General features: G+C 39.5%; 1 protein-coding gene across 1 annotated transcript; it reads left to right on the forward strand.

Annotated features, from left to right (window-relative positions):
- Positions 1–27,679: 27,679 nt before the first annotated feature.
- On the forward strand, positions 27,680–98,922 carry col7a1 (collagen, type VII, alpha 1). Its single transcript, XM_061727438.1, has 119 exons — positions 27,680–27,846; positions 34,113–34,185; positions 34,679–34,859; positions 34,952–35,108; positions 35,204–35,297; positions 36,684–36,842; positions 36,972–37,129; positions 37,411–37,540; positions 39,060–39,179; positions 42,119–42,274; positions 42,505–42,624; positions 42,719–42,868; positions 45,356–45,472; positions 46,868–47,014; positions 47,143–47,265; positions 47,384–47,530; positions 47,759–47,881; positions 48,086–48,352; positions 48,462–48,605; positions 48,701–48,832; positions 48,964–49,110; positions 49,343–49,480; positions 49,567–49,716; positions 49,800–49,936; positions 50,038–50,164; positions 50,257–50,400; positions 50,829–50,998; positions 51,255–51,290; positions 51,440–51,466; positions 51,745–51,789; positions 51,914–52,033; positions 52,117–52,188; positions 52,272–52,307; positions 52,386–52,439; positions 52,561–52,629; positions 52,841–52,954; positions 55,152–55,178; positions 55,276–55,329; positions 55,442–55,513; positions 55,594–55,653; positions 56,272–56,307; positions 56,390–56,434; positions 58,027–58,062; positions 58,175–58,219; positions 58,345–58,380; positions 58,526–58,561; positions 58,672–58,704; positions 58,786–58,857; positions 58,953–59,012; positions 59,170–59,205; positions 59,287–59,367; positions 61,062–61,097; positions 61,268–61,312; positions 61,414–61,485; positions 61,623–61,667; positions 61,756–61,791; positions 61,956–62,000; positions 62,111–62,191; positions 62,338–62,373; positions 62,463–62,498; positions 64,255–64,335; positions 64,432–64,467; positions 64,993–65,064; positions 65,192–65,236; positions 65,556–65,591; positions 65,770–65,805; positions 66,308–66,412; positions 66,489–66,554; positions 66,890–66,925; positions 66,995–67,030; positions 67,120–67,167; positions 67,272–67,307; positions 67,861–67,986; positions 68,141–68,350; positions 68,434–68,469; positions 68,547–68,591; positions 68,687–68,797; positions 68,886–68,957; positions 70,665–70,709; positions 71,421–71,456; positions 74,239–74,274; positions 74,374–74,418; positions 74,533–74,565; positions 74,683–74,745; positions 74,876–74,911; positions 75,548–75,628; positions 75,734–75,802; positions 80,058–80,093; positions 80,206–80,265; positions 80,366–80,410; positions 80,500–80,535; positions 81,024–81,059; positions 81,145–81,204; positions 81,321–81,446; positions 81,541–81,612; positions 81,852–81,887; positions 81,980–82,039; positions 82,133–82,177; positions 82,504–82,539; positions 82,674–82,709; positions 82,834–82,890; positions 84,107–84,178; positions 84,480–84,551; positions 84,685–84,720; positions 84,805–84,885; positions 87,603–87,656; positions 87,849–87,902; positions 87,996–88,058; positions 88,153–88,215; positions 88,331–88,447; positions 91,894–91,971; positions 92,498–92,551; positions 92,681–92,729; positions 92,935–92,943; positions 94,462–94,542; positions 97,116–97,244; positions 97,631–97,804; positions 98,208–98,399; positions 98,479–98,922. The coding sequence occupies exons 2-119, from the start codon at positions 34,122–34,124 to the stop codon at positions 98,505–98,507; spliced, it is 9,261 nt and encodes a 3,086-aa protein (XP_061583422.1). The 5' UTR covers positions 27,680–27,846; positions 34,113–34,121; the 3' UTR covers positions 98,508–98,922.
- Positions 98,923–112,515: the final 13,593 nt, after the last annotated feature.

Consider the following 112,515-nt stretch of genomic DNA (forward strand, 5'->3'; position numbering starts at 1 on the left):
TTCCATTTCACCACCGCAGTGTGGTAGAACAAGAGCTTGACATCCTGATTTGAGTCCCCAAATAATGTATCTGTAAATTTAACTTTGGCATTTAAATAGTGGATTTTTTTTTACCATAATTTATTTACTTATTGGAAAATATGTGAGGCTTGAGACGAACAAGGACATTTCTTCAAAATGATGAATGAGGGTTCAGACAGTCTGAAGCCAGTCTGAATCTCTGCCTCCCTCTAGCGACAGTACGGTGGTTTTACATGCTCTTAAACATAATCATACTGTATTAAACGGGCATTTCCCAGATGCAACGTCTTAGAAGAAATCACTTAATGTCTGTTTAACCTCTACAAGCACTACAATGGAGATATATTTTGGTAGTTTAATGTAATCTGGAAAAATATTGGTTAAGAGAAGTCCACTACACATTCACACCTCATCTAATAGCCACTTGTTATGCGTTTCACAATTTCTGGGAGACTGAGAAAGCGATAGTTACCCACCTGGATGGAGGAAGCAGCAGTGCTTAAATATGACCTACAGATGGGTGTCCATTCATGCAACACGGCTGAGTCTTCTGGTAGTCAGCTAGTCGGGCCTGGTTTACCAGAGTATTTAAAAATGAACTACAGTCTGTGGTCTATCACTGTTTTAACAAATCAAACCAAACTTTTCAAAGCCAGATTGTGTTATTAACAGACTTGTGTAGGTCTTGATGTCAAGCTGATGGTGATCCACTAATTGGAATCGGATGCAGAGCTGGATTAACGCAAAGGCAAATTAGGCATGTGCCTAGGGCCCGATTGACAGGGGAGGGGCCCAGACAGAGGGACAAAAAAAAAAAAAAAAAAAAAATATTTATTTTTTTTTGTCTGCACACATATTAATGGTTGATACCATGCCGGTAAAAACCTAAGGCATATATATATATATATGCATTATTACTATATTTAGTATACATACATATATATACGCATACTTACCGCCGCAAGGGGTGTGCGAACCGTGCGACTGCACGGGGCCTCGCGCTATGGGCCGTTTTTTTTTTCCTTTTTTTTATTTTTTCCCCTATAAATATCAACAGTCACATTCCATTACAGACCTAAATGTGTACTAGTCTGTGCATATCCATAAATATATGTGCAATGATGCGCGTGTCTGTTGTTCAATACAACTGCGTCAGACCAAGCGCAGACACAAGGTGCTCTGATCCAGACGGGTGGAGTTGGAACAAACTGTCACACAATGTCGAGAGAATGACTCAGATTCAGGACATTTCCATCAGGGGATGACAAAAGTAAAAAACTAAAGAAAATGGAGTTTAATGCCTCTCTGAAAGGCTCGTTTGATAAATTTGTTACAAAAATCACCAATCCGACCGGGTCTCAAGCAGCCGTGGGGCCCCGTGTCGAGGCAAGAGATGATGATGAGGCAGGGGAAGATATCCAGTATTTTGCTAATTGGAGAGTTAAAATTGTGCATATAAACACCCGATCCGAAAAACCCAAAAAAATTTTGGCCATTTCACACAGGGCCTCGCAAATCTCCCAGACAGCTCTGCATACGCATACACATACATACTGTACATATACACATACAGACATACATACTACAGCACACTTTGTCTTACTGCAAATTTTATTGGTCTTTGTAGATTTGACTTCTTATTTAACTATTCAATTTAATCAACACATTTAAATAAGATTTTCTGCAAAATGCAATAGCTTAAAAATGTATCTTATTTTACTCTGTTTACAAAGCAATGCTGACACCTATTGGTGATTTACTGGTACTAATACCTTAACAATGATACTCGCAATCGATAAGATAAGGATAATTTAATAGCATTTAATAGAGCGGTGTAATAACGTATAAATAATAAAAATCAAAAAATAGTCTGATAGACTGTTTAATGTACAACACATGACTTATTTTGGAATACAAAGAACCAACTTGACTATGACTATGCTATGTAAAATGTGAATTAACTTTTATTAGTAACTTTGGTAAGTTTAAGATTTCAATTCATAAATAACATTGATGGAGGGGGGCCCAAAAATCACAGTCTGCCTAGTGTAGTCCATTTATTTAATCCGGCTCTGATCGGATGAGTTGAAGCAGGAAAACATCTGCGACATCAAAGACTGTGGGCCCTATAGAACTTGAATATGTCTCCCCTGGACTATAAAACTGTCATGATTGCAACAAGATCATGTCTAAAACCTATATAAACGTACTTCCCCACTGGAAACACAAGAGGACCTCAGAGAGTCACTGTGTTTATTCTTGGGCTTTCGTGCCATTCAGCTGAGCCAGATGGCCCTGCTCTCAAACCACAAAAAGTATTTTTAGTCATGCAGAATGAAAATACACTGAGTCACCCATCTGAAAATTAGAAAAAGGAATTAAAAGGCCATTAATCATTCTCTAAAGCTAAACCTCACATTTCTAACTTCTGACTGTCAACATCTTACTTTATTCATTATATGATAAATATTCACAGTTACTGGAACTACATTTCTATTCTTTCACAAGAAGAGGAAACATTTTTATGGTAGATACATGTATAATGAAAGTTAAGTAATTCCTGGTCGAAGTCTTTGGAAATTATGGGCTGTCAAATGAGTTTCTGACTTTACTGAACTCTTGGACAAAATGTATATTTTAAGTTATTTTGATTTTGTATGTTATGTTTGCCATAACTGATCGTGTTATCCAAGCTCAGCAAAAGGCAAAGAAGAATGTAAAAAAATTAAAAATTAAAAAAGTTAAAAAATGATTCTGACCCACAGTACTGTAAAAACAAGTGTGGTAATGTTTAAATCAACACGAGAAAAAAAACATCCCACGGTGAAATTAGTTAATTTTGTACCTGCGTCTATATACAGGACGAGCAGAATGGCTTTGAATTCAGCTACTGTGGTCTTAAAATGTCAACCAGCTCTTTGAAGTGTGTTGTTGTGGAGAGTTCTGGCTGGAAAATTAAAGTGGCATGAGTTACGACAATAGGAAGACCAAGACCACACCTAAAGTATGAATGTGTGTGATTTCTGACTCAGAATTAAATGGTGCTGAAAATAGGTTGTTTGTCAGCATTTGCAAAAGATGTGAGGGGAACAAAAATTATCACATGAAATGTGAAAAAAAAATAAGTTATTTTGCACCACAGAATTTCTGAGATATAGAGAGTAAAAAGAAACGGGTCTGAAGGGCAGTTAAGAAGACTCACATAATTTGTTAAATCCTGAGGTGCAGCCTTTAAATCTTTTCAAATATGTCACATCCTGCAGGTTCACAGTGGTGATGCCCAGCAGTGCTATTACAGAGGAAACAAATGTTCAAACCAGACGGGTGAATCATCAAAGGCACTGCCCCTGATTCTGTCAGTGTGTTCAGACATGTTGGCTCTTATATTTGAAAGTCTCTATTAACATCAGCTGCACCTTTCTGTCTGAACCACACAATGTTTCCTCTCCTAGTTTGTGGGAACAAACACTCTTGATCTCTTGGGTGTTTATTTTGCTGAGCAACATCCTTCTTCACACATGAAAATGCTTTCTTTGAGACAATATATAAACACAATACAAGGTTTCAAGCCAGTTTTTATTTTAATCCCAAATAATCAACACATGTGCCATGTGGCATATTTTTCATTTCAAACACTAAAATAACCATGAAAACAAGGATGTTTTTGTATTTTCAGGGTGGTACATTGAAGTCTTCTAACAGAATACTTTGCAGACACCAAACAGTACACAGATGTAAAATGAAGCTGGTGTTGGGTAGGTTGAAAAGGTTAAATTTAAGAAAGCTTTTTGGTATGATAACAATGCATATGACTTGAACTGCGTGTACACAGGCCACATCATTCCTACAGAATTTAATAAGGAACAAACTAACATTTATTTGGTTGTGTAACATTATAAAATGATTCAGTGGCTTCTTATTGGATCAGTGAAATACTGCCAAATAACCATGAAAATGTTATTTGAAAGTTTCTCTATGGAGCAAAAAAAGAAAAAAAAGCTTCTTTGATTTGAATTTGATGACAACTAAAACTTATTGTTCACTCTTATTCATTTATTTATTTTTTTACTCTTTTTGCAAGGCTGCTAAATTAATGAAGTCATGGACATAGACTCATCTCAAGTCTGAAGTTAACTGAACCTTTCACATTAACTTGAATACAAGCTTTAACAGTAGAGCTGACTGAACATCTATGGATCAGTTTTTAATGGTATGAGAAGAAATTCAGATATCCTTTGAAGAGCACATCCTAGTTTGACATGGCGGGCGTTTCAATTTCTAATTGCATCCACAACTGAAGAATTAATCAAATTAAAATAAGACAAGTGTGGTAGTGTCATGGTTTTGGTATGTAGTTCCTGTTTTTTTTTTTTTTTAAACCTGTGTCTTTTGTCTCAGTTACGTCTTGACTTCTTTTGTTCCCATCTGCCTCGATCGTGTGCACCTGTGTTTCGTCAAGCCTTCATGTCACGTTTTTCCCTTCTCCCTGTACTGCTGGTCTGCACTGTTCTACTACATGGACATGGATGGAAGGATGAAAGATGCAGCACCTGTGGACCAAGAAATGCTCAGAAAGGCTAAAGTGAGACCAGCTTTGACGAGAGTGAGGACATCCTTAGACATGAAAGAGTCTAGCAGAGATGGAAGTGGAGTATTCAACTCAATTCTTTCAACAAAACAAATGGATGACGTGTGTATGTGTATGTAATCACAATGATGTCCAGTGATTGTGGTATTGCATAAGGAAGTCTGGAGTGACAGAAACATGTTGAAGTGGTACGGGATGTGTATATGTGCAGCATTACAGCAGTTAGGTGTGGAATAGGACTAAGAGATGGGTCTCAGGTGGAAATGGGACTGCATCATGGTCAGACAGGGGTCTCCATGACGCTCTGACCTGAACACAGGTGTAGAATCTCAGTTATCCAGGTCATGGTAACACTAAAAGGCTTTAATCAAAGCAAATGGACTGCCTTTTTTCTTATTGTCTCTCTCTTCCTTTTTTTAAGAACATAGAGTGGAAGTCTAGTTTGCCTTGATTCAAGTCTGGAGTGAGAGTAGGGAGCAGGTGGAGATACAGACTAGACGGGACTGGAGGTCAGTTGCAGCAAGACTTCATTCATGTTTGCAAATAAAAAGAGTCAGGCAGAATGGTAAGGTTGCAAGAAGTTGAGGTAAGAAAGATGCAAGAACCTCAAAATGCAGGCAGGATGGACTGGAGGATCTGCGATAGATGAAAGAAGACTAAAGACTAAAGACTAAAGAAGAAGAGTAAAGGGAAAGATTTACAAGAAGTTAGTGAGACCAGCACTTCTCTGTGACTTGGAGACGGGACCACTGATCAAAACGCAGGAATCAAAGCTAGCGGAAGACTGAAGAATAACATTTCTGGGTGTGGTGAAAGATCTGCTAAGGTAACCCTTAAAGGGAAAAGCTAGAAGAAAACAAACATCCTGCCCTGTTTTCCTGTTGTCCTGATTCTTTTCTCCTCTTTCGTGAAATCCACTCCATCTCCCTGTCTTCCTTAGATGCAATGATAATCCACACCAGTGACTGTAACCAGAGCATGGCTGACTCTGTGATGCTAGGTGGCGCTGTACCCAAGGTAACCATTTCAACAAAGAGCCACTTCCGGTTGACCTCCACTTACCAACAACAAGAAAGAAAGATGGCGTCCGAGCACCTCGACGAGGCTACAGCAGCCTACATTTCCTGCATTATGTACCTTTTAGTGTTGATGATGAAAAGAACAACGAATCTTTTGACTGCAGTGACTGCAATGATGATAGAAAAACGACGCCGGCGGCGAGTAGTACGTCAAGGGGCCATAGAGAGCGCGAACCTGTTGATGGACGCTGGAGCGTCCCTGCTTCTAAAACCCCACCCGGAGGAAATTCTCGAGCATGCGCAGACTGCAATATCTATGTCCCCGTACACATGGCGTTAACAACCTGGTTGCGACTGGCTTATCTAGGTGCTCCAAACTGGTTGATGAATCCGGCTTGACCAGGTTGAATCGCTGCATGTGAACGTACTGAGTGATTCAGTACGTTCACATGCAGCGATTAACCTGGTTGCAGATCGGTTGCAGACATCGTTCCGACATTTAAACTGCATGTAAACACCTCAACCAGGTCAAGTCAACCTGGTCAAGCCGGATTCATCCACCAGTTTGGAGCACCTAGATAAGCCAGTCGCAACCAGGTTGTTAACGCCATGTGTACGGGGACATAGATATTGCAGTCTTTGTAGTCCTTGTAGCCTTCACTTGGTGGTAACACAGGAATGTGGGTGCCGTCGATACAACCGATTATCTGTGGGATGTTGAACTTTAGCTCGAACCGGCGTGCAATGGCGCTGGCTTCCTCTGCAGTGGGAACCACGATAATTTTCTGGAGGACTGACGACACCATCCCTCTGCAAAAAATGTACACAAACTTTTTCACAGTGGACTTGTGCACGCCGAACTGGTTCTTTTCATCATCAACACTAAAAGGTACATAATGCAGGAAATGTAGGCTGCTGTAGCCTCATCGAGGTGCTCGGACGCCATCTTTCTTTCTTGTTGTTGGTAAGCGGAGGTCAACCGGAAGTGGCTCTTTGTTGAAATGGTTACCTTGGGTCCAGCGCCACCTAGCGTCACGGAGTCAGCCATGCTCTGGTTACAGTGGCTTATTCAATCTGATTCAGTCTGATCTCAGAACAGCATGTATAATCAGACAAGTGATCCAATCTTCTGCATGTCATTATCTGATCAGATCTGCAACCAGGTTGAATCGCTGCATGTGAACGTACTGAGGATGTGGATTATCATTGCATCTAAGGAAGACAGGGAGATGGAGTGGATTTCACGAAAGAGGAGAAAAGAATCAGGACAACAGGAAAACAGGGCAGGATGTTTGTTTTCTTCTAGCTTTTCCCTTTAAGGGTTACCTTAGCAGATCTTTCACCACACCCAGAAATGTTATTCTTCAGTCTTCCGCTAGCTTTGATTCCTGCGTTTTGATCAGTGGTCCCGTCTCCAAGTCACAGAGAAGGGCTGGTCTCACTAACATCTTGTAATCGCTGCATGTGAACGTACTGTTGTTCCATCTCAGCCTCCATTTTGAAGCTGCTGCTAATGTCTTAGTTCATGTAGATTTGATCAAAATATGGTATACAATATGGGAACTGCACAATCTGCAACCTGCGAGAATACCTGGATGGTGTCTCGGGAATAATTGTATGACAAACCGGTCCACTAATTAACCATAATGCAATCCTCTTCAGGGGCAGCACGGTGGCTTGGTGGTTAGCACTGTTGCCTCACAGCAACAAGGTCCCCGGTTTGACTCCCAGGCCCAGCAGGGTCTTTCTGTGTGGAGTTTGCATGTTCTCCCCGTGCTTGCGTGGGTTCCCTCCGGGTACTCCAAAAACATGCATATTAGGTTAATTGGTGATTATAAATTGTCCGTAGGTGTGAGTGTGAGTGTTCATGGTTGTGTGTATATATGTGGCCCTGCGATGGACTGGTGACCTGTCCAGGGTGTAACCCCTGCCACTCACCTGAAATGAGCTTGGATAGGCTCCAGCAGACCCCCGTGACCCTGAAAAGGATAAAGCGGGTATAGATAATGGATGGATGGAAATCCTCTTCAATCCGCCACTTCAACAGATTGGCTGTCAGCCATAGAATAATCACTTTTAAAGTGGCATACTTTGTGCTAGCAACAACTGTGTATTACTACAGGACAGTAAGCAGGATAGAAGGTGGCCAGCATTTACACTGAACTGTTCCATCCCACAGTGCTGGAACATTTCTGACTTTGTGTGTACTGAGCCTTTTGGATTTGTAAGCTTTGTTCTAGCTGATTACTTGTGAACTGACTTCTTTCCGTAATAAAACATCAAATGTGGAGTTTATTTTGTCTGTTTTGCTCTGCTGCATAGCAACAGATCTTGTTACCCAGTTTATATAATTCCATACAGGACCACCAACTTCCTCAGCTCAAAGGTATGTGCTCAAAGCACAAGATACGTTATGTAAAATCAAAGACACATTTTAAAATTCAGAATCTATGAGACTTTGTTGGACCAAAGGTTAGTGGTCTATTCCTTCATTGACTCTAGTTCAGTTGTAAATTTAAGTTTATTCAGTGCTCAGCTTAAAGATGAACTAAAATTCAATTAGAAATTAGTTAGACTAAGAAACAGCTATAAAAAAAAGAAATCATGCTTACATCGGAGGGCCAAACGTCTTAAATTCTCAAAAGAAAAATACATTTCATTGAGAAAACGTTTTAGAGATTTTGCATAGTCTGAGTACCTTAATAATATATGATTATTTGAGGAATTTCAGAAAAACTTCCAATCTTCAAGGATTGGAAAGAGTAACATAATCATATGTTGGTTAGCATACAAATCTTTACAGATCGTAAAATGTGACATTGCTGACTCCTGCACACCCACTAGACCTTGAGTGCTCATCCACGGTTACTATTCAGGTAGAAACTTCATGTGTTGTCCATATCAATCTGACTATTTTCCTACGTTTTTACTGTATGGTGCACATCTGTGCATATTTCATATTTTATCTTCTGTTTAAGTTATTTTCTATACCCCTGCATTTAATAACCTCCTTCTGTTAAGTCAGTATGGCTTACATGCTATACGTCACCTGGACATGTGGTATTTGCAGAGAAAGCTGGAGGCGATTAAAGATTAAAAACTGGAGAACATTCCTCTCCATGCGGACGTAGGAGAGCCCATGAATCTATACATTGTGATGGAGGCAACTGTATCACCATCATGTCCCTGTGGCGCTGCCAGATCTAGGAGAAAACTGACCTGAAGGAATAATTCAAAGCAAATACACATCCAGAGCCGTGGTTCTGTGTCAGAAATCTAGTGCCACGTCTTGTTACTCGTACTGTATATTATCACACATGTATATGAATGAAAATGAATGAAAATATATTTATTTCGGTCAGGTCATTCATAATGTAGACACCAACTGAAAGCATTAGTTCACATAAAAAAAAAAAAAAAGACCTAACCGAAAAGGAATAGGCTGAAGCTATTGCTTATTTACGCCTACCCTTCTCACATGATCAACTTATTCAGATCGCAACATACAAAACATAATTAAAAAAAAAAAAATCATATTGTTTACCAAATCCCGAACATAATTCCGTAATAGTATCATCTACTGGATCCCTCATATTTTTCAAACACATTAAACTTAAACAAACGTTTGAATGCATGAATCGACTGGCACATCTTCAATTTTTCATCAAGTGCATTCCATATATTTACACCCCTTACAGTAATACATTGATCTTTAATTTTAGTCCTAGACTTTGGTTTTTCAATCATATGTTTCCCTCAAAGCTCATATCTACTTACTCTTATTTTAAACATGCTTACAATTTTACTAGGTAACAATCTGTTGAACACTTTGTACATTATCAATGCTATTTTGTATTCCACTATATCCATTAATTTAAATGCCATTAATTTAATAAATAATTAATTTGATGGTTCTCTATAACTTGATTTTGTGATAATCCTTACCGCTCTTTTTTGAAGAATAAAGATCGGTTTAGTATGGGTAAAATATGCACTCCCCCATATTTCTAAACAGTATGTAATGTAGGGAATAAACATAGTACAATACAAAATATATAAAGCACGCTGGTTCAACATATATTTTACCTTGTATAATATGGCTATCGATTTAGCTAATTTAGATTTGACATGATTAATATGCATCTTCCAATTTAATTTATGGTCCATGATGACACCTAAAAATTTTGTCTCAAACACCCTTTCTATTTCTGTATCTTCTATTCTCAATTTAAATACCTTATCTATTTTACGGTTCCCAAAAATCATAAACTTTGTTTTACTTATATTTAAAGATAACTTATTTACATCAAACCATTTCTTTACAAGTTTCATCTCATTTTCAACAGTAGCTATAATTTCAGTTAACTGGTCCCCAAAACAAAAAAAATTGTATCATCTGCAAAAATGATACAGTTCATACTTTTAGACACTTTGCAAAGTTCGTTCAGATACAAAATAAATAATTTTGGCCCCAGCACAGACCCTTGCGGGACCCCGCATGTAACCCTTAATAACACAGAATCAGTTTTATCACAAGATACATATTGCCATCTGTTACTTAGATAAGAGCACAACCAGGAGTAAGCTACCCCTCTGACGCCATACTTATACATCTTTTGTATTAGTAATTCATGATCGATCGTATCAAAGGCCTTTTTAAGGTCAATAAAAATTCTTATTGTGTGTAATTTATTATCAATGGCGGTAGTTATTTCATCCATGAGTTTCATAAGTGCTAATCCAGTAGACTGGTTTGCTCTAAAACCGTACTGATTCTCACTCATGATGTTATGCTTTTCTATATAACTATCCAATCTTGTGACAAATATTTTCTCCAAAATTTTTGAAAATTGCGGAAGTAAAGACACTGGTCTATAATTTGACAATAGTTCTTTTCCACCAGACTTATATATAGGAATTACTTTTGCTGTTTTCATTTCATTTGGAAAAATTCCAGTTCTGAATGAAAGATTAAAAATATAGGTCAGAGGTTTAACCACACCTTCTATAATGTCCTTAATTAAGGCCATATCAAAACCATTATTGTCAGTGGACCGTTTTCTTTTAAATGCTCTGACAATCCCCTTAACTTCCGTTTCGTCAGTGGCTGTAAGAAATATACTATTTACATTAGTTTCTGTCAAATTACTTACTTCATCCGTATTAATTCGTTCTGCAATATCACTTGCCAACCTCGGTCCTACATTGACAAAAAAACTATTAAATTAATTTGCAATATTTTCCTTGTCATAAATATGAGTATCTCCCTTTAAGATGGCTTGGGGAAAGTCTGCTTTTCCTGTGTTCTTTTTAATCAAACTGTTAATTACTTTCCAAGTCTCTCTTATATTGTTTTTACTATCCTCCATTAGTTTACTATAGTAATTATCCTTACTTAACCTAATTATCTTTGTCAATCTATTCTTGTATAACTTATATCTTCTTCTTCTTCATTTTTATCTGTTCTACTTCTTATAAATTCCCTGTATAGTATATTTTTCTTCTTGATTGCATTCTGTAGGGATTTGGATATCCATGGCTTATTTTCTTTTTTACCTTTATCACTGCATGCTCTCAGTGGGCAATTTCTATCATAACATTCCTTAAATATACTCAAAAATGAATTATATGTGACATCTACATCATCAACATAAACAGATTCCCAGGTTTGTCTCATCAAGTCCATTTTTAATGACTCCACTGTTTCTGCATTTCTCAATCTAAATTTTGTTTGCTTCCCTCCCCCAGGATTTCCCCTTAGATTGTACTGAAATGTTGTAAAAATTGGTAAATGGTCACTTATATCTTGGATGAACAATCCCCCAACAGTTGCGTCTATGATGTTGGAATAAATATTGTCAATTAGAGTTGCGCTGGACCTAGTAATTCTACTTGGTTTACTGATCCTTGGGAAGAGACCAACACTGTACATGGTGTTAATGAAGTCAGTTGTTCCCATATGACCCTGTGGGTTTAATAAATCAATGTTAAAATCCCCACATACAAATACAGTCTTCTTATTTATATTTTTTTCATACAGGTCAATCATTTGTTCCTTAAGAATTTCTATTCCACATACAGGAGCTTTGTAAACACAACTTATGATTATGTTTTTAGTTTTTTCCATTTCAATTTCTACTGTTATGAATTCCAACATGTCATCCATTCCTTTAGACATGTTATTCACTTGTTTACACTGAAGTGTCTCATCAACATATAGGACCACACCCCCACCCCTTTTTTTTTCTCCTATTTACATAAAACATGTGATACCCCAGCAATTCATAGTCTTTTACTACTTTGTCACTTAACCAAGTTTCTGAAACCGCTACGGCACTGAATTTAGTTTTCAACGCCCCCAAAAAATAGAATAGAATAGAATAGAATAGAATAGAAAGCCTTTATTATCATTATACTTCTACAATGAAATTAGGCAGCAGCTCCGTCAAAGTGCAAAACAAATGCAAGACTATATAAGCAAGTAAACTGTACACAACAAAAATGAACAAAAAAAGTAAACATAAATATATATATATATATATATACACTATAAGAAAAGAGTGAATGGGAGAATAAAAATAAAAATGCATGGGTCAGCAGGCTTTCTATGGTGGACCGGTAGAAGGCCACCAGCAGCTATGTGTTCAAGTTCACCTTCCTGAGCACCCTCAGGAAGTGCAGCCGCAGCTGAGCCTTCTTCACCAGTGCAGTGGTGTTGACAGACCAGGAGAGGTCTGCAGTGATGTGGACGCCCAGGAACTTGAAGGACTGCACTTGCTCCACACATTCACCGTTGATGTGCAGGGGGACGGGGGCGGCTCGGTTCCGCCTGAAATCCAGGATGAGTTCCTTGGTTTTGGTGGTGTTCAGTGCCAGGTTGTTCAGTGCGCACCACTCACCAAGTTTAAGGACCTCATCTCTGTAGGCCGCCTCGTTTCCCCCTGTGATCAGCCCCACCACCGTTGTGTCATCAGCAAACTTGACAATGACGTTCTCTGGGTGGGCAGGGCTGCAGTCCGATGTGTAGAGCGAGTACAGAAGTGGGCTCAGCACACAGCCCTGAGGAGAGCCAGTGCTGAGAGTGCGGGGGGAGGAGAGGTGAGGACCGAGCTTCACGCGCTGGGGTCGGTTCACCAAAAAGTCTTTGATCCAGGAGCAGGTGGATGGTGGGATCCCCAGGGTGGATAGCTTGGGGATTAGAATGTCCGGTATTACATGGGTATCACATGTTTTATCTAAACAGGAGAAAAAAAAGGTGTGGGGGTGTGGTCATATACCTTTGAAAAAAATTTAATTAAGCTTCTGCTATCTGTATACAGTATAGAATCAGAAAAGAGAGACAAAAATCACCAAATTCACTCACATTACTGGATTTAATAAAGTGAGAAGGAAAATGACTTGGTATAAGAAGATACATTTCCCTCTCCTGTAATCTTTGCTGTCCTCTGTGCAGTTGTACTTATCACACTTTGAGATCAGTGATCTCACATTTCTGTCTCTGCAGCAGCCAGGGGAGGTTGTGTTCTTCTAGTACTTTCTAAAATAACAGCTCTAAAATAGGAAATACATTATTAAACATTCATGTACCCATCTAGGAAAAAATAACAGTTATTTCACAAATAACTGTCCAGTGAAATCAGATATTCCTCATTGAAACAATCAGCTATAACTTGTGGAGGATATTTTGACACTTTTCACACTATCCAGATGATAACAAGGGTCTTCATAACTAAGTGGGCATCATATCTGAAGCTGACAGTTAAACTGAAGTGACGAATAACCATTTTTTAAATGCAAAACCTCCACCCGCTCCCTCATAAAAACCTGTTTCTACTTGTTGGCAGCAGCTTGGTTGTTCATCTATACATATTGCAAGTCATGGTTCTTGCCTGGTGCCTCTCCCCCTCTCAACTGGAAACTTGTAAAAATGCAAAAAGTGTATGTTTGAGATGTATCATGCATGATAGATATATTACCCTTCCACATATTCTTGCAACACGATACTCAACAGAGACAAATCCCAGTCTTTGCTTTTTCATTTTCTTTCCGATGGGTTTGCTGTCTAGTCAAAACGTTCTCCTGTGTGACATGCCGATTCTGCATGTGACATCATCTGCTCAGGTGCTGCCACACCTCATAGACAACACCTGACCTCTATCTCTTTTATACTTCCATCTTTTCAACAGTTTTCAGCTGATTTTCATATTTATTTATCCTCTCTCAGTAAGTTATACACCATTCATTCGGTCACGAGCACCAGCTACAGTCTAGAAAGCGGTTTCTGGGGACAGGTTAACTGTTGTAATTCCCTCAGTCATCACCAGAGGAATTCAGCAGGTCTGGAAATTCATCCCATATGCCCTCCAGTTGGAATTCTGTGTTGTTTACTGTGGTGGCGTAATTATGATTCCGACAAGAGGATTATTGGAACAAGATGATTTTTAGGCAGGAAACCATGGTTAATGTTAATGTCTATGTTGTCCCTAACCACTATAGCTTAAAAAAAAAGCAGTGTAAAGAGAACATAAGCTACATTCTCATGCTGGAATGTGGTTTTATTAGTGCAGCATGGTTATGGTTTCAGTTTTGTTGGCTGGTCTCAAAAGATCCAGAGCTGCACACAGCACATCTGCCGCGCACAGATTTCTTTGTACTTTTGCCCGCCTCTTTGCCTGCCTGTTTGCACCACCCCTCTGTCATTGTCTCCCTCTAAAACTGTTAATGACACTACACTGCAATTCAGTGCCCAAGAAACAGGGAATTTACCTGAACAGTGAGTCTGTAAGACCCACACTTTCTGCCTCATGGCATCATTTTAGTTCCTTCACTGAGATGCACAACATAATGTGAAGAATTGGCACTTGTATGGCTGTATATTCACTTACAGTACAAGAATCAACGCAAATAATTGTTAATGTCACTGCGTGAGGGGTGTAATGGAACTCAGGAGGGGGAGAGGAAAATTATAAAGTCTTCAACAGCTTTGCAATCACAAATACAAAGGATGTGGTGTAAAAACTATCCATTGTTCCATGTTCCAACAGATGGTATGTAGTCACAGGAGAATTGCCTTGATGTTGAGAGTGGCTTGTTAAAAGTGGGGAGAATGTCAGCTGTGCGACACATCATTAGTAATGTACTCTCCGAATCATGGGGTGTTCCCGCCTTTTAACACTAGGCACCCTCATTGAAGGCGGTCAGATTCAGGGTGATCAATCCTTACCTTGTGTTCCATGCTGTACACTCTCCTCCTGGATGTGTGTGTGCGTGTGTGTGTGTGTGTGGGTGTGTGTGTGTGTGTGTGTGTGTGTGTGTGTTTGTGTGTGTGTGTTTGTGTGTGTGTGTGTGTGTGTGGGGTGTGTGGGGGGGGTCATCTTTATGTTCTTGGACCCCAGCAAGGGTCCTTCCACCGGAGCCATATACATTGGCTGCTTCTTTCGGCCGTTTCAGATCGTGCTTTAACTGCCTGCCTCAAGGCCTGTCCATGACTTCCAAGGTCTTTCAGTATCCTAATGGTGGAAGAAGCCACAAATCCTCTGCATCCCACTTCAACGGGATAGATTTTTGCGATCCATTCTCATTGTAGTGCGTCTGCTGCCAGCTCTGTACTGCGCAGTTTGTTGCGCTCATAGGCCTCTTCAACTGAATTCTCTATGGGATGGTGAGCTCTACAATGTAGACCGACTTCAGTGAAGGAGACCAGAATATCAGGTCTGGCCTAAGGGTGGTGGACGCAATCTCGGGTGGAAAGATGAGTTGTTGACCGAAATCAACTAGCATCTTCCAGTCACGGGCCATTGCCAGCTGTCCTGTTTCTGGTCTAGTGGAAGGATATTTGGGCTTTTCCTGTCCCTCTCGGATAAAGGCTGGTGCATTATTGGAATTGGTTACTCCCAGGGGTGTGAGGCTGGTCTTACAACCGGTCATGATGTGTTTGAGAGATGCTGGAGTTGGGCATAGGGCGCAGGTTGGGTCCTCGCAATACCACTGGGGGGAGATTTTTCGGAGATGGAAGCACATCCTAGGTAGCTCTGATGATGAAGCTGATGTTGCTGGCCTCCATCTTCCAGAGCTCCCTCCAGCTGAGCTTTCTCTTCTCCAGGCCTTCTTACCGCATCCATTGCCCCTGTTTAGCAAGAGAGACAGCCTTAGCACTTCTTGTAGCCTCCTCCTGACCTCCTCAACCACCATTTTTGGATCTGGTGCTGAGGCCTTACGTCATGTTGGTTTTCTTTTTGCAAGATCAAAGCCCCCTCTTCCCTAGTGGACATGTCCCATGATGTCATTGGGCCTCAATGCTGTGCCGCTTCAGATGGGATCCATTTCCGTCCTGTTACAAGGACTCGGTGCAGCATTGCTGATGGTCTGGTCTCTGGACTGCCTCAATGTCATCTGGAGTCTTACTTTGGAGCACTTTTAGTTAAAACACAATGATCAATCAACCCAACCCCATAGTATAGACATAGTGTAAAACAATAATAAGCAGTATGTGTCTGTAAAGTATGGGAGACTAACCAGTGTATGATACACTAATAATACACAGTCATAGTGTAGACCCTCCAGAAAAACGCGGGCAAAAATCCTTGATTCCGCGGGCTAAAATCCTTGATTCCGCGGGCTAAAATCCTTGATTTTGCGGGCTAAAATCATTGATTATGCGATTAAATGTGCGGGTTTTTTATGTGCTTTTATGCTGTGAAATTGCGGAATATGCTGGAAGTTGCGGAATATGTGGGAACTCGTGGAATATGCGGAAAGTTGCAAAATATGCGAAATATGCAGGAAGTTGCGGATTCGGCGCTGAGCTCTTCCCTCTTAAATTCAGCAGGTTGTCTCGTCTGATCTGAGGTCGTAAGAGAAAAAAAAAGGAGAGCGCAGGTGGAGAGGAGAGGAGAGAGGCGATCGCAGCCCGGGGGCCGGCCGCCTCTCTCCCTCCAGCCCGCGGCTCAGTGCTCGGGTGATTGCCGGGCGCACCGGCGCGACGAGGGGGACGAGACAGAGGTCCATCACCCCACGCGTGCGCCCGCCTCCGCCGGCCCTCGCAGGCGCAGTGGTGCGCGGTCAGCGCGGATCCTGAGTCCCCCGGCAGCCGCGCCCCCCGCGCAAGCGGGGGGCTCGACGGAGACGGCTCTCTTTTTCCTCTCACCCCCGCGGGTGAGAGCTGCTGTTTGGGGGGTGGCGGTTTCTGCGAGGGGTGCGGAGGTCCCCGGGCGGGTCCCGCACCTCGCGACCGGGCGTTCCGACATGTCACTCACAACACTCCCCCCTTTTTCCAAACTTTATGCGAAAATGCGGCGATGATGCGGTGAAATCAAGCGAGCCCCGCATAATTTGCATATTCAGCGCGGACATATGCAATATTAACCCCAGTAAAAGTGATTTTTCTGCACCAGACATTGAAATCCACGGAAGGTCTGTAAATCCACGGACAGCCGTGAAATCCGCGAAAAATTCCGCGATCACGGAATCGCGGATTCCTGGAGGGTCTAATAGTGAGTCTGCTGCAGGGGGAGGGCACAGTTCCTGGACCAGTGGTGGACGATGTTATCCACTGGTGTGATGATTCTTTTTTAAACTTAAATGTGACAAAGACCAAGGACATGTGCATTGATTTTAGGAGGAACCCAAACCCACAACCCTTAACAGTAATTAAGGGGGAGAGTGTGGAGCAAGTCACAACTTTTAAGTACTTGGGTGTGGTTATCGACAGAAAGTTGTCTTTTAATGAGAACACAGATGTTGGGTATAAAAAATCACAACAGCGCTTGCACTTTCTCTGGATGCTTAACCGGTTCGGAGTGTGCAACAAATTAATGATCATGTTTTACCACTCTGTGATTGAAGCTGTCCTGACGTTCGCCATTATCTCCTGGTTCGGTAGCCTCTCACTAGGAGATAAAAAGAGGCTGGAACATATTGTTAAAGTTGCCAGCAAAATCATTGGTGTTGCCCTCCCTGATACTGTCTTTGGCAGGAGGGTAACATCCAAGGCTCAGGACATCGTACAGTGCCCTGACCATCCTCTCCATGCCCAGTTTGAACTTTTACCCTCTGGCAGGAGATTCAGATTGCCCAGGACCAAATCTAACAGACTGAAAAATTATTTTATAACTCACGCCATCACCCGACTTAATTTAAAACTCAATAAATGAACAGCTGTGAACTCCACTCCCGACTCTCCACACTACCCCCCCCCCCCCCCCCTTTTATGTTCTATGTTTCTTGGTTTTATCCCCCCCTGTAAAGCGAATTTCCCCTATGGGGGATAATAAAAAAAAGAAAGAAATTGAATTGACTAATGAAAAGTTATTACTTTATTAGTTATTACTAATGATAAGTATTTATGTACCTTACCTGCATATAATTTACACATTTAATATCATTTCTAACACTTTCAAGCATAAGTGGCCCTTAGTTGTGCAAATGTTGTTTTGAGACAGCTTCACAAAGAATTAATTTAGTTGATATAAGTTTGAGCTACATGATTAAGGATCCATGGCCAGTTTTGACAGGAAAATATTAAATTCAAATATGAGAGTTTCTGTTGACTGATTTTAGAAGACTTTTATTGTTTCTTAACAACTATATTTATTTATTTATTTGAATTATAATAATTCTGATTGTTTAACTCAATTTGTGGATGCTTCCCTCACAAACTAGGGTTTGAGCAGTGGCGTAACATCATGGTGATAGGCCCTGGTGCCCCCACCCCTGCCCTAAACAAAAAGTGCACACCCCATGCACACCCCATGCACACCCCATGCACACACACATGCACACACACATGCACAGCCACTATAGAGAACTCCTATTGTCGCCATGTAGGCTAACCTTGTGCCTGGCCACACTCACCCTGAAAAGCAGCCTTTATGCACCCTGGCATAGAGTCCTCAATCTATGCCTGTGGGCAGAATAAAAACTCCCGTCACGTCATCGCACCATAATGCACTTAAGATGACTGACAGGTAGACTATTCCATTCACAAAAACTTTTTTTTTCTCCCTCCTTTATTGGCATCTGGGGCCCAGTGCATCTGCCCCAGTTGCACTGCCGATATTTATGCCTGTGGGGTTGAGTAAACATTTCATTAGAGTGTATCCCAGCTGTAATCAGGAGAGTAGTGGGACCCATCAGCAGTCCATCACAAGGCCACACAAAGACAAACAACCATGCCAACCCCCACACACTGCTATGTCTAATGCAGAACCACCAGGCAACCTAAGATGCATATTTTTGGATTGTGGGAGGAACCATCAATCAGTAATAACAGCAGTAACCACCAAGACAGCTCTACTGGATACACATTCATTATAATTAATTACCTCCTGTGAAAGAATGCTATCAAATGATGATTCTGAAGGGCATTGTTTCTAGAGTTGTTAATGATATGCCGTTAAAAGCAGTTATGTAGTAGTCTTGAGCTTATTTCAGAAATGCACTGCAATCTACTTATTTAATGGATCTTGTAACACTTTTTGTGTTTTTACCTGAGACAAAAAGCTGAAGCACAGTATCTGAAAAAAAAAGATAAATATGTTTAAAGTGTTTGTGTTGCAGGGTAAGTTTCTTCTATCTGTCTGATTGCATTAAAAATGTATCATCTGGTCCCACCTGCTGGTCTACTGCCCTAAATGTAGCATCTTTGTTACAGTGATGTGAATTACATGGCAAAGAAGCATGATGTGAAAGCATCGTCTCCAAGAACTGCTTCTCATGAAGCAGTGGAAATACTTTTGCCAGGTGAAGTAAATTATCAATAATTTTTGAAGTTAATAACAATTTCTGTGTTGTAGGAGAGCATTTGCCACTTTTTCACATATGGTCTGGACAAAACTATTAGGAAGATTAACAGAAAAGTGATGGTTGTTTGAATGACTGAATGGCATCACTTAAACATTTCAACATCAGATAGGTGAAACCATTAATCTTATTCATCTAATGTCTGAAAGGGCTTAAGCATACTTTGAAAACCTCAAGTGTAATAAATCAGAAGCAAATTCGGGGAAAACTTCAAGTGTTATAAAACAGAAGCAGATCAGGGGCAAATCTTGAGCAGTGTCCAACAGAGAGGTAGAGGTTCCGTTCAGAAAAACTGCTGTTAGCCATAACGCACTATCCATAAAGGGTAGTGCTTTATGGAATTCTATACGTGTACACATAAGGGAATGCCCCTCTTTAACAACCTTTAAAAACCAGATAGAAATGTGGCTCAGAGGTCAACAGATGTGTACACACACCTAATGTGTGTTTGGGCCTGCTCCTACCTACTAACTTTTTTTTATCATTCTCATTTTACTAATTGTACTTGTCTTTGTTTCTGTTTTCTTTTTCTTATTGCATTTTTACCTTTTCTGCTTTTAACACCTTACCTGTCTATATTGGACTACAGATGGAAACTAGCCTTGTGCTATCTGGCACATTTACATATGTATATATGTTCATCAATGTGCATTGTCCTGAGAAATAAATAAAGTAAAGTAAAGTAAAAATCTGACACTATTGGTAGGTGCATGATCATGGACTGTATCAGAAGAAAGTGGAAAACCATCCGGTGACATCACCCACCCTAAAGAGTGTTTTTGAATCCTCTTTACCCCCTAATTCACACCAATAGCTCCTCTCTGGAGTCTGAAGTCTGGGATGGGTTTGCCCATTTTTCCCCGCGATGGTATTTTTTTGCCATGTTAAGCTAGGAAGGTAGTTTTTCACCATGTCTTCACATTCAAAACGTCTTTTGTGGGCAATTGCGGATTAATCAGTGAGCGCTTAGTTGACGTTACATTTTTTTTAATTATATTTATATAATGTATTATGACTATTTTGCTTAGACATTTACATATTCAACAATGAGAACATATAGAGACATACACTTCTGTAAAGTCAGAAGCAGCAGATCATAGTGGAGGTAAAAGGGAGAAGAAACATAGAACTGCTGTTCACAACACGACCTTCTTTCAATGACTTCTCTCTCTCTCTCGGCTGCTGTAGTCACTCTGTTCCTGGTCTTTTCACGCAAACGGTCAAAAGCCAATCACAAGACGGAACGTCATCACGTACGGGAGACCTCCGATAAAAAAAAGCAGGTGGGAAAAAAAAGCAGTGGTGCCTCTCCTTTTTAAGAAAGTGAGTGTTTCAATTACACAGGAATTACACTCTTCAGCCTTCCTGGTATGGTCTATCCAGGGTTGCTGAAAAGAGAGTCCAACTGATCTTGAATTCAGGTCTCCCTCTGAGTCTATCTGCCTTTGTTAGAGTCCTAGAGAAGCATCTGCCCAACCACATGAGCTCTGTGGACTTGTGGACTTGGGGAAGGCATTCAGTCATATCCCTCAGGGTATATTGTGGGGATGTGCGGAAAGTATGGGTTAATGAGTCTATTGCTACGGGATATTTAGGCTCTATACAAGCAGAGCAAGATTTTTATCTGCGTTGCTGGTAGTAAGTTGGATTTGCTTGGGTTGGCACTTTGTTATAAATTCTTTTCATAACCTTTATGAATAGAATGTGCAGCCAAGGTGTGGAAGAGTTCAAGTTTGGTGACCAAAGGATTCCTTCTTTGCACTTTAATGATCTCTGTGGCTTGTTTGTAAGAAGGAAGAATGGGACACGAGATTGACGGATGCATCAGTGTGGCATCTGTGTTAATGATGATCCTGTATTAGTTTGTTATGATGAAGAGGTACCTGAACCAAAGGGCAAGGCTTTCTGATTACTGGGCTCTATGTGTTTCTACCCTCAACTATGGTGAGAATGCCTCAAGGATGGGTCCTTTGAGTGGTGTTTCAGGCATGTCCAACTGGGAGGAGGCTTAGTGGCAGACCAAGGAGATCTTTCTGCTGGCCTGGGAATGACTTGGGATTCCACTGGAGGAGTAGGAGGATGTGAACAAGGAGAGAAAGTTCTGGGCCTCTTTGCTTATGCTGCTGCACCGACAACCACATTTTAATAAGTGGAAGTTAATGAATGGCTGGATGGGTAATTTTATCTGATGTAGCACAAAATCTTTGTTACTGTGGCCTTCATCAGCATAACGATGATGGAGTTCACTAGCAAGTAGTGAAACTGCAGAATTTCAGAAGGTTAAACATAATGTAACTTGTGGTGGTATGCCTTGTAAAAAAATAATCATAATTTTCTATAATATTTTATAGTTGATTTATTATAATAGTTGTATGCATTTAAACAAATATATGAATACAGATTTTGAGGTGATTTGAAGAATCTCAGTTTGGTCACTCTTTAATCTGAGGAAATTTAAAAAAGACCATGATTTGATTTCTGCCATCAGTCAGAAAGGGAAGAGGATACAAAGATGGTTATTATTATTATTATTATTATTATTATTATTATTATTATTAGTATTATTAGTATTATTATTATGTATAGTACATCATATTATTATTAGTATAGATATCGGATAGGTGAATGGATGAATGAATGGGATGCCTGGGTCTGGGGCCCTCCGTTGTCGGGCCTGCACGGGTGTCGCCTTGTTGGGGGGTTCCCCCTCTCCGGGCCCGTCTCCGGTCCCCCCCGCTGCCTCTGTCACATAGACATACACACTGGCTTGTTCACCTGCATGCTGGCTCTCTAGTTTTTGGGTTTAGGTAGCGGTAGCGATAGCTTAGCTCAGACTGCAATCAGATCTCAAGATTTAGGTCGATTGCTGTTATTGTTTTGGTTGGCTCCGTGCCGGTTTCGTGCTTTGTTTGTGGTTTTTTGTTGCAGATTTCCAGTGCTTGACGTGTGTTTCCGTGTGTTCCTGCTTCCTGGATTGGCAGTGGATGGATCGTCAACCAACCCCCCCCCCCCCCCCCCCCCCCCCCCCAAAAAAAAACAAAAAAAAATCACTGGGTTTGTATGTGTATATTTATGTATGTGTACGCATATGTATGCGTATATATATGTATATATATTAAATATAGTAATAATGCACATATATATACTTTTGGTTTCTACCATCATGGTATCAATCATTAATATGTGTGCAGACAAGGGAAAAAAAAAAAAGAAAGGGAAGAGGATGGAAGATCGAACGTTGATTCACTGGTGGGGTAGAGCTGGTAGTCATCTGCATAAAAGTGGAAGTGTTATATCCATGTTATATTTACAGTAGATATTGCCAAGGGGAAGGAGGTAATGGTGACGAGAGGGGACCCCAGGGCCGAGCCCCAGGGAACGCCTGAAGTGACAGGGGTAGGCTGTGATTTGAAAGATTTAAGATGAAGGAATGAGTGCAGCCTGAGACATTACATTTAAACCAGTCTCATGGAGTGTGCATGATACCAATTGAAGATAATCTATTGAGGGGGTGATGCGACAAATGGTGTCAATAGCTGCACTCAGGTCAAGGAGGATGAGAATAATAAGTAATCCAGAACCAGCTGGCATGATGAGCTTATTAGTTATTTTTGAGCGCAGAAACAGGACTGGTACTGTTCATACAGGGTGTTGTGAGATACGTGGGAGTGAAGTTGAATAGCTACTATTTTTCAAGAATTTTTGAGATGATGGGTTAATTAAAAATATGATGTAAGTTCTCGATTTTAGTAGTGTTGTGATAAAACTACAATTTGCCGGTGTCGCGGCCACAGTGACATCATAAAGAGGCGTTTTAGCCAGAATGTTATGAATACATGCCTGGATTTGCTCTTTTAGCTGTAGCTACTAAAGGTCAGCTCATAAACCAGCTCATTCTCAGCATGACAACCTGTTTCCTCTATAATTTTAAACATCGACATATGACAAGAAGGATCAGCACGATTTTTTTCAGAATTTGGGTTATTGCAGCAGTTTTGTTATTTATGAGTATTTGTTATTGCAATAGATTTAATAGAAATAGACAGGGGTTATAAGATACATACCACCTGAATTCAATTTAACTGATTCAGCATCCTACATATCTGATTTTACTCACTTCTACTTCAGCACTCCCACCTAAACACATGCTGAATGTGGTTTAGTTGTGACTTGTGAGTCTCTGTTAACCTTGCAGTAAAGTAGCAATTTCAAACAGGACAAAGATAAACATGATCATTGACGCACCACATGTGCACAGATGTGAAGAAAGACAGTCTGCTAATTCCCACGAATACTGAATACTAACTAGTACTAGCTATTTTATTTTTTTGATGACTATTTTTTTGTTTAAACTTCAAATGTGATAGAGCACCTTGTGCAAAAACTATCTAAATATGTCGGTCTGTTTTTCAAACTGAGACACCTGCTTCCACGCTCTGCCCTTCTCATTCTTTATAAAACTTTGTTTGAACCACATTTAAATTACTGTAATATTATTTGGTGTAATACCTATCCTAGTTATCTAAAAAAATTACAAAGTTTTACAGAAAAAAATTATCCATGCCATCTCCTGGACTGAATTTAATTCACCTACTCGCCCCCTGTTTGCCCACTATGGTATTCTCCGCCTTAAAGAATATAACTACTTCCATAATGCTTGTACAATATATCAGGTAGTCTCAGGTTTGAATCACAGACTAAGACCCAATCCCAATACACCCCCTACTTTCTTTCACTAGCCCTACTTTCTACCACTAGCCCTCCCTCACTATCACCCCTAAAAAAGAAGGGACAGATTTTAGGGCACTTGAAATCTTCCCAGGGCCCTGTCCCAATACTCCCCCTACCTGCAGCTCTGTTGAGAATTACCGCTGGCTGAAATAAATCATTTAGGAAGATAAATGTTGGTTTAATAGATGAAATCTAACAGAGATTTCTGCCTGCCGGCTCCGGAGCTGATTTATGGGTCCGCGTTAAATCGACGCAGAGCCTACGGCATAGGGTACGGCGTACGGCACACGTCGCCGCGTAACATCGACGTGTAACGCGGAACCATAAATCAGCCTTTATTCTGGCATGATCTTCGGCAAACGGGCAAACGAGTGATTATGTACATTCAGGGACGGACTGGGACTAAAAACCGGCCCTGGACTTTGACTAGGCCCGGCCCAAAGCAATCGGCGCGTGGAAACTCAACAACAATAACGCCTGGCATGAGTGTCACAATACTTAATTGTGGCTCATGATACTATACCATCCAAATTATAGCAATAGCACTGATTTGACTAGATGTGTTAAGAGCATAGTATTCTAGTTTAACTTGAATACTCTCACATAGAAATGAAGGTCTCACTGCAGTCCCTCTGCTTGAACCAATACAAAACAGGTATCTGAAATACACAACACTGTATGAGTTATGATAAATCACAATGTAAAGAGGCTGTAAATATACAGTTTAACTTGAATACTCACATAGAAATGAAGGTTGAATACTAACCTAAAAAAACAAACCAGCAATGCCATTTTTCTCAATGTTTGGGGATAAGGAGTTTCTTCAACAGGTCACTTTTTTCTGCAACTCTGTCATTGTCAAGGGACCTGAGGATGTCTTTCTCTGTGGTCATAAGCATGAATGCTTCCAGGTGTTCTTGTGACTGTGTGCTCCCCCCTCACAAAAGAAAAACAGGGAAACATATTTTCTCATGAACAAATTTAATTGTCTGAAAGATGGTTCAAATGTTATTTCATTGCCCGAAAGATATGTTATTTTGTTACTTGGAAAATTTTAAATATGTTTTGTTGGTGAGAAAATATGTTCCTCTATTTTTCTTATTTTTGTGAGGGGGGATATATATTGTTTTTCGGCACTACCTTGTTCTCTATAGCTGATATAACATGAATTACTCCTATGTGGGATCAATAAAGTTCTTATTTTTGCCATCTGAGAAAATTAAATATATTATTTGGTGCCTAACTGTTTCCAACAATCTTTGACGCGCGCCGTACGTTGCGCGTCGCCGGCATAGGCTCTGCGTCGATTTAACGCGGAACCATAAATCAGGCTTCACAGCGCGACTCACTGTCCGCCGTGCAGCTCCTTGCCACGCCGACTCCGCGCTCATATATTTAATAAATTTGTAAAGCCCATATATTTATAAAGCCCCGCCTGGCCGAGCCCTAACACTGTGGCCGGCCACCGGCCGTCCTGGAGTACCGGCCGTTCTGTGATTCTCCAGATCACACAGATGGCCAGTCCGCCCCTGTGTACATTCACTGAGTGAATATTATGAAAGTAAAATATATATTTCTCGCTAGAAATGTAATCAAAACGCATTTTTATGCAGAAACTTACTCAAAATATTGATTTTATTCACTAAAAAATAAGAAATGTCTGCCATGTTTTTTTTTTTGGATTCAGTCTGCAAATGACAACGAAAAGCATTCTGGGAAATGTTTCTGTCCCTAGATCAAACTAGTGACCATCGGAAATCCCTCGATCCGTAGGGACAGATTCATAGCCACTACACTAGTTTTCTTCACTACCCCATAGGTGGAAAGAGGAATTGGGACACCACTACCCTCACGGGAACGTGCAAAATTTAGGGGTAGGGATGAAAACTAGGGGTAGTGATAGTATTGGGACAGGGCCTAACTCAACTCATCCCAATCTCCGTTCCCCAGCACACCCACAATACTAGACATAAACACCTTATTATAGGAAAACAACGTAAACTTATGGGAACAAGTATGAGTGTTGTGTCGGGGACCACAGATTTGGAACAAGTTGAATGAGAGCCTTAAAAAGTCACAGTCCATCTCCATATTCACAAAATGTTTCATGTTAAGTGTTTGTAATGTGATATGTTGTAATGTAAGTGGTAGTCTAGTATAATGTGCATTTTGTATTGTTAAGTGTGTAAGTGTAAGTGCATGTATGCAGTGGTGGACAGTAACGGTGTAAATTTAGTGAGTACTGTACTTAAGTACATATCCAGAGGATTTGTACTTTACTTGAGTATTAGATTTCTTTGGTACCTATTACTCTTACTTGAATACATTTCCAAGACAAATATTCTTACTTTTACTCGAGTAAATTTCTAGGAAGGCTGAAAAGTACTCGTTACTTTCAGGTCTGCTCTTTTTTCTTCTTCCCTAAAATCCTATTGGACACAAGCTGTTTTTGTCAAAGGAGGAGACCTATCACAGTGCACGCTCTCCACTGGAATGTACGTAAAGCGGAAATACATCAAGCCTCCTCAAAACGATACCGCCAACGTAGCCTGCGTTTGTCAAGACAGAGCCGCATTTGAGTTATTGAAAGCAGAGATGTAGTTTTTTGTAAAGCAGTGGTCTTTGAGGGGGATCCAGACTTAGTTGGATGGTGCAGGTTCATTTGGTTTCAGTTCATGATTGTTAATAAACTCTGCATCATCTGCTGTCCTCTTATGATCCCATTCATTTGATTTGTTTTGGGTGTTTCTGCAGGTTTTATATAACATTGTGGTTCTAAAAGCAGCACATCAGTGCAGCTGGTTTCAAAGAGTTAATTCTCAGAAACAAGAGTTAAAAGATCCTTAAATTAATTTAGAAAAAATATAGTAATTTACTGATGTGGAAAAAATAAATTTACTCTTACTTTTACTTAAAGTACCTTTAAAAGCAAGTACTTTTCTACTCTTACTCGAGTAATATTTTGACTGAGCTACTTTTATTTGTAACGGAGTACATTTTGAACAGTAGTATTTGTACTCTTACTCAAGTACTGGGGTCGAGTACTCTGTCCACCTCTGCATGTATGTATTCCTGTCTAATGTATTTATGTTCATTGGCTCCTACCATTAAGTTTTTGATAGCTTCTCCAGGAGACCAATTCACATGTGTGTGTGTGTGTGAATAAAATAAATCAAATCAAATCAAAATCAAAACTCAAAACCTTTCTTCTCTTTTATGCAGTTTATAGTTGATCACTTAAAACTCCGTGGGCTGACCTAAATAAAGTCAAACTGTGTGATATCACGTGACCCTATGCCCAATCTCACCTGGAGAAATAACTGTTACAAGAATAAAGTTCTACATGAGTTGCTGTCTGTCAGCAGCAGGGAAGGGGGGGTTTGTTCAAAAAAACAACAAAAAGGGAGAGCTTAAGAGGACTGCCCTTCAGGCATCCGAACAAGTCTGGACTGTTCTGCTCCTGCTCGTGTTAGCGGCTGCCTCGGGAACCAGACACTCACACTTCTGCAAGTCCTCTGCAGGGATGCAGGAGTTCGGGGGTTGAGCTCGCAAGTGAAAGTGAGGTAGCGCTTTTTGAAGTTGTAACGTGGGCTGCAGAGGATCGAAGTTTCTCTGAGCTGGCAGGTGGCTCGCAGGTGGAGGGCTGGACAGACAGACAGACCCGGTGCAACACGTACATATCCATAGGTAAGCTGACGAATCGGTGGCAAGAGAACAGAAGGCTTTATGATCCTCCCTCTGCATATATAGGCTACATTTCAAACGATACAATCGGGATGCATTACTGCTAAATCTGCCTGCGGCGGGTTTATTTTTTTCTACATTGAGCAGGTAAGGGCATACCTTTCATCTCCTGATTTTCATCCTTTCCGAAATGTAATTTAAGCAGAAATACTCAGATATATACTCCGATTATGAGTATCTATGATTCCCCCTGATGCCTCTGCATCTAAATGCATAGGTATGAAAAATCAAATTTCTCTGCTGCAACAAATGTAAGTCTGCACCACAAGTGCAAAGGGCATGTGGTTATAAATGCAACCATGTTGACCTCAGCTAAACTTTGGTAAGATGGAACTGATGCTGCTCAGAGGACAGGAATCTTCCTCCCACGACTATTTCCTCTCTGTTTTAGTTTCTTGATTACTTTCAGTTATTTGCCTTTGTTGTGGTTGGGTTTTATTCAACACTGATTTGAGTGAACCCTTATGTGTTATTGTTAAAAATGCTTCTAAACACATGGAATCAGATTATATATTCCAGAAGATTCCTCTCTTCATCACCTTCACCTTCTCGCTTTCTCTTTCCCCTTTATTTGGTGCAAAATTTCAGCCATGCTGGGTTAAAACTACCACCATGGATGTGAATGACTGGACTGATCCCAAAGGTTTCATCTGTGGAGCTCTGCTGTTTCCTGTTACTTTGTGTGCTTCATGGGGTTATTATATTGTCTTCAGTTGAGGTTTAAAGAGAAGACGTTACTTATAGATCTGCTTAAGATTATACTGAGACAGATTATTGCTGGCACTTTAATGCTCTTTTATTATCCTTATATTTTTTTTCTAAAAACAGATATGAAGTAGGATGATTGGACATGTTTCTGTCCATTCATGTTCTTGAAAGAAAAGGATAACTCTTTGAAGACGAATCCATCTGTTTTACTGAATCAGTGCATCTGGCTTTTGTTAACAGTAAGGAAAACCTTGGAAAATGCTTCAATGGGTAATTATTTTGCAACTTGTTCCACTGGGGGGTCATGGAAGATTCTCCAGTGCTCTTATTTTCTGAACTCTTGTTTAGTTTAATTGTAGAAATTATTAATTTTGGAAGCGGGAGATGTTTGTGCTTGAGTTCTGGGGTCAAAAGTGATGGGGTCAGTCCCTTAGATGATACGAGTGCGGGGCTGCAATGTTCTCGCTAAGAGCAGTTTCTGAGTGCCAAGAACACAAAATCCTGTTTTGTTAACATTTTTTTACAGTCTGTGGTAATTCACTGTGACGTCCCACCCTCCTTTGAACCCCTCCATCACCTTGTCCACTCATGTCACATGTGCCCACTGATGGTGTGTTGGAGGAGTCTGGCTCTCACACAGACTCTGTCTCACATTAGTGGCCTGTGGCCCACTACCCCCTCAGGAGAATGGCATTTGTACTACACTGCAGCTCGGATTCTGCACGAGTCTGTGCTGAGGTTTCAGAGAGAGGGAGGGAGAGAGAAAGTCCAGCCCCTGTACAGCTCCTACCAGAACCTCTGAGACGAGTCTTGGGTTATTTTTCCCTTTCATTTTCTGTTAATACATAGGTTCATTTGATCTTTAAGTAAGTATCTTGATGAGTTCAATTTCCCAGGTGGCCTTGTTTGCTCGTAACTTTCTTATGCCAGAAATGTTTCTCATGTTACCCCTGATGAGTCTTTATATACACAGATCAGGAAGAGGAAAAGCATGGTTAGACCTCAGCAGCGTTTTTAATGGCTTTCAAATGATGGTTTCTACAGCACGTTCTATTTAATTAGCCAAATTCAAACTATTCCAGAAAAGGTTGAGGGTATGGAGCGTGGTCACAACACCTGGCTCACAAAACAAGAAAAAATTGGCAGAATTTGGCAACAGGAAAGAGAAAAATAACATGAAAGGTAAGCGAGCTGATGTGGTTTGTCAGGAGTTAATTGTACACAATTTCATTTTATGGGTGTGTAAATCTTTAAATAAAACTTATAAACAAAATGGGGAAGGGGATTACATTTGAAACATGTTAAGCTTCATGTGCAGGGCACGAAAAACGTGCAACTGTTGGGTCTGTGGGTTCTGCATCTTTGTTAGGGAAGTACTTATGGTTAATTATGAGCTTTTGCTTTTGTGGAGAATCTGAAATTTGGGGAGAAGCGGAAGCTATTATTATATTTTCTTGCACAGTATGGACCTTGTATACAAAATATAAACTTATTATACAACAGTGGTTAGAATCAGGTACTTTCATGTGTTATGAGTGGGTTTGGCTGTTCTAACAAAATCCCGGCTACAGCTGACGTTTCTGGTAACCTAGGCAACAGGATGCTGTAATAACACAAAAGTATTTAGTTTTGTTTTCCAACTAAGCTTACAAACAATACCAAAAAGCAATACAATAACCAGAAGTCAAATAATTGTTATTTTTAAAGATAACCGATTCAGGTTTTCATGAGGATTTATTTATCGAGGATGGAGCATTTCTGGAGAATTGACTTCAGTTGTTTATGAATGATTTATATATGACTGTATATACATTGTAATTAGAAATAATAAGTACTAGGACAATTATATCAAATTTCCTTAATGAAGATTTTTGTGAACATTACTGAGTCTGTCAGCATGTATCAAGTGCATCTGTCTTTCATGTGTTTGACTGACATTGACTCTTTGACCCTCAGTCTGGTTTCGGTCAATGTCGAATAAAACTCCAAGCCGTGTAATGTTCTTCACATTCCTGTAAGGGTACAGAAAATCCCCTGCCTCCTCTTGTCTTGTCCCCACACACGCTTGGTTTAATCAACCTAATATGATCTCCCATTGTTTTGTTTATCACATTTTGGCTTTAATGTATCGAACATCCATATGTTTGATGCAACATCTGTTTGCCATTCTTAATAAGCTCCACCACTCCCATCGCTGTCATGAAAATGTCGGAAAGAAGATGTAATCTCTAGAAATGTTCTACATCCATACCGGATGTCCTTAACATAATAGAATCTGTCACTGACATTTATCAGCAGGGGTACTGTAGATCTGGCCTTAAGAGCGATTTATCATAGAAAAGAAAGAGCTGCGCTCCATGCATCAATGGACAGCAAAGATATATTTTACTTGGCATTGTGTCTAAGAATCTGACATCTGCCTTCCAGACATGAAGTAACCAAAGACAGATAGACAGAAACATAAGTTAAAAATCCTCTACAGCCAAGCTCTGTGACTTTTTGACACCATTGAGTTTTCAGACACGTGTGAAGAGAAGAAACGTTTACTGTACCTGCTCACGAGGGTACAGTAAATATGGCTGATAGAAAACTAAATGATATTGTAGCACCACACAGTGTTTCTCTGCATTCATTTTGTGTTTGTGTTTGTGATGTTTTTGGTCATGACAAATAAAAACGTTAAGCAGACTGAAGAGGTACATACAAAGTCATTTGAGTTCAGGATTTTCTTTTTCTTGTTATCCAGTTCAGGCTTGACACTGAGAGTTAGGCCTTCACAGTCATTAGCTAATCGCCTGACTGCAAATATTTGATCTGAATGAAAAAAATGTACCGGTAGTTGTTTTCATGCACCTGTACACAGCCAGATGAAAAGGCAAGGCAAGGCAAGTTTATTTGTATAGCACATTTCAACAACAAGGCAATTCAAGGTGCTTTACATAATACAAATATTAAAAGTGGCAGTGCAGTGGCAGAATAAAGAAAAGTTGGAATGAAACTAGAGTTACAATTTAGTACTAAACTCAAACACAAGAACAGTTTAAATAATTCAGTCAAAGGCAGCTGTAAACAAATGATTTTTAACTGTGATTTAAAGGATCTGATGGTTTCAATTCATTTCAATTCAGTTTTATTTATATAGCGTCTTTTACAACAGAAGTTTTCTCTAGACACTTTCCAGACACCCAGAACATGACTTGTTTTCTGGAAGTTTGTTCCAGTGGAGCAGATAAAATATCACATAAAAGTAATAAAACATAAACATAAAAGCTGAATGCTGCTTCTCCATGTCTGGTTCTCATTCTGGGGACACAAAGCAGACCTGAACCAGAAGACCTGAGGGGTCTGGATGGTTGATACGGCAGCAACACGTCTTTGATGTATTTTGGTCCTGATTTATACACTAATTAAGTATTTTAAAGTCTGTTCTCTGAGGTACAGGGAGCCAGTGTAAAGATCTCAGAACTGGAGTGATGTGATCTACTTTCTTAGTTCTAGTTAGAACCCAGGCAGCAGCATTCTGGATCAGCTGTAGCTGTCTCACTGACTTTTAGGAAGACCTGTTAACTGTTGCAGTAATCAATTCAACTGAAGATAAACGCATGGATGAGTTTTTCAAGGTCCTGCTGAGATGTTAGCCCTTTGGTCCTGGAGATGTTCTTCCGGTGATAGAAGGCCTAATTTGTAATTGTTTTCATGTGTCTCTGAAAGTTCAGCTTTGAGTCCATGACTACACCCAGATTTCAGGCCTTATCAGTGGTTTGTAGCCGTATTACCTAAAGCCGTGTGCTAACAACGACATAAATGTCTTATTTCCATCACTACTTATTTTTTCATCAATGTTCAGTCTGTAATGTTTGACTGATTGCGTCGTGTGGATAAGCAGCTGTTAACATCACAGGTTTGGTTACGAAGTCTAATGATACAATACAGATAAATACAAAACTTACTACACAAGCATGGCAGTCAAATGTGCTAGAACTAGTTATGAAAAATCATCAAGGTACAAAAGATCAGAAAAAGGCAAACCTCCACCCACAAAAAACTAAAAACTAATCTCTTTAATTACAAGTTTTTTTGACTGTTAGTAGATCATCAATCATCAATCATCATCAATTGTATCTCAGTTTTAGGTTCGGTGATTCAGACTGGAAGTCTAAACAGGTCAACCCATCATGTTAAAGATATACTTCAAAAGATGTTGTTTTTTTTCTTTTCCTAGACGTCATGAGAGTCCAGCAGCAGTTAGTCTGACCCCATCCGTGACTCCACCAGTGTTCGGCTAATTTAATGGCTTTTGTTGGTTTTGTCACAGCATGCATAGACATCAGAATGACTTCCAACTGTGGTTTGCCTCCTTGAACTGTAATTATTGACAACATATGTTAAAGATCCATCCAGTCCAGTGAGAAAAACAACTAAGACATGGTAAATAGACACAAAAAGAGTTAAATTGTTCTTTAATTAATCATACCTCAAGGTTACTGTACAAGTGAGGGTAAGTGAATTGTTTATCTGCCACTAATTTAAGGATCATAAACATTTTCATGCTAATAGTTCATATTTTTATTGTGGTATAATTCTTTGCATCATCTTATCATCATCCTTGGTACTTTTAAGGCCTTTTAAAACTTAATTCAACCTTACATTATAGATTTTTAACTTACAAAACCTGGGCTAGAATGTCTTAGATGTAGATGACAGTGTTCATGATTGACTTTTCTACCTGGGATAATATAGTATTAAGACTGAAAGTTTAGTTGCCGGGGTGTGAAAGGATGTTTCCAGCAAGCGGAAGAAGTGCTGTAGATGTGTGAAGCATTCATTTGAGCAGAAAAGAGGAGTTTCGTAAATAAGCGTAGACGTGGATTGAATACATTCATATGACTTCTTCCAACTTGTCTTACTTTTTATATTGTATTATTGGTCATTATGCTACATTAGGAAAGGTAATATCAGGAGTACTGCAATGTTTTCAATTAAAGACTGATGTGTAACATTGAAATCGAGCGAGGAGCTAAAGCAGACTGGTGCATATAACATACGTCATCGGACAATTGGATTTGTGGAAAATGCAAAACATGTTGAAAGTAATGACGCAAAGTGGCACAGTATCAAAGATATGGTGTAGAGTAGGAAGGTTTAATGACCCAGACGGTAAAAATAACAGAGAATCTGAGGAATTTAATAGATGAAAGACTGAACATGCTGCAGATAATCTTATAAATGGGATACAGGCGAAAAGTATTTCAAGTAACCGCTGACAGACTGCTGTGTTAGATCTAAGATTTGGTTGCAGGACTTGTCAGTGGAAAAACAAAGAAAAGCTGCAAGAATGGGGTTTTCTTTTTCTTTTTTATTATGTCTGATCCCTAAGAAATACCTCTTACATCCGATATAAAGAAAGGGTTGTAGTTTCATGAGGAAATAATTTTTCAACTGTGTTTTGAATTAAGTATAAAGTTTGTAATGTAACAAGTCTTCCTCCTCTCTGTCTCCAGGCTGCAAAGATGTGGAGCTGGTTAGTTGCCGTCACTGTTCTGCTGTCCTTCATGAAACCGACTGAAGCTCAGGGTAAGTTAATCAAGTTCCTTTTCCCCCTGTGTCGTGATCATAAACTGCATAAAATGGTGCATCTGGCAGCTATTACTAAGCCTCGAAGTCAGTGTTTTGGGTGTCACTGTGACTCTTTTGACTCTGGATGTCTCAGATCTGGCCGAGGAACGTTGAAGAAGCAGCCCTTTAGAGTCACAGCTTGTCAGTTATCACTTCTTTTAATCTAAATGAGAGAGCAATTCACAAAAATGAAATCAAGCTGAATTTAAGAAGAGATGCGAAGTGAGAACAGGCCATAATCTCAGTATTGTTTGCTGCAGTTACACTAATTTACTGTAAGTAGTTAAAACCCGCCCTTCCATACCCTTAAAAAAAGATGGATGAACTAAAATTAATGAACCGTACATTGTGGCATCAATCCTAGAACAATTGCAAGAGACCTAATGTTTTGAGTCTATACATCTAAAGTAATTTATGTGATTCTGCGTTGTCCATTACTTTCGTTTTACAGGACGGTGTAACAGTGTGCAAGCAGCAGATATTGTTTTCCTGATCGATGGGTCGTCCAGTATTGGCCGACCAAACTTCCAACAGGTGAAGGGATTCATGACTGGAATTGTAAAGCCATTCGCTGGTTCTGTCAGTGAAACAGGAATTCGGTTTGGAGCTATTCAGTACAGTGACACCTCCAGGTGATTGATACGATTAATAAATACCTCACTGTTATATTGCTGGAGCTGAATGATCCAGTCAATCACATTACTTTTTCTTTTTCTTTTCTCAGGGTTGAGTTCACTTTCAATACCCACTTGAACGGCACTGAGCTTGTCAGCGCAGTGCAGAATGTAAACTATAAAGGTGGAAACACTCGAACTGGGGCTGGTCTCAAGTTTGTGGCTGATAACTTCTTCAACCCTTCTTCCAGTCGGGATGTCTCAAAGGTCTACCATCTTATTATGTGTTTATCAGAATACCATGTTTAACATTACCCTTCTTGAATAGTTAGCTCTATCTCTTGATCCTCTTCTACTTTCAGATCACCATCCTCATCACGGACGGGAAGTCACAAGACAGTGTGCAGGAGCCGGCACAGAAGCTGCGCAGTCAGGGAGTCAAGGTGTTTGCTACTGGTAAGTGGCTCATCTGCAGGTCTTTGCCTCTTAGAAACTGTGAAGAATTGCTTTTGAGTTAGATTACCCCTGATCGATGGGGACCGTGTGGGAAGGGTATCCAACTTCAGGTTCCCTGGTGTCCAGATTGAGGAAGACCCAACCTGGAGCATTACACACTACAAGAGTGGCTAAGAAGGCACAGCAGAGACTCTTCTTCCTTGGACCTCCCAGAAAGCCTACCAAAAAAACTGCTGCTGTCTTTTTACTAACACTCTTCCACAGAGGCTGTGCTGCAGTACTGCATGTGTGTGTGGTACGGCAGCTGCACAACGGCGGAGGAGGAGATGGTTCAGAGGGTCATTACCGCTGCTTATCTGCCCTCTCCCCTCCTGGAAGACCTGTTAAAAACACGGTGCTTCATTAAAGCACAGAACATTGTCAGGGACCCTTCACACCCATGACATCACTTTTTGAAAACCGGTTGATTAAAAACCAGAACAAACAGGTTGAAACACAGCTTTTATCCCTAAGTTATCACTTGACTAGGGATGGGAATTGATAAGATTTTTACGATTCCAATTCCATTTTTCGATTCTGCTTACCGATTCGGTTCTTTATCGATTCCCACATCGATTCTCATTTTGAAAAAAATGTACAATAAAAGGTCAATTAGCATCACCAATATAAAAGTTTAATGATGATAAAATAAATCTTCTTCTGTAGAAATTAACAAAATACAACATAAATGATTCTGTGGCAATTACACGAGAATGTCCTACATTGTTCTTATAGAAATTTAAATTCTCCTTTTTAAAAGGATAATGATATGAACTGAGCCCTCAAAAATAAAACTATTTCAGCCAGTGACAAATATAATCAAGTCAAATCCAGTCAAACGCCTGCAACAGTAACCCTTTGACAAAATATCCACTTGGCAAGTTCCCTGTTGTCTTCTTTTTACTGACCAGACTTACCAGACTTTCGAGCGTGTGTATCGCTTGGGCGCCATGTTTGCTATTGACTGCTGGCTTACGCACGTGCCTATGCTACGCAACGTGCGTGAGGACTTCATTCGTGCCCACTGGAATCGAAGAGGGAATAGTTTGCAAAATCTGCAAACGGTTCCAAGGAAACACTGGGAACCGGTTCTGTTCCTTTTTCCTTTTTCATTGTAATTTCTAAAAACCCGGCGTAATAATGTAGATAAACATAGATTTTATAAATACTGTATATGTGGTTCTGTGTTTATTGTTTGCCTATTGTTTGTTTTTTTATTTGTGTTTTCTTTTTTAACTATTTATGCCTTTAATTGCCACTGCAGGGTTTTGCACTAAAAAGTACAATGACAATAAAGTTCTATTCTATTCTATGAATGACTTGTTTTGTGATTTATTTATTTTTTAGGTATAAAAAATGCAGACAGGAATGAATTGGCTCAGATCTCCTCGGAGCCCAGCAGTGACTACACCTCCTTCGTTGGAGATTTTAAACTGCTGAACACACTTGTTCCTCTCGTCACCCCTAAAGTGTGCTCGGCAGCAGGAGGAGTCTATGCAAGTGACGGTATGTTTTGTTGTTGCAACTTAATAATAATAATGCTTAGAAAAAAAATTACAAATCTAAGTTATAAATACATGTCATGTCAGACACTAAACCTACATGTAACTTTAACTATTTCTCGTCCCCTTCCAGAGGCATTTTCTGGTCCATCCAACATTCAGTTCACAACCCAGACGACCGATTCCCTCAGGTTTCGCTGGAGTCCTGCAGGCGGCCCCGTGACCGGCTATGCCGTCCAGTATGTGCCACTATCTGGGCTGGGTCAGCCTATCACATCAGAATTGCGTCAGGTGAGTCCAGTCAAGAATGGAGATGAGATGGGAATATTCAGGAACCACAGTCATTATTTGTCAGAGAAAATTGCATTCAGGCCGAGTATGAACCTGTCTGGGTGGATCTTCTCCATGTAGCGATCAAAGACAGGTAGACTGAGATTCTTTGCTCCCTGGCAGTGGTGATGGAAAAGTGTCATATCTGAGGCATTTTGTTTTTCACAATTTACAAACAAATCAAGTTCGGTATGTCTACACATCAGATCTCAGGCACAAAGTTGATATATCTGTGTTTGCAGGAGACTGTCAGTGCAAATCAGAGGTTCTTCACTGCACGGGAGCTCCGGTCAGGAACAGACTACCTGGTCACTATCATCGCCCAGTATCCCAACAGTGTGGGGGAATCTTTTTCTGCCAAACAGCGAACAAGTGAGTACAAAAGGAGGCCTTAAAGCAAGCTAGATTTAGGACTTTTTAAGACCTTTTAGATGTCATTCATAATTAAAATGAACACAATAAATAAAACATCGAATGACACCAGTTATTCAGATTCAAGGGGAAATTTTGCCAAAACATACAGTTGAATATCATTTAGCAGCGGACGTGTTGGTCCAACTGTTTGTAGTCAGAGATGAAGTCATCCTTTAAAAATAAACATCAAAACAAATGTGTCCTTGTTCATGTCTGTGATTGGTTGCTTCTTTCAATGGAGGATGATCTGTCTTCACTGCATGCAAACGGAAAGAGTCAGGAAACATCGCACAAAACATTTCTCCTACACCTTTGTTTGCACTGTAGGTGTGGTGCTTTGTTGCGGCGCGCGCATCCACCACAGTAACCAGCCAAATGTTTGGAGATCGGTTGCTGTGGTTATTACCGCCATCTGTAATGATGATGATAAAGCGGCAGCGCTCAATGAATTAAAGCACCACAATGCAAACTTGGGGTTTTCCATCCATTTTTTTTTGTTAAAATTGCACCTCTACCTGACTAATTATTTACTGCAGTGGCTGTTAACTGCATCCCCTCATCGCTGCATGTTATCATTAGGTGGATATGCTGCCATAAAACCTTCTCTTTAAATAGGAAATCATTGTTGTTAGTTCCACTTGTAGAAGCAGTTTCTCTCATTTTTGTATTTCATGAGACAAATGCAAGACAAATGTCCTATTTTTAGATAACTTGATTTATCTTCTCTTAAACACTTGTAAGACTTTTTAAGGGTTTGTGGAAACTCTGAAAAAGTGACAGAGAATAAATGTCAACTAGGGCTGTTCGATTAATCGATTTTAAATCGTAATCGCGATTATGTAATTAGAACGATGTTAAAACATGAAAATCGTAAAATCGATTTTTCACTTTTTTTTTTTATTTTATTTTTTTTACCTTGTCTGCACACATATTAATGATTGATACCATATTAATGATTGATGGAAATACCTCTCAATACCTGCGACAAGTGCCCCATTACACACCTCTACCTCCTTCATGGGTTGCATTATTATTTAGCATGCAAAGACCCAGTTTAGTTTAATTAGAAAATGTCTTGTTTTATTTAATTGGAAATATAACTTACTGTATGTTTGCAAGTGCGGATTTTTTTTTCCAGAGATAAAACTTTATATTTTATTATATTTTTTTAAACTTTTTTTAAACTTATTTTACAGAGTTTTGCACTTTATTCATTCATTTTTGGTTTAATAAGAGCAAAGTTTGCACTTAAAGCCCAATGGGGCAAATGTTCAATAAAAAAACAGCATATTTGAAATAATTTCTTTGCCTTTTGTCAATTCACAAAATAATCGTAATCGTAATCGAAAATTGGATTTTGGGAGAAAAAAATCGAGATTTTATTTTTGGGCAAAATCGAACAGCCCTAATGTCAACTAGTTAAGAGCTGCCAGAACCCTCACGCAACCTCTCACTTGTTTTTTTTCCCCTGACGCAGGGTCGTTGCCGGGTGTCTCCAGTCTGCGTTTGGTTCAGGCGGGATTCTTCTCTCTCTCTGTCGGCTGGGATCAGCCCTCGTCTCCTGTGCAGGGCTACAGACTCACCTATGGGCCACGAGGTCAGGTTCACATCTCTCACTTCACCTCTGCATTTTCAGTGTAAAAAAAAGAAAACTTAATGAGACCTACACAGTGTACTAACTTTGCTTAACCGTTTCATCACCGTTATCTTTTCGCTGATCTTCCCAGATAATGATAGTTATGACAGAGGGCAGATGTTACAATAGTTAAAAAGGCTTCACTTGTTGTTGGCAAGTTTAAACCATGTCAAGAATGTGTAGATTTTAGTTTGGATTGAGTACAAGGAACATGATATATTTCTTTAACACTGAACATCCCCTAAGCACTGACTGTAAATAAGGATTATAATTGCCATATGTCATTATGTAAAACATTCAATGCATTTATCTCCACTGGTCCTGAAATTAGGCCCACGAAAACAATTTAAACCTACATCATAGACTAGGTAATTTTATCCTAGCAATTCTGAAGACAGGGTGTGGCACAGAGAGAGAAAAGTGCCCCCTGAGGGCTGATATCATTTCTCCTTCTGAACATGTGGCTGGAGTGCCAGTCTCAGTTTTAGAACTGGCAGAAATTCACACTACTTAAGGAGTCTTTCAAAATGTTCACATTTTGTCATGCTTTAGACTAATCTAAAAATCGATTGCATTGATAATCCACCAGTCTACGTGCAAGCCTTCGCAATGAAAACAAAAGCAAGTCAGGAGAGGTATAAACAAAAGGCTAAGAATCACCTCTCCATGCATGTTCAGACCGTTCACTCTCTACTTACTTATGCCCTTTAGTTAGCAGCAACAGCGGTGTTGAGATTCTTTGGCATTGATCCTACAGTAAAAGCAATGAAAAAAGAAAATCCTCCCACTTTTAATCTTAAAGGGGACCTATTATGAAAAACACATTTTTTCTTGCTTTAACATATATAAAGTGGTCTCCCCTCAGCCTGCCAACTCAGAGAAGGAGGAAAGCAACCAAATTCTGCAGTGTCTGTACAGCCGCCCGGATGAGCCGTCCAGTGTGATGTGGCTTCTACGAGCCGTTCAGATTCTGCTCCCGTCGTTACGTAACGACGGGCGCGATTTACATGGGTTGGCCTCCGATGCGTGAAACCACGCCCACAACTAACTCCGCTGGCCGGAGCTTCCGCCATTTTTCCGTAGCGGTGTATCGCGTCATTCAGGCAGCCAATCAGCACAGAGCCTCATTATCATAGCCCCGCCCACTCAGAATCCTGCATAGATAATGAGGTTAGAGAATGGGATGATAAAGACATGGCTCAGAGGCTGAATTTCTAATTTATTTAGCAAAAACAATCAAAAGATTGTTTTTAAGACATTCAAGGCCTGTTTAAAATAGGTATTAGATGCCATAATAGGTCCCCTTTAACATTTAACTCATCAGGAAATAATAAAACAAGACGTTTTTTACAAATTCTCGAAATGTGGTAAATACAACCTGAGATGAAAAGACAACACTTGACGTATTATTTTGTGTCATTATTAAACAACTAAGTACGTCCTTATTGCTTCTATGGGGATTAAGATGCAGACGAGCAAATAGTTGTTGATGATCAAAGGTACATGATTAATTGATCATCAGCAAATGTGAGTATTTTTACAATAGCGTAAGTTTTATCGGCTGAATGGTCTGGAGCTTTCAAGCATACTGTATGCTAAACAGTAAAAACATCAGCAATGATCTTAGAAAAGCAGGTGCTGCTGGCCATCAATATGAGAGGGGAATTGGAGAGGCCATTTCCAAACTATATGGAATCTATAATTGAATTGTGAGAAGGATTCACGATGGAAAACAAATGGATCCATAATGGAGTGGAGGATGCCATCTTCCTGCTTCACATCTCTGCGAGAGTCATGTTTTTACTTTTTTGCACTCATCAGCAGTAAGTTACTGGACCTGAAGGTTTATGAACCACTGGTAACCTGGAACTGCCTCACAGGCACATGTAACTCTGCAGAGCTCCATCTCTCGTATCGTGGTGAGCGGTATGGGGGATGTCACTATGTCCTTCCTTGTTCACACTCTTCACATCAGATCTTGGCACAAGAGAAGTTTACTGATGAGTACAGATGTATGGTGGACAGTTTTGTGGAGTGGTGAGGATGAAACCGCTTGCAACTCAACATTATGAGGTTTAGAGTACTGGTGGTAGATTTGGGAAGAAGAGGACCTCATCAGCATCATGGGTACTGAGGTGGACATTGTGGACAACTACAACTACCTGGGATATAAAAAAAATAAACTCAAAGGTCAAAAATGTCAAGAGAATCAGGTTCTTTGCTGTCTTATAGAACCACGCTGAGAGCTGTTTATTATTTGGTGGTAGCCAGCATCATCTTCTACCCGGTAGTGGGCTGGGGCAAAGCGTTGAAGACAGTTGACGCCAACAGACTTGTCAGGAAGACCCTCCGTCTTGGGAGCAGAGCTTGAATATTTTTTCTGGAGGTGTCAAAGGAGAAAGCTGAGGACATTTCTGATGGAGTACATTTGTTTTCAATAGACTGAATATTATAGCTCAGCATGGTAGGATAGGTGGAAATGCCTTGGGTTCCCCAGATATGCTCCACTGGCCTCAGATCCAGACTTTTGTTGGAGCAGTTCAGGACTATCAGATTTTCTTTTCACAAAGCCACTCATGTAATGTCTTAATTACTGTTTTGTTGCAGTGTAAACCTTTGCTTCTGTGTGAGAACCAGAGCACTCTGGGAAAGTGCAACTATGATTTACTGACTCACTGAAATCAGTGAATACTTCTTTTAGAGGTCTTACAAAAAGCCATGAATCATTGTTAGGTTGCCATATTGGTGCACATTTGAGTCTCAGGCGAAGCCTGCCATCCAATCTTATATTTTGCACCACATTGTTGGATAATTCAGTTTAATGACGGTAAAAAATATTAGTTTTGATGCTCTTGGCCTCCTAAAGAAACGTCATACTGCTCGTGTTGTGCATTGCTTAGGTCAACCAGCAGCTCAGCTACTGGAGCAATCGCTGTCTTCAGACACAACGTCCGTCACACTGGAGTCACTTCAGCCAGACACGGAGTACGTCATCAGCCTCTACCCTTTGTTCCCGAGAAATGCTGCAACTCCGTCTATCCTCAATGCTCGCACGTGTGAGTATAACTATTGCACGACAATGACAAATACCTGTAAATGGAGTTTGCCATAATCAGTTGGTACTATGTGATCCAGTGATACATTTTATAAATTCATAGAAGGAAGCAGTATTATGCCAAGAGACAGGACACATGAGCAACATGTACAAAGCTGTCACCTTTTGATGGGATTGGCTTTCCATATATTTAGCAAATGTGAAATATATCCCAATGCATCTCTGTTTCAGTGGCTCTGGAGGCCGTGCAGCAGCTGTCAGTGGAGACAGTGTCCGAGGGCAGTGTTCGTTTGCGGTGGAGAGGTGTCAGTGGCGTGCGAGCGTACCGTTTGGTGTGGGGACCGTTTACAGGTCAGAACTAAGGTCATCTTAAACAACATTTTTTAATTTTGCGATAATACCATTCCATGAACATCATATTTGTGTTTTTTTTGTTTCCCACAAGGCGTTAATGTGGAGACCGTGGAGGTTGCTGGTGACGGAGAGTTCTTCATTTTGTCCAGTCTGCAGCCAGATACCGAATATATTGTCACCATCATCCCACTGTATGAAGGCAACATAGAGGGCCCTGTAGCCTCCGCCAGATTCAAGATAGGTAGGTGTGCTCTTGTGGTTCCCCAAACCCAACATGTCTGTTCGTTCTCTGGGAATTTTACCCCGTAATACTGACAAAAAGAACATACATCTATCTATGGCTATAAAAGTGATGCAGTAATACTTTAAAAAATCCAAAGAAAGAGATATGTTTTTTACAAGGTGATGTTTGGCCAAGGATTGTTTTCTTTTTGACCAAGTGATGTGGTTCAGCAATTTCAAAAATCGCGTAAGAGAGTCTTACATGATAACAAACTTTCTGAATAATTAGTGCCACCTCGATGCTGCTGAATTTGTCCGATATTATCCAGAAGAGAGGAGACCTCGGTGCCAATTTCAGATTCAGATTTTGCATGATATCATTAAGAAAAAAAATCAGTATAAATGGCAAAAAGAGAAAAAAAGAGATACAAATCTAATAGAAATAACACAATCTTATTCTTATTTATAAGTAATGTAAAATTAAAAAAATGCTTATTTCTACTGTATTATAATTTAGTATCCAGTGACTACTCTTTCTGCAGTATAATGCTTATGTAAAGCAATAAAGTCAAATTGAACTTGGTTGAAAAGGTAGCAGTTTTATTTCTACAGCTTGCACTGTGAGAAGCTGCCCGCTGGTTTCTCATATTCAAGGCAGCGTATAGTCACACCACCCATTTACATCTACAAAACATCTACCGTCCTACCCCCTCATGGTATTCATACAAGTGAAATTACATCCAGGCGCTTGTTCTTTTCAGATTTAAAGCTGATACCCACAACATAACCCAAAACAGTGACTAGGAAACCCAATCACCTGCAGATATGGAGCCAGGTTTAACTTCCCCCACTACCCTAATATTTGGGACTTTTCTGTCCTTTACATACCCGTTTCACCAGACAGGAAGCCAATCAAAAGATATTTGGCATGGGCACCCCGGGTTGAGATGACATGATGTAAGTCAATTATTGTAAAAGGATCTTTTTTTTTTTTTTTTAAATGTACTTAGCTTGAGTTTTGACCCGTAAATACAGGGAAAGGGAGAGGCTGGGAGCAGGAAAATGGCCTGCAATCTTCCCCGGTGTTTTGTCTTTCTTCTAAAAAGCCCACACATGTTACTGTTTAGGTCCATTTGGTTAGTATTTAAGGGGACCTACACGCAAACGCACACGCACACACACATAGAAAACAGACCAACGTCATGGGCCTCTCGTGACTAATTCCCATATGGTGCCACTTGGACCATTGTTTATGAACTGGAGGCTGAATCACTGTAGGTCCACTTTAGGAAGCAGAGAAGTCCGTAATAAATAACATGTTGTATACAGAGCTCGCCATACTTTACATCAGAAGAACCTAAACTTTGTTCGGTCTGTTTTTTATTATGCAAGGCGGGTAGAGTTGGAGCTATTCTGTGTGTCTTTGTTTCACTCTTTTTTTTTTCTCCTATTTTTTTTTTAACGAAAATATTATGACACTAGTTGTATAAAACCTCAATTGTCATGCAAAACTACATACTGCAAATTAAGTATAAAGTTAAACTTCTTCCTGTTATGTAAACGATTTCACTTTAGTCTCTGAACACCAAAACATATGGCACTTTTTCACAGACTACTGCATATTCAACAAACCTCTGTCAGAGCGAGTGAGAAAGTGTTTGTTTCACATACCCGACCTGTATAATTGTTAGTTGCCACACCTCTTGCAGCCTCAGGACAAAAGTGGGGCTGTGTGTCTGAAATTAAAACATTCAAATTCATCTTAAATGTTAAAACACAAGTTTTGGCATGCATTTATGTAGGTTGTCTCCGCAAACACTTATGACCAGCTGGTATACAGTACAAATATACTGCATTGTGGGTATGAAAGAGCGGTATTTGGGCTCATGATTAGTTTTGTGCTTTCATGGATAACCCTTCAGGGGTAAAGCAATCACTTTTCTCACAAGTCATGCACTCCAGTGGCTATAAATTCCCCCCCCCCATGGCTAATTGGATAGAGACGTTTTTTGAGACTCGATCTCCGGCACCACCTCGTGTTGAAGTGTTTTTAAGACGTTAAAAACCCACAGTGGCTCTAATATTCCCATCGCTGGTGTACTGTACAAACAAAAGGCACTAAATACTTTTGAGTTGGAGTTCTTGTGTCCATGGGAGCACTTTGTAAATCCCAGCGATGTTGCCTTTGAAAAATACACATATGTTTGAACTTCCTGCATCACTGTTTTGTCCTAAAAAAGCATTTAGGGAAAAGAGAGAGTCTGATGATTTTTTTTTTACAGATGAATGGACACAAATCAGTGTGGGACCATCAGTTTTTGCTTGCATTAAGTTCTGAGGTTGATTTACATAAACGAAAGGCTTACGAACTATTTCAGTACTGACAAAATCCTTAAAATATATATGTATGTAAGAATGTCTTTTCACACGTGGTATTGATCGATGGGAACGTAGCTTTCAGTATACTACATAATGACAAAATAATTACAAAATGTGCTCCCCTCAGAGCGTCAGGAGCAGCAGATCCTCAGAGCAACTACCACGGGCCCCTCGTCAATCCGCCTCAACTGGAGACTCATTCAGGCCTCTCGAGGGTACCGTCTGGAGTGGAGTGAAGGGGAAGGTAAGATAAGCAGGTGACAAATGTCAGTTTTTTATGTGAGTAATCCATTCTGGATCAAGGTAGTCCAGGAGTCAGCAGGGTTGTTTGAAGTTCACATAATGGATTATCTTTAAAAGTTCATGGGACCCAGAAAAATCCTAAAACTGTCCTCAAAGTACTTTTTCTGTTAGGAATCTTTGAAGTTTGACCCTCGGAGTTAAATTTCAGCATTTCTGAGATTCTTTCTACTCTTCACCCATTTGACATTTGCACTGAACATGCACATAACTCTAAAGATAATTGGCAACCTGCCCTGAGAAGGACTGGCGTCCTGTCCTTGGATAACGCCTCCCCTCATCCTGTATCAACTGGGATAGGTCCAGCAGATCCCTGTGACCATGAACATGCAGGAAGAGGGTATTGAAAATGTAGGAATGAGTGAATCTGCAACCAAATGAGCTTCTGGGTCATCTAATAACAATCATCAGCATAAAGTAGATTTACAACTTTGGAATAGAACAATTATATATTTGAGTATTTTATCAAGACATCCATAATTTCTTAAAATGTTTTAGTACAAAATATTACAATTTATCCTAAATATATCTTTGAAAATATTTCTATGTGAATTATTTATCAGTGAAATTTTTGTCAAAACCTTTTTTGCACCTTTTATTGTAAGTTGATGACAGACAGTTGTTTTTTTCACGGGTTATTTTCTTCCTCATTTGCTTTTTGTTAAATTGAAAGACATCTGCACTCCACTGTCACGTTATAAGACACAGCTCTGAAATGTGATGCAATTCAGTACAACAGCTAAAGTACTGCACTCTGAATTATTATTTTGATATTGTTGAATTACGGTATATCAGTTCTGCACTGAACCAAAAGCTGGTTTCTAGAAAGTAAAAGAAAGAGGAAACTTTTTTTAAATAACTATTTAGGAAATGTAAAATGTGTTATTCATATGGGAACAAAAATCTGTTATTAAAGTACTTAATGTTAGAGAGTCAGTAACAACTGCTTAGTTAAAGATTATAATTGTTGTTGTGACGACAATTTGAGCACATCTCAACTAAAAGTGAGTGATAGGGAAGGTTTAGAAGTTATTGCAAAAATGGAAAAATGATGGCTCACGAGGCCAAAATAACAAAATGTATCATTTAATAGGGAATGTATCAAGAGTCGAACTCCAGGCAAGTTTATTGGAATCTTTGACCTTCATATTTTCTTTGAGCTGAACTTGAGCTGAAGGGTTGGTTACGGATTTTTTACGTGAGCATTATTTTAGCAAAATTAGATAGTAATATGTTGTTTTATAATCCAGCTCCTTTTTTGCTTTATGATACATAGTACATTAAAATAGGAATTAATAAATAGAAACCCACTAACTTCAAGTGTTGGTCTTCCCTCCAGGGAGCCGTCCCCAGAGCTTATCTTTTCCTACAAACACCATCAGCTACGAGCTGACGGGCCTCCAGCCTAAGACAGAGTACATCATCACCCTCTACACCCTGTATGACGGTCGTGAGGAGGCCACACCTGTCACCGCAGCTTCCAGAGGTCAGCCTGAATTGGATCTCATTTGGACGGAGCAATAAAAATGCTGGTGTTCGATTACTGGTAGTTTTGACAGTTTTTGTTTGCTTGTAACAATTTGTCACGACTGTCCGGACCTTCTAATGATGCAGAGGAGCAGCCAGTGGGAAGGGTATCCAACCTGAGGGTGGTGGAGTCTCTGGGCAGCACTGTCAGACTTGGCTGGACGGGCGTAGCTGGGGCCACGCAGTACCGAATCCTTCTCAGCACAGAGGGTACGCCGATTTTACTCATCATTGTTTTATTTATTTATATTTTTCAGTTTCTGTTGTATAGCTGTGAATTAAAAACATGAGTATGGCTTATGCTTGTGCGTGCTTCATGTCATGTCAGGGGAAACGAAGGAACTTCGAACTATCCCCGGAAACCAGACGACCCTTGACCTCGTAGGCCTGTCAGTGGGAGTGTCCTATGGTGTCAGCGTCACGGCGCTGGTGGGAGAATTTGAAGGAGAAACAGTCACGGTCTACATCAAACCGGGTGAGTGGAACAGGCACAGGTTGTACTGCTGTCATTTCTAGTTTACACATTGTCTTCTTCTGGCAGTTTCAGCATCTGAAATGTTGAATTGATAGATACTGTATGTTCAAGGTGGCAGCAATGATAACAATGCAGAGTTGTTTATTATCTTTGAAAGCCTAAAGCCTCAGATGGCTTTTGCTGTTAAATCATTTCACCACATTATAAATGTTACTTTCTTTATTGCAGAACAATCTTCAAGAAAAGTGACCAATCTCAGAGTAACAAACGTAAGCAGTCGGCGACTTCGTGTCGCGTGGGATGGAGTTAATGAAGCAACAGGATACAGGCTTACATGGAGACAAGGAAATGGTAAGGTGTTAGGTTGTAGTATACTTTCATTTTTGCTCCATTATTCTGTTGGTCTTGTAAATCTTTTGCATTGAAAGGTTTTCTTTTCTTGCTTTTTGCCTTTGCAAAACCCATCACAGATTTTGAGACTTAATACCTTTTTGTGTCTTTTTGCTTATTGTTAAGTTTGTACTAATTTTTTTAACCTTACGTCCTGCATTTTAGATGCAGAGCAGGTCCGCCCTCTGGGAGCAGAGGCCACTTCTTTCACCATCGATGGCCTGCAGCCAGGTGAAGCACTGGCAATCGGTGTTGCAGTTGTTGTTGATCAACGTGTCGGAGAGGTGGTCACGCTGACTGCACGAACTAATCCTGTTAATGGAGTTGTGTCTGGATTTCGCGTCGTTGACATCTCATCTCAAAGGATACGCATTGCATGGTCCCCTGCGTCTAGAGCAACTGGATATAAGATCACATGGCTTCGTGATGATGGTAACGAATGATTTATCGCTGCCAACGATATATTCAAATACTGTCCATCCACTCTATTATAAATTAAATTGTTAAAGTGGAATTTTGTGCCGTGTTTTACTTGTATCAGGAGTGGAAACGACTCGTACGGTCACTGCTGACACTTCTTCCTACACCATTGATGGGCTTCAGCCAGATTATGCATACAGTTTGCAGGTTACTGCACTGTTTGGCTCCCGAGAGGGAACCCCATCTATCCTGAACGTCAGGACTGGTATATTAATGTTTTTTTTTTCTGTGTTGTTGCTGTGAATAGAGCCACGTGCTGCAAATGAGAGCTGCTTAATGTTGTCCTGTCCTGACTTGCAGAATCAGATCAGTCGGTTGTTGGGCCAGTAACATCACTGCAAGTCCAGGAGACCCGGGGAGAGGTCGTCCGAATCACTTGGACTGGTGTGCAGGGAGCGACGGCTTATCGTGTTTCTTGGAAGAGAACAGAAGGTATGAGTTTTCTGTTATTTTAATTGTTTTTGGTACAGTTCTTGCTGAACTTCAGGATCATTGACCACATCCTAGACTGGATCCTAAATAAATGACACCTGACTTACTCCTCTGGTCACATTGAGCTGTAGGTGGTGACGAGAGGAGCAAGGTGGTGAATGGAGATGTGACGGCAGTGGATATAGAGCAGCTTGACCCTGGAGTTCAGTATGAGGTTCAGGTCAAGGCTTTGGTCCAAAACAGAGAGGGAACCCCTGTGTCTGTCAGAGTCACTACGCGTAAGTCCTGTGTTCCTTTCTCAGACGTCACCTCAGTAACTTTGAAAGAGTAAAGGTATTTCATGGATGTTGAATATTGTCAAATATAACTATAACTATAACCCCAGCAGTTCATGGACTGCAAAGTCTTACCCCCTAAACTCTCCCAATCTCATGCTAGAGACCAGCACTGCACCTGACTCCATGTCTTGTAACGTAACACATATATTCAATATGTCTCACATGTGCACAGCGGGTTATAATACGGCGCCTCCTACGGTACTTAGTACAACTCTACGGGTGGCAGAGGTGACCCAAGATTCTGCCCGGTTGGCATGGACTCCTCTTCAAGCTGCCACAGGTTATATTCTTCGCTGGAAGGATGAAACAGGTGAGGCATATTATTATTACGTCTCACTTATTCATGGTTCAGTCTGAGAAGGTCACCCCGTCTTTTTAACTGCTGGCGATTATCAGACATCGGGCAAGGCTTGACCGTCACCCTGCCGTCGTCATCCAACTCCTACCCGGTGACTGGGCTGCGTTTGGGCCGTCGATACAGGTTTACCATACAGCCCACCTTTGCAAATGGACTGGGAACAGAAACCTTTGAAGATCAGCGCACCGGTAACATTGTCAAATGCACTTTTCATATATTTCTCACGTGCACAAGAACCCGACATCTAATGTGCAAACTGTTTTCGTGTTAGTGTGTGTGGGTGGACGTCTTGATGTGGTGTTTGTGGTGCCTGGATCTACTGATCGGACGGGCCTGGCGAGACGTGTGCGCGAACTCCTAACCAGTGCAGCAGGGTCCCTTGCTACTATTGGGTCACGTGACTCACAGGTAATGTGGATGAATGAGTTTCAAAAACAGCGCTGGCATGTTAAAACGGTTGATAATTTTTTTCTTTTTTATTTAACTAACATTCTGGTTTTGTATTTTAGGTGGGGGTTGTTGTTTATGGCTTCAGATCAAAAATATGGTTCGTGCTCAATCGTCACAGCAGATCTGATACACTACTCCAAGAGATTCAGTCCACACCTTTTGATGAAAGCCCAGGAAATAACATTGGTGAGTGTTTTTTTGTCCTCTCTGACAGAACATTATCAGCTGCTTGACGTTTACTAGTGTCCATCATGACATGACCCATCTCCCTCTTACAGGTGAGGCGTTGACATTCACACAACAGTACCTTCTAAACATCCCAGCTGGACGGAGACCAAGCGTGCCTGGAGCTGTTGTCATCATCGCTGACAGGAAATCCGCGGACAACCTGACCCTTGCAGCCAGCAAACTCAGAGCAACAGGTGTGCCGGATCAGCCATCGGCTGGATTCAGTTTATGTGAAGACACGGTTGCACCTGACGTCCTGCCTCTCATGAACTCACTGTCTTTAATGCATTTTATTTACAAGGTGTAAATAATGCTTTTGGTATAAGTTGGCATCACACTATAATACATACAATACATTTGATGTGACCTGTGAATCTTTACCATTTCTCACAGGTGCACCGTGTTTCTGATTTGGGACTTTTAACTGTCTTCAGTCTGCAAATCTGATTATATGCTACAGGTTTTTTCATGTTCTTCACTGTATTTAGAATAAATCAGAGGTTTCTCTGACCCGATGAAAGAAAAGAACCTAAACATCTAAAATGCCTAAAACTTTTCCTCAGAACAGCCAGACTAGACCCTCTCAGTTCTGTGACACAAACCTCTTTTTGTGGCTTGCAAGGTGTGACTGTGCTAGCCGTGGGTATCGGCCAAGCAGACGCAGAGGAGCTGCGCCGCACTGTGACGGATGGCAGCACCCAGAACATCCTGTATGCTCAGAATGCAGACCAGCTGAACACGCTGCACTCCAGTCTGGCCGACTTGCTCTGTGGTATTGCCAGGGTAGAAAAGGTGACGAGAAAACTGGAGAAAAAAAAATTGCTAAAAAAAGATTAGAATTAAACTGGATCTGCTCATATTTTAGATTGCAAGTTTTAAGACCAATGCAGCATGTTTCCATTGTCATCTCTCACAAACAAAGTATTTGGAAATAAAAGTGGATGTTGTTTTTTGGACACACATAAAGTGGAGACTTTCTGCTGTAAATGTTTTCTAACTGACTTTTAAAAAAGCTATACATCTGGTAAAACTTTTGTTTTATGTTTAGGTAACTACAGGCCAGTGTACCACTCAGTGCCCTCAGGTGAGCAAGTTTTGTATTACATTTATTTACTCATATTTAACCCTGATTAATAAACATGAATTAGATTATATCCACTCCAGATGTCTTCCTCTTCTGATTTATCATTGGTTTGATTTCTAAAAAAAATGTTTCCTACCCATGTCTTTCAGGGTGAGAAGGGAGATCGTGGAGAAAAGGTATCAACATGTTTTTTTCTTTATGAAAACAATTTTGTCTCCAAATGCCTTGGGACACTTGTAATCTTATATGCAGTGGGTTGCATGTAATTTACATCAATCACCTGCAGAAAGCTACCCTTTAGCTTTACGTAACTGTTAAGGCCTTTTATCGTGCCTCACCCGACCTGTTTTTGATATTGAAGATATTGCAATTCAATACAAAATGTGTGTACACAAGAGAAAAAGATGTATATCCCCATGTGTCAAAGAGAATTGTTGTTTTTACATTTCCACAGGGTGACAGAGGCAGAGATGGAATAGATGGACGTAAGGGGGAGTCGGTGAGTCAGTTATGAACAGTGATCATTATCATCCTAAACTATGTGGCGTTATATCAAAGTGCTCTTATTTCACTTTTTTATAGTGCATGAGAAGTGTGTGTCCATGAATGTTTGTATGATGCAGGGTCGGGATGGTTTGCCTGGGAGGGAAGGCCCCAGAGGAGCCGATGGACGTCCAGGTGCACCGGGCCAAACTGTCCCCGTTGACCCTTCACGGGTGGTAAAAGGGGAAAAGGGGGAAAGAGTGAGTACATCTGACATTATGCTAACAATATGAAATAAAAACAAATGAATTCAAATTATTTTATAAATTTGATTTATTTATAGGGTTTCCCTGGTATTGATGGGAATCCAGGGTTGCCAGGACGATCAGGTGCTCCTGGAAATGCAGGTGTTCCAGTAAGTAGGGTTGCTTGTATCCATGGACACTTTTTCATAGTTTTGTTTGGAAACGATAACTTACTCCTGCATTTGTCCTTAAGGGCTCACAGGGCTTACCTGGAATCAGAGGAAACACAGTGAGTAATCCTCCTGACCTGCAGCCGCATAGCCTTATAGCCCAATAGTTTGGTTCAGTGTTTTTATTCTTGTTCCAGGGGGAGCCAGGTGGACAAGGCTTATCAGGACTAAAGGGAAATAAAGGTGAAAGGGTAAGATGAAAGAGTTTTAACTTCTCAAATTTACTTTATACATTTATACTGAGAGGTCTGTGCTCCTTTTTAAAGACACAGAGAGCAATATTTGTGGTTCTGTGCACGGTATTTTTTGCAGGGTGAACCAGCTTTACCTGGCAGCACTCTTCCAGGGAGGAAGGGCGAATCTGGGATACCAGGAATACCGGTAAGACACGGATTGAAAAGTCACACTGTCAACTGTCATTCGCATTATTCTGTGATACGGCGATTTGAAAGCCACTTTCAACGTAAATAACTTGCAGTTCCACGTTTTTGATGTAAAATGTTTCTTCATGCACCAGAGGAGGCCGCTGTAGTTAAGAAAATGTGGATGCACTAAGAAAATACAATTTGGTTTTTTTTTGTCTTCTATTTAGGGTACTCCAGGTCGACCAGGCATTGATGGGATCAAAGGAAACTCTGGGGTTTCAGGTGCACCAGGTCAAGATGGTCGCCCGGGGATACCAGGAACACCGGGGCTTTCTATTAAGGTTTGTCCCTGACCCCCAATCTCCGTAAGTGGAGGGGGCAGTAGTCACACTGTAGAATTAAGTTCATTTTAATTAAAAAAGATTTCTAAATCATTTGTAAAATAATGTGTTCACTATTATGGCATCTAATACCTATTTTAAACAGGCCTTGAATGTCTTAAAAACAAGATTTTGATTGTTTTTGCTAAATAAATTAGAAATTCAGCCTCTGAGCCATGTCTTTATCTTCCCAGTCTCTAACCTCATTCTCTATGAGGGATTCTGAGTGGAGTGGAGGCTATGATAATGAGGCTCTGTGCTGATTGGCTGCCTGAATGACGCGATACACCGCTACGAAAAAATGGCAGAAGCTCCGGCCTGCGGAGTTGTTGTTGTTGTTCCTGCCAGAGTTAGTTGTGGGCGTAGTTTCACGCAGAATCTGAACGGCTCGTAGAAGCCACATCACACTGGATGGATCATCCGGGCGGCTGTACAGACACTGCAGAATTTGGTTGCTTTCCTCCTTGTCTGAGTTGGCAGGCTGAGGGGAGACCACTTTATATATGTTAAAGCAAGAAAAAACGTGTTTTTCATAATAGGTCCCCTTTAAAACTTTCCTTTCACTTAAATAGATTTTCAGTTAAGTGTAAAAGGAGATGAAACTGTTGTTGTCAGACTCATGCACATGGTGGTAGCATTGAGCCAGTGAAAGCTCAGCCACTCCTGCATGTGCCAGGACGTCTACGGTATACAATATCATTATAACGATTCCAATTTGAAATGATCCAGTCACCTGCAAAATCTTTTTCTTAGTTATTTTATTACATTTTTATTTATTTTTATTACATATAATACATATTACATTACATTACATTTACTTATTTCATTATCATTGTCTGCTGCTGTCTGGCCGATCACCCGGGCAACCGCCTCCAGGCTGAGGGACGGCTTCATCCCTCAGGCCGCCAGAGTGTTGAACTCCTGAGCCCCTAAGCCCACCGTAGACACTGCCGTCGCTTTCATATATTTTCTTACAGTCACTTTAATTTACACTTACCCCAGCTGTGACTCTTGGTGACCTTTTGCACCACTGTACTTGCACTAGTTTCTGTTAACATTCTTTAGTTGATTCTTTATTATTATTGTTATTATTAGAAAAAATGTTTAGATATACTTATTAAGATTGTACTGTTAAAGTTTGTCAATGGCAGCTCTTGAAGATTGTTGTTCACTTGAGAATAAAGGACTTTGAACTTTGATCAGAGCAACGTGGCTAAAGACCAGCTTGTAACGTCACTATCTAACTTCCTATGTGACAAAATACATAAATTAATAACAACAACATCAAATAACACACAATTACCCAACCTCAACTAACATTTGTTCTCCAAAAAGAAAATACTTCAGTGACATAAATGAAAAAAGTGGGCTGATTGGTCTTCTGCAGTAGCTGTTCCTAAACTCTGGAACACGCTGCCCCCTGAGTTACGCTCCCTCACTGACTGGCCTGGAATCAGCTCCAGACTGATCCAGAGGTGGATCTTTTCAGATGGGCATTTGACTCATAATACTAATTTATTTTATTATTTAGGCTTTAATTTACTACTACTACTACTACTACTACTACTGTCATTTAGCAGATGCTTTTATCCAAAGTGACGTACATCTGAGAGAACAAAGACACCATTTCGCCCGGGGAGCATTTAGGGTTAACGCCTTGTTCAGGGGCACGATTGGATCTTTTACTGGAAAGTTTTTATCGTTTTAAGTCTTTATTTGTCTTATGATTATTCTGGTTGTCCATGTTGGTCAACCCTGGTCTACAGTGGGCACTCTGACATGGCTGTGTGTCTGTGTTTGTTGTTTTGTTGCCAGTCATCTTGAAATAGTAAATAATCAGTCTTATCACTGCCTTAGAGACGCACATGCTGATGTTTAATTTGATATTTTTTGTGATTTTTACATGATTGGGTTGCTGTGTTATCATTGGTTGTTATTTCTTTCAATCTATATTGAGTCTGAACTGTCCTCCAAACATTTGAACAAGTATACTTACAGTTCACGTCAAGTTTATTAGATAATTATGAGACCCTTCGGGTTTTTTGTTAAAGAGCCAAAAGGATTGGTTGTTAGCAAATAAACCATCTCCTGAGCACGTTTTTCATCTTAACAGCATGTCTGTGCTTCTTCTTTCCCCTTCTCCTTCTTTTCCTGACAGGGAGATAAGGGCAGCTCAGGAGAGAGGGTGAGTAACACCATCACCAGCTTGTCCTCTCACTGCAGAAATATCTAACAGAGCACGAGAGCGTAACAATCCTGGGCTCTTATCTCTTTGCTGACAGGGACCTCCAGGATTCGGCAGTGGGGCGGCTGTGAAAGGCGACAAGGGCTCTGCTGTAAGCGCTGTCAATCACTGGCAATGTGCTGACATGCTAAGTTAGCAGGTGAACATTGAGTTTAAACGGGGTATGTTTTGCATTTTCTAATAGCTTTTTTCTTTATTATCAGGGTGTTCCAGGAACTCCAGGGGCTCCAGGTCCTAGAGGGCCAGGGGGGGCAGAGTCAACGAAAGGAGAAAAGGTAGCAGCAGATTGGTTTGGGAGTGGATGCTGGAGTGTGAAGTGTTTATTTCAGAGAAATGACCTGTCGTTGTTTTCCAGGGTGATGCTGGTGCTGGGATTCCTGGACTCCCAGGGAAGCAGGGAGAGCCGGGGGACAGGGTAAGTCAGCCGCATCGCAGCTCAGAGAGGATGATGGAACACTAAGACCATTAATCCGTTTTCTCAGCAAATCGTGGAGAGGACAAACATCGGCTAAGTCTGCACAAACCAAAATCTATTAAAAATATATATCTCAAGATCAGTGATAGAAGGTGAGGCTGTCTTAGAGAATACAGAAATAGGGTTTGTGTTGACTTGATTTCATGATGTAGTAAGAAGCATTATATCATATATATCATATTATTCGCTTCAATGACCCTTTAAAGTTGAGAAATAGGTAGAATCATGTTAACTGTCCAGCAGTTTTGAAGCAATAACAGAAATGTAAAACAATACACCATGCCATAGAACATGTTTCTGCAAATTAGTTCAAATAAAAACTGCATTTTTGTCCATTTGAAAGATGAATGGAAATATATAAAGTGCTCAGCAGATATTCAGTTGGTAGCATCACTATGGTTTCATTTCAGTGCAGTATTGATCCTTGGTCCAATTAAAAAGGGATGTCATGATTTAAATATCCCTCTAATGAACCGACAGGCACATAATTTAGCTAAATTAAGACTGCATTGGTGGAATTAATCTATTAAGATTAAAGCATTTTCTCGTGTTTCTCAGGGTCCCCGTGGGCCTGCAGGGGAAATTGGCACCAAGGTGAGGTAAAGGTAAGAAAAATAGTTTCATTTGTTGGATGTGAGATTGATACCAGCCTCTGTTATTGCCTTTACTCTGACAGGGTGACCGAGGGCAACCAGGTGAGGCTGGAACACAGGGAGACAGGGTGAGTATGCACTTGTGTGTGAACGTGTTTTATACATGGATGCATTGTTGTAGATGGTCTCTATGCTCACAGAAACAGCAGCAGGGTTAATGGTCTGCAGATGGAAGAGGAGTAATCAAAAGGAAATTGAATGAAGAAGCAAAACAGGAATATGTACTGGTTTCATTAGGTTGTCTCATTATTCTCACAGAAGTTTGAAAAATTGCTGTTTTCTGTCCAATGACAACATACTGCATAAACTCATGTTTGGACAGGATGTAAAAAGCTGCTGTTGTATTGTTTCAGGGGCATTATTCTATTAAAATCCTATTTTTATACCAAATGTTATTTTCACATTTTGATACAACAGCAACATTTATTTGTATAACCCTTTACAGCGAACCACAGGCATCCAACAATCAATATATAGCAAAAATAAAACAGAACATACATTCAAATTTAAAAGACACTTAACAACCGTGCTACTACCTACTATACATAAACAGTACATTTCAGGTTTAGATTTAAAAGGAGTGTAGTTTATGGCAGTGCAGGTATGAGGATCTCAGGGCAGCAACTCTATCAAGGTTTCACACAATTCTTTCCCATAATATGGTTAATAATATGGTTGTGCATACAGTATGTGCGTTAAAAAGATCTTATAATTACTAGGTGTCTTAAATAACTGGAGCATATTTAAAATCTGACTTAACATGTCTAGTGTATATTAGTTAGTTAGCTAATTAGTTAATTAGAGCAACAACATATGAGAAAATTGATCTTTTTTCTTTTATCTGTTAATACAGAGTCATGCTGTTGTAACACGCGCAGACTGCAGTTAACATTATCTTGCTGAGATAACAGACATTCCCTGAGAAGGACGTCTGGATGGGGAATATGTTCCTCCAAATCATATTATTATCATTCAGCAGTGCCTTTTGCAGGGGACCTCATACCATGAATAGTAATGCACCCTCCTATACTATGTACTAATACAAGGCCAGATTGAATTGCTCCTTCTCAGCCTGAAGGAGCGTTTGTGATTTCGATTAGGAATTTCAAATTTTGATTTATCAGACCAAAGGGCAGTTTTCCACTTAAATTTGTTCCACTTACATAAGGCCATGCTCAGAGAAAACAGCAGTGTAACCGGATCTGATTCATTTTTTTGTAAGGCAGCGTTCTAACATACGCTTGATATGTAAGTGCATCATTGGTTTAAAGCGTTATCTCTCCAGAATCTAGGAATTTTGAATGTTATTCGCCTTGATAAAATACCTAAATTGTTCGCAGTTTAAATTCATGACATGACCTTTAATCCTTTGCACTTATAGTCTTTCAAACCTTTCCTACGGGTTTAGTTGATGTTTTTGTTTTTGTATATTTTCCCAATTGATCAAGGGTTTAAATGATTTTCAAATCATTGGTTTCTGTTTTACTTCTTTTTTTTTTAAACAATCGATCTTGCTTGTTTGCACAAAAATCAGTTTCTGAACGCCCACATCTTTTCTTTTTCCACACCCAGTTTAATTCCTGCTAGTGTCTGAAACTATCGCACACCATGTTGAGCACTTGTTACTTAGAAAGTAATCCCAACATTTGTGTCATTCTAGGGGGAGAGAGGACCAACTGGTGAAACTGGCGAGAGAGTAAGTACATCAGCTTATTAATTTGTTTGAAATTGAGGTTGAAAATCTTGTTAAGTGGACATCTTTTGCGCTTAAAGAGATTTCATTATACTCTGAATACTTGTCTTCTCAGGGAGATCCGGGGAAGGCAGGGATCCCAGGAACACCAGGATTGAGAGTCAGTGATAAACTGCTGTGTTTTAATTACTAAGCGCTAATAACTTTTGTGTGTCTGTTCCTTTCATATTTCTTGCATCATACGTGGCTGAAGCTCTATGAGTAATTTTGTTCACTTATTACCAGGGTTTAGTGGGACCCAGCGGACCGTCAGGAGAAAAGGTGAGGGCGGTTCAGTTCATGAAATTGTAAGAGAAGTGGCAGGTCAAGAGGAACATGATTTCATTGTTAAACATTTCATTGAAATCCAATTAACTTTAAAGCAGAGGTCAAAGAACAAGTGAACTGAACAAGTGTCTGTTTCCAGGGAAGTGAAGGTGCGCGAGGCGAGCCGGGCAGAAGTGTGAGCACTCAGACATAATAAAAATACTACATATATTCCTTTATTTCTCCTGTTTTGAAAGTTTTTACACATGATGATGAGTTTTCAATGTTTTTCTTGCAATCATCCAGGGTCAGGGTTTAGCAGGAAGGAAAGGAGACCAGGTAAGATGCAAAACTCTTGTTCGTTTAAGTGGCACTCGCTATGAAGCCATGGGTTTCCTGACTTTTCTGTCCCTCATAAAGGGGGAACGAGGCCAGCCTGGAAGTGATGGTTCAAAGGGAGACAGAGGAGACACCGGACTAAGAGGAGAGAAAGTGAGCAATAATTGTATTATAACTTTAAAATGATATGGAATTTCTTTTTCCTCTGTGTATCAAAATGACATCTATTTTTCTGTCACTCTGCAAAGGGGTCTCCAGGCTCAGGAGGGTCAGGTGCTTTCGGTACCAAGGGAGATCAAGGAGAGCGAGTGGGTTTGAAAACTACAAATAAAAGAATGTTTACGACTGCAGTGATAAATGAAAGAAAATTCATTAATGAAACTATTCTTTCCACCAACTATTTTCGCAAGTTGTGTCTCATTTAACCCCCAGTTGCAGATGTATAAAACATGCTTTTCCCCCTAGGGACTTGCAGGTACTAATGGACGACCGGGTGCCAAGGTGAGAGGCCTGTGGTGTCTTCTTTATAGCTTCTTTTAATCTGTGTCTATTTAATTGTTAAATCAGTTGCTTGTCTGTTAGGGGGAACCAGGTGAAGCGGGACAGAGCGGAGAAAACGGCCGCCAAGGAATTCAAGGAAGGCCTGGTCTCTCTGGAAAAGAGGTCAGATCTATTTACGCATCTTGAGCAACATCTGTGAACAGTAACTGTAGAGAGTTGCCTCTTTCTGCCTTTTTAGTAACTTCTAAAGTTTGGTTTTATTGCTTTTATGCTACATGTGGCTGTCAGTGGAACTGGATGATAATCATCCTTCACTGTCAACTGAACAGAGCTTTTCTGCAATGCTGTAACTGCTGGAGTTCGGGTAAATAGTTGATTTTTAGATAGGTTGATCGAATTTTAATTCTGATTGAAGTGGCCAGTTAAAGGAGCTTGAGGCCGGATTGTGGCAGGATTTATGAAAAAAATCCGTATACATTTTAAGTTTTCTAGTAATAATGTCAGATGAAGCGTTCCAAACCCAAAAGAATGAGCCCTCTAGTGTATCTCTCCGTTGCCTTGAACAGGCTGTGTGCTGCAAAATGTGCTGCAATTCGGTCCCGAATTTCCCGCGCTGTCCTGCGGATGTGACGTCACATGACGCTGCATGTGCGTTCTCCCCGTTCTCCCGTGCCGGCTTCACTGTTGGCTGCAGTACCCCCAACGGCCGTCGTGGTGAAGGGTGGCGCTAGAGAGTCTCATTTCTTAAAAGGAGCCTCAAGCTCCTTTAATATTTATCATAAAATCCAAGCATTTTCTGACCCTTAAAACCCTTGACAATGTCTTCTTGGACTCTACGGATGAACATTTCCAAGTGATAATGAACCATCCAAGTAATCTGTTTAGGAGTCTAAGCCCTCAAGCAGTTGTACTGCAAATCCACTTCCAGAAATATGAGTTTTCGTGGCACATCCCCAATTACATGCCATTGCTCAGGCTCAGAAACATCAGGTATGACGCCCATAGGTGGTCCTGTATTAGACATGTTTTTGCTTTTGCAATTTTATCAAAATGACCTAAATCCTAATGGTTTCAAACTTATTCTTTGAAATCACTCATAGTTGACTGGTCTTTCCTCATCCTGGAAAGACCAGTCAACATCCTCATCCTGGCATCCCAAAACCAACTACTGTTCATCTGTAAACTTAGCCGACGCTAAGTTTTTGAAGAAATGTCTAGTTTGATCATCCTGATAAGTAGTGACATTAGAAACTAACCAGGTTGGTCATATCTGTGGGTCTGGGCATCCGTTCAGGTTCAGGCTCAGTTATTAATGTGTCTCTCAGATGAGCAGCTGTGACTGGTCTGTTGGCAACGTCCTCATCCAGACAACACCGTCACCAAGTCTCTCCGAGGACACTACCAAGTTTTTCGCAGCAAATTATATGTCTGCATATTTTTCCGTTCCATTCAATGATATATGTTTTTAATAATGTTTCTGTTTTCTTTAATGAATGTTATGGTCTAATATCATTTCAATAACCAGACTGCTCCAGCACATGCTGTACACTTTAGCTTCTACTCTACTCTTTCTTTCTTTCACTGGTTTTATCGATTTGGTGCAGTCACTTTTTCCAACGGTTAACCTCGTCATGTAGATGTTGTTGCCTCATGTTTGCTGTGATGAAAAAGGAAAAAAAAGAAACTGAACAGCCTTTGTTAAGCTTTCTTCTATTCTTTCCAACTTGCATCGCTTACTGATGATGACAGTTTCGGTAACAAACAAATTTCCTGTCTGCACAAATAGATCTCCTGCATTATTTTTTCCCCATCTCAGATTTTCTGTTACCTTTCTGAAATTAAACCTGTTTTTCTAGGGAGAGAAAGGGGACAAGGGTGATGACGGCACACCGGTGAGTAAGACCCCTTTTTTTCCAAATATTTCTGCTTTTTAATTTAGTTTTGGCTCTAATAAAGTTATCATAGATGAGATGATTAAGAAATATGATTTTAATTACATATTATATTACATAGATAAGGTACAGATGTGAGCGTTTTTGTTTTTTCTTCTTCTTTTTATCAGGGGGAGTCTGGGCTACCAGGGAAGCCAGGAGAAAGAGGCCTGCGGGTAGAACAATTTTTCTTACCTCAGCTGTCACATTAAAACTTTAAAACTGCCAAGTTACATCAAGTTCAGTTGGCAAACGTTATTATTGATCGCACACACAGGGACTGGTTGGCCAAACAGGACGACCGGGAGAGAAAGGGGACTTTGGAGACCCCGGAGAGAGCGGACGAAATGTGAGAGACATATTTTTGTTTCACCGCACAGACAGCTTTTCAATATGCTTTCATGCTACTCAATTGATGCCGTGAGAGAGGAAACTGTAAATAAGGTCAGCCACTCAGAATCTCCATCGATCTGTGTTCGATCGTAGGGCAGCCCTGGACCTGCTGGGGCAAGAGGAGATAGGGGAGAGCCGGTATGTTGTCTGCTTTACTTTTACAAAGCGCTCGTGTATTTTTAGACCTGCACTCAGTGCATTCTGGCTCTTTTCTCTCTTCTTCAAGGGACCTCAAGGGCCTCCAGGACCTCCAGGAAAACTGGTCAGTTTGGCACACACACACACACACACACACACTCACACACACACATATATTTATATATATAAATATATATACTTTTTTTCAAGGGGAAGGTACAGTGTTCAGTTTGTTCTCAAATGTTTTAAAATCCATCTAATGTGATCTTTCATGTTTTCTTTCAACAGCAGGGCACTGTCCAGGGCACTCTGAAAGGGGACAGAGGAGAGAAAGTATGTCCTCTCCCTGTGTATTTGTGGGTCTTTGCACAATCAAGTGCCCTGCAGACACAAAACCAATTCTGTGAAACACAAGTGAAAGAACAACTCATTGTTGTCTCCAGGGTGATGCTGGTGACCCAGGAGAACATGGCGGCAAAGGTGTGAGAGGTGAAGTCGGACTTCCTGGAGCGCCGGGCCTACGCGTAAGTTTGCTTAATGGTAACAATATTTAGATGCTTTCATAGGTATCTGATAGTCGTCCGTACTGCAGATCCAACCCATGTACTGTACGTAGATTTGGTGCACATTTGTCCTCTGATTTCTCAATCTATCCCTGATGCTTATAAAGGGCACAGATGGACTAAGAGGGCTCCCAGGCACAAGAGTAAGCTTTCGCTCCCTTTTAGTTGATATGTTTGATTAATCTGAATAATTATAATTATATAATTATAATTTCATTTTCACATTTTTCAGGGTGATGGAGGAGAAAGAGGATCCCCTGGAGAGAAGGTTTGCAATCTTTTACAGTGACTGATCTGCACAGAGGAAAACACATGTCGTTTTATCAAGACTCGGGGGGTAAAGGTTTTATTCTTAGTTAGTTAGTTACCGGTACTTAGTAGTTAGTGGCAAGTCTCACTGTCCTTCTTTCTGCAGGATTTTCTTTGCTTGGAGAAAGATTCCTAGTGAGATGAACGGCAAAAAGCTTTTTGGTACAAATAGGGGCATTGGAAAAAATATAACTTCTTTTATTTCGTTTTTTTTTTTAAAGATTTCTGACACTTGCAGTTTGTCTGAAGTCTTTTAAAATCTTTTTTACATATTATTATTATTGTTGACTCGCTCTGTGCCTCTTGAGGGCTTCTGTTCTGATGTCGTTGAGAAAGCTGGATGGTTGACTGCTTAAGTTGACTGATACGTTTCAGATAGTGTTAATTTCTGAGGCTGTTGGCATACAGAGGATCTTTGAGCTTTAAAGTCTTTAATTAATATGGAGCAGTAAGAAGAATATCGGGAAATACAGCCAGTCCCGTCATCTACCAGCATCCTGAAAGTTTTATCGGAAAGTAATTGAACGCGTTAAATATGAAGCTGCTGTCCAAACCGGCATGTTACCAGACTCCCAGCAACGTGGTTAAAAAAAAAAAAACATCCACTGCTTGTTTTCGTCTCAAAACCTACAGTTAATCTGGTTAATACAACAAAAGATTTGAGTCAAAGTATATCATAACATCACATCATTGCTATAGATAAAGCCATAACAGTACTGTTGTTCTACATGACTCAACCCATTAAGCAGGTCAGCTCATACAAAAATCTTTGTTTTCATCTAGAGAAGTCTTTTAGTTGGGATGTCCATGTGCAGATTGGTGTGGACAAAAGTATGATGTTTTTATTTTACCAGGCAGTGCTGGAGAGCTTGGTCCCATATGGGATGTCACTGTCAGGCTGAAAACCAAACTGGCCCATTTGGTGCATACAGCCATGAATGTGATGGGGAAGAGGGACCATCATTCCTTGCAGTTCATCTTTGAACAAACGGTTGTCAGGCAGGCCCGGAGGATTGTAGCTGAGCAATCCCACATCCTTTACTCGGAATATGGGCTCCTACCCTCTGGGAGACGACACAGGGTTCCCAAGTGCAAATTAAATCACTTTAAGAATTAATTTGTGCCAACCTCCATCAAACTCCTGAACAATGCTCCTTGAGGTCAAAGAACGTGCAATCATTTCATTTTTATTTTTTATATTTTTTATATTGTGTTTTATTATGGTGATTTTTTTTAGCGTGAGTGTTTGTACTTGTTGCTGAAATGGTGTGCCCGGTGATGTATTGTTTTTGTCACTGTAGCTGTCAAGGTATTTGTGGCTCAGCTGTCGAGTCCAAGACAAATTTCCCCAAGTGGGACAATAAAAGTAGATTGAATTGAATTGAATACCTCAGCTGTAAAAAGACACAGGACCTGAAAGTTGATGAAGCCTCGGTCATATTTACCACGCAGCTGTCTCACACATTTTTATGAGGAATATGGTATCTCTGCACTCTATTTGAAATATTTTAGGTTTCTTCAGTAACGGTGCATCTATCATGCCTATGCGTTACTGTTCATCTGTGGGAGTATCTAACTCATTTTTAGACCTACTGTAGTAAGGACCAGATGAATTGATTTATGCCCTAATACGTAAACCCTTTGGATTAAAAGAGGATGTACTTTCCCCCACAACAGTGCATGTAATCCTAAACTATTTGAATCTTTGCTGTCAGGGAGAACGAGGAGCATCAGGCTTAGACGGGCGTCCTGGTCTGGACGCTAAACCAGGTGCTCCAGGACCACCTGGACAGAGGGTATCTTTGTTTCTGACATCCTACACCACATGACAAAACCCATCATACGTAACACGTGTATAGTATATATTTACATCTATTTTGTTTGTCTTACAGGGTGACCCTGGGAAACCGGGAGACGCTGGGAGAGATGTAAGTTCCCTATATCCACCAATGTTATGGTTGTTTGAAAAAAATACAATCAGCTCAGGTTTGTGAAATAATTTTAAAACAAATGCTTCGGCTTTGTTTGTACTCCCTTGAGTTAAAAGAATTCAGTATGTGTGTGTTTTCGTTTTGATTTGTGAACCGTCTGCAGTTAACTACTGCATCCTGCAGAGGGCACTGTGGAAATGTTCAAATCTTCTCTTCAGTCTTGTGGCCAGTTGCATAAGCCATATGTGGGGAAAGACGTCTCCAGGCCTGCTTTCATAGGATATCATACCATTATGTAATATTGACCATAATAATGACTGTTTAGGTCCTGAACTGCTTGAAGCTTACACTGAAGTGCAAGAGTTTAATTCCTGTTTTATACTTCACATTACAGCTATGTAACTTACAATTAAATTAAAAAAAGATGCCAATTTCAGACACAAACAATTATTTGCATTCATTATTTTTTTTCAGGCATAGAATAATAAATCAAAATGGATATATTTTGGTCTGTTTTACCAGGGATTGCCAGGATTAAGAGGAGAGCAGGGTTCCCTGGGGGCTATTGGGCCTGCAGGCAATCCAGGAGTACCTGTGAGCACACACCTTCACATACTGAATTTCCATTTTATATATTTTTACAAATATCTATTTTATGTCTTCCCATCAGTCTTTAACATTTGTTTGAGACTCCATGTTTTCTGACTTTATTACATTTCAGGGTAAAGCAGGTGAAGATGGTAAAGCTGGCCTCCCAGGCAAAATGGTAACGTTCACTATCCTGAATATAATATTCTAGTTTTATGATGTACTCAGATTGCACATTTTATTAGATATGTCACTGACTTAGATAGCAATTCTGCTAAGTTAAAGTTTGAATTTTCTCTGCATGCTGAGACTCGTCTTTCACTGGTAATGGCCTTGAAGCACTCCACCTTTTCCTGCCAATTGTGTTTTCTGATTAAAAGCTCTTCAGATATTTCCTGCTGCATAAAAGCTCTGAGTCACCAAAGCAGTGGAAATGAATGATCCTGTTGCAGACTGTCTATTATTCAGTTGGTAAAGCATTTTGTCTTAACTCACAGGGCGAGGATGGCGTGCCAGGTGAAGATGGGAGAAAGGTGTGAGGCTGTTTAAACTCTCAGACAGTAGCAAGATGAAATTTAGTCAAAATGTATTTCACAGTTTTGCTCTGTGAGATAAATTTCAGTAGACCTCTGACAGAATTTTTGCAAAAAAAAAAAAATAATAAAAAAAAACCCACTGTATTTCACTGACACTGCTTTTTCTAATCCACAGGGCGACAAAGGAGAAGGGGGAGCAGGTGGAAGAGATGTCAGTCTTGCTACACCTTTTTCAGATACATATCTTTCTAATTTGTTTTTGTTGAGTTTCTCTTCATGTTGCATCCTGATCCTGTGTTGCACCCCTCCACCTTGTTTAAGCATGCGCACCTCAAGTAAGATGCATTTTTCACCCATCACTTTTACCCATCACATTTCTACATATCAGCAGTCATTTGTTCTTACTTTACCATCACACTCCTCCTCCCTGCTGAATCAATAGGCTTCTTGAGGCAGCTATACATCTTCACCAGCTTCTAATGATCAAGCTTAGCCTTTAAAGGGGAGCCACTTCTAAGACGAATCCAGAGGGGCACCAAATGTCAGAGTGCTGTTTTCATGTGCAAATTCACATTAATTATCTCTTGAACATCAGTGGAGGGGTGGCAGCAGCCACCTGCTTTGGTTTTTAGAGTGCAGGCTGCACTGTACTGCAGTTGGAAGTAACACCTTGTAAAGTGAATCTCAATTGTGCAATCGCATGTGATTTTCAGGGGCGGGATGGGCAGAAAGGGGACCGTGGTCCTGTTGGGCCAGGAGGCCCCTCTGGTCCCCCAGGACCTACTGGATTGCCTGGAAGCATTGGTCCGCCAGGACAGGTGCGAGTGACAAAGCTGAAAAATAATAATAGAAATAATTTTACACTGTTATTAAGCCATGCTTTCTCTCCCTCAGGTTGTGTACCAGAAAGGAAGCCAAGCAGCACCGATCCCAGGTCCACAGGGGCCTCCTGGAACGCCTGTGAGCTCACATGACATCTCAGCTTTCTGACTTGATTACATTCCTGAAAGGCATATTACAGCTAACCCTGCCGCCACTGCCATTTCTGAAATTAAATTGTACAATGAAATGTGATTCTTTTTGTCTTTTATCTCAGAAAATTAAATTTTACATAGACCCCAGTTGATATGCAAGTAGCAATTTCTTTTTCTTGTGGCCGTGTGTGGTTAAGTTACCTGCTGCAGTATCACTCTGCCACCTGAAACAGCAGTGATATGTGTTTTATCCACCTGTCTCTGTAGGCTATCCCTCTTAGAGTGTGTTGATGTTTTCATTTATTTTTCTTTGTCTTTCAGGGGGTCCCTGGAATTCCAGGAGCTGTAGGGTTCAGAGTAAGTAGCTAAGGTTTTTGCTGTTTTCTTTTTCATTTTTCTTTTATTGACCTTCTTTCCTTTTCCCAGGGGGAGAGAGGTGCACCTGGCCTTAAAGGTGACGATGTAAGTCAAATTTGCTCCCTGATATAGTGAAATTGTGACATAGAGATTTCACATGCTTTGTTGACCCTTTGAAATATTGATATTGGCAGGGAGACCCAGGAGAGGATGGGGCTCCGGGTAAACCTGGAGGAGCAGCGGTACGACTAAAACCCATCAGATGTCACAGAATTGGTATTTGTCAATATAGATTTCATTTTTCTCACCTCTGTCTAATGGTGAGTCTGCTTTTTTCTCCCCCCAGGATGTACAAAAAGCTCTTGGCATCCTTGGTATTCAGGTGCGTGGACTATTTTTACCGTGTTACTGGATTTTTATTGAGTTTAAACATGCTGTATTTTTGAGATAAGGATGGGGGGAAAGGCATTGACAGATTAACAACATTAAATAATGTGATTATGTATCTTAACATTTTTAATCTCAGTTTTTTTTTCATGTATTATATATTATGATGAATACATATTTTAGCATTAGGGTCTTGTTAATGGAAGATTTTGTTGCACTTGTACTATGAGCAAATGAGCAAATTTGGATTTTTTTTAAGTTATCGCTTTTTCCTCAATATAATTTTATCATAAAACTACCAATGTCTTGAATCCAGTTAATCCAAATTAATAGAGTTGCAACATTAAAGTATATACTTGCTTCACATATTCAGTACAAAACATTTCTTGATATGACCCTCAGAGAGTGCTAACACATTTTGAAGCTGCTGACATGAATTGGCCATGACCTGCCTTTATTTGACATCTGCAACATTTCACAGGCATTTACGAGCTGCTGAAAGGTGTGAAGTTTTTTGGTTTCTGATTTCTGCCCTGGCCTGCACGCAGGTGTCTGATCTGAAGGTGATGGTAGACAGGAAGGACATGGTGGTGGCTCCAAAAGTGCAAAAGGGAGAGAGGGGTGAAAAGGGAAACAACGGTGAAAGTGGGCCGAGAGGACCGTCTGGTGCAGATGTAAGTGTCACCCCAAGCATCGTGAAAGCAAAAGTCCTCCAGGCTGATGCCACAAAATCAAAACTGAACATTTTCTTTAATGTTTGTGAAAATGTACATTTAATTAAATTGTCCCTACTCTGTTGAATTGTCTTTTTTTGTCTTTTTGCATCAGGGCATTCGTGGTTTTCCAGGCGAGAGGGGAGGCAAAGGGGATCAAGGTGATCGAGGAGCTACGGGATCCCCTGGGCTTCCAGGAAGAGCCATTGGAGAGCAAGGATCACAGGGACCTCCGGGGGCTGCTGGAGAGTCTGGGAAGCCAGGAATCCCTGGTGTTCCTGGACGAGCAGGGGAACTGGGGGAAGCTGGACGACCAGGAGACAAGGTGAAATGGAAAGTTGTTCAAACAAAGGATTTTCTCACTGATTCAATATAACTCGGATGATCTATTGTATATTTGTTTTCCAGGGAGAGAGAGGAGAGAAAGGGGACAAAGGAGACGGTGTAAGTCATAACGTTAAACGGATGTAGTTAACCTTTATAGTTTTTACTGTCAGCTTAAAAATCCCTCTGTTTATCAGGGTAAAATGGGATTAACAGGACCAGCCGGCCCCCCGGGTCAAAAGGTGAATTATTTAAGCTAATGTGATATCACTCTTAAACCATACATAGCATCTATAGAATAAACAACTTAATCCAAAACTGCATATGTCCACTTTAGGGAGCTGAATCAGTACTAATTGGTACAACAGGGGTTAGAGGCCCTCCTGGACTCACAGGACAGAAGGGAGAGCCTGGTGTGACTGGGCAAACAGGAACAAAAGGAGAGCGGGTAAGTTTACACATAATGTAAAATCACATATTAGTAAGTTATGCTGTGTTTTTTAATATGAATTGAGGTAATTTAATATGTATTACAGGGTTATGTGGGACCTCGTGGTGAAAAAGGAGAGAGAGCAGAACCTGGAGAGAAAGGGCGTGATGGCCTGTCGGTGAGATGGATCTTAGTTTGGATTAGATTATGACGGGGTAACAATTTATAAAAATGTAGAATGTTTGAATTCCCAGTTGGAATCCCCATTTTTACTGGGTAGTATTAAGTGTACCCTTTTCTGTTTTTCTTAAAAAAAACAAAATAGTCTTTTTGTCTTTTGACTTTGCCCTTTGCCTTTTGGTAAACACAATGTGAAGAGGGAATGCTGCAGACCTGCAAAGTGCCAACATGTCTGCTTCTATAGAAGTCTGCACACCTGCTGATGATTTGCTCTTCAAGCGCTGATGATTAACAGCACCTGGCTCCAATCTTCCACTTAAATCCTCTGACGCAATAAGGGTGTACTTAGAATTACTCACGTGATTTTTTTTTTTTCCTTTTATAAATGTTATGTTTTTCTTTTTGGTTTATTTTTGTTAATGAGATAATGGCATGGTAGTAAAATAAATTATTTATTTGAAGTTGCATATATATATATATATATATATATATATATATATATATATATATATATATATATATATATATATGAAAAAGTGGATTTCTTTGAAGTAGGATAGTGAGGTATACGTGTCCTGTCACAAAGGCAGGCAGACCTTTCTGGTCCGGCATTGATCCCTGATCTCGTCACATGCCACATCCCTCTGACAAAAAACCACTCAGATAAGAAAACTTTCATCTAAAAGGTTATTCTAACCTTTGTATATAATGCGTTTATGCAAGTTTAGATTTGGTGCAAGGCTCTTGAATGCCAGTCACTCTGTGTTTGAGTATGTGGAAGAGAAGGTAGAGCACCAAGACATACTGAACGCAGTAGCATTGACAGAAATTACATGAATTTAGTCTGATATTATTTCGAAAGGAGGAATTGGGTTGGAAGCATGTTGCAAAGCAGCTTGCAGAGGAAATGGAGCACGCTGCAGCAGTTTAATGGAGCACTCTGTGATACAGGAAGAAAACAGCTTATTGATCAGCTGACGTGAGCTGGTGTTGAATCTAGGTGATATACTGCTATGACGCCTGAACTAGACTATGTGGTCTTTCTAAGTTATTTCTGTTCTTACTTTATGTTGCTTCTCAAAACACATTAGTTGATTATTTATGAGCTGCTTCGATTGCTATTCCTATTTTGTGACTTTGCTGTTGTGACTCGCTAGTTTGGTTTTGAAACTAAACCTTTTATATCTCCAGAGGTGAAAAATTATTAGATCAGCAACAGATACAGCATTCATTCTCTGGCCACTTGTGGGGATGAACCCGCATCCACAAAGTTTCATAATGTGTTTGTGGCACACTGGAGCTCAGAAATGTAATCGGATGAAAATGTAACTAAAGTGAATCCAGGAAAATGTGTAAATGTTTATAATTTGTAGTCTTCACATGGTCAAACACATCCTTTGATCAATCTGGAGGGATCCACAACATCAAGAAACACATTTTTGTACATTTTTTGGGGGGAGTAAAAGAATATATCCTTGTCAAGTTCAAAATGTCTACCAGCATCTCAAAATTTCACTTATTAAAACAGTAGCTATATCTTATATGTTTAAGATGCACAGACAGCAGTGTATGCATCTGACACTCAAACAACATAATCTATATATATATTGCTTAATTATTGGAGTGAAATATTACTATTATGTTTTTGTTGTTACTGTTTTTGTTATGATTTTTGTCAGATGTAGCAATTTGTTTTTTCTTCCAGGGCGCAGCAGGAGAACCAGGGAAACCAGGTCAGGATGGGAAACCGGTAAGTGGAGTACTTACAAGACTGTGAAATGATGAAGATCATATATATACTGTATCTTAAATATTCTGTCATTTCAATTTTTCATGAAGAGCTCGGTACTGTTTAATACTGAATTATTTAAATATGTAGTGAACAATTGTTTCGCGGGCGTGTTGGTAAGTGATATCTTTTTTGTCTTGTGAAAAAAAAAAGTAAAATAATATATTCTGCTTTTAAAATGAATATCTGTTTGTATCATTATACAGTAAAGTAATCTGAACAGAAGAATTAATAAGGAACTTTTTGGAATTGGAAACCAGTGGGATTGCAGGTGCCATCAAAGGAAACCGGCATTTTTGTTCATTTCCACTTAAAAGCAGTACAGAATTATTGTCTTGGAGTAATAATATCAGATTCAGTTTCAGTTGAAGAAATATTTTCTCACTTTTAGGAAGTGTTGTCTTGCTCTCTGAGCTCCCTGAGCTACAGTTGGACCCCATTGCAGAGAAGACCAGGAAAATAATGACCTAAAGAACCATAGGAGGACCCACTGAGCTAAAACTTGCAAAAGTTCCTTTGTGCTATTTCAAGATACAATACAACTTATGACTTATGACTGGGAAGATTTTTAAATATTGCCTCTGTAAATGTAGGTAATTTTATGAAGAGAAAAACAGAGACATTGAGTTCTTTCTCACCATTTTTATTTTCCTTCCTGGCATGTTGGAGCAGGGCTCAGCAGGGTCTGCTGGTTCTCGAGGCACACCAGTGAGTAACCCATGAGCCAGTCCACTTATAGGCTTGATCTGCAGAGTTGAACCGATGGGTTGGCTGCTAGCACAAAGCAACTGGAGCTCTTTATTTCCCTCCTCGTGCCGATGCTTCGTAGGTTCCTTTGCAGCTGTGCAATTACTGTAAAAAGCTCACCCTCTAACTGTCTCCCTCTCTCCCCTCTCTGTACGTGTTTGTCTTATTTCTGTCCATTTCCTTTTCTCTGTTTCCCCCCCCCTACTGCAACACTGATTTCTATCAAACTGTTCCCCCACCCTTCTTCCATCCACTTTCCTTCATTTTAAATCTTCTCCAGGGCTCGCCTGGGTTCGCAGGAGTTGTTGGCAGACCGGTAGGTTCTCTGCTGCTGGCTGGCATGCTTGAGCTCTGCAGTTGGGAGGGTTGGGAGAATGTATCCCCGTGGTGTCGGACACAAGTGGGATAGGACCAAAGTCACTCAGGCGACTGAGCGCTGTAGCTTAGACAGCAAATAGCTTGAAAGGTGTAATAAAAAAGAAATAACAATCTATCATCAGGAAGCACCCACAGTAATGTCCCTCCCAGACAAATTTAGCTACTTAATCTTAATTAATTTGCATTGGAAAGGGACGTCTGGGAGCTGAGGTCTTGGATAAGAGTCAGACCTTGATCGGTTTCAATTGAAATGTCCCCAGAGCATTAATGTCAAAATCCAAAGTTTAAATTGGAAGTTACATTTTAAAGCAGCACAATGTAACTTTTCCACCTTAATATCATATTTCCAGAGTCATTGTGATGGTAGATCAACTTCCAACAGGTTTAATGACACCTCTGTCATGGTCTGAGGGGTCTGTATCGCCTTCACTGGCACTATGTAACTTGGAGGTGGATGGTAGGAACCCTTCCACACTACTGGTAAAGCACTACCGCTTTTGTCCAAAGGAGCCGCCAAACTCAACAAAAGCTGAAAGTTACATTGTGCTGCTTTAAACATTAAAAAAAAATTAAAAGAGATTAAAGGAAGCTTGATGACATGCAGAGGAAGTCCTCTCGTCAGTATCTAGTGTATAATACTGTCTATGTGTATTTGTGTGTGTGTCTGGGGCAGTGGTGGAGGGAGGTGGGGGTGCATTCAAAAACCGTCCTCACTGTTGAATCTGCTTATCGTGCATGCAGCTGTGCTTGGTTCCTGTGTGCTTACGCCTGGTAAAACATACATTTTTTTCAGAGCTTACCATTCAAGTGCCCTTTGTTAATGTTGTTGACCATCCTCTGCTTGTGTCCTCATGTTTTTGTTTATGTCTCCTTGCCCATGTCACATTGTCTGTTAACATGAGCATGTACAGTATGTATGTATGTATGTATGTATGTATGTATGTATGTATGTATGTATGTATGTATGTATGTATGTATGTATGTATGTATGTATGTATGTATGTATGTATGTATGTATGTATGTATGTATGTATGTATGTGAAAAAAATATATCTACGGTATAAAAATAAAAAAAAAAAATATCTATAAAAAATAAAAAATATATATATCTATAAAAAGTAAAAAAAAAAATATCTATACAGGCTAAAAGGAATAGTTCAAAAGCTTGGAAAAAGTCAGAAAAGTGTTATTTGCTTTCTTGTTAAAAGTTTGATGGAAGACTGTAAACAAATGGACATCATCCATCATCGGGATATTTGGCTCGGCAAAGCCAGAAGTGATTTTATTTAAATAAGATTATGGTTGATATTAACATAAAATGGATTAAGATAGGAAAAAAAAGAAAGAGAATACAGGAAAAAAATGTATCATGAGTTTTATCAACAAGTCAGGAACAATAGAAAACTGCTGTTTGCATTAATTGGATAATTAAGATTTTAAGTGTGCAACAGCATTTCACAAGTCAATGTGTATGGTGTACTAAAGGGCACTTTAAGGTGTGAAAGGTAATTCAACATTAATAAAAAAATAAAACAAGACTATGGCACTGGAGAGTGATACCCAAGTAGAAATCTGGTTGGACAACTCTACAAATCTTAGAGGAAGATTTTAAGGAAGTTTAAGAGACTTCAGAAGGACCTCCGATGCACTGTTTAAAAGCAGTCAATCTACCTACTACATTAAACAATATGTAAATAATATGACTACAAAAACAATATTATGAATCAAAGAATATGAACTCACCATGTTGCATTTCTCAAAAGGGAGTCAGGGTATATTCTGTGTATTCATTTGCATAAGTTCAATGCCACCTCAAATATCTGGAAAAAAAGCAGATTTCGTTCGTCATTTGCTTGATTGATAACATTTCTCACCCAGCTCTTGAGTAGATTATTTCAGGCTCTTCATCCTTATCTTAACCCAAATTAATCTACAAACATATGCTGCATTCACTGTATTTCAAAGAGGTCTGAACCCCTTAACGCTTGCGTTTTTGGTTTGCTATGAGTAGAAACTCTCATGAGCAGATACAGAGTTCACATGAGCACCATTGCTGTGTGTTGCTCATATAAGCAACAAATTATAGCGTCCTATCCTGGAGGTATGTTAAAACACATTAAAATATCTCATTTATTTAGTCACATAAAAGTCTCATAATGATTCAACAAGGTTTAACTGGCTGTCATTAGAGGACATTTCAGGCAGGACATATTAATCCATGATAAACAGATTAGCTTTATTCCCACCTAATTGTTAACGAGAAATCAATTTTCCAATATTTTAAAATGTGGTATATGAATACTTATTTAAAACTCTTTTTTTGGTTTGTTTTCAATAACTTTACTGTATAAATATTTGCTCACAGGGAAACCCAGGAGAGCCCGGACTAAGGGGTCCAACTGTAAGTATGGCAGGCATGAAAAAGTGTGCATAATAAAAGACCTATTAAAAATAACCATTATAAATAGCCATTTAAATGCTGATGATGTGTTGTGATTAGGGTCCCATGGGTCCCACTGGCCTGCCAGGTCCTCTCGGCGTGAAGGTCAGCCCAGAGCTTTTTCAGCATTTTGCTGTTTTACCGATTCCTGCCTGGACAAGTCTATAGTCTCTCTCTGACAAATGTTAAAAACACGTTTTTTGTTCATTTTTTTTACAGGGAAATCAAGGAGAAGCAGGCATTGGTGTTCAGGTAAGAACTGTCTTTTAAACCAGATATTTGGTTGACATGCCCTGCCATATAGCCCATACATAAAGCTATATTATATATGCAGTATGCAGTGTGTGACTTTATTTCTCCTCTCTGCAGGGTCCTCCTGGCGCTCAGGGCAGCACAGGTCTGCCAGGACCACCAGGTCCTCCAGGAGCTGTAGTATGTATTCTCATAAATTATAAATCTTCAGGGACAATCGATTTCATGTTTTTCTCATGAAATAAATTGAAACCTCCATGGCATGCATCAAAATTGTTTCCCTTATAACACTATTTATTTGTTCCTGCAGGGTCCACAGGGCCCTCCAGGATTGCCAGGGCAGGTGGTGAGTATTTAATCCTGTTCTGGTTGCTACTGCTTCTCAACTCTGAAACACAGAGAGAAAATGAGAAAATCAAGATTTTTTTTTTCATTGAGGCATTTCACTTTTGACTAAAAATAAGAATGAAATTATATACAGTAAAAATGTTTAAATATCTGTAATGACAGATCCCACTACACCATGTGTGTTTTGTAGCAGCATAACATGCAATATGCTTAATTTGTATTAATAGAGATCAAATCAACCAACATGTCTGACACACTCTTCATCTCCTTTTTTAAATCTCATCTGCTATGTTGTTGTCTTCTTGTGAAAATAGAATAAATAAAAGTGATGACTTTATTACTGTAAGAGATTTTGTTGACTATAGGTGAAATGCACCTATAGTCTGGTCTGATTTGACAAACAAACAAAACATAAAGCAAAATTGTAGAGAAAACTAAAAGAGAAAGCTAAAGTAAAACCTTTTTTTTTGTCTCATGTATAAAAGATGAACCCCGCTGATTATGTGCAATGTTCCAGGTGAACAAAAACAGAAAATTCAGCAGGTTTTAAATGATTCAACACTTCTCTAATGCATTAACATCCAAATGTGAAAGCATGAAGTTGTTCTAAGGAAAAGTATGTGCTGCTCTTCAGGGCGAATCAGGTAAACCAGGGGTTCCTGGAAGAGATGGGGTCCCTGGTAAAGAAGGAATACCTGGGTTACCAGGGAAGCAGGTACTGTATGTGTGCATGTATACTTGTGGCATGCAGCCATTTTTTTTTGTAAAGTCTTTATTACTTTCTTTTCTTTATGTTAATATTGTGTAATGTGCTCTTCAGGGTATTGCTGGATCCGTAGGCCAAGCTGGTTTAAAGGGGGAGCAGGGAGACAGCGGCCCTCCAGGGAAGGTGAGAGCTTGTTGTATGAGTGTGCTGGCTCCAGCTGAAAGACCTGTTAATGCAGTTGTTTTTATTAGATGTGATTGCAAACTCACATCTGCAAATGTGCAAATTCACATCTGCATGCACATTTACTCAATACAGTATGCAATTATTTGCTTAATGAAGTTAATTTAAGTTAAAGGAGCTTGAGGCAGGATTGAGGCAGGATTTATGAAAAAAATTCGTATACGTTTTAAGTTTTCTAGTAATAATGTCAGATGAAGCGTTCCAAATAAAAATGAATGAGCCCTCTAGCGTATCTCTCCGTTGCCTTGAACAGGCTGTGTGCTGCAAAATGTGCTGCAATTCAGGGGGCCGGAATTTCCCGCGCTGTCCTGCGGATGTTACGTCACATGACTCTGCATGCGCGTTCTCCCCGTTCTCCCGTGCCGGCTTCACTGTTGGCTGCAGTACCCCCAACGGCCGTCGTGGTGAAGGGTGGCGCTAGAGAGTCTCATTTCTTAAAAGGAGCCTCAAGCTCCTTTAATTGACTTATATTTATATTTTCCAATTATAAATACTTAAAATTACCACAGCTGCTGACAAAACACTAATGCGAAAGATTAGGAGAATATATTAGTTACATTATGTTAACACTGAAGCATATACTAACATAAATTCTCAAACTAATATCATGTAGTAAACAGCAACTTGAAAATTCAAACAATGAATTGAAAAGTGACTTGTATTTAAGTAAAAAAACAGACCACACTCCGAAAAGTAGAGGTGGTGTCACAAGACATAATCACGGTAATGTAAAGAAACATCAGTACACTACATCCTCAGGTACATCATCATGTTTATCAGAGGTTAATGCACTACAAGGAGGAAAAAAGCCTACTCGACTGGTGTGACTGGCAGCGACAAGCTCGTTAACAGTAATGACAAGGCATTTAACTGCACCAGCCTTCACACAAGATGAATTGAAATTGTCCAGTATTCTCGAGAGATCACAGTCCTTTGTGAAAAACAAGAGAAGATTATGGATTTAGGCCAGTAAAACAACTGGGGTCATGCAAGTAACAAAGGCAATCAGAGTCTCTGCAGGGTCCAGTTTGTGTCTCATTATGCAAAGGTCATGATCTTATCTTTTGTAGCTGCTCAGAGTATTTTAGTATAGGTATTTAAAGTTGTGAGGATTCAGTATTCCTTAAAAAGGGGACATTTTCTACAGACTATAGAATAATTAATTTGCAGTGTTCATTCATGGCTGGAAACAAAAAAGACAATTTGTGTGACTAAATGCCATTTTAAGTATAAAGTTCCAAAAGGGGAACTTTTCTACACCAAGTACTTTTACCACCTGCTTAACTGCAGGGTGTCATAGGTCATCTCCACTAGTACCTACTCGGCTCAACTCTACTCTGTTTCCAGGGTTTTCCACTAGTGCATAATGCTGGTTTTTACATCCTTTTTCCGCACGTACTTGCCCAAAGTTCTAGCTGACCTGAGTCGGGCTGAAAATCCAACATCACCAAACTGCAGGCCACTGATTGGCCAGCGAGTAACGTCTGTGATGAGTCTTGACAGCAATTCCTTCACACCTGCCATATTTAAAACCCGGGAACAGTGAGCACAATATTTACTTTACAACTGAACTTTAGTACTGTACAGCAATAAATTGCAAGCAAACTTACTTCAAATGCAGTCTGTTGCAAACCTCGTTTAGGTGGTACTGAACTGTAATGAAAAGTGATTGAGATCAAGGCGAGTCAAGTCGAAAACTGTATAATGGAAAAGGGGCATCAGCGTTATTTGGCCTTTAAACTGAAGCCCCTTTTTACACAAATTTAAATATTGTTGCACCCTAATGGGTGCCTGTGTTGAAATGACAGTAAACTTGTTAAAGGAAATTGAGTTTACTTGATGAATCATGTGCCACTGGGGATTTCATCGGAGATAAACTTTATCTGAATTAGACTGAACATGACATCACTGATTACTCAAATAAATTTACCTCTGTGCAAGTGTGTTGATGTTATCACAGACATCTCCCTTACCTTCATTATCTGTGCTTAACTTCAAATGTAAGGTTCCTCAGAGATATTTTTAATTTAAATGTTTACCTATCAATCAACATCAGTTTGTTTATTTTATCATACTGTATAATAGTAAACTGCTGCTTTACGTCCTGTAAATGACAACATATTTATGTGACCAATTCCTCCTATTCTAAGCCACAAGCCATGAACCTTTTAGGTTGGTACATTAAGTTGTAATGCAAAACCCGAAAAGATCATTAACAAACTTGCTTTAAGATTTAGTAGTGTCAGTAGCTCTGAGCTGTTTCACAACGATTGCACACCATTTTAGATTCACCACATGTGCATTAAGCTCAGCTAAAGCAGGAATGTCCAATGTCATCTTTGAAGTGAGCTTTTCCCATCATGGTATGCCACACTTAAACACATTATGTATTATTGTATAAGGTACTTACGTTGCAAATATACATTGAGTTCTGATGAGGATTAAATGGTGATTTGAAAGTCAAACATGACACAGTATGAAAAAGTTGCGTCAAGATCATGTGAGATGTACATACAGTTGTATATCAACAACAGCTGCAGGCACCCGGACAAAAACAGACTAGTAATGGCTGACGACAACAAAAAAAGCAGGTTTCTGAAAATAGAGCTTAAAGACACAAAACGAGAGGGGAAATAAAGGGCCAGCCTGCTGAAAATGAAGAATTTAAAAGACTTCTGTTGCTGGTTTTGTTAATTAACCGAAGTTGCCTTGTACTATCCCGATGTTTATTCTGCAACTTAGCTGCAAGTTACTGGGCCACCGCTGTTTAAAATGCTTTTATTGGTGTGTGAATTGTTGAGTAGATGCTGGTACTAAAAGAGGCAAAAGGATGACACAAAGAGAATGCGTTTTGATGCCTGGACCGTTGCCTTCTCTACCACACTGTCTGTCAATTAAAGCAAAGTAGTACATCTACATCTTAACATTAATATTATTTCTCAAGAAAGAATCACTATGGGGTCATAAAATTGTGTTATTTAGAGTGTGCTGAAGAAAGGTGATGGTGGTTTGTCTTTTGTTTTGCCCTGGACACAGTTTGTAGCTGATACTTGCCATGAGCCTCTTGTTGTCAGTGTTGTCATGTCTTTCCTCTGGTAAAAATTTGTATTGGTGAAAAACACAGAGAAGATGCTATTTGCTCTGTGATTCCCTCAGTATTCATCCCCGGTTCTGCAGTCCATAATGTTTAATGAATTGTGATGACGTGTGGCTCGAACAGCTCGCCCACTGCTGACAACCTCAGGTTCAGCACCCTGGACAGAGGCACGGTGATGTTGTCAGTGAGTTCAATAGTTTGATAAATGACCAGGCAACACCGGCAACACTCTCCAACCTAACTCATTTATCATAGTTTTAAACTAAGCTCATTCTTCTATTAAACAAAGTTTATACACCAAGATGTTAATCTTTATAAGGTTAACAGACAGTGTTGAAATGTTTTCAAATTGTTTGTATTTTGATGGTTTCAAACTAATTTCTAAATAAATCATCTTTACCCTTTTGTCATAACCCTACTTGAAATACAATAAGAAAGAACAGTTATGTTTTTGAGGTGGATTGATGTGAAATAATTGAATAGTTTATGAATTCAAAAATCCTGAAAATGTATTTGTATAAAAAAATTATTTACTTTCCATGAAGCATACTGCAAAGGAGTTACCTTGGAAAAAAAGCCCCAAAAGTGACCCTTGTACTGAATCTGGACCTGAGCCCCGGAGATCATGTATGAAGGGACCTGATCATGGCTCCAAAGCTAACCTGGTTGAACTTGAACATTTCTGCCAAGACGTATGGATGAATGTTATAAAAAAGATTTGCCAATCTGTTGGGATCATTCCCAAGAATACTTGAGGATGTTACTACTGATGGTAAACTAAAAAAAATAGTTATCTGAATTCTTAAACTAATAATTGGTATTGGTATTTTTTTTGTTGTATTGAAAAATTGCTTGCTTTTTTTATTGTGTGTCCATTGTTGAGGAAAAAAGGTGAGAATTAACTTACCTAAACTGTCAAAAAGTCTACAGGGTACACTCTTATGACAGGAGTAGCTGTTTGCTGGGACCAAGTACTGTATGTCATTACAAGTGATAAAATAACTTCCCCCAAAAACAAATGGAAGTAAATACTGAAAATGTATACTGCTCTTCACAAATATATTTCAATATTTTCTATATTTTTCTGCACTCTTGCAGGCTGTGGCTGGACTCCCTGGAGCAAAAGGAGACAGGGTTGGTCACTGCTGACATCAACCAAAAATAGCTTATAGTATTTATAAGCATTGTCTTTGCTAGGTTAATTGACTGCAGCTCAGCATGTGTGTCTGGTTCTGTCTGATTATAGGGTTTTCCTGGTCAAACATTGCCAGGCATAGCTGGAGAGCAAGGCACACCTGGAGAAAAGGTGAGTCTAAACTGCAGGCTCAGACTCAACTCAAAACAAATTTTAAAAGGACTTTTCACTTAACAAATGTTAATGTTGATGTATTACTTCTGCCATTCAGGGTAACAGGGGAGACAAGGGTGGTCCTGGCATCAGAGGAGACAGAGTGAGTGTCATTATGGTGCAGAGCTACAGCGTTATGGTTTATGCTGACATATCAACATGATCCCAATGTGTTATCTGTCATCATAATAGGGAGTGGCTGGTGAAGCAGGAGACCCTGGCGAGGACGTAAGTAATCAGCTTCCACTCCCAGTTTGTTTTATGGATTTATATTTCATTGCCAGTTTTTTTCCAGTGGATTTGTTTTGCTATGAATAGAAAATACCTACATGAACAAGAAATAAATGTAAAGTTGAACAGCTATCAGGAATCAATTCTGTTTTATTTTCTCCTAAACTTGATAAAGAGCTACACAAAATGCATTTCTCCAATAGTTTGTGTGAAGTGTAAGTGTACTATTGCAGCTTTAAAATTGTTCAACTCATCTTACTGATCACATTTCAGTTCTACTTTTGGGGCATGACTTTTCCATTATCAGATTTCCCACCAAAAAATGTATATCAGTATATAATGAAACAGTAGTGGGATCTTTCCCTATACAATTTTTCCAGAACAGTGTGATGAAGTATTTGAAGTTAGTCTTTACATTCAATATTCTAAAACCAGAATTTGTCTTTTGCTGCTACTCTTCGTAATTTTTCTTTTTTTTTATACAGGGGACACCAGGATCCCCAGGGCCAAAAGGAGATAAGGTGAGCTTTTGTCATGCATCTGATAAATTTGCCTGAATTCAATCCCCCTTCTGCTGAAGCAGGAATGATGAAACATTTGTTACAGGGAGAAAGAGGTGTAGGATTTGCAGGTCAGCCTGGTGGTACTGGGCCTGCAGGCTTGAAGGTGAGTGACAGCATGTGTTGCAGTTGAGGATAATACTGTATATGTTTTTATCCATCCAGTCAGATTTGGTGGCTTATCAAGCATGCCTCAGGATGAAATCTCTGACTGTATTTCAGGGAGATGCAGGGCTCCCTGGGCCAGCTGGTCCTCCAGGGCTCCAGGGAAAGCCAGGGGACCGTGGTCAGCCTGGTTTGAGAGGAGAAAATGGACAGCCAGGACCTCCTGGACCCCCAGGGGAGAGGGTTGGTGGAGGCGCTGATAACAAACAAACGAAAAAAAAAATGTTGCCTTATCCGTGTTCAAATTTTCACCTATTTCGCTTGTTTACAATTTTAGGGCCTACAAGGGTTTGCAGGCCGTGTAGGAAATACTGGACCTTCTGGTCCTTCTGGACCTCCAGGCGAGGCGGTGAGTTCCTGTTGCCATTAAAGAAAACTGTTAAAAGCTTCCATATTAAACTTGGATTGTGCTGTCATTGCTGTTTGTTGTAGACTTCTGCTTAAAGATGATTGTTCAAAATATTTTATTCTGATATCTCTTGATTATCTTTTGATCTTAAAATTTATCAAAATGAGACAAAGAAAGAAGGTAATATTGGAATACCAACTAAAATTCCTGATTTAGATGATCGATGCTTTGTTTTCTAGGGCTCTCCAGGTACAAATGGGCTCAAGGGGGATAAGGTGACTATGGCGGCTGATCCACACTACTTGTGTCTAGTTGCATATATTGTAATGTCAATTTTGAGATACATATATATTGTTTATGTTGCCAGGGAGAAGTTGGTGTTGGTTCCCCTGGTCTTCGAGGAGAAAGAGGAGATCCAGGGACCAGAGTAAGACACTGGTTGCACCACTGTATAATGACACAGATGATGAAAATTAACATTTACATATTTATGCATCTTCTTTTGCCTCTTGTGTTTTAGGGAGAGGACGGTCGAGCTGGCTTGGATGGGGAGAGAGGACCAACAGTAAATACCAGAAGAAAACATTTTTATACTTTTTCAACATATCTTTCTAATGTTTTTTACTATTTTAGTTTCTTTCTTCAAACCACAAGGTAGTTTGTTTGCCACTATATAGGAAGCAGTCAAGCTTCAGTAGAAAATAACCTGAAATCAAGTCTACCTTGACAGCACACCCCAAGGCATTTTGGGGATTTTTGGCTTATTTCCAATGATTTGTCGTCTTAACAGGAAAAACTTGTTAAAAGACAGAGACATTCTTTATTTGCATACTGTTGTCATTTTCATTATGGAGTCATACACATATGCGTGTGTGTGTGTGTGTCTATCAGGGTCCCCTAGGGGTTCGAGGTATTCGGGGAGAAAAGGTGAATACTGGGATTCCCTTCCTTTTTTTGATCTATCATTGATCTATCATCCCTTTGCTCATATGAAGTAATGAATTAAATTGAGTTGCTTGAATGACAGGTTTTATTCTCAATCTTCTTTTGTGTGTGTAAAGGGAGACGGTGGGCCACAAGGTGACAAAGGAGACAAGGTGATTGTATTTTTGGAACTGATAAGATTCTGCCATTTAGTTTCTTGGTTGTGAAAGTGCTTTAGTATGTTGGTATGTTGGGGTGAAAACAGATGTTTACAGCTGTACTCTCTCTCACTCACAGGGCGACACTGTGCTAGTCGGAGGACCTCCTGGAGAAAAGGGCATCAGAGGAGAAACAGTCAGTAGATTAGTCAGATTATACATGTTGATTTAAAATAAATAAATAAAAAATAAAATGTGATCTCACCAGCTAAGTCACAATGATATAATACACAGTGCTTCAGCCTGTAATACACAGAGTATAAGGACTTGTGTCTTTCTTATGCACACCAGTTAAACATTCACAGTGCTGATGGAAAAAAAAGTAAGTGAACCATTAAACTTATTTTGCAGTACATAAGAAGCATCAGCTGATTTCAACAATACCCAGCAAAAACAAGACAATTGAAGACATGTGATCAAGGGTAGTGGATTTTCATAATGCTGGAAATGTATGAAACATTTTGGTTATTAAAGTTCTGAACAGAATTTGTGACAGAGAAGATGGCATCCAACTCCCTCCTGCAAGGAACCTGATTTACTGCTGACGATGAATGCCGAAGTCTTGCTCCATCCTCAACAGAATACCCTGAATGATGCTATCAAATGCCCTCTTCAAGCCCACAAATCAAACGTGGATTGGTACACACCCATGCTCCCACCAGAACCCCATGGGAGGGGAAAAAAGCTGGTCCATTGATCCATGGCCAGGGCAGAGCCGCAGCGTTCTCCTTTGTTGACATCCGACGTCTGTCATCACTAACAACTTTCATAAAGCTTACCAGGGAGGTGAGCTCCCTCACAAAACTCCTCAAGAGGTGTCTTAGCAACAACTGAGGCTGCAGTCTCCTTGGCTTGCCAGTCCCTTTAATTGCCTCTGGTGTCCTACAAGCTAACTAGGCTCAATAGAACTGCTTCAGCTTTACAGCCTCTTTACCTGGTTCTTCACCACCAGGTTTGAGCACTGGTGTCAGGGCCGGCACCAATGGCCTTGAAGTCCCAGTCGGCTTCATTGATGATGGAGGCACAGAGCATGGTACACTTGAAGGATGTGGTTGTGCGGTCCCACGTCCTTTGTGAGATGTTGGGCTGTTTATTTATTTATTTATTTTTTGTCAATATATACTGTTTAATCACCTGTAGTCTGTGAATGTTTCATTGGTTCGCCTATTGAAGGCATGGGGAATTATCTTTGTGTGTTATTCATTTAAGTACACTGTGGTTGTCTATTATTGTGACTTAGATGAAGTTCAAATCACATTTAATGGCAATTAATCCAGAAAAACCATGAAAGAACAGGAGAGTATTTGATTTTTTGTGATTTTACCGTTACTTTTTGGTGTTGTTTTTTCCAGGGTGACCGAGGACCCAAAGGTACAAATGGGGAAAAGGGAGGAAAGGGTCAGGAGGGTCCACTTGGACAGCAGGTAAATTTAACTGCAAATTAACTATTGTGAGCTTTAGAAAACGTATCTGTTTAGTTTTTTTTTTACTTTCTTTACTTCAATGCAGACATGTTCAATGTAAAAGTATGAAGGATCTTTGTCTGCTTATCTGTAAGTGCAGTACGTTGAGTGGATATACAGCTGAAACCAAATCAGAAGTCATGATTAACCATGAAAAAGTGCAAGTTTATTATGGTATTCCAGTCACTGAAGCCAGTGTGTTTAAAATATTTAACAGAGTATCATTATGACTGTTTCTGCATCTGTGCATATTTGACTTCAGGGTCAGAGGGGAGAACCTGGAGAGCGAGGATCCACTGGGTTCCCTGGGGCTCGTGGCCCTGGTGGACAGAAGGCAAGTGACAATGTTCACAGATGATGACTGGGACTAAATCTGACTAAATCTGTATCAGTATTGAAATCAAACCGGTCAGCAAAGATCAAGCTTTTACTAGTACAATCACTGTAGTACTGTTCTTTCTCTGCAGGGAGAAGCAGGCCTACCTGGAGTACCCGGTGAATCTGTATGATTTTCTTTCCTTTAAATCTTTCTGCACGTTCTGTCTGAGGTGTATGTGAGGAGTCATGATGATTGTACATTCTTACAGGGTTTTCCTGGAAAAGATGGCATGATAGGCCTACAAGGTGAAAAGGGAGACTTTGGTATCAAAGGACTGAGAGGCATCAAGGTATTTTCTTTGTGTGCTTGTGCACCATCATGTTTCTTATGTCTGATTTCAGCCTTGAAGTGGGTGAGGGATGACGGTCACACCTCGCTAGAAGCATGAAATTGATATGACTGCAAAGGATTAATAGACATTAGTATCACATAAACACGTGTGGTTTTTGATTTTCACCCAGAATGATGATGATTAACATCTTAAAATGAGGATTTTGCTGAGACTTAATTCCTGCATCCTTTTACTTCGTTCGTTTAATTAATTCTGTTTGAGTCACTAAACAGTTTGAGATCAGAAGGGGTGTTGATGCCAAGGTGTAAAGGAAGTCAATGTTTTTTATGTACTATGTTCATTATCATATATTTTTTCAGTCATTTAGTCCCCAAATGCGACATTATATCCGAATAATATCCATATCTAATGAGAGATAATATCCATAGTATCCTTCCTTGTTATATATATTGTACAATACATTACTCAATTCACACAATTGAAAATGAATCATATGATAGGGTTTTGAGACTTTTATTTTCCATTTTTGTTCAGATTCATTTTTTTAATTGTTTTTTTTTTATTACATATTTAAATTGTTCTATATATTTTGTTCCACAGAATATATTCCATTTATCGATTTCTGCATTTTGTGCTTGTGGAGGGACTGTCCCATTAATATTTAGGGAAGTCCATAGCCAGCTCAGAATTCATAAATGACAATACAAGCACAAAATGCATTATGCGATCATTTCTTTGCTAGTCGTCTGCAACATGATCATTAAATATTAGAAACTGACGGGATTGTAACCGCCAGCACTAGGTGTGGCCTTGAATATGAAATGTTGAGATCTCAACATTTCAAACCACCGTTATGTATGCTCAACATGTAAGGTAGCCTCGTAGGTTGTTTTTTTTTATCCATTTCAGCTGTGCTAAAATTGAAGAAATAATTTGAAACTGTTGCAAGAAATGACCCAATTGCATCCTGAAAAATGGGGACACAACAGAGAAAACAGAAAGTTAGTTAATACTATAAATAGGAAGTTCTAATTTAAACGTTTTACTTGAACTTGAAGATGAGTTTTGTGTCCATAATTGGCAAATTTTGGTATATTTATATGAAACCGAACCAGTTACTCTCAGTCTCTATACTTAGCTATGCAAAACTAACTGAAAACATCTTCAAATTTTCTTTGAGTATCATTTCCCAACCTAATGTTGCTCGGGACGGGTGTTGCCGTGCGCTAACACACCTGATTGGGTCATCATCGGCTTTTCATCAGCTCGTCAGTGCCCACTAATCTGAGCCAAGTGTGTTAGAGCAGAGCAACATCTTCAACAAGCAGGGCAGTGTGCCTCAAGGGACCAGGTTGGGAAACACTGCCTTACACTTTATTTATATAGGGATGTCGGATGTATTTTCAAGTCCAGTGTTTATTGATTATATACGGGTTGACATTTGAAGTGGATCAAAACATTTAATCAAAGTTGTCCCATGACAAGAACAGATATTGTTCAACATTCTGCCATAACATATAAGTGTGTTTTTGATCCACTTGAAATTTTGACCACTGTAGATTATGGCTAGACCTTTATTGTCACTGATACAGTACATATATCACTCGAAGGTGCTTGTTATTCTGGGTTCTGGCTTGGTGAGCAGCTTCTTTCCAGTTTCCCATTTGTGGAAATGGTTGCAAATACTGATGCTCAGAATTCATTTACATTAGAAAATAAGTATCTGTCTGGGTTGACCTCACTGTACAAAGAGTAAAGGGAAGCATGAATAAAAAGTACAAAGACAAGTTGCAGTACTTTAGTACTTTTAACACTTTAACAACTTTAGTTTCACTGTATCGCAAAGCAGCCATTTGTCCAGTATAACTTGTAACTTTGCCGCAACATACCAAAGCTAGTGGCCCAACAACAGCTCACCTAGACTTGAGTCCTACGGTGGGTTTCCACATCATCGTGAAACCACTTCCATTTGGCAGCAACATATTTATATAATGAAGACCTGCCTTTACAGAGCCCCAGCACTAAGCGGTTGCAAAAATGCTTTCAAGCCCTGGCAGAGGACAGCCCCACTATTCTCTAAAGTCCTTTACTCCCAGTGGTGGCCTTTTACTGCATAGCTGAGCTTTTACTGAACATTGTGATGAATGCTAACAAAGCTAACAGACATGAAGTATCCGGGTGCAAAAGGCTAAATAAAGGAAGGGTACATTATTGGGATTTTATTTTACAGTTCTTAATCATGTTAATCAAAACATAAGCAGTCATAACACATAAGAGTCAGTATACTGTTCATCATTTACAGTACTTGTGAAAGTAATATCAGTGCAAATATGAAAATAAAAAGCGGCATGAGCACCACATGTGTATTTATCCGGACTGAGCCGGATATGATTGCCCCGTTTGGATCCCTCCACAACTGCGGTTCCTATCTTGAGTTTACTTATCAGTACTGTCACAGCACGCATTACCAGGAGAAAAACTACATCCACCTCGGTGTCTTTGGCCCGGAAACCGATTGCACAATGTGTTTTATGTCCATAATGTGTGACAGTGCCTTCTAAATTGCCAGAGTCACAGGGAAAAGAGCAGACTGGGTTGATGGCCTTTCTGCTCGGCTGGTTTGGTCTATTTGTTTTACCCCTTTTTTCATGTAGTGTTTCTCAAGCCTTTTGATGTGTGTCTGTTAAAGATGTTTTGTTTTTTTTTGTTTCCAGGGTGAACGTGGCATCAAGGGGGCTTGTGGGAGTGATGGAGCCAAAGGAGATAAGGTGACAGAAGACAGAAATTGAAGAGGGGGAGATTGAAGATGTATTTATATATATATATATATGTATATATATATATATATATATATATATATATATATATATATATATATATATATATATAAAAAAAAATCTCCTATCATGACTCCATCTTTTTGATGTGAGGTTAAGAAAATGAGTGTGTATCTTTTTCAGGGAGAGACTGGTTTTCCTGGACGGGCAGGTCTCCTAGGGAGAAAAGGTGAACAGGTATGATTAACACTCACAAAAAAGAAAAAACTGCATCATTGAGTGTTTGTTACATATACATGGTCATAATCAGACTTTGTCTCTGTTTTCCAGGGTGAACTTGGATCTGCTGGGGCCCCCGGGAGCCCAGGAAAAGAGGGAATAGTTGGCCCCAAGGTTTTGTACAATCCCTCTTTTTTATTTCCCCTTTTTTATTTTTAAGGGAAATAATACCAATGACCAACATTACTGTTTCTCTTTGTGGATGTAGGGTGACCGTGGCTTTGATGGGCTTATTGGACCTAAGGGAACTCAAGGAGAGAAAGGTGAAAGGGTGAGCATCTCAGAGGCAGTGTGGTGTCATAACAGCAAGTTTAATGGCAAATAATTCTAATGAGAAACACAAAAAATGTGAAATTCCTTGTTAACAGTGTCTTTGCTTCTAACAGGGACCACCTGGTGTTCCTGGACCTCCAGGTCCCAGAGGAGTGGATGGGCCCGCTGGCTTGACAGGCGCACAAGGAGTAGCTGGTATTAAAGGTCCCGAGGGTCTGCAGGGGCAGAAGGTGGTTGTTTGTACTATGATTTCTATTTAATCACTTTTGTCTGATTTATCCACAGGGCTAGAAGCTTTTTTAAAATCATATGAGATAGGAAAGTAACATTTCAGCAGCTTTTTGTTTTATCAATTTAAAAAAAAAGATCTGTAGCTATTGTGCACTGATTTGATATTGATCTATCAAGGAGTGAGACGAATAGACAAAAGCATCATTTACATCATAGCTTGCAGAAAATAGCAGTAGTTAGATCTCTGAATGGTATTGTGGCATCAAAGAAACAAAGTAAAAAATGTTGACAGCTTTGGCATTCAATTGAAATTACAGGTTTCTTGACAGTTTGACTGGCCTGTCTGCTTTATCATTACATAAATAAGGAAAGCTGATAAACTGGTGACAAGGTGCAACACCATGTCAAGTCTCTTCAAGGGATGCATCTTTTTTAGATTGAGAGACTCTTTATTTAGCCTGTAGTCTTGCTTTCTATTTCTTTTTCCTGCAGCGTAAAGATCTGCTGAGAGAACTGGTATCACTGATGTTTGGGAAAAAATAGACACATTGATTGAACTGTGGACACAACAATCAAACTATTTTCAAACTCTGCTGTTGTTCAAATTCAGGGCTCCAATTAAAAAAGATGCCAAACCATACGCTTGAATGATTAACATGGAAACAGTAGAAAAGAGCAGAAAAGAGTTGTGAGCTCAATTAATGAGCAAAACTAACGTGGAGAATTATTCGGTATGTGATTTACTGCATTCAGTTTTATGAAATAAACAAATTAATTTAAAAAAGTAATAGAAAAGCATAAGGTTATGTAATATTCAGTGACCAGTCCAGACAATTGTGTTCAGTAGTTGCTGTAAGCCTTCTCCTAATCTGTCCGCAATTATCTTCTGCTAAGCCGGACACCACAGTTCAAAGAGCTGTATCATCCTCCCTCGCTGTAAATCTCAGATTTGAAAAGACCCACAAGTTCTCAATGTGATTTAAATTTCAGGAGAAAAAGGGATAGGTCATTATTCGGTCATCTTTGATCCTGCAGATTCTTTCTGTACCACTGCTTGAAAAAAGGTACCGTAAAATCTGGCGGCTGTATTAAGAGATTGTTTTCATCTTCATCCTGATAAGAGCAAAATAGCTCAGCCTTAATCCTAGCAGCCTATACCAGCGTCTCTCTTCAGCCTTATTTGAACCAGACTGGAAGTGCTGCCCGGTCTCCTTTAGTGAGAGGGCTATTGAACCGGCCATCTGCTCCATCAGGAAACAGTAATTTCTTCTGTCAGTTGAACATCTGAATGACCTATCTCTCCATATTTCTTTGAAAATCTTGACGCTTCAGTTCGTGATTACTTGTGATCTTGGTTTGACCTTCCAAACTTTGACCACATGTTGTTAGGGTTATTTTTTTATTAGTTCCAAGTCTTGTGCAAATATTGAAGGACTTTTCTCCCCCAATGATTTTTTTTTCGACTCCATCAGTTAACACTACACTAAGGGCCCGATTTACTAAGATCCTAAATAAAGAGTACTAAATTGCGTGTGCACTGAAAAAGTTTGCGCGTGCTGTTGTTGCGTGGTTTGCGGGTGATCAACTAAGATTGCGTGCGCAATTGATAACAGGTGCAAACAGCAGTATTTAAATGAGGTGTTGCGTGTCTTAAGGTTTGCGAACGCAAACTCTGCGCCATGGAGAGTCTGGATGGAATGCACAGTCACAAGTCACAAGCGCAAAATGAAATTGAACGAGTTGGAGTTAGAAATATTAGTGGAAGAGGCAAATAAACACATTCATGAACTACAGCAAAGAAATTTAAACATTACCAAAAGAAACGCAATATCGGAGAAAACCTGCGATAGAATAAATGCAGTTGCAACACAAAAAACGGAAAAACGTCTGGTTTTTCATATTTCAATTTTAGGCACAGATCAAAAATACGAAATAGAAAAACGGGCCACAGGACTGAATTTGATTTTAATATTGAATTGGTCGGGTTTACGTGACCCCGTGGTGCTCGGCATGATCTGAGGAGAAAAAGACAATCAGACACAGAGCTGGAGAGCGCTTTGATTCAATCTATTTATGAGTTAAGTTTTTATTCAGATGTCCACAGTATATTGCAAATATTATATATTATATAGCAAACACTGACAGTAAATGTGTGACAGACGGGACCATCATATGGCCGAAAGAAGAGAAGTGTTCAGAACAGCACAGAGCGCACACTAAAGGCTGATTTATGGTTCCGCGTCACACCAACGCAGAACTGACGGCGTAGGCTACGCGGCGACGCACACCCCACCGTGACCCTACGCGTCGGCTACGCCGTCGATTTAACGCGGAACCATAATTCAGGCGAAGCTGCAGTCTGTCTGCGCTGATCCTGACACAGCGGGTCGGAGCGGATTTGGTCATGATGTTTAACCTGTGTTTTGTGATTAATAAGCACGGGTTTTAATTAAATGTAATTTACGAAGGATGATTTCACGTTCAATAAGATAAATAATCAATAAAATACAAAGTTTTGGCACAAAGGCTTGGCCTGCTTGTGGGCGAGTGGAGGGGGGCACAATAAAAGAAGGTGGCAAGATATAAGGCAAAGAACTAAAGAAAAAGTGGCCTTTAATAAAACTTGTGCAACCATTTTTAAAATAGCATGCAGCAGAATAAAGACTCTCTCTCTGCGTATTCTTTGATTTTGGATGTCGCCTCCTTGCCACAATAACAGCAGCAGCAGATTAGCACCTTCCTTTCGAACGTATTAAATACAGACGCAATCACAATACGCGCAAAAACTTTCAGGCTTGGTAAATCTCATTGCACGTGGTAAATGGACCAATTTACATCTTCCCCTCCCAGTATTTAGGATTTCTGGCGGGTACGCCCCATATTGATTATTCATCAGGGCAAAAGTACTAACTGAATTGCGTGTGCAATTTTGCGCATTTCAGAGACGCAGTCGTCTTTGCACGCTGTTTTCACACGTTTTAACACACGCAAACCTTTAGTAAATCTGGTCCTAAATGTATCTAATTAAAAGTTTTATATATTTGAAAAATATTTTCCTGCATTTTAACAACATGGACCTTCATACAAAGTGCTAATTATTTTAGGTCACATCTTCCTTAATTGCACATGCCAGTAACCTAAAAGGTATTCAAACTAAGTTTGATATTGATAGAAGTTGGAGTCTGTTTCTACAGATCAGTTCAGAATACTATCTTGTCTGATAATTGTGGATCTGCATGGTATATAACAGCTGCTTGGAAGAGATGTTATATATGTTATATAATAATGTGATAAAACTGTTTGATATGACTGAATGGGAAACATTATCTGTGCAAATGAGTGGGACAATGCAGGTGAAATAAAGTATAGTTTTAATGCTTCTTTATTCTCGATCTACAGTGAATATGCTAAATTATGTTGTGATATTTTTATGCCTGTTTGTCAGGGGGAGAGAGGTCCAATTGGACCAGCCATGGTCGGTCCACGTGGAATCCCAGGGATCCCAGGGGAACGAGGGGAGCTTGTGAGTATCACTTTTAGTTAATTCAATTGCATACTGCAAAGTCACTACCACTGTCATCGTATGGCAGTTTACATAGAAAACAAGTTCCAATACAGTCCAATCAATCCAGGTCAGTTCCATGATATGCATCTAATTAATCTTATAGATAGAGTCCAAATTCAAAATTCATATAATGCCAATTCATAAAAAGAACAAAAAACACGAACAAAGGAACCCAACGGATTCCATTAAATCTCCCATCCAGAGCAAGCATGAAGTGACACTGGGGAGGAAAAAACACAATTAACAGCGATTTAAAAACAAAAGAACAAAAAACATCCAGCAGAACAAGACTGGAATAGAAAAACAGCCCAGATTTTTAAAGGACACCTTTGTACCATATGAAATACTTGATGAATGAGTCTGTTCAGCTGACTCAACCTGTCACTGTAACTGTTAAATTAGTGTTTGTGCATCCGCTTTGTCTCAGTTTGAGAAATGAAGCCTCTCTGTGGGTTACGTGTCAAAATACTTGTCCATGTTGCAGGGAGAGATGGGACCAGATGGACCCAAGGGAGACAGAGGAGAGCCAGCCATGACGGTCAGTGCAGGACCCTTACCCCAGGGCATACACACACACACACACACACACTCACACACACATCCAGAGTTGACACTGGGGTTGCTCTTAATATTGCTCTGCCTTGCTCCCTTCTTGTTTTAAATTCAGGAAGAGGCGATCAGAGATTATGTTCGCACAGAGATGAGTCAGCACTGTGGTGAGTCTTTTATACAGCTTGAAAGGCTCAAACTGAACTCCACATAGTGATCACAGTGCATGAGTCACAATCTCAACTAAACTTCATAGGCGTATCATTCAAGAGACGCTGTAGAAAACTGCAGCATTACTAAGATTATTAAAAATTTATCTTAACTATTCCTTTTTCTTTTTGCTTTTTCTTGGTCTGTTGCACTGACCCCCAGCATGTGGAGGTGAGTAAACTACCCAACCGCGGCAGAAGACAATTAAATAGATAGAGGGGCTGTGGTTTAGCATGAGTCACAGCATTATTCTTCACATGTGGCACAATGGAGGCTGCAGCAGTGTGTTGTCTGAGTGTGGAAGTGCATATACAATACTCAAATCATCTTCAGCACTTGTCAGAAAAATGTTCAGTCATTTAAACTAATGCAAATAACCAGTCATTTTCTTTCACTGCCATTTATTTCAACACTTATTTCAATATTTGTCCAGATTATCATTCAGGTATATTTTTAAATAACTTCAATGAAGTCTAGTTGCCCTGTTTGTTTGTTTTTATTGCTTTATTTTATTTACAATTTTGCAGCCAAAGTAAGGTATGTGGTATACCTTAAAATAAATCAATAAAATATTGAAATAACTAAAGACTTCCACCTCAGAAGATCTACTTTCCAAAGAATTTCAACGGTTGAATTTGTTGTAAGGGCAGTTTATCGATGCAGGAGCTCATCAGCATTTTGAAGCAGCAGTTACACCAGCAGGAGACTAGAGATGCAGAATCAGACCGTGAATGAACGAGCAGTCTTTTGACATTCTTTTATTGTTGGTGAGGGGTGGATGAAAAAGATTTACAAGATTACATCCACCTCAAACAAGACGGCTCCACGTTGACCAGTCTTGCAAAAAACTTTGGATCCTTTGAGCTGGTGTCCGCGTCTTGTTGGTGAAATTGATTTTTGTGGTGCTTTTGGTGGGTGTTGGTGGCCAATGTGTCCAGATATTATTCAGTGGTACTTGAAAGTTTGTGAAAATCTAGAATTTTCTATATTTCTACATAAATGTGACTGAAACATCATCAGATTTCTAAAAGTAGACAGAACACAGTTCAGTGAATAAGACAAAAATATTAAGTTCACTATTTATTCATTATCAAAAGTTATCTGATATTTCAAATCTCAACATAGTAGTATGTGACAATATGTGAACCGTTTGTGGGACCTCTTTGCAGAGCCATACGTTCTTTGCAACATCTTTAGTAACTATTGATCGTGTATATCACCTTGAAAGGATTTTGGGTAATTCCTTCATACATAACAGCTGCGGGGGGTTTGTTGCTTTCCTCAAAGAAGCTGTAGGTCCTTTTTTTTAAATAAGGTCAGGACTTTGATTTCACTTTTCCAAAACATTAACTTTATTAATCTTTGCTATTTACTTGTTGCTAAAAGCTCATCTTTGGGTCAGTGTATTTTTAACATGGTTTATGGTGGATTTTGGAAATATTTGATGATATTTTAAGTACTATTTATGCCGGGCGTTTAAAGAGAAGTCTCTAGAGGATTCACAAACTTACAAGCACCACATTACTAACTGAATGTAATGTCCCTTCCCTTTATTTTCTCATCATTTTACTTTTTGTGATCCTCTTTCCTTTCCCGTGTGTAACACTTACCTGGTCCCTCATGCTCTCTGAATCCTCTTTGCTCCTTTGGCACCACACGTTTGCTCTCCTTCCTATCCGGCTCTCTCAGGTTTAGGCCCACGTACTCGGTCAGAACCCGCACTCAGGGCTCAGCCGTCAACAGAGCAACAGGTGCTGTTTGGTGAGAAGGGTGAGTGTATCTTCAACTGTACTGCAGTTGACTATAGTTCTGTGTCCTGAACAAAGACGCTACACTGTTGGTGCTACATTTGGAGATCTCTGAGCATTGGGTGGTTTTCTTAGCAAGAAAACAGAGAACTCATTTGTGTCCCACTAACATATCATATATTTGTCTGATTATACAAACACAATTCAAATTTTTTGTTGCTGAATTATGCATAATGTATATTAGTTTATTTTTACAATAGTTATAGAAATACATGCATTATGGGCTCTTATTTTCAGTCCATTAATAAAATGTTTTTGGTCTCTCCTTGTTACCTGTGTTCGACTCATGAGAAGCATTGTATTGATTTCATAGTAAGGAGGAAGAGATAGGAAGAGATTACATTTAATTCCATTAATGTGTATTTATTTTTGAATGCCAGAGGTGGGTATAATTAGAAAATATTGATCGCCAAGCCATGTAATTTTAATTGACTGGAAGAATTCAAGGGTGACCTGGTATGTTTAGAGTTGTGCGAAAAGCTTTTGCAGCTCTTCATAATTTGCTCCTCATTGTTCCCTTTTATTTCTGTTTGTTTAGTTTTGATTGACATAACTGGGACAATCATAAAAAAAAAAACTAATGAAACTGATCTGGACAAATTAGTTGGTGCCCTTAGAAAGGATTGAAAATAATGTGACTGTAGTGACATGTTAAATGAAAGCGTGTCTTCAATCTTTCAGTCAGTTTGATTGTTTAAAGGGTGAAAAATAATCACTCTGCTGTTTTGTTTCACCACAATGAACAGGGAATAGAGGAAGCTAAAAAAGCGAGTTGTCTGAGCAGATCAGAAAGACAATTAAAGGTTATACGACAATCTCAAAGCAGCTCATTGTTCCTGTGACCACAGCTGCACATTTCATTCAGGTTCCAGGATCCATAAGACTGTAGCCATACTCCCTGGATGTGGCCACAAAGGAAAAACTGATCACTAATTGAATAGACAGATAATATAAATGGTGACAATAGAGCCAATGGCAATTTCCCAAGAGATTCAAGGTGAACTCTGAGGTCAAGATAGATCAGTGTCAGATAACACCATCCATCCATCTGTCACCGTTTGAGCCAAAGCAAACAGCCGAGTAGGACTGCACTGTTGACAGCATAGCATAAAAAAACTAAACAAAAACAGACTGAAATTGGTTCAAATGCATATTGATCACCCGAAAATCTTTTTGGAGAATGCCCTTTGGACAGATGAGATGAAACTGAACCTTTTTGGCAAGTCATTCAACTCTACTGTGACCGATGCAAAAATAAAGCATTCAAAGAAAAAGGCTGTAGCTTCTGTGAGACATGGAGGAGGCTCTGGGGCTGCTTTCCTGCGCACTCTGTCTGAGACAGGTGTGTTGAATCTTTGTGGTCGACAATGATATCTCAAGACTGTCTAGGCCAGGGGTCGGCAACCCAAAATGTTGAAAGAGCCATATTGGACCAAAAACACAAAAAATGAATACGTCTGGAGCCGTAAAAAATGAAAGGTCTTGTATCAGCCTTAGAATGAAGACAAATGGTGAAAGGAGAAATGTCGAAAAAAAGTCAAAATGTGGAGAAAAAAGTCAAAATTTAGAGAAAAAAGTCAAAATGTTGAGATTAATGTTGAAGTACAATCTCGAGAAAAAAGTTCAAATGTTGAGAAAAAAGTGGAAATGTCGAGAAAAAAGTCGAAATGTTGAGAAAAAAGTCGAAATGTCGAGATTAAAAAGGAAAGGAAAAAGGAAGAAAAAAGAGTGGAAAAAAGGAAAGAAAGAAGAAAAAAGAAAAAAAAACAAGAAAAGAAAGAAAAAAAAGATAAAAAAGACAAAAAAAAGAGAAAATAAAGACAAAGAAAAGAAAAGAAAGAGAAAGAAAGAGGAAAAGAAGGAAGAAAAAAAAGAAGCAAAAACGAAGAAAAAGGGGAAAAAAAGGAAAAAAAGGTGAAAAATTATTGAAAAAGCTCCAGGAGCCACTAGGGCAGCGCTAAAGAGCCGCATGCGGCTCTAGAGCCGCGGGTTGCCGACCCCTGGTCTAGGCAGTCAGGAGCAAAATCTTCCGGCCAGCGTCAGAAAACGTGGGCATCAAACATTACCCAATAAAATAAAATGTACCCAATACACACTGCTAAAAACACCTAAAAATGATACAGAACAAAACATTGGACTACTCTTAAGTGTGTCATTGCTCTCTTTTTTTTTTTTTTTTTTTTAAATGACTATAAATGTGATAGATTTAGAGGCTTCTGATAATAAACTGATCACCTTGTTTGTGACATTGTAGGACAGCTTTGGTGGTTGTTGAAATGAGCCAGCTGCACCTGCATCAGATCGGGCCACTTTTGGGACCCTGTCCATTGAACTTGACACTCCTGTGGACAATATTTATCATTTGAAATGAAATGCTTTTTTTTGTTAGTTTTTTTTTGTCTGACTTAATAATGAAATGTCGAAAATTTGAAAGGATTTGAACTTTTTCTATTGGGCCTGTATGTCATGAAGACCCTTGGCTCTATACCAGGGTTGTGTCATATGAAGGACGTGACATGACTACTCGTCTTTCAGGCCGTCAGCTGCGTGTAGTGGTGAACACCAATGACCCGGACTATGAGCACATCTACTCCATCGAGGCCCTGGACCAACCCGCAGATGATCTGCTCTACATGTCTACGCAGCCAGTCAAACAGACTGAAGGTACTGTTTTTTTAATACTTGTATGCAATGAAGTAGCACATACTGTTTTTAGGAATGTCAGTGTCTGGAATCACAACGTCTTAAAAACTTGCATCTGCCATTCTTGAATCTCATTATTGTACAACGTTTCAAATTTGACCTCATGTCCATAATCCAGTTTGAGCAAGCTGAGAATGTCATCTCAAGTGTTTTCATTTTATAAACTGCACAGCCTTCATGTAGCGCACAAAATACTGAGTCTTGTGACCTTGGATGTTGATAATGCAGTCCGTTTTTATCTCCATGGCAGTGTGTCTCTCTCATGCCGTCAGTGTATGTATCTGTGGCGTCTGCTGTCTGACTTTATGTCTGTGTGCGGATGTTTTGTGTTTCCGTGTCCATCACAGGTGAGAATAACAATCAGCAATCTGAGAAAAAAGTCAAAACTGTACCAAACAAATCAGCGAGTGCTGACAAAAAGAAGAAAGCAACAGTTGCTGGTCAGAAAAAAGTCACAGTTTCACCCCCGAAAGCAGACAAGTTCAAATCAGTCAGGGCCAAGAGGAGAGTCAAAGGGGAAGGTAAACCAGCACATGTGGTGTTGTCCTGTTTTCATCCTGCCTGCCGGGTGTCTCCCTCTCTTCATGTCTCAGGCTGTTCTGGCTGTTCATCTATCGGCTCATAGTTTAAGCTGGTATACACATTAAGTCATTAGTCACTTTATTAATATAATTAAAGGTGTGCATGCAGAGGAGCATCAGAGCCAAAACACAAGACTACATCTGTACCCATATATAGTATTGATAATGACATTGTTTAATTCACAAAGTGTTGATGGTTCAGGGGTGATGTGCACTTGCTTTGAGTTCCCTGCTCCTTGACGTTGCTCTACATCTGCTCCTTGTATGTCCAGCCTGCGCATTCTTTGTTCTGTGTTTTGCGCATGGACACTTTTTACATGAATGTCTGTACTTGCATCTCCAGGAGACCTGCCTGCTGCCCTAGGATGCCTGATGCCCATGGATGAGGGGAACTGTGAACGGTACACGCTGCGCTGGTACTATAACAGTCAGGTTGACGCATGCAGACCATTCATCTACAGTGGCTGTGAAGGAAACGATAACCGCTTCCTCCACAAGGAGGAGTGTGAGGAGGCCTGCCTTGGGGAGGCCACAGGTACAAAAAAAAGTAACTTAACAAGCTTGTTAAAGTTCATATTTAATGGACGCAAACTGATAGGTGTTCTGTTTTGCAGGTTCTCATCCCGTAAAGACGGCGCGGTGATTGTGTTCAACTCCTCATTTGCCAGGAATGTTAAATTGCCTTTTCAGATCATTATATTGTCCATTTGTCAGTGGTTATGTTCGTTTTTGTTTATTTATTGGTTGTTTAAACCAAACAAAGTGGATACCGTGATGACCCCTTACTATATTTTGGTAAGAAAAAAAGAAAAATACTTTTCATATGGTTTCAAATACTTGTGGGCATTTTTTACACTGTTTTAGATGCTAAAAAATGAAATAATGAAAGTATTTTTTTTCTGTGACAGTAATGTCTATGATAACGTATGTAAAAGTATTCAAGGCAGTACAAACTCAAGAGAAATACATCATTCTGAATTGTCAGAAGAAAAGGACCTTAGAACTATAATCAAGACATTCAAGTAATCTTCACAAAAAAAGCACGGTGAATTTTGTGAAACGTTTTGTTCCTCAAAGTACTTGTAGTTTTGTCCCTTCCTTGTATGTATATTTATATCGTTTTTTGTTTTTTTTTATCTCCAACTTAATTTTTGTTAACTATACACCACTTTTTGCAAGCATGTTGTGGCATTAAAACTTCCTTCATCGCTACCACTCCTTCTCACAACACTATTCTCACAAGACTATTATTGTCTCAAAGACCCATTGATATCAAATCTCTACGTGCTATTGCATTATCCATCCCCTACGATCTTTGTGTTGGTCTCCTTAACAACTGGGGGGAGAAGAAGTCCCTCAGCTTATATATGGTGTTTTGAGTTTTGTATTTGAGCTGAGCAATCAAACCATTTTCCCCTTTCTCTTGTTTCCTTTGGGGGAGGGGAAGGGGGCTGGCTGCCCAAACTTCTGTTTCTGCAGATAAAGCCTACAATGAATATGTGGAAGCAAACAGCCTTTTTGAACTTTGAAACAGCACCGCTGGCATTTCTGCATTCTTCCATAAGTGAACTCATAAAATAATGAACTTGCAAAATGAAATAGTTTTCACACTTCTTTAAGAACAATTACATTGTTGCCACTCATAAATATAGTCCACGTGCAATAAAAAAACAACCTCAAAGTAATTGTATACTTAGTTTCAATGTATGTGTGCATGGTTTGTTCCTATTTTTTTTCTTTGTTAACATAATCTTTAATTAGTTAATTCAGTGGAAAGACATTCCCATCAAAGCTATCAAAAGTGCTCTAATTGCTGTCTATGGCTGCATGTACATTGCGCTATTTTAATTTTAAAACCACAAAATTGTTAATTAACTCTGTGTCAGAAATAATCTGACACAAAGATTTGATACAGACTTTGGCTTTCTGAGCATATGGATGACAGATGTAACAGAAGTTTTACATTTTAAAATAAAGTATGAATGTCTATACATGGAAATTAGCATCCAGATTCCAAATATGGAATTTACATGGAACTGGAGAAAACCTGAATACATGGTCATATCTTATTTCTGGTCACCTGTGCTCAGTTGAGTTACATTTTTTTCATCTCAGCAAGTGTTATATTCACTACAAGAGAATGTCTAGTAACCTGGATTAAGTGTCTGCAAGCAACAGTTTCTGAAAACTCTGTAAAGCTCCCCAGCACCACATAACCAAGTTACTCCTTATAATCAGCATACTGGTGTGCATGCAAAGGTAAAAGATGAATAACTCATATGCCCTCATAACATTAGATTCCTAACATCTCCCATGTCTCTGAACACAAAAATAACTGTACAAACAGAAATGTACTGGGTCATTATTCTGGATATAGTTTTACATATGAAGAATAAAATGAAATATTCTTTGTACATACTTTTTTTTGTAGGGAACGTTGCTTTGCTTTTCATTACTGCTTGTTTACCTTCCAGAGAAAGTGTGCTATTTTTACAGGTGTTTTCTTACTGTGTTGAAGCTGTATACTTATATACGTCTTTTTTAATGAGCATTTCTAATAAACCACATGTGTAACTAAAGAAACAGTTGACGAGTTGTTTTATTTCACTTCTAATTTCTTTAAAAACTGTTAAAATGTTAATGACATATAAGTAAGTTCAGACTAAATCGCTACATATTTTTACAGGAGAAGGTTGGGAGGAAGGAAAACCGTGTGTGTGTGTGTGTGTGTGTGTGTGTGCGTGTGTGTTTGTAAGGGTGTGACTTATTAGATGTTAATTTCATCAGCAGATCTTATTAATGAGAGGATTTCCCACTTGTTTGCCATGCTTCCTCCTCACCTCTCTATGCTCCCTGTCCTCATTTGTTACAGAATCACTCCAGCTCATTTTTATTGTAATTCACCCTGCCTCACACCGCTCCATGAATTAATCTACCCCTGCCTGACGTTACATTGAAAACTATCTGCTCGGGAAGCTCTAGGGTTTGTCTGTGGTGGCAGGTGATTTGTGACAGCTCAAACAAATGATGCCCTATTTGGCAAGGACGCTGCTTCATCCTGACAGAGGTAATGCATGTATGTAGCACAGAACTAGGCTTTACAAACTCAAAACGCATGCCCGGAGACGGGTAGGTTCAAATGTCAGTGATTTATTCAGCCTTAATCTGAACACGAGAGATCAGTCAGTCAGGGGGAAGCATCCAGGGCACAATGCAAAGGGCACTTCGAAAAAAGACATGGAAGAATCAGAGACGCTGGAAGCCAAACACAAGGTGAAGGCTGCAGGAAGAAATAAAGGAAGACGAACAGGCGTACGAGGAAGAACGCACACACACTGAATATGTAGGGAGGGAGATAATTAGGCACAGGTGTAACTGATTAGTACAAACCAAGGGAGCAGGAGGAAGGAAAGAAACAGAAGCAACACAAGTACATAATGTTTACACCACGAGGAGAGTCAAACTGGTTGAATGTGAGGATAGATAATTGGAAAAAAGCTTCAACTTGGTCATTTGGTGAACAAAGTTAAGCCATTGTTCAATCTGCTACTATTTTGTTAAACATTAAGTTTTGACGGATACCTTTCAAAAATTCTGTTTTTCAGTGTTGGTTTTGTTCGAAAAAAGAAATGCAATATCTGTTTTCCAGTTGTCGGAGCCCGTATCTACCACTTATCCTTAACTAGGGCTATCACTAAGCCACAGTGCTGCCATGTTGCGCTTTCATGCAGGCTCAATTCTTTGAATTTAAAGCCCCTCTGTGTAGCAATACTACTTCTGACCATATGGGAGCATAAAGATCTGCTGTGATCTAATGAGTGGAGATGGTCCGGCATGTCTTGCTGTAATACCAGTATGTCCTACTTTACTGTAGGTGCGCTTCATTGTGTCTTAAGCCATCAGAATATTCTAGGTGAACAAGTCAATATATAAATAAAAACTGCATATTGTTGGAGCAAAAGGAATATGATGGAGATGTCTAAGGTCGCATGTCTGTACAAGTAGGAGGAGTAGCAGTAGTATTTCTCATTTTACTCTGCTGCATTGAAGCATGTTCTTGATGTCATGATTTACAGCCACACAGCCACAGAAGAACAATTAAGATTTAATGTTAATTAATTCTTTGCATTTTTTGTTGCATTGCTTCCAACATTTCACAGCATCCTTTTATATGCCCCTATGCAGTTGTGTCTTACTGTGCTGACTTTGTTTGACCAAGAGATGGTAACTGTGCGGTTTGTACTCTTTTCTTTCCCTCTCAGTTTTACATCACCCAATGTTGGCATAAGTTAATATGCAACAAGAAAGAGCTGAATCATGTAGAAGGTCAGTGCAATGGTGCATACTTTCAGTGAAACTTAATTCTAATATTATTATATATGAAACCGTCCTAAATTATTTCCCTATGAAATGCATTGAAACCAGAATAAGAAGTAAAATGAAGTGGAAGTATTTGCATACCTTTACATGTAAGACTGCTATGGATTCAGTTTCCCCTCTATCATTCGGAAGGAATTGGCATAAACATTTCCTTTTAGTGGGACTCAAGCTTTGCTCCAGTCTGGGAACCCATCTTCTATGGTCTAATGATTATGATAGTGATCGCCAATACTTCTGACTTTTGGGTGCAAGCAGCAAACCTCGTTGTTGTCGAGTCTTGGTTGGTTGTAAGACAATTGCAGGAGATGAGGCACCATGAGAGTCAAATAAAAGTCTTTTTAATTAAACAAAAAGGCTTTTCAGATAGATAGATAGATAGATAGATAGATAGATAGATAGATAGATAGATAGATAGATAGATAGATAGATAGATAGATAGATAGATAGATAGATAGATAGATAGATAGATTCAAAATGACAGTCTGAATGGTGAGAATCAAATTATTTTTCTGAAACCAACCCAGACCACTTTCATATGGGGTGTAAAATTGGATACATATCCGAACTTTGACATTACAGGAGATGAGTCTCTTAAAAGTATAGAGGAGAAGTGCTGACAGATATATTCAAAAGTCTTCCTCGACATCCTGAACTTATGGATGACCTCCGTGTCAGTGAAGCTTCTCACGTTGTGATCCCACCAATCCTGGTTCAGACTCTGTATCCACACATACCTCTGTAGAGGGGTAGCAGAGACACTGCTGCACAAAAGGCCATCGTTTACATTTGTGCTGTCTTTTTTCTCCATCTCCTTCTTTACTTCATCAGTTGGGCATAATTTTGTTGGTTCCGACTGTGCACGTACTTCCATGTTGCTAGACAAATACGTGAAGCATCCATTTTTAAACACCACGCATGATGTTGTGTTTTCCACTTCAGGGACACGTGCTGTTCTTACTGTTTGAAGGTCACGATGAAAAAAAAACAGAACAAATGAAACTCAAATCTTTAGGTAATGGATATGACAATTGTCCGTAATGGTTAAAGACAAAAATTTTCCATATAATTTTCTTCTACTATTTACAAACATCTAGTATAAGCCTGCACCATATATATATATATATATATATATATATATATATATATATATATATATATATATATATATATATATATACTCAATATATATATATATATATATATATATATATATATATATATATATATATATATTTATATATATATATATATATTATTTGTTTATTTATTTGTTTATTTATTTGTTTATTTAATTGGATCCCCACGACTACTCTACCAGCTACTCCACACACAACAAAACATCACATAAGACACAATAAATCAACAAAACGTAAACACAATAAGACATCAACAAAACATCACATGAGACACAATAGATATCATGTCTGACAAAACATAAAAACAATAAAAACATATATACATACAAAAACAATGCAAGACATAAAAACAAAACATAAAAACAAACGGTATAGGCTTCAAATTAAAACAAACTAAAGTACACTAAAACTAACCATCACAATATATTAAACTATATCCCATCTAATTCCCTCAGATTTAGATATAATTTGGATACAAATTAATGTGTTTTTTAAAAAGTTTTTTTAAAACTTGTCTTAGTCGGTGCTTCAGTAATTGAAATTGGCAACTTGTTCCACACAGAAAGAGCCCGATATATTATATTCCTCCGGACTGCATCTGTTATATATATATATATATATATTTATATATATATATATATATATATATATTTATTTATAGGAATAAGCTTAGCCAGAGAGAGAAAGAAAGAAAGAAAGAAAGAAAGAAAGAAAGAAAGAAAGAAAGAAAGAAAGAAAGAAAGAAAGAAAGAAAGAAAGAAAGAAAGAAAGAAAGAAAGAAAGAAAGAAAGAAAGAAAGAAAGAAAGAAAGAAAGAAAGAAAGAAAAATCTGCCACATGATGTGGCAACAGCCACTTTAGATTGAGCATGAACATGACTAGAGAGATAATTGTGGATTTTTTGAGAACTGGGGACAAGAAATAAACTAAACTCTAGTTCCATTTAATAAGATGGAGGTGATGGAGTACCTGTCTGTTCATCAAGTTGTTCATCTTTTCTACAAGAAAATACAAAAAAAGAGCAGACTGTACTTTTTTAGGAAGCTTTGATGGTACAATGTTTGTAGCAAGATGGTGTATATTTACTACAAGTCTGTGGTGCAGGGCAGTTTTATTTTTAGTCATCTGTAAGGACCGCAGCATCAGAGCCAGTGTCTCAAAAAAATAAATAAAAGACTAAATATAGTGAAATAGTGAGGCTGGTTCTGTGCTGGGGACTGCTTTGGAGCCCCAGGAGCTGATAGCGCAAAGAAGGAAGATATATAAAATGCCAAACATAATAACATTGCACATCCTCTTCAGAACGCAGGGAATGAACAACAGAATGTCTTCAGCCAGAGATGACATTTCTGCTGGAAATAAGGATGAGGGCTGAAGACCACAACTTCCAACCACAATAGGCTTTTACAATGAGTTTCTGTGACAGCAGAAAGGACTGTTCTGTTGACACAAACTTCCCTTGCCTCTTGGATCCATCCATCCATTATCCACACCAGTGTATTCTTTTTTAGGGTTAGGGAGACCTGCTGGAGCCTTTTCAAGCTCCCTTTTGATGACATTCAGGGGCACACCCTGGACAGGACACAAGTCCATTTTTATTTGGTTGTTTGTTTGCTTTTCGTTCATTCATAATACACAGCAATGAACAAATTTCCATTTGGATTCCTGAAAAAACTTTTCAATTTAATAGCTCCTGTTTGCAACTTGTAAATAACTGTGATTAAATTAAAGTGTGTTTGTGTATTTAGGAATGATTTTGTCTTTTTTTCAATTGGCTTGTGTGGAAGAAAATAGCCTACAAAGTAACAGTATAGACCAGAAATACTGCATATCACTGCATCTCACTATGTGAATTTAGCTTTTGGATAAGATATGAATGTATGTACATTTCAAAGCATGAGCACCCTACTGTGCCACAGATCTAAGTTGCTCTCTTTTGCTATTTTATCTGAACGCTGACGTTTAAACCTCCCGCTGGTTTATTGTAAATAGTATATTTATGTGACTGAGCTTAATGGCTTAGATTTGTGCAGATGTTTTTTAGGGAGACATTTTACTAAAATATGCAAACACAACACTGCACGCATGAATTTACAAATTTGTCATTTGAAGTAATCTGTTCCCTGCTTTTTCTCTCGACCTGCCCACTTCTTCACGCCTGTTTTCTGTAGGATTGTGTTTGACTGCCCGCGTGGGTGTTTGTGAACGCTCATTGGCATACACTTGCATGTTTCATCATGGTTTTGGTGCTACAGATATATTTCACATATTCCAAAAATAGCAGCCATCACTGATTTCAGCAGTCACAACTAGTCAGGTTTATACAAGGCACCAAAACCTTTTGAGCTGTCTCACAAGTCTTTGAAAGGACATGTGAAGATGGGAGCCGCATGTCTGTGGGGGCGGGGGTGGCTGGGGTGTGTATATATAAGATTAACAACAAAAAAAAGTAACTATGAAGCAAAGGAAGCAGTGATAACCACAACTAATTTTGTATGCACTCTGGCACCTCTGGGGGTCTTGAGAGTGCACTGTCAAACACAAACAGGCGCACTATTAACTCTACTGTATGTTGTCCTTCACAAATTAATGCATTTTAAAATTATGGATACAGTGTTATGATATGAACAGAGTGCATGGTGCACTGCAAAAATCTGCTAACTTAAAGTTTGCTACACCCTCAACAGTAGTGTTGAAACAAAAGTTTAAGATGCATTTTTACTAAGACGATGAACTCGGTACATATAACGAGCAGTATTCTATGCAAATGTTCCAATATGTAAATAATTAGAGCTATGACAATGTCTGTAAGACACAAGAAAGACTAAATAGCTTCTTTTTTTTTTATAAATCTGGGACCAAGGTTATTTCAAGGGTATTTGCAACCCACGATGATCCTGGCAGTATGTTGTGGGTCGTGTGGAGGACAATTATGTACATGCTGTGATGCTGTGAGCACAATAATACTGGCTCCCTCCCCCTTTTTATGGCTAGAATTCAGTCCTGCCCATCTTGGATAAGAGGTATGCTGAAATGCATCTAGGAGCTGTTCATTTTTCCTCTTCAGTGACCTTGACTCCTTGACTACTTGAAAGCCCTGGGGTCTCAGGCTGGCAGAGAACTGCAATGGTAAAACCTCGCCAAGAGAAGGGATCAAGCCAAAGTCTTCCTCTCTCCATCACTCCTCTCACTCACTCTTGCTCTTTTTTCTCCTCCCACCCACTTCCCTCCACATGTACAAAGACTGTTGCTATAGCAATGAAACATGCCAGAAATGTGCTCAATCTCACTTTTACCCTCATACCCATATTAGCATATGGTCCATATCACTTCTGTTGTTATTTCTATTTTACTCACTTGCACATGATGATCCGTTCAGCTCCGTTTAGGTCTTTGAGCAATATCACTAAAATCACTGACAGGTAGCTTGAATATTGAAAGACCTTGACCTGTAACCTGTAGGACCAAAAAGCCATGCCTCCACAGTTCCAGCATCAGATACTGTATGACTGTATGACTCAGCCACAATAACATTAACCATTATTACAGCTAGAATGACTGGGGGACATTTGAGTCATGGATGACGACAACAAAATCAAGGAATATAAGCTTAAAAACATTAAACCCCAAATGAATTCAAAATGAGCAGTGTAGAAAGATAGTATATGATGCTTTTTGTGAGTGTCCTGAAGCAAAAATTGTAAAAAGCAAATAGAAACACACTCTTGTGTCACAACTGTTACTTGTTTGTTTTATTTATTAATCTAGATATTTATTTATGATGTTCATGATTATGTTTTAATGTGTGTGTGTGGCGGGGGATGTGTGTGAAAGTGACCAGATATGTGTTTTTAACCATGAGTGTGTGAGTTTTGTCCATGTTAAACGTTGATTTTATTATGTAAAGCATTTTGCGTAACTATTGTATGAAAAGTGCTATATAAATAAAGTTTGATTTGATATGTATAATTGTTACTCCCAACACATCCTCTCATCGCCTTGACTACAAAATCTGTTTTCTGAAGTTTGATGCTAAGGACAGAGCATCAGAGGTTTCCTCTGCCTTCCTTGTGAGTCCTGCACTTGACCACTTACATTTGTGCTGGTCTAAGCAGTTATTCAGTCTATTGATCCAACCATTTGTGTTAACCTCTCTGTGCCTTTGACTGTGCTGACAACTTCCACACAAAGCACTTTCAGCTGGAGATGGGCACTGCTCAGGCCTTTCGCTGTACACCTCTGATTTAGACTTTCATTCGTAACAGATGTGTGTGTAATGTTTAAAGATATTTAAGATCGAATGAGATGTTTTCAAATGCTAGATAAAGGTCAGACCAGGATACACTGAAAATTAAGTGTCTAATTACTCATATTTTAATGAATCATCAGCAAACTTCTATTAGCTCATCTACCTGTCTCTCCTGCCTGAAAACAGCGGCAACGGTATTGTTTACTTTGTTAACCTATCCTCCAGCACATGAGTCAGCTATTTTGTTCATTACCGGCAGCGATGAGTGTGGACCATCTGCATGTCACAACGCCTCAGCATTATTGAAAGGCTCCCACGGGACACCTTGCGGTTTAAGCTTAATTTAGTGCATGCCTTTTCTCATCTCTTCATGCTGTCATACAGACACTCGTTTTCTATTTCAGTTTTGTTCAAACTACTGATGACTTGATATTTTCTCAATTTCTCAACTCTCCTTAGCCATTACTCTCTCCTTGCCATTTTTTGCCTCCCTACGTCAGTTTTTCTCCTCTCCAGTGATCTCCTTCCCTCTCTTGACACTATGCAAATCTGTAATCTGTAATTTTGCAGCTGACGAGGAAGCAAAGAGTGCTGGAAATTGTTAGTTATTGTGACTTGAGGAGATAGAAATAAAACAGGATCCTGTTCAGCACTTCCTTATTGGAACTGGCACAACACCTAGACCTGTGCCACAGTGTGGCATAGCAGTAATGGCGAAATGCACCTGGACAGACACACATTTTCAGGACTTCTGCAAGCACATGTTCTACATGTATTTAAAATAGCCTCAAATCCATCCATACATGCTCAAGTTAGAAACAGATTCAGGATATGAAAGTGAACAACACGATGAACCACAACGGTGACAATTACTGCAGGAGATCTCTGGTAAATCCAGTGCTCATCCCCTTTAATTGTGTAACATTACAGGTTATTTAATCTCTGAGCAATACCCTGTCTATACAAGCTTCTCTGTCTACACCCCGTGTTAAAAGAGGTGAGAAAATAGTAAAATGCTGACTGAGTCAGAAAATGTCTGCAGCCAAGAAATAGAAATGCTAATAGGTGAATTTCATAAATAGGGTCCAGGGTAAAACTTCGGATGCTGGCACTACAATGAGGTCAACCTCTTCCTTAGTTCTTAAAGCTATGATGTTCCCATTACAGGGACGGTGCGAGTCGGATTATAGGAAGAACTGGACAAATCCTCTTCTATGCCACCCATGGATTTTTTGAAGATTCAGTTAAACTCTGATGGTCTGAATGATCCTATATTGGTTGGAGATGAGACTGCTCAATGGTCTTAAAGAGCCAGCCTGGAAGCTAGCTGGAATACAAAAACCTTGTCTTAGTTACTGAAAGTAAACTATGTTAGCTTTGTGTAGCTCAGGGGTCGGCAACCCAAAATGTTGAAAGAGCCATATTGGACCAAAAACACAAAAAACAAATATGTCTGGAGACGCAAAAAATGAAAAGTCTTGTATCAGCCTTAGAATGAAGACAACACATGCTGCATGTTTCTATATTAGTTAGAACTGGGTCCTCGGCTGCAAATGTAGCTGCTAATGTCTTTCCACATGACTCTTTTTAGTACGCCAATCTATGGAAGAGTATTAGGGCCAGGCAGGAGAAAAATAAAAATAATATTTTAGCGGAGGAAGAATTTTTTTTTATTATGCACTTTCGAGAAAAAAGTCAAAATGTCGAGAAAAAAGTTGAAATGTTGAGAAAAAAGTAAAAATCTCGAGAAAAAAGTCAAAATTTCGTGAAAAAAGTCGAAATGTTGAGAAAAAAGTCAAAATGTCGAGAAAAAAGTTGAAATGTTGAGAAAAAAGTCGAAATGTTGAGAAAAAAGTTGAAATGTTGAGAAAAAAGTCGAAATGTGAAGAAAAAAGTCGAAATGTGAAGAAAAAAGTCAAAATGTCCAGAAAAAAGTTGAAATGTCGAGGAAAAAAGTCGAAATGTTGAGAAAAAAGTTGAAATGTTGAGAAAAAAGTCAAAATGTCGAGAAAAAAGTAGAAATGTTGAGAAAAAAGTTGAAATGTGAAGAAAAAAGTCAAAATGTCGAGAAAAAAGTTGAAATGTTGAGAAAAAAGTTTCGACTTTATTCTTGAAATTGTATTTCAACATTAATCTCGACATTTCGACTATGTGCATAATGAAAAAAAAATCTTCCCCTCTCAAATATTTTTTCTCCTGCATGGCCCTAATACTCTTCCGTACAAATCTTCGTTAACAGAAATGTTGAAATTTAATATTTATTCTACACATTTTTACAGCATTGGAAAACGTTCAGAATGTTTGTGTCATTGTCCTCCTACAGAAACCATATTAAAACCAAAAATATATTTTTTCGTCCCCATCGATTTCCATTTTCAAACATTTTTGAAAAAGCTCCAGGAGCCACTAGGGCGGCGCTAAAAAGCTGCATGCGGCTCTAGAGCCGCGGGTTGACGACCCCGGTGTAGCTCATGATAATCTATGATGCTAACTAATGTTATGTCACCTTCATTCTGACATGGTGGTGTAACAGTTTCTGCAGCAGAGCATGATTGACTTCTCATCAGGTAGTGTTTGAATTCATAAACCTTGAAAATCCCCGTAACATTTGATTCTAATTAACATGCCATGTAGATTAGCCTACACTGACTGTGTTGGTGTTGTGGCTTTTTATTCAGCGCCTTCAAAATTAAATGATTGAAGTGCCACTTACCCTTCCAGTAATGATAAAATAATCCTTTGCTAAGTCCAAAGTTGAATATTGTTCATAAATCCAGGGCATAACGTCAATTCCATCAAGGCTTTTGTGGCTTTTTTAAGAAAATCTCTGGAGTAGAACGAAGGAAAGTTGATCAGGTATTTGTAGATGTCGGGATATTAGAGGTCAGGCAGCTCTGTTGCGGTTTCGATACTTTAAAAAAATACTCCTGGAGCTTTGTAAAGATCAGTAATACTGAGTCTTTTAAGTTTAGCAACATAGTTTTCCTTATCTTTTGGGTGTAAATATGCGGAAAACTCGGATGCTCTGAAGTTCATGATTACACCACGACTTTTGTCTTGCAGTAGCCACTCTCTTTCCTGCTAAAATGGCACTGTAAACAAAACAGGTCACATTCGGTCTGGAGATATATACACAGCTCATATGTCAAATTCACAAAATATCATGCTAGACACTAATACTTAAAGTGAAGACAGTTTTGCATCTGTAAAGGCTGCACACAATCCTAATTATGCATACACATGAGAGAACTATTTTTGATTTCATATTTGCGAACAACCCAAGCTGCCTTGTTGTAATCATTGAAAATGACTGCTCTTTTTTGCATCATATGTATTGAAGTATATTGTTTTTTATTTGATTTTTTTGTGTTTTTTTTTTTTTTCTTCCTAGCGTTAGGTAGAGCACAGATACTTTGCAGCTATGTTACTGTACCCACAATGTTTGAACAGAAATGCAGACACACTCCAGTAGGCAGCACACTACAGTTTGAATTGGCTGCTGGCATGTAGCTAACACAAACTGTGTCGTGAAAAAAGAAACATGTTTGCTCCTTTACCAGCTTGGAAAAACAAATTGCATCCACTGAGCCATGGTGATTGTATTTTGAAAATACTTAGCATACTTTCCCAAGGGAGTTTCTTTACTCAGCCGATTAAGTGCACAATGTTCCAGACCTACGCTTAATAGAGGTGTAAATGTAATCAGACATAAATGCGACATATAGCGCTAACAAATACATCATATAGTATGTAATTAATTAACCGATTATTTTCTTTAAAGCAAACTCAATATCAGCTATGAACTATTCTACCAATGCATAACTCTGACTAATGCATCCATCACAGGACAGTTATGCAATGTAATTTACATCTGGAAAAAGACTTGAATATTCACCACTACCACTGCATGGAACTGAACTATGAGGAGGATCAGAAGGTGGTTGCTCATAATCATTTATATTCATAATTATGCTACTATGAAAATTGCTGCAAATGATTGTAAAGTTATGTGTACAATCTTACACCAGCTCAACTTTGTTGCCTCTTGTCTTCTTTGCCTGTCGTTCTCTCAGTCATCTCTTTCCTCAGAGTTTACCATCTCAGGATGGTAATATTACCATCTCATGATCTCCACCTCCAGCATCAATGTGACTAGGCACAGCAATCTTGAAGCATGGATTTTTAAATGTCTTTTCCACACAGTCTTCTAAAATAGCAGACTTATTCCTTAACTTAAAATGTTCTCACAAACGCCTATTACAGTTTTAGATTTGTTTGGCAACTACTGTAGATATAAGCTCACATGTAACCAAAACCGGCGGTGTTTGTTGAAACACTGTTTTCCCAAACTCCACTTTCTTACAGCATGACATTATCACTTTGATGATAGTATAGTAGATGTCTTCTTTGTGTTTAAAAGTGTGAATATGTACCGATGATAACATGAACTCATAATTTTCAGTTCATATTTTATGGTAAATGAATGCTAACAACTAGTCAACTCGTAGACGTTTGCATACTTTCTTTTGCCACTGTGAACACAACCAGTGTATCTATCTGAGATATGAATTGACTGAAAATTACCGCTGGTTTCATATTGCCCCCTTGTGAATTGCCCACTTAGGTTCGCTCATGTGGTCGGCCCAAGTGGGACCTAGATAAATCATCCATCTTGGGTCCCTGCCCATTCATCATTCATGTACCTAAGCATGACCATTGTGTGAGCGATGTACAGGGAGTCAATGTGAAACCAAGGCATAATCCCATGTGGGGTCTCATTTTTCAGCCCATTTGTATCTCCAATGGGCCGCACATACAAATGTTGGTTGAGAATGTACACATGAAGTTGAGTGAAAAAGAAAGCATGCCCTTTATCATTTCTAAGAT

The sequence above is a fragment of the Cololabis saira genome, chromosome 8, assembly GCF_033807715.1.
Source record: "Cololabis saira isolate AMF1-May2022 chromosome 8, fColSai1.1, whole genome shotgun sequence".
NCBI lineage: Eukaryota > Metazoa > Chordata > Actinopteri > Beloniformes > Belonidae > Cololabis > Cololabis saira.

Excerpts from the sequence above, each read along its gene's own strand:
- col7a1 (XM_061727438.1), top strand. The coding sequence starts at position 34,122 with ATGTGGAGCTGGTTAGTTGCCGTCACTGTTCTGCTGTCCTTCATGAAA. Across the intron at positions 55,514-55,593 it reads AGTCAACGAAAGGAGAAAAG|GGTGATGCTGGTGCTGGGAT; the intron begins GTAGCAGCAGAT and ends GTTGTTTTCCAG. Across the intron at positions 61,313-61,413 it reads CAGGAGAAAGAGGCCTGCGG|GGACTGGTTGGCCAAACAGG; the intron begins GTAGAACAATTT and ends TCGCACACACAG.